Source organism: Pristiophorus japonicus, chromosome 23, assembly GCF_044704955.1.
Source record: "Pristiophorus japonicus isolate sPriJap1 chromosome 23, sPriJap1.hap1, whole genome shotgun sequence".
Taxonomy (NCBI): Eukaryota; Metazoa; Chordata; class Chondrichthyes; family Pristiophoridae; genus Pristiophorus; species Pristiophorus japonicus.
The window spans coordinates 28,540,073-28,684,251 of NC_091999.1; the positions used below are offsets into that span (position 1 = coordinate 28,540,073).

Here is a 144,179-nt window from a genome sequence, read left to right on the forward strand (position 1 = left end):
TACTCTATCGGATCGATCCTGTATCTGATTTGAGTGATTTCCCAAAAATATTGAAGGAACCTCATCTGCTTCTAACTAATAAGATATCGAATTCGTAATGTTTATAGAATTTGAGCATCAGATAATTATTGAATGAGATTGGTCTGATCCGAAGCTCACTTTCAGAACAAACACTTTCAGGATAGCAGCATCTCGTCTGATCTGCTGAGTACTCCAATTTATTTTGGCAATTTTGTACCTGCACTGGGATTTTTTGATGAAACACCGTAGAGGGAGATCTATTCTGTATCTAACCCATGCTGAACATGCCCTGGGAATGTTTAATGGGACACTGTAGAGGGAGCTTTACTCTGTACCTGTCTTGGGAGTGTTTGATGGAACAGTGTAGAGAATGCTTTATTCTTTATCCAAGCCTTACTATTCCTGCTCTGAGTGTGTTTAATTGGCAGTGTGGAGGGAAATTTACATTTTATCTAACTCGTGACGTACCTGCCCTGGGAGTGTTTGATGTGACAGTCAAGAGGGAGCTTTACTCTGCAACTAACCCGTGCTTTACCTTAAATGGCAGTGATTGATGGGACATTGCAGAGATAGCTTTAATCAGTATTTAACCTTTTATTTACAAGGACGTGGAGCTTAATTGGGTCCTTCAATATAGCTTGATCTATTTAATTAGAGCTCGAGGTGAGCTGGTGCGCTTTAATGGATCAGTGTATAGGAAGCTTTTATTTGTACTTGTGATAATTGTGCTTAATCTAATCGGTCAATTTGATAACACATGTTAAGGGAAGGCATTTCGTAGCACATCTCTGCAGTACTTGAGCTGGGAATGTTTGACGGGATAATCCAGATAACGTATTACTCTGTATGCAACCCTTGCTATACCTGTCTTGACACACACGGCAGCACAGCGGGAGCTTTGCTCTCTTATCCGTGCTGTATCGGACCTGAGAGTGCTTGGTCAGGCAGTGTTCAAGGCACCGTTATATGCGACTAACAGATAGCAGATAAACTGCTCGTGCCAGATATATACAATAAATCGCTCCATTGCCCAGATTAAACAACGCACATTCATTGATGTTTATATTCTTTCAGAAAAAAAGCCCAAATTTAAATGAATTATTAATTTTTTAACATTTTAAGCATCAGATTACTATTGAACACGATTGGCCTGATCCTCAGCTCACTTTCAGAACAAACCGTTTTAGGAAGTGAATAACGGTCCAGAAAGCAGCGCCTGTTCTAATCTGTTGGGAGGCTCTAAGATATTTTCACAATTTAAATGGAGAATATCGAGATTCCCGCTTCAAATAACCGTCATGGGGACCTCATGTTTAGAAACATTATGTTGTTCAATTCTTCCTGAGAAGGTTAAAGGCAGGGACAAACTATGACGAGATGCAGCTATTGGCCTGGGTCACAACACAAGGCACACAATCACTGAGCTGTAATTCTGTGAAACATTTAAAGAGATAGAGTCAACCTGCAATAAGTCATCATTCACAATGAACGTTAAGCCTTTATAACAGCATGCGATTGACTAATTTGTGTCAGATTTATAAGATCCCTTTATTTTAAATATCCTCTTTCATTATAACGAACAATAAAAATAGATCTGGTAGAGTTGTCCAAAATATGAAGCGTTTCCTTCAATTAAATCTAAAAGAACTATTCCCACTGACTCGTGTAGAATGATAGCATCTCACAGCACTGGAAAGGCCATTCAGGCATCGTGCCTGTGCCGGCTCTGAAAGAGCTGTCCAATTTATACCAACCCCCCAGGGTTTTGCTTGTAACCGTGCAATTGAGTCATCCTGACTTACAGGAGGAAATGTCTGGAGCATTCCTGAAATTACCAACCCTCTGTGTGAAAAAATTACCCCAATTTCCCCTTTTGATCTTTTGCCAATTATTTTAAATCTGTGACCTTTGGTTACCCACCTACTTTCCAGCGGAAGCAGTTTCTCCCTACTTGCTCTATCAAAACATGTCATAATGTTGAATATCTCTCTTAAGTCTCCTCTTAACCTCTGCTCCAAGGAGAACATCCCAGCTTCTGCAATCTCTCCATATAACTGAAGACCCCATCCCTGGCATCATCCTGGTAAAAGCCTCCCCTCTACACTCCCCAAGGGCTTGACATCCTTCCTACATTGTTGTGCCAGAATTGTGCACAATACTCCAGCTGAGGCCTAACACGTGATCTGTACGTTTAGCAAAACCGCCTTGTTTTTGTAGTCAATGCCCCATTTACAAAGTCAAGTATCCCATACGCTTTCATAACAGTCTTACCAGTTTGCCCTGCCCCCTTCAAATATTTGTGAATATGTACATCTAGATCTCTTTGTTCATGCATCCCCTCAAAACAATACTATTTAGATTATACTGCCTCTCCATCTTCCACCCAATGTGCATCGCTTCTCAATGATTCGCATTAAATTGCAATTGCCATGTCCCAGCCTATTTCACTGCTCCATCTGTCTCCTCATGGAGTCTGCTGCTTTCATGCTCACTATTGGCTACATTGCCAGGTTTTGCATCATCTTCGAAATTCGATATTGTATTCCCTATAACCAAGCCCAGGTCATTGTTATATAACAGGAACAACAATGGGAACTGAAATGGGCCATTTAAGGAGAAACTTCCAATTAACCAGATTTTGGAATGGTATATTATTCGGATTATTAATTGAATGGGAGGGAGGAGGAAACTCAAGAGACATGCATTCAATAGGATGGGATAGAGCCCAGATCACAGTGCACTGAGGGACATCGCTCTCCCGCAAATGCTGAGAAAATAAGGGAGAAATTAGACTCAATCGCGATTCACCTACAACTTGAATCTTAGAAACTAGACTATGGAAATGCTACCTGTTGAATTATGTGGTAGGCAAATTTAGAGGTTTTTTTTGTTAACATCCGAAGCAGGAATTCCGCTGTTACTTTGAAGTACAGTCACTGTTGTTTTGTAGGGATATGCCGCAGGCAATGTGCACAGAGCAAAATTCCCCAAACAGCAATTAAATAAAAGACCAGAAATGATGCTGATTGAGAAATAAATGCAGGCCGAAATAGCAGGAACACGTCTCTGTTCTTCTATTGTATGATCCAATGAAGGATTCTTTATTGACGAGTTGTGTAAAGGTTCTTGTTGTGTAATATGTTAGAGCTAGGGGAAAAAAGGTGTGTTCCTCACCAGGGCATCGACAGGTGCTTATGATGGAACTGACAGAAACTCAAATGCCCGTGTAGTCTTTGATGGGGAAATGGTGGAATTAGATTATTCTGCAGTCAAATTTCGAGTTGCTTATTTCTTTTATAAGCATGGATTACAGAGACTAACTTGTTCAATGGGCCATTCTTTCCCAGTAACACCGCCTCCCCCCACCCTCTACGCCCTGCTCTCCACTTGTGAACAACCAAGCACCGATGGCTTCATCACGTATGGTTGTTTGGCGATGGACTACTCCCCCGATATAACCAGCATTTCCTGGATGAAAGATGAAGTGCCAATCACCACTGGATTGAAGACATACCCATCAATGCTCACCAAGAAGGGAACCTACACCCAGAGCAGCCAGTTAAGCATCAACGAGACAGATGTGGGGAACAGCACAATCTACTGTGAGGTTCGACGTGGTGTATCGGTCTGGGCCATCACAATGCGAGGTTAGTGATATGGGTTACAGGGCAAACTATGATAAGGTGAGGAATTATGTTCAACTTGTGTAGAAATTTGGTTAGACAACACTTAGAGTACTGTGTACAGTTGTGGTTTCCATATCATACTTAGAATACTGCGCATCGTTCTAGTCTCCTTATCACATTTAGAATATTGTTCACAAATCTGATTTCCATCTCATACTTAGAAGAGTGTCTAAAGTTCTGGTCTCCATATCATACTTAAAATAGTATGCACAGTTCCGTTCTCCATATCACAGTTAGAATACTGTACACAGTTCTGTTCTCCATATCACACTTAGAATATTGTTTCAAGTTCTGGTTTCCATCTCATACTTAGAATAAAGGTGTAAAGTTCTGGTCTCCATATCATACTTAGAATAGTACGCATAGTTCAGGTCCCCATATCACACTTAGAATAATGTGCATGGTTCTGGTCCCCATATCGCACTTAGAATATTATGCACAGTTCTGGTCTGTATATTACACTGAGAATACTGTGCAAAGTTCTGCTCTCTGTAAATGCCAGGTTAGTGTTAGTCTGACAGCAAAGAACTTGTTAAAATATAAGGACACTTTGCATTTCATAATCATTTATTTTCCAAGCAATGTTATTAATATGTCTTCTCTTGAAGATCCTGAACCGAACATCGTTCCTCCAACTGTTCTCCTCACGCTGAGTTCCACTGAACAAATCACCAGCAGCAGATACGCAAGCGCCGTGTGCTCAATCATCGATTTCCGGCCAAAGTCACTGACCGTGAATTGGCTGAAGAGTGGACAACTCCTGGATTCGGGCTTCATCACATCTCCCATCTTTGAGGTGAACGGGAACTTCTCGACGGCCAGTCAGCTGACAGTCCCAGCCGAGGAATGGTTCACCGGCTCGATCTACACCTGCCAGGTCACTCATGAAGGAGTCACGCAAAGCCGGAACTTCAGCAGATCTCAGGGTAAGAGACACAATGCCGGGAGGTTCCAGACCATTCTGAGCGCTGACCTCAGTCAGGACTTTTATTGCAATTAGTAAAAAGCAGAGGAATGTTCCTAATTTCCAATCATGCAGTTCGTGTATTCTTGCGATACAAACTTGCCTTTATACAGCGCCTTTAGCGACCACAGACTAAACCAGAGCGCTTGCCAGCCAATGAATTAAGTTGTGAAATGAGGTCACAGTTGTAATATACATAGTGCGGCAGTCATTTAGTGCACAGCAAGCTCCCACAAACAGCAGTGTGATAATGAACATTTCTTTTTGTTGAGTGATATTTCTTGAGGGTTAAAAATTCCCAGGCCACCAGGTAGAACTCCTCTGCTTTTCATTGAAATAATGCCAGGGTATCTTTTACCTCCATCTCAGAGGCCAGACAGATCCTCAGTTTAACACTTGATCCGACAGATGGCACCTCCGACAGTGCGCCACGTCCCCAGTACTGAACTGGGAGAACAAGCTTACATTTTGTGTTCAAGTATCTGGAGTGGGAATTCAATCCACGATCTTCTGGTTCAGGATTCCTCATTGCTCACGATTTATTAATCTCGCCAAAGAGGCTTTCCCCTTGCTCTGATGTCAGGCAGTGAGTGAAGTGTCCTCAGTCACAGGTTTATCCTGAGTTGGCTGATCAAATACGGAGCGGCAGTGGGAGTCTGGAACCCTTTCCTGCCAACTGTCCAGGAATCCTGCTAGAATGGGCATCTACCCTATTCAGAGCAATGAGCCCAATTCTCGGCTCTGCACCTCAGGAAGGATATACGTGGAGGCGTATATCAGAATTAAACCGGGGCTAATAATGTAAAATGATCAGAGATGAGTATAGAACGTTAAGAGATGATCCAATTGACGTGTTTAAGTTGATAAATGAAATTAATCGAGTAGATATAGAAAAAATTATTTCGTTTGATGAAAGAGTCGAGAACAAGTAGCAGAACCTTAACATTAGAGTTAGGCCGTGCAGAGGTGATGTCAGAAAGGATTTCCTCACAGGAAGAATAGTGCAAGTCGGGATTTCACTCCCCAAAAGCTGCTAACGCTTGCTTTCAAATGCAAAGTTGAAAATTGAGATTGATAGATTTTAGTCAGGCAAAGTTATCAAGGGTTACATAACCAAGGTGTGAAGATGGTGTTGAGTGTTGATCAGCCATGATCTAACTGGATGGCGGGACAGGATCGATGGGCTGAATGGCCTCCTCCTGTTCCTATGTTGCTATTAATACCCTGAGGTCACATTTCACTCTGACTTTCTCTCACCAGACATGATAAATGTTCAGTAATTACAGAAATTAACAAACTACCTCACATCATTACAACTGATGCCCCACCACAAAGACTCCTTGGAACTCCATTCTCCCGACCTTGCACTTCTCCTCTGACGGGGGTTGTGACTGGTGACTGCACATTTTCACCCCAACAAATATAGCAGCAAGATTCCAGAAACTTAACTTTGTTCCTGCAGCCCCAAAATTCCTGAAATTAATTTGACACTGGTTTTGAACCAGTATAATGCTGGTGGAGACCTTTGAACTTCGGGCTATTCGGGCTTCAGCTATTATAAGCAGCGGAGATGCATTTGGGTGCAAGGATCTATAGACGAGCTTAAAGGAGCAAGGGATTTCAGGAAGAGAGCTATTCAATGCCTAACACAATTGCGCCCCAGAGTATTCCCATTTTACACCGGGTATTTGCTTCACAGCCCATTACAGGTGGCTCTGGCTGCAAATACACAAGAAATGTTACAGATCTCCCGGAATCGTTGCCAATTCATTGTCATTCTAATAACGCCAGTGTTGAAGCATCAGCGAGAGGTTGATATCTCAAAAGTGATGTATTCCCCTTGAAAGAGTTAAGGCTAAATATTGGTCTCCTGATTTTGAAGCTGCAGCTTTTCCTGACTTTCATTCCTGTTTCGCAGTGGATGTCCCATGCAGCGAATCAAAAATCACTCTTCGCCCACCGCCACTGGAACAGGTCTTACTGGAGGCGACGGTGACATTAACCTGCGTCGTGTCTGACGCTCCTTATGGGCTCACCGTGTCCTGGACCCGAGAAAAGGAGGCTTTGAAATCAGAGATTGCCGTCCAACCGGGAGAGGATCCCAACAGCGTGATCAGCAAGTTAAACATCTCGACACAAGACTGGCTGAGTGGGGATAAGTTCTACTGCGTGGTGAGCCATCAGAATATGCCGACTCCTATCAGAGATTCCATCCACAAGGAAAAGGGTGAGCGGGGAGATTGTTGCAATAAGTGAGATACTGTGACTATTTCCGGTGCATGTGCAAGGGCCAATTGATCATTTAAAGTGTTTTATGGGCTACTCTGATCATTCAGTTTGGTAATTCCACGAACTCAGCACTCTGGGACCTGACATTATGTATTTTAGGGGAAACTGGATAAGTCCATGAGTGAGAAAGGAATAGAAGGGTATGTTATTAGGATTAGATTACGTGAGCTAGGAGGAGGCTTGTGTGGAGCATACACACCGGCATAGACCAGTTGGCCAAATCTCCTGATTCTATGCAGTAAATTCTATCTAATTTTCCAGACCAATCCTTCAAGATTTCAGAGAGAAAGATTGTGTTCCCTCTGCTGCGGGATGGAAATCCAGAGATGCCCCAAAGTGGAATAGGAAAAGGGTTAAAATTCAATGCAGTGTCCATTTCTCTCACATCGAACCACCTAAAATTGGCTGAATTTAAATGGGGAAAGCGAGTTGTGGGCAGTGGCCTCACAGGCCACCCAGGAGAACGGGAGGATTGGAAGCCGAGTCAGAAGGTCTCGGATCGCGGGGGGTGGATTAGGCAGGGACCCTGGATCCAGGAGGTAGGTGTAAGGGCAATTACCACCTGGGTGCAGCAGTCCCCGCCTCGCTGTAACTGCAGGGATTTACACAGTGTGTCAAACCGGACCAGCGACAGTTAAACACCAAATGGTGGTTAAAATAGAAGATTCCAGTCTCATGTAAATATTTTACTCAAATAAAATATTACAACCGGGAGTGGGCGCGTTGAGGTCGGGATTCCGATTTTTATCAATTTAAAAACCTCCACGCCGAAAACCCGCCCGCTGTATTGATTTAAAGTTTCTCCATTGTCTCCGGAACTGTCCAGTTCATTGGTCTTTATTGTAACTGTTCTACAGCGAAAGATCCGCGGGAACCGGCCTTGTCTGTCCTCCTGCCCTCGGCAGAAGAAGTCTCCGCTCAGAGGTTGGTCAGCCTCACCTGTTTAGTGAGAGGTTTCTCCCCCCGAGAGATCTTCGTCAAATGGACCGTCAATGACAAGCCGGTGAATTCCGGCAACTACAAGAACACCGAGGTGATGGCGGAGAATGGCAGCAGATCCTTCTTCATGTACAGCCTGCTATCCATTGCAGCCGAGGATTGGGCCAGCGGCGCTTCTTACTCCTGTGTGGTGGGACATGAAGCGATCCCTTTGAAGATCACCAACAGAACCGTCAATAAATCCAGTGGTAAACCCAGTTTCGTCAACATTTCCCTTGTTCTGATGGACACCGTCAATTCTTGTCAATGAGAATCTCTCGATTGCATTTCAGTTCTTAAATAAAAATCAATAAAGGGCTTTTTTTCCAATCGTGAGTTAAACACACAGCCGCTCAATTAACTATGTTTCCTAGTTTTGCAAATGTGAGGGCTGTTTATCTGAAGTAGGGTGTTTGCGCGTCTCGGTCCCAAGGCTTGTACAGCCAGCGCTCCCAGCTCAGATACACCATGGTTTGGAGACTGGGTGAAGTTCTCTCATTACAGGATTCCTGAAAGTAACTTCAGCAGAGATAGAGTAAAGGGTAATTTTAACTCACTGTACCTCTCACACCCACCAGCGAGAGGGGAACGGGAAATGCGTAATTAATATAACCCCCACTGCCCCTCCCGCAGGGAGATGGGAAGTGAACCACTCTCCTTTAAATGCACTAAGTTGCCATCAGTACAATGTCACATTCTAACGCATGGTCTAAAGATTTAAACTTGCCACATGAGTATTATATTCTAAAATAACTTTATTCCATGTAATATTTTTAAATAGGGTTGGGGGTGCAACAGTCAATGTTAATTGTAAACTCACATGCTGAATTCTAATGGGCCATATCTAAACTGGTGATTGAATCATCTGCGGGTTTCTCACAGTTGTGTCCCTGATGTTTCTGAGGCCCATCGGTTGAATTGTTGCATTCGTTCGGCTGACGTCACATTGCGCCTCACACAGGACACATTTACACAGAGCAGGGAGAATACATGTGAAAGTGAATTTTTATGTGTTCATATGTAAGTGTGCTGATGATTTTGTATAAGTGTGTGTGTTTTTGTGTAAGTGCACAATTACACACAAACACACATAGACTTACATATAAAGACATACGTTAACACTCTGACACATAACTAGAATATAATGAAAACCATCATTGTCAAATCCAGTTATTGGTACTCTCTGAAACTTTGAACAGTAGCAATGATACACGTCAATCTAAATGCACACTTACACAACGGACACTTACACACACTTACACACACATATACACACACATCAATCCACACAGACACTTACACAAAACAGACCTTCACACATATAAACACATACATCAATCCACACACACACTTACACAAAACACACTTACACACAGATAGACACACATCAATCCATGCACACACACTTACAAAACACACTTACACACATATAAACACATACATCAATCCACAACACACATTTACACAAAACACACTTACACACACATAAATACACATCAATCAACACACACACTTACACAAAACACACAAACAGACTTACACAGAAATAAATACATACATCAATCCACACACACTCGTAAACAAATGCATCAATCCAAACACACATTTACACAAAACACACACACACGCTTACATGCAAACACACTCTTGCACTTAGACACGCACATTAATCAAAACACACACTGACACAAAACACACACACACAAACACACAAACTTACCTGCAAACCATTGTTACACATAATCACACATACGCTTACACCTAAACGTGAACAACACTGAGACATAGCCATACAATTACAGGGAAACACACACCTGAACACATTTACACAAGCATGAACACGCATATAAATCCAAACACAAACGAACACAAAATACACACACACAAACTTACAGGTAAGCACAATGTTACACGAAAACTCACACACACACTTACACCTCAACATAAACAAACATTTAGACATAACCATACACATACACTTACAGGGAAACACACACATGAACCTACATATACACAAGGATACACATACACTTACACATAAGCACACACATGAACACATTTGCACACGCACACACACACACACAAACCCTTAGATATGAACATGCTTACACATAAAAGTACACACACTCACCTACACCAAATCGCACACTCACAATTAAATATCAATACACACACTTACATATAAACACACGCGTTCTTAAACAAAACATAAACAAAGATTTACATACACATACACAATCTTACAAATACACACACGCACAACCCCACAGATCAACACCCTCACAGGGAAATGCAAACACGGACTAATCCAGAACAAGAGATAGTCATACAGTGATATAGACACTAAAGAGCACAAACAAAAACGTCAGGCTACAGAAGAATGTAGAATTAAGATGCAGTTTTTGGACGGACAAAGTATCCAACACTTGGCCTGAGTAAATAATTCCTGATACCATAATATATCACATTTCACTATTCTGGTCTTACACATGCACTGGATCAATGTAGTTGTTGCAAACTGACACAAGTTATTTATGTTCAGAGCATTGCCATAACAAATAAAAAAACAAGGTACAACTCACAACTGATCTCTTATATAGACTCCTTGGCAGCCTCCAACTAAGTAACTACCTTAACCTAGCGGAAAAATAATCGATATCCTGCTGTAAACCTTCCTCGATGTTTCATCGTGTTATTCCCGAATGATAGATCGTAGCAAAGTCATCCAAAATCAATTAGCCTCTGAGATGGAAGAAAAATTATCATATTTTCCAAAACGGACTATAGGGGGATCATGAAGGGAGAGTGGCAGTGGAGTGAGGAACAGTGAGAGATTGCTGAGAGTAATTAACTTAACACAAAATATACATTGAAAGTCCAATTAAAGAACAAACTAATACCTTAAGGGAAGGAAAAGAGAATATAAAATAATAGTATGATACCCGGGATTAATAAACGATCTGAATATATTTCCTCCCCTACATCCCCGTAGATTCCTCAGACCACATCTGGAATGAAGACTATGAGGACGAGAGCGGCAACATCTGGACAACAGCTTCCACATTCATCATCCTGTTCTTCCTGAGCATTTCCTACAGCGCTGCCGTCACTCTGGTGAAGGTGGGAAGATTCAATCCGCTCACACTTCCATCTGACTGAAGCCGTTTGACAAATCTCTGGATGTTTCATTGATAAAAACCCTGAGATAAATGCCCCAGACCACTGAACCTCCGCTTCATTCTTTTATCCCTCTTTTACAGCTCAAGTGATGTCTGAATTTCGGCCGCCGTGGATGTTCCTCATCTGTTTATCATCTCTCTGTCACTAAAAATAAAATATGTCCTCTTGGTGATTCTCAGAGTAAAATTCCTTCAGTTACTAGATCAGAATCAGTCGCTGAGAAATATATAACTGGGATTTCCGTCTTTCTGTTTGAAATGTGTGCTATAATTGTGTCTGTTATGTAACTGTATCTCAGAGTTTCAACCGTGCCTTGTACATTTCATGTGTAAATAAATAACTTTTCTCATTCTTATTCACAAGTGTTCCCTTCCCTTTATGCTGAGCCCCTGTTCACTCGCTCTCATGTCTGTCACAACTGTACAGATAGCGGCAGCTCCGACATAAGAAATAGGAGCAGGAGTAGGCCCTACGGCCCCTCGAGTCTGCTCCGCCATTCAATAAGATCAGGGCTGAACATCGACCTCAACTCCACTTTCCCGCCTGATAGCATATCCCTTGCTTCTCCTAGGTTCCAAAAATCTAACTATTTGAGCCGTGAATACATTTAGAGACTCAGCATCCACAGCCATCTGGGGTAGGGAATTCCAAACATTCACAACCCACTGAGTGAAGAAATTCCTCCTCCTCTCCGTCTTAAATGGCCGATCCTTTATCCTGAGAGAGTGCTCCCTGGTTCTGGACTGTCCAGCCGGGGGAAACAAACCTTCAGCATTTAACTTGTCAAGCGCCCTCAGAATCTTATGTTTCAATCAGATCACCTCTCATTAATTTAAACTCCAGAGAGTACAGACCCAATCCGCCTGTATTCGGTTCTCAATGTATTGCTCAGTTATATTCACTTTGTGTTCACTTTTTTACACTTCCCTGTAAATTGTTTTCTGTGAAATTGTTAATAAATCTGGAATGACAAATTGAAGTAGCTTGAATTTTCTCCATGGCTCCTGTACACAACTCCAATTTCCCTGTCACACTGTGTTTTATTTGCCTGACAGGTATGTTTCACCCGTCCTGACTGGGTTGTGATTGAACCCAAGTCCCATTGGTGAAGGACCCACGGCGTCACCCAGTGTCCCATTGGAGTAAAGACACCTCTACCACTGCCTTGTTGTATCCAGTCCCAGAGGCGGAATTACGGCACAACGACCAGGTGCACCATGCAGCCTCCTTTAATATTATTATCTGTCACAGTCACATGGCTGTTAAAAAACAGGACTCAGTTCCGGCACAGATTGTCACAGTTCAGTACACGGCAGAGTAAGTCTCCCTTTCAGTGTCCCATCAAACTCTTCCAGGGCAGGTTCAGCACGGGTTAGAAACCTGACACAAACGCCCAAGGTAGCACAACCTCGCAGAATGACCCCCAATAGGTTGAGCCTGTGCTGGTGCAAGAGAGTGAGCCTGTGCTTGACCAATAGGATGAGCCCGGGCTGGCCCGATAGGGTGAGCCCATGCTGGCCCAATATGGTGAGCGAATACTGGCCCAATAGGGTGGGCCCGAGCTGGCCTAATAGGGTGAGCCCATGCTGGCCCAATAGGGTGAGCCCATGCTGGCCCAATAGGGTGAGCCCGAGCTGGACTATTAGAGTGAGCCCGTGCTGTCCCAATAGGGTAAGCCCATGCTGGCCCAATAGGGTGAGCCCAGGCTGGCCCAATAGGGTGAGCCGGGCTGGCCCAATAGGGTGAGACGGGCTGGCCCAATAGTATGAGCCGGGCTGGACCAAGAGGGCGAGCACGGGATGGCCCAATCGGATGAGCCGGTCTGGCCCAGGGTCACCAGACAACAATCAGCACAACAAGGCCACTGACTGGTCACAAACATGTGTCCAATCAAACTGACAGACACGCTGAAGCCCCGCCCTTTTATTATGCCTGCCAAAGGGCCGCGCATGCGCCGCGAGACCCGCCCTGAACAAGATGGCGGCCACTGAGCCCGCTCTCCCAACCTGACCAAGATGGCGGCCGCTGTGCCCGCTCCCACGCCCTGACCAAGATGACGGCTGCTGAGCCCGCTCCCCCGGGCATTCACTGACTGGGCCTGGAACCGGGCTGAGATTCGGTTCTTGGGGACGAGCCTGCGGTGTGTGAAGTGGATGGTGCGGAGTGTTGTCTCTCGGCCTGGGCCAGCACTCTGGCTGTGTGTCCCGCCCGGGGTTTATTAACGCAGGGAACTATTGGTTCTGCACTTTGTGACTAACAGGTGACAAGCCCCGCCCCATCCTGGCCCGAATCATTCCATGCATGTGGTCCAGAGAAATAAAACTGGGGTAAGGCACTTCGGCTGGGGGAGGCATGCATTGGGACTGGGGAAAGGCACTTGGGCTTGGGGAAGGCATTCACTGGGAATGGGGTAAGGCACTTCGGATGGGGTGGCACACGCTGGGACTGGGGTGAGGCATTTCGGATGGGGAGGCATGCACTGGGACTGGGGTTAGGCACTTCGGCTGGTTGAGGCGGGCACTGGGACTGGGGAAAGGCACTTCAGCTGCGGGAGGCATGCACTGGGACTAGGGTAAGGCACTTCGGCTGGGGGAGGCATACACTGGGACTGGCTAAGGCACGTCGGATGGGGAGGCATGCACTGGGATTGGGGTAAGGCACTTGGGCTGGTGGAGGCATGCACTGGGAACGGGGTTAGACACTTCGGCTGGTGGGGGGCATATGCTGGGACTGAGGTAAGGCACTTCAGCTGGGGGAGGCATTCACTGGGACTGGGGTAAGGCACTTCAGCAGGGGGAGGCATACGCTAGGACTGGGGTAAGGCACTTCAGCTGGGGGAGGTGTGCACTGGGACTGGGGTAAGGTACTTGGGCTGAGGGAGGCAGGCACTGGGACTGAAGAAAGGCACTTTAGCTGGAGGATGCATAAACTGGGACTGGGGTAAGGCACTTCGGCTGGGGGAGGCATGCACAGAGACTGCGGTAAGGCACTTCGGCTGGGAGATGCATGCACTGGGACTGAGGTAAGGCACTTTGGCTGGACGATGCATATACTGGGACTGGGGTAAGGCACTTCGGCTGGGGGAGGCATACACTGGGACTGGGGTAAGGCACTTCGGCTGGAGGAGACGTCCACTGGGACAGGGGTAAGGCACGTTGGCTTGGGAAGGCGTGCACTGCGACTGGGATAAGGCACTTCGCCTGGGGAGGCATATACTGGGACTGGGGTAAGGCACTTCGGCTGGGGGAGGCGGGCACTGGGACTGCGGTAAGGCATTTCGGATGGTGGAGGCATTCACTGGGACTGGGGTAAGGCACTTCGGCTGGGGGTGGCCTGCACTGGGACTGGAGTAAAGCACGTCGGCTGGGGAGGGATGCACTGGCACTGGGGCAAGGCACTTTGGATGGCAGTCGCTGTCTTTTGGGAGTTCCGCCTCTGTTTTTTCAGGAAGTCAAAGAGGATCAAGTTACAATTTGCAAGTCAGTGAGACGTTGGGATGGGTGGATCAGTTACACATTCGAGTGAAAACTCAGGCTGTGGCTTATCCAAAGGAATCAATCATGGAAAAAGGTTGGAGCATGACAGCCATTTATGCAGGAGAAATAAGCGCGTTCTTTATTAACTCGCTCCCTCCCTCCAGCCATCTCTGACCCCCTGTCTCACCCACTGCGCATGCTCAGCTCACACTGCCTGGCTGATTGACGCCAACTCCCGACCAATAGGGAGAGTAGTTGTGGAGCTGGAGGTCTGGGTAGGCTGTTAGTCTTCCAACCAATCGGCGTGTGCAAGGGGTGCAGCTTGCGGCCCCTGTATTGTATAGGGTTAATCACATAGGGTTAATTATGATATTTCGACATTTACAGTGTGTTTCTGCTTCATGCCTCGTGGAATGTTGTTGATGCAGAGAGAGAGAGAGAGAGAGAGGGACCTTGATGCGCACACCATCTTGTTTATGGGACGGTCGGCGCCTCGAGGTCTCATGCTTTGTTGAAGAACAGCTGGGGCCTTACTGATTAGGAGTTGGCCATAAGCCACATGCACCCATGTTTGTTCAATAGTATAATGGAATGGAACTGTCCAGTAGCTCTTTGAACTTCACCTTGAACCGTGATTCACGAGCGGTGCCGGGACCCCTAAGGCTCCAGACCAGCCGTAGTTGCGGAGTTCCCGACGGGCCGAAGGCTGTGAGCTTTGTTAAATCTTATTATACTTCTTTTTTCTTTGTAATCCTGTATTATGTTTCTTTTCCCTCAGTAAACGGTGTTTTATCTTCACTTCATTTGTCTTGTCTCTTATTTAACATTATTTAACAATAATAATTTTGTACTGTCACCAGACGGCATATTTAAGTTTCTGATTGTTCATTGAGTTTGTCCACCCGTTGTTGTGCATTGCGGACCCCTTCAGTCAGAGTCGAGTTTTGACTTTCGAAAACCTTAACAGCAGTTTTTAACTCTCGGTTTTCTGCCTCACTTTCCTTCATTTGTTAACACATCATCCTGCGTCTATTATTATCGATCCAAAATATTTTGGTGTCACGAACAGGATCTGGTAAAATGTTTAAGAGAAAATAACAAGGAGCAGTCTCCTCCTGCGGGAGAGAAGTATAGAATACCAGGGTGGAGCACGTGGGATGAGGGTTTTGGCTCTCTTGCCAATGTGCTAGCCCAGTTTGGACTCCCGCAACATTTTGATATGCAGTTATTGGAACAGAGCAAAGAGAGAACCGTAGCCCAGGCGGTACTGTCTCTCCTGGAGGAAGCGGGCGTCCCACAGGAGAAAAGTAGTCCCTCACCAATGGGATGGATTTTGTTGACAGCATTAAAGACGATGTGTAAACAACTTAAGGAAAGTGAGGCAGAAAACCTGGAGTTAAAAACAGCTGTTAAGGTTTTCGAAAGTCAAAACTCGACTCTGACTGAAGCGATCCGCACTGAATAACAACAGGTGGACAAGCTCAATGAACAATCAGAAACTTTAATATACCGTCTGGTGACAGTACAAAATTATTAAAAAGCCAGACGACGTAAATTACAGATAGATCGGTCAAAGGTACGTATATTGGTAGCTGGACCCACTTGGGATCCGGCTCATTGGGAAGGAGACATCTGGTAGTCCTCTGACTCAGAATATGAGTGAACAGATGGAGAGGGGGGGGAACGGGAGGAAACTAAAAACCCTCCCCCATACGCTCCGAGCACGAAAGCTAGACCCTTATGAAAAATAAGGCGAAACAGCAAGATGGGGAACAGCCGGTAACCACTAGAAGGGTGCGTGACTTCACCACTTGTGAGTTACAAGAAATAGGGTCTCGATTTCGCCAAAAATCCGGGGAATCATTGTCAGAATGGCTAACCTGGATTTGGAATCAGGGAACATCAGGCGTAATACTTAACCTTGAAGAGTTAACAAAAATGAAGACTATGATTACAGACCAACATATCACAGCAGTGCTACGGAATGTCCAGGGCACAGGTTCGCTATGGGACATGGTTACTATAGGGGTCCAGCAAAAATATCCCTCTGCCGTTGATTGGGAAGGGGAGGTAAAACCTTGGAGTACTATGGTGGAGGGTGCGATACAATTGCACAACATGGCAACACAGGGAGGAATATATCACCAACAATATGGGGGGCCAGATCAGGAGCTTTTTATGGCAGGAATGCGGAGCAGGCTGATGAAGAGTGGCCCTCCTATGATGGGGGGTGCACTATTCGCATTATTGGGACCAGCCCAAGGGCAGCGGGTGGGGGATGCTTTCCAGTTGTTGGGACAGTTAGAGGATGTAGAAGATAGTGTGCGAGAGTCGAGAACGGCTAATGCAGAGGGGGATCGGGACCAGCGACAAGGGTCGACCTCTGGGAAAGATATAGGGTCAGGAAAGACAAAAGATAAGAATTGCGCGAAGGGACATGTTCGCGGCTTTACTGAAAGCAGGGTTCCCAAAGGAAAAAATTGATGGCTTCCCAACAGGAGCAATGTATTCTATGTGGAAGCAACGCTGCGTAATGGGAACAGGGAAGGGAAAAAGGAGGGAGGTAAGGGAGACTAAGTCGGATAGCGACAAGTCTGCGGATGTGGAGAAACCATCTCCCACTAGTCTATACCTCAGCTTAGAAGAGCTGTGGAAGGCTAGTAGTACCCTCGACTGGGGTGTGGCCGGGATCCGGGAGTACTCCCCGTTAGAACCACATCAACCCAAGCTTCCAGGATCTGAGGCCACACATTCCGATTACAATACATTGGCGGGGCGGGGGCGAACATGCAAAGAGATGTTGCTTTACTAGACACAGGGGCAGAAGTTACTTTTATCCATGGAAATCCTAGGAAACACACAGGGACCTGTATGATGATTAATGGGTTCGGAGGGGCAGAAACTCCCGCTGTCCGAACAACTATCAGAATGGCGTTGGGAAATGGGCCTCCGCGCTGGGTAACGGTCTTAATATCGGCAGTAAAGGAACATATTATTGGGATGGACCTTTTAAAGGGAATCGCACACAACACCTCGTTTGGGCGATTCTCATTCGGGATATGGGCGATCACTGAGATTGCAGGGAAGCAAAGTAGGAACCAATGGTAATACCACGGCCATCGCGTATAGTGACTATGAAACAATACCGCATACCTGGGGGACACAAAGAAATAGGGGAAACCATACAAGGACTCTTGGAAACGGGAATCATTAGACATGTGGTGTCCCCCTACAATAGCCCTGTTTGGCGTGTGCAGAAATCCGACAAATGTTGGAGGATGACTGTGGATTACCGACAACTGAACAAATGTGCCCCTCCCCTGGCAACCACTGTCCCAGATGTAGTAACTATAACAGAGCGGCTGTCTCAAGAAGGTGCGGAGTGGTATGCGGTAATCGACCTGGCCAATGCCTTTTTTCTCCATTCCAATAGCGAAAGAATCCCAGGACCAGTTTGCATTCACTTGGGAAGGGAGGCAATACATAAATGCCTAACTCAAGGTTACCTACATAGCCCTACCCTACGCCACGGATTGGTGGCCCGGGACCTGGACATGTGCACGTTGGCTCCTAAAGTCTCACTGGCACACTACATCGATGATGTACTAATAAGGGGTCCCACCGAGGCTGTGGTGTCAGTAGCCCTAGCTACTTTAGTCCAACACATGCGAGATATGGGCTTGGAGATAAATCCGAAGAAGATGCAGGGCCCTAGCCAGATTGTCCAGTTTCTGGGGATCCAATGGTCTCGGGGTGAGCGCATCATACCCGAGCCTGTGAAGAATAACATTAAATAAATGGCCACCTCCACGAATAAAACTGAGACACAACGGTTAGTGGGACTATTGGGTTACTGGAGGAGACATATACCTCACCTCACGATGCTTTTAAAACCGTTGAATGCCGTAACACGAAAAAAGGCCCACTTCGAGTGGGGAAAGGAACAACAGGTGGCTTTTGATGCAGCCAAAGAAGCCGTAGCTCAAGCTTTACCCCTAGCCCCACGAGTGCCTGGACAGCCTTTTGAGCTACAGGTATCCGTTACCAATGATACTGCAGTATAACGTTTGTGGCAGGTTCAACATGGCACTCGTATACCGTTAGGGTTCTGGACTAGAAAATTGACAGGTGCTGCTGCTCGTTACACTCCGTTTGAGAAACAATTATTAGCATGTTATTGGGCCCTAACAGAAACAGAAGGACAGACAGGGGACGACAAAGTCAGTTTAAGACCACACCTACCCATTTTATCCTGGGTTCTCTCAGAAAATGAGACACACAAGGTCGGGCGAGCGCAGCAAAGCTCCATAGTGCGCTGGAAAAGGTATATCGCAGACAGAGCAAGTAAAGGGAAATAAGTAATCACCCGACTACATGAGCATGTGGCTGAATACCCACAAACAGCTGAGAGTGAACTTATGCAGTCGTCTGTCAGTTTTACCAAAGAGTCACCGATCCGCTGGGGCGTGTCCTTTAAACGTTTAACACCCAAAGAACGTAGCCATGCCTGGTTCACAGGTGGCTCAGCGGTCTGGCGAAATGGCTTTCGGCGATAGCGAGCCACTGCCTTCAATACAAAAACCCAGACAATTGTGCATGATAAGGGCGTGGGAGGCTCCAGCCAGCAAGCAGAACTAGCAGCTGTCGTCCTTGCGTTAGAAGAGGAACAGCAACAAGTACACATATATACTGACGCATGGGCAGTAGCCAATGGCATGGCGGGCTGAATGCGAAACTGGCATGAACATAACTGGCAAATAACTGGGAAAGACTTGTGGGGAAAGTACCTATGGGAACAAATATGGTCCAAAGCCCAGGAGATGAAAATAACTGTATATCATGTGGACACTCACATGAAAAACACTTCAAAGACCTCTGAATATAATAACACCGTTGATAATATAGCCCGGGTACGGGCTGTCAAACAGGCGGAAGAGGAAGAATATGGCATAGGCAAGTGGGCCCACCACAAATCTAGACATTTGGGCATTCAGAGTACGATACAGTGGGCACGAAATAGGGCTTACATTTGACGACGGACGGTGTTAAACAGATCATAAACACCTGTGAAATTTGTCAAAAGGTGAAGCATTTTCCCCTACAAAACAATCCATATTAAGAGAGGGACTCAAGCAGCAGAAACATGGCAAGTTGATTATGTAGGACCTTTAACATTGCAACAACGGTTCCAATATTTGCTCACTGTTGTTGATACCTATTCTATACTTTTGATTGCTTATCCAGTGACTAAAGCGAATCAACAAAGTACGATTAAAGGACTGGATAATTTAATCATATACTACAGTGAGCCAGCAGAAGTACAGTCCGATAATGGGTCGCACTTCACAGGTCAAACAGTGCATCAGTGGACGGTAGACAACGAGTTCTATTGGATGTTTCACATACCTTACTGCAGGGTTAATAGAACGCATGAATGGATTACTTAAGCAACAGATTAAAATATTAACTAGCACTAACACATTGCAAGGATGGTTAAAGGTCTTCCCACAAGCAGTGCGCAATCTGAATCACCGACCATTGTGGGGGGAACTCCCATAAGCCACATGTTAGGCAAAGTAGTGTCCCTACTATTGAAAAAGGAAATCAGACTCAGGACACAGTTTGTGAAGGAGGAAAAGTGTGGGTGCAGTACCCCCAGAAACGCTTACAAGCAGGGGAAATCATAGCGAAATGAGAAGGAAACACTTATTGGGTGCTCCTGACCGGTCAAGATATTCCTCTCTCTGTTGACAAGGGTAAATTGACTAAACGGGGCTGAATTAATATACTTATGCTTCCTCCCACAGGAATTCTGCCCAAAATGGCGACCTATCAACTCGTGCTGGCCAGCCTCTGTGTCTCGTTATCTGTGACTGTTCTACTTCCATCCTCAAACACAGCATGAAATGGCCATAAAGGGTGGCGGTTAGGCTAACACTGATCGTACGCAAGACAATTACTAACCTTCCTCCCACTGTAGACCTAACTCGTTAAGCTCAATTTCTAAAAGATAATCAAAAGGTTACTGACGAATTGAGCAAACGAGGGCGTACTCTTCATACTCTTCAAGTTGCTATGAGTTACAGTGAAGGCGTTTGGTCAGAGTTGCGACAACGGTCACTGGCCTTACAGTACACCATTGGTGGGACATCTTTTACGGATGGTCACCCAAAACATCCGCCGCTTTGAAGCTGTTACTACATCCTATCGTTTTACTCGTAGCGTTATTACTGATATTACTGCTTGTATGTATTCTTTGGTGTAGATTGCGGGCGTTGCTTGCGCATACACAACATGTAACTGATGCATTACGCCTTCAACTCGATTATATTACTTAGAATGTCTAAATATCAAGGGTGGATTGTATTGTATAGGGTTAATCACATAGGGTTAATTATGATATTCCGACACTTACAGTGTGTATTCTGCTTCATGCCTCGTGGAATGTTGTTGATGCAGAGAGAGAGAGAGAGAGAGACACCTTGATGCGCACACCATCTTGTTTATGGGACGATCGGCGCCTCGAGGTCTCATGCTTTGTGGAAGAACTGCTGGGGTCTTACAGATTAGCAGTTGGCCATAAGCCACATGCACCCATGGTTTGTTCAATAGTATATAGGAACGGAACTGTCCAGTAGCTCTTTGAATTTCACCTTGGACCATGATTCGCGAGCAGTGCCGGGACCCCTAAGGCTCCAGACCAGCCATCGTTGTGAAGTTCCCGATGGGCTGAAGGCTGTGAGCTTTGTTGCATTGTATCATACTTCTCTTTTCTTTGTAAACTGTATGATGTTTCCTTTCTCTCAGTAAACGGTGTTTTATCTTTACTTCATTTGTCTTGTCTCTTATTTAACATTCATCCAGATACCGAACCTGGATCTATTATTATCGATCCAAAACACATGCTAGCGCAAGTCTTTTTACACAGCTTATACAATACAAGCAGCTTGTTGGAGCATAAAATGTTTCTGGCTATCTCAAAAGCAATTATTTGTTTTTTTACCCCATACCCAGTTCACACCTTTACGCAATAACACATGTAGGGGCTCTAAGAGGGTGCTTAACCCTGGTAGGAAGTTACCAAAATAGTTGAGGAGTCCCCAGAACGACCGCAGCTCCATGACATTCTGTGGCCTGGGTGAGTTGCTGATAGCCTCTGTCTTGGCGTCTGTGGGCTGAATGCCTCCGCCGCGATCTTTCTCCCAAAGAACTCCACTTCTGATTCCATGAAGACGCATTTCGACCTCTTCAGCCGCACCCCTACGCGATGCAGTCGCTGGAGGACCTCCTCCAGGTTTTGCAGGTGCTCGACAGTGTCCCAACCCATGACCAATATGCCGTCCTGAAAAACAACCGTGCATGATACCGGCTTGAGTAGACTCTCCATGTTTCTCTGCAATATCGCTGCAGCCGAACGAATTCCAAAAAGGCATCTGCTGTAGATGAATAGTACACTGTGCGTGTTGATGCAGGTGAGGCCCTTCGAAGACTTCCCCTCCCCCACAACTCTATCTCCTTCCCCTCCCCCCCAACTCGGACACCCTCCCCTCCCCCCCCCAACTCGGGCTCCCTCCCCTCACACCCACCACACCCCGACTCGGGCTCCCTCCCCTCCCGACGCGGGCTCCTCCATCCTCCCCTGCCCCCGACTCCGTCTCCTCCACACTCCCTTCCCCCCCGAATCGGGCTCCTCCACCCTCCCCTCCCACCGACTCGGGCTCCTCCATCCTCCCCTCCCCCCCCCGACTCGGGCTCCTCCATCCTCTCTTACCCCTCGACTCGGGCTCCTCCACCCTCCACTCTCCTCCCCACTCGGGATCCTGGATCCTCCCCTCCCACCGACTCGGGCTCCTCCATCTTCCCCTCCCCCCCGACTCGGGCTCCTCCATCCTCTCTTACCCCCCGACTCTGGCTCCTCTACCCTCCACTCTCCTCCCCACTCGGGATCCTGGATCCTCCCCTCCCCCCCGACTCGGACTCCTCACTACCCCCCCCCCCCCCAACGCAGGCTACTCTCCTCCCCTCCAACTGGGGCTTCTCACCCCCACAACTCAGGCTACGCCACTCCCCCCAACTCAGGCTACTCCCCTCCCCCCCAACTCGGGCTCTTCTCCTCCCCACAACTCAGGCTCCTCCCCTCCCCCCCAAAAAAAACTCGGGCTCGCCCCTCCACCACTCCCCCGAAATAACTCGAGCTCTCCCCTCCCCTCAAACTCGGGCACTCCCCCTCCCTCTCCCTCTCCCCCAACTCGGGCTCTCCCCCTCCCACTCTCTCACAACTCAGAATCTCAGCCTCCCCCTCTCCCCCAACTCGGACACTCCCCCTCCCCCTCTCTCACAACTCAGAATCTCAGCCTCCCACTCTCCCCCAACTCTGGCACTCCCCCTCCCCCTCTCTCACAACACAGAATCTCAGCCTCCCTCTCTCCCCCAACTCGGGCACTCCCCCTCCCTCTCCCTCTCCCCCAACTCGGGCACTCCCCCTCCCTCTCCCTTTCCCACAACTCGGGCTTTCCCCCTCCCCCTTTCTCACAACTCAGAATCTCAGCCTCCCGCTCACCCCCAACTCGGGCTCTCCCACTCCCCATCCCTCTCCCCCAACTCGTGCTCTCCCCCTCCCTCTCTCCCCAACTCGTGCTCTCCCCCTCCCTCTCTCCCCCAACTCGGGCTCTCCCCCTCCCTCTCTCCCCCAACTCGGGCTCTCCCCCTCACTCTCTCCCCAACTCCGTCTCTCCCCCTCCCCCTCCCCCTCAACTCGGGCTCTCCCCCTCACCCTCAACTCGGGCTCTCCCCATCCCCCCTCCCCCAACTCGGCCTCTCCCTCTCCGCGGGCTCTCCCTCTCTACTCCTCTCCCCTCCCCCAACTCGGTCTTTCTCCCTCCCCCTCTCCCCCAACTCGGGCTGCCCCAACTTGGGCTCTCCCCCTCCCCCTCTCTCCCAACGACCTCTCTCCCCCTCCTCAACCCCGGGCTCTCCCGCACCCCCTCTCTCCCAACTCGGGCTCTCCCCCTCCGCCCTGAAGGTACTCACTGTGGCTGGGTTCAGTTCTACACTCACTGGTTCCCCTCCCCTGAAGTGCTGACTCTGGCTGGGTTCACTTCTGCACTCACTGGTTCCCCTCCCGTGAAGGTATTGACTCTGGCTGGTTTCAGTTCTACACTCAGTGGTTCCCCTCCCGTGAAGGTACTGACTCTGGCTGGTTTCAGTTCTACACTCAGTGGTTCCCCTCCCCTGAAGGTACTGACTCTGGCTGGGTTCAGTTCTACATTCACTGGTACCCCTCCCCTGAAGTACTGATTCTGGCTGGGTTCAGATCTACACTAACTGGTTCCCCTCCCCTTAAGTATTGATTCTGGCTAGGTTCAGTTCGACACTTACTGGTTCGCCATTGTATGTGAAGTGCTCCTGGCACTTTATTAAACGCATATTAACGTGATCGGAGATCACTGACTGATAAGCAGCCAGCGGCGTGGAGCCTCCTGAGAATACCGTTCCTTTACAGCCAGTACTTACAGGAGCTGGGACACGGGAAGTATCCCATTGATTCATTGATACATTTGTTCACTAAAAATAGTAATTTCTACTTAATTTACAGATGCTCCCTGACCAGTCCCCATTTCTCCTCCATTTACAGACGCTCCCTGACCAATCCCCATTTCTCCTCCATTTACAGATGCTCCCTGACCAGTCCCCATTTCTCCTCCATTTACCGAAACTCCCTGACCAATCCTCATTTCTCCTCCATTTACAGACGCTCCCTGACCAGTCCCCATTCTCCATTTACAGACGCTCCCTGACCAGTCCCCATTTCTCCTCCATTTACAGATGCTCCCTGACCAGTCCCCATTTCTCCTCCATTTAACGAAACTCCCTGACCAATCCTCATTTCTCCTCCATTTACAGACGCTCCCTGACCAGTCCCCATTCTCCATTTACAGACACTCCCTGACCAGCCCCCATTCTCCATTTACAGACGCTCCCTGACCAGTCCCCATTTCTCCTCCATTTACAGACGCTCCCTGATCACTCCCCATTTCTCCTCCATTTACAGTCACTCACTGACCAGTCCCCATTTCTCCATTTACCAACGCTCCTTGACCAGTCACCATTTCTCTCCATTTACAGACGCTCCCTGACCATTCCCGATTTCTCCTCCATTTACCGACACTCCCTGACCAGTCCCCATTCTCCATTTACAGACGCTCCCTGACCAGTCCCCCTTTCTCCTCCATTTACAGACGCTCCCTGACCAGTCCCCATTTCTCCTCCATTTACCGACACTCCCTGACCAGTCCCCATTTCTCCATTTACCGACGCTCCTTGACCAGTCACCATTTCTCTCCATTTACAACGCTCCCTGACCACTCCCCATTTCTCCTCCATTTGCAGACACTCTCTGACCAGTCCCCATTTACAGACACTCTCTGACCAGTCCCCATTTCTCCTCCATTTACAGACACTCCCTCACCACTCCCCATTTCTCCTCCATTTACAGACACTCCCTCACCACTCCCCATTTCTCCTCCATTTACAGACACTCCCTCACCACTCCCCATTTCTCCTCCATTTACAGACACTCCCTCACCACTCCCCATTTCTCCTCCATTTACAGACGCTCCCTGACCAGTCCCCATTTCTCCATTTACAGACGCTTCCTGACCAGTCCCCATTTCTCCCCCATTTTCAGACGCTCCCTGAATGGTCCCCATTTCTCCTCCATTTTCAGACGCTCCCTGACCAGTCCCCATTCCTCCTCCACTTACAGACGCTCGCTGACCAGTCTCCATTTCTCCATTTACAGACAATCCCTGACCGGTCCCCATTTCTCCCCCTTTTACAGACACTCCCTGACCAGTCCCCATTTCTCCATTTACAGACGCTCTCTGACTAGTCCCTATTTCTCCTCCATTTACAGATGCTCCCTAACCACTCCCCATTTCTCCTCCATTTACAGACACTCCCTGACCACTCCCCATTTCTGCTCCAGTTACAGACACTTCCTGACTCGCTGAGTATTTCCCAGCACTTCCTGGTGGGCCCAGAGTCTGTGTCTGAAACTGGCGGGTGGTTGTGGGGTGGCGGATAATGCGGAGTGTTGTCTCTCAAACTCCAAGATGAAACGGAACCTTTGTATTTTGGCTTTAAACAGATGGAACATTGTGGGGTGGAGCAAACATTGCATTATCTGTTAGTGAAATGGATTCATTCAGGACAGGCAGCAGGGTTGCAGAAAATCACACAGTGCAGTGAGAAAGAAAATGGATGTTGTGTAGATGGATTGTCAAAAGGTGTTCGATAAGGTGCCGGACAGGAGGCTTGTTGATCAAATTAAGGCTCACAGTATTAAAGGGAGTGGGGCAGCGTGGAGAGGAAGTTGGGTCAAGGGCTGAAAGCAGAGAGTGGCGGTTAATGGAGGTTCTTCAGACTGGAGGGATGTAAACAGTGGTGTCCCCAGGGTCAGTGTTGGAACCATTGCTCTGCTCAATATAGAGAAATGATCTGGGCTTGGGTATATGGGGCACACGATCAAAATCTCCTGGGAACGCCAAAAAGGGCCCATGGCCAACTGTGAAGAGGACTTTTAGTGCCTACATTGTCAATACACAGTTTAGTAATTGGGCAGGTAGATGTGAAATGAAATTTAATGCAGAGAAATGTGCTGCGATAGATTTCGGGAGGAAGAAAAAGGGAGGAAATGTACATTAAATGGTCAAACTTTCAATGGAGTAGAGGAGCAGAGAGATTTAGGGTTGTAAGATTCTAGCTAATTCCTTGTCTTATTGAGGATCGAGAGACGAGTGTTATAACACAAGAACATAAGAAATAGGAGCAGGAGTAGGCCATCTGGCTCCTCGAGCCTGCTCCATCATTCAATAAGATCATGGCTGATCTGATCCTGGCCTCAACTCCACTTCCCTGCCCGCTCCCCATAACCCTTCACTCCATAAACGCTTAAAAATATGTCTATCTACAACTTAAATATATTCAATGATTATTATTAGAAACATTAATATTTTAAGAAATATAATTTGAGCAGATTCTCTGTGCTCTACCACATCAGAGTAAATATGCAATTCCCACGTGTCCACAGTAACTGACACCAGGTCAGCCCGCTGGATGGAACCTCGGGTGCCCTGAGCTTGATCTCCGGTGTCTCCAGTCCCCACTGCCCTCTTACATCAGTCGCCCCTCACTTTTATACCCTGCACTGATCCACCTCTGGCACCGGACTCTTCTTTGTCTTCTCTGCTGTGTTTGGGCAGGATATGAGGAAAAGACAGCTGGAACTTCTCTAATCCGTGATTTCCCTGGTACTCAGCAGTTACTTTTCTTCAGTAATTTTTTCATTATCCTAAACTCCCCTGCCTGCTGTTAGTTGTTATTTCTTATAGTTTCACAATTATAGGTATAAGCATCTCGCGTTATAACCTAATCTATTGTGTTACTCACTCTGGTTTAAGCTTACATTGTGATTACTTACACACAAACCCTGTTTTTTCCCCGATCTGATTACAGATTGCAACAGTGGGTTCAGTGAATGGTATGTCGGATCAGTGTTGCCATGGTGATCTGTCTGCAGCGAATCGATTGTTTGAGTTTCTAACTTAGACTGAACTTATCTTTCCCAAGATGCACATTTAAGTCGACGTCAATATATTTTAGCCATTTTATATTGATAAAGTGGTTAAAGAAGCACATGGGGCCCTAGGGTTTATAAATAGGGGTGTGGAGTACAAAAGGGCAGAGGTCATGTAAAACTGCACAAATCATTGGTTAGGCTGCAGTTCGAATATTGTGTCAGATTTTGGGGATCTTACACCAGGAAGGATATCGAGGCCATGGAGAGGGTGCAGAGAGATTCATTGAGATGATACCAGGGAAGAGAGGCTTTAGTTATCAGGGGAGATTGGAGAAACGGGGACTATTTTCAATAGAACAAAGGGTCATTGGAGATCTTAGGGAGGTGTTCAAAGTTTGATCGGTAAATGAGGAAAAACTATTTCCACCAGTCGGTGAGTCAGTAACTCGAGGGCATCAAATTCAAATCATCACCAAAAGGCTCAGACCCAGGGGTGAGCTATCGAAAACACTGTGCAACAATGTTTGGGACACTCACTGTCCCTCCGGATCTGTGTCCAGGGGAGGAACTGATGGGTTTTCCTTATCTGTGGGTTAAATGATGTTCTCATCAAGGTGAATGGATGTCAGTGTTTGGGAATGGGTCATTCTGAGCACCTTGTGTCTGCCTAAAGCACTTCCAGGGCAGGTAAAACACGGGGTTAGATACAGAGTAAAGCTCCCTCTACACTGTCCTAACAAACACTCCCAGGGCAGGTACAGCACGGATTGGATACAGAGTAAAGCTCTCTCTACACGGTCCCATCAAAACTCCCAGGGCAGGTACAGTACTGGTTAGATACAGTGTAAAGCTCCCTCTACACTGTCCCATCAAACATTCCCCGGGCAAGTACAGAACGGGTTAGATACAGAATAAAGCTCCGTCTACACTGTCCCATCAAACACACCCAGGGCAGGTACCGCACAGGATTGCTGCACTGTCAGTGTAGCCATCTTTCAGATGAGTCGTTCAACCGAAGCCCTATCAGCTCTCAACCAATATCACTCAAACAGATTATCTGGCCATTGCTGTTCATGGCAGCTTGCTGTGTGCAAATCATCTGCTGCATTTCCTATACTACAACAGTGAATGCACTTCAAATGTACTTTGTTGTTGTTGCACTTCTTTGGCTGTAAAGCACGTTGAGGTCATGTGAGGTGCTGCATAAGGACAGGTCTTTGTTAAATGAAGGAGAAAAGTTCCAAAAAAGGAACAGTTAGTAACAGGACAACAATTAGTCGCCACTTATATTGAAGAAGTTAAGGAATCGACACACTATGTGTTGGAACCAAAGCTGATTTATTTGTCAGATATCCAGGACATTAAATCCAGCCCAGTTACAGGGGAAACACAGCCCGACTGTCAGAATGAACACGATTCAGTCCTGATGTGATTCACAGCAGAATCCAACCCTGAAGTCACTTGTGAACTCGCAGGTGTCTCAGCAGGTTGTATGGGGCAGTGAATCCATTCCCACAGACGGAGCAGGTGAACGGCCTCTCCCCAGTGTGAACCCGCTGGTGTGTCAGCAGGTTCGATTTCTGAGTGAATCGCTTCCCACGCTCTGATCAAGTGAACGGCCTCTCCCCAGTGTGAATTCGCTGATGTGTCAGCAGGTTGTATGGGGCAATGAATTGCTTCCCACAGACGGAGCAGGTGAATGGCCTCTCCCCAGTGTGAGCGCGTTGCTGTTTCCTCAGATCATTTCTGCTTTTAAAGCTCTTCTCACAGTCAGAACATTTAAACGGTTTCTTATCGGTGTGAACAAGTTGATGTGCCAGCAGGTTGGATGAATTACTGAATCCCTTCCCACACATGGACCAGGTGAACAGCCTCTCCCCGGTATGTACTCGCTGGTCTCTCAGCAGGTGGGATGGCCTAGTGCATTCTTTCCCATACTCTGAACAGCTGAACAGCCTCTCCCCAATGTGATTGCGCTTGTGAATTTCCAGCTCATACGCGTAACTGAATCCCTTCCCACAGTCTCCACATACCCACAGTTTCTCCATGGTGCTGATATCCTTGTGTCTCTCCAGAATGGATGCTCAGTTGAAGCCTCGCCCACACATACCACGTTTACAGATTCTCTGCACTGTGAATGGTGTGATGTTTTTTCAGGCTTTGTAATTGGTTAAAGCTCTTTCCAAAGGCAGTGCACTGGAACACTCTCACTCGGCTGTGTGTGTCTCGCTGCTTTTACAGTCACACTGATGTTTGAAATATTTGCCCACAGGCAGAACAGACAAACATTTCTCCTTCCACAGTCAAAGGACGATGATATTCATGTTGCGGTGGATCAAGTGACTCTGTGAGATCTTGGTGATGTTTGGTTCCAGTTTCCCATCTGGAAATCCTCCCCTTAACATCCCCTGAAAAAGGAGTTTACAAAAGTCATCACTGTAAGGACAGGATAGAAACTCAGAACAGTCAATTTTGGTTTCTGTGGTACACATATTCCTCTCTAGTTTCCCCACAGCTGTAAATCCCTATCCCACACACTATCCCTACTCCCCATGCTGAAATCCAAACCCATTACAACATCGCCAACATTTTTTCCTTCTTGCTGAAGGTGCTGACTCTGGCTGGGTTCAGTTCTACGCTCACTGGTTCCCCTCCCTCTCCTCCACTGAAGGTGCTGACTCTGGCTGGATTCAGTTCTACACTCACTGGTTCCCCGCCTCTCCTCCCCTGAAGGTGCTGACTCTGGCTGGGTTCAGTTCTACACTCATTGGGTCCCCTCCCTCTCCTCCCCTGAAGGTGCTGACACTGGTTGGGTTCAGTTCTACACTCACTGGTTCCCTTCCCTCTCTTCCCCTGAAGGTGCTGACCCTGGCCGGGTTCTAATTTGGCCACAGCTAGAGTACTGTGTGCAGTTCTGGTCACCACATTGCAAGAAAGATATGATTGCACCACTCAGGGTACAAAGATTTACGAGGATGTGGCCTGAACTTGAGAATTTTAGCTATGAGGACAGATTGGATAAGTTGGGGTTGTTTTTTTAGGAAAAGAGGACGCTGAGTGGAGACCTCATTGAGGTGTATAAAATTATGAGGGGCCTAGATAGAGTGGATAGGAAGGATCTATTTCCCTTAGCAGAGGGTCAATAGCTGGGGGTGCATAGATTTAAAGTAATTGGTGAAAGGTTTAGATGGGATTTGAGAGGTTTTTTCACTGAGAGGATGGTGGGAGTCTGGAACTCACTGCCTGAAAGGGTGGTAGAGGCAGAAACCCTCATAACATTTAAAAGTACTTGGATATGCACTTGATGGGCCTAGATAGAGTGGATAGGAAGGACCTATTTGCCTTAGCAGAGATGTCAGCTGTGGCTCAGTGTGTCAGAAGGTTGTGGGTTAAAGTCCCACTCCAGAGACTTGAGCACAAAATATCTAGGCTGACACGCCAGTGTCACTGCACTGTCAGAGGAGCCATCTTTCAGATGAGGCTTTAAACCGAAGCCTGGTCAACTCTCTCTTTGGTGGACGTAAAAGATCCCATGGCACTATTTCGAAGAAGAGCAAGGAAGCTATCCCCGGCGTCGTGACCAATATTTATCCTTTACTCAAAATAACAACAACAGTTTATCTGGTCATTATCACATTTCTGTCTGTGGGAGCTTGCTGGGCGCAAATTAGCTGCCGCGTTTCCCACATTACAACAGTGACTACGCTCCAAAAGTACTTCATTCTCTGTGAAGAGCTTTGAGACCTCCAGTGGTCGTGCAAGGCGCTATATAAATGTAAGGCTTTCTTTTTTGTGCCATAACCTACAGGGCTACAGACCAAGAGCTGTACAGTGGGATAAGGCTGCAGAGCTCTGTGCCGGCCGGCAGGGACACGATGGGCCGAATGGCCTCCTTCTGTGCTGTCAATGTCTGGGATTCGATGGTGTCTCAGGTCTCACTAGCAGCTGAGCTGCCTGATGGGTGATTGACAGCCGAGAGTCTGCGCATGCGCCCTGGGAAACACGTCCGGCACAGTGCCCCGTCTCGGTTGACATCGGTAATAACAGCGCATGATCAGAGGACACCAACCGCCTCCTCCCCCCACATTCAGAGCTGCGCCTGCAAACTCGGATCCTGTGGTGTGGAGTCGGCACGGCACCTTCCGGGGAAAGGCGTTTGTGTCCGTTAAGAGTCGTGAGCGGTGACGCAAAGTGAGTTTTCTCCGCTCAGAGAATTGCGCGGGGGGATAGGGATAGAATAAAGGGAGATCCAAATCCGAGAGTCCGCCCATCCGGGTCCCCGAGAACAGTTTCCACCAGTTTGGCAGAGCACGCCCGAGGGACAAGTGACCCGGGCCTGATTGATAGGAGCTCCCGACCAATGCGGAGCGAGCGGGGCGGGGCTGGAGAAGCGAGCTGGCGGAGGGTCCTCCAACCAATCCGGGAGCCTGAGGGGCGGGATTTGTGCCGCTGATTGTCTGAGCTGCAGGGCACGACCTTGTGCAGTCCCTTCTTCAGGGCCTGGGGCCAGGGGAAGCAATGTGCCTTTATTGTGGGCCCTTTTGAACATCATCATCATCATCATCATAGGCAGTCCTTCGGAATCGAGGCAGACTTGCTTCCACTCCTGAAGTGAGTTATTTGGTGGCTACATAGTCCAATACAAGAACCACAGACTGTCACTGGTGGGCGGAACACGTTTGCCGCGCACTACATCCGCTACCTGCGCTTGACCACTTCAAGCTCTCGATATTGAAACTCGAGGCGCTCAGTGCCCTCCCGGATGCACTTTCTCCATCCAGGGCAGTCTTTGGCCAGGGACTCCCAGGTGTCAGTGATGATGTTGCACTTTATCAGGGAAGCTTTGAGGGTGTGGTTGTAACATTTCTGCTGCCAACCTTTGGCTCCTGAACCGTGGACACAAGGCTCTGGGGCTCACAACCCACTGGCTCACATTTTAATGAAGATTTTTTAAATTTAGCATTTTAACATAGACTTGTCATGAATAAAAGCAGACAAACTCCGTGTTTCTGCTGAACAGTCGGGAGCAGGCCAGCATCGCAAGACCTGAGCGGACGCGGGAGTACAAATGGCAGCAGTCAGTAGGAGGGCAGCATCGTCAGACCTGAGCGGACGCGGGAGTACAAAGAGCGGCAGTCAGGAGGAGGCCAGCATCGCTAGACCTGAGCGGACGCGGGAGTACAAAGAGCGGCAGTCAGGAGGAGGCCAGCATCGCGAGACCTGAGCGGACGCGGGAGTACCAAGAGCGGCAGTCAGGAGGAGGCCAGCTGCAGCAAAAACATAAAGTAAAAAAAAATCGAAATCGAAGTGTGACGTCACAGCCAAGCAGGTAAGTGATTGGCTGGTGGATTGGTGAGTATTTTTTAAAAATCTTTGTCATTGCTATAGGTTAGGAACTGTAATTAAATATTTGTGATCTTTATTATCTAAGGAGAATCAGTTAATTAAATCGGCTCTGTGATGAAACAGTTTGGCTGGAGATAAGGAATAATGAAGGGAAACCCCACAGATTAAAAGGGTACAGGAGGATAGGGAATGGGTGACCGTCGCACACAAGAGTATGGCGAGGCAGGTAGTACAGGAGTCCCCTGAGGCTATCCTGCTCTCCAGCTGGTATTCTATACTGACTACTGGCGAGGGCGGTGATGCCTCTGGGGAGTGCAGCCAGGGCCAATTCCACAGCACCGTGGGTGGCTCAGCTGCACAGAGGGGGTGGGAGGAAGAAGACAGGAAGGGCTATAGTGATAGGAGATTCAATAGTTAGGGAGCAGATAGGCGCTTCTACGGCAGCAAAAGTGACATCAGGATTGTGTGTTGCCTCCCTGGTGCAAGGGTCAATTATGTCACTGAGCGACTGCAATGCATTCTGGGGAGGGAAGGGGAACTGCCAGTGGTTGTTGTCCACATTGGTACCAACGACATAGGTAGAAAGAGGGGTGACGTCCTGAAAGCTGAGTTGAGGGAGCTAGGAGTAAGATTGAAAGCCAGGACCTCAAAGTTGGTAATCTCGGGATTACTGCCAGTGCCACGTACTAGTGAGGGTAGAAATAGGAAGGCTAGTCAGATAAATACGTGGCTGGGGCATTGGTGTAGGAGGGAGGGCTTTAGTTTCGTGAACAATTGGGACCGCTTCTGGGGTAGGTGAGATCTGTTCAAGTCGGACAGTTTACACCTCAACAGAGACGGGACCAATGTTCTCGTGGGTGGTTTTGATAGTGCAGTTGGGAGGGCTTTAAACTAGCTTGGCAGGGGGATGGGAACCCAAGAGAGGGCGCGGAGCTAGTTAGAGTGGGTGAGAGCTCAGATGAACAGAACCCGAAGAAAGGATGCAAAAGTCAAGAGTAGCACTGGGTAAGTGTAAACTACAAGGTGATAGGAAGGGACAATATGTATGAATATAAAGGGGCTGCAGGAGGGGTCAAAACTAAAAATCAGGGTTTAAAAACTGGTATTAAAACACTTTACCAAAACGCACGCAGCATTCGAAACAAAGTAAATGAGCTGATAACACAATTCATTACAAATGGATATTATTTGGTGACCATTACAGGAACGTGATTGCAGGGTGGCCAAGACTGGGAATTAAACATGCAAGGGTATCTGACAATTCGGAAAGATAGACAAGAAGGGAAAGGAGATGGGTAGCTCTGTTAATAAAGGATGATATCAGGGCAGTTGTGAGAGAAAATATTGGCTCCAATTAACAAAATGTTGAATCATTGTGGGTGGAGATTAGAGATAGTAAGGAGAAAAAGTCACTGGTGGGCGTATTTATAGGCCCCCAAATAATAACTTCACGGTGGGGCAGACAATAATCAAGGGAATAATGGAGGCATGTGAAAAAGGAACGGCAGCAATCATGGGGGATTTTAACCTACATATCGATTGGTCAAATCAATTCGCACGGGGTAGCCTTGAGGAGGAATGTATAGAATGCATACGGGATTGTTTCTTCGAACAGTATGTTACAGAATCAACAAGGGAGCAAGCTATCTTAGATCTGGTCCTGTGCAATGAGACAAGATTAATAAACGATCTCCGAGTAAAAGATCCTCTCGGAATGAGTGATCACAGTATGGTTCAATTTGTAATTCAGATTGAGGGTGAGGAAGTAGTGTCTCAAACGAGTAGACTATGCTTAAACAAAGGGGACTATAGTGGGATGTGGGCAGAGTTGGCGAAAGTAGACTGAGAACACAGACTAAACGGTGGCACAATTGAGGAACAGTGGAGGACTTTTAAGGAGCTCTTTCATGGTGCTCAACAAAAATATATTCCAGTGAAATAGAAGGGTGGTAAGAGAAGGGATAACCAGCCGTGGATAACCAAGGAAATAAAGGAGAGTATCAAATTAAAAACTAATGCGTATAAGGTGGCCAAGGTTAGTGGGAAACTAGAAGATTGGGAAAATTGTAAACGACAGCAAAGAATGACTAAGAAAGCAATAAAGAAAGGAAAGATCGATTACGAAAGTAAACTTGCGCAAAACATAAAAACAGATAGTAAAAGCTTTTATCAATATATAAAACGGAAAAGAGTGACTAAAGTAAATGTTGGTCCCTTAGAAGATGAGAACGGGGATATAATAATGGTAAATGTGGAAATGGCTGAGACCGTAAACAATTATTTTGCTTCGGTCTTCACAGTGGAAGACACAAAAACCATGCCAAAAATTGCTGGTCACGGGAATGTGGGAAGGGAGGACCTTGAAACAATCACTATCACAAGGAGGGTAGCGCTGGACAGGCTAATGGGACTCAAGGTAGACAAGTCCCCTGGTCCTGATGAAATGCATCCCAGGGTATTAAAACAGATGGCGGAAGTTATAGCAGATGCATTCGTTATAATCTACCAAAATTCTCTGGACTCTGGGGAGGTACCAGCGGATTGGAAAGCAGTTAATGTAACGTCTCTGTTTAAAAAAGGGGGCAGACAAAAGCCAGGTAACTATAGGCTGGTTAGTTTACCATCTGTCTTGGGGAAAATGCTTGAAGCTATCATTAAGGAAGAAATAGCGGGACATTTAGATAGGAATCGTGCAATCAAGCAGACGCAACATGGATTCAAGAAGGGGAAATCATGTTTAACTAATTTACTGGAATTCTTTGAGGATATATCGAGCATGGTGGATAGAGGTGTACCGATGGATGTGATGTATTTAGATTTCTAAAAGGCATTCGATAAGGTGCCACACAAAATGTTACTGCAGATGATAAAGGTATGCGAAGTCAGAGGAAATGTATTAGCATGGATCGAGAATTGGCTGGCTAATAGAAAGCAGAGAGTCGGGATAAATGGGTCCTTTTCGGGTTGGAAATCGGTGGTTAGTGGTATGCCACAGGGATCGGTGCTGGGACCACAACTGTGTACAATATACATAGATGACCTGGCAAAGGGGACAGAGTGTAGTGCAACAAAATTTGCAGATGACACAAAGATTAGTGGGAAAGCGGGTTGTATAGAGGACACAGAGAGGCTGCAAAGAGATTTAGATAGGTTAAGCGAATGGGTTAAGGTTTGGCAGATGGAATACAATGTCGGAAAATGTGAGGTCATCCACCTTGGAAAAAAACAGTAAAAGGCAATATTATTTGAATGGGGAGAAATTACAACATGCTGCGGTGCAGAGGGACCTGGAGGTTCTTGTGCATGAATCCCAACAAGTTAGTTTACAGGTGCAGCAGGTAGTCAGGAAGGCGAATGGAATATTGACGTTCATTGCGAGAGGGATGGAGTACAAAAGCATGGAGGTCCTGCTGCAACTGTATCGGGTATTGGTGAGGCCGCACCTGGAGTACTGCGTGCAGTTTTGGTCACCTTACTTAAGGAAGGATACACTAGCTTTGGAGAGGATACAGAGACGATTCACTGAGCTGATTCCGGAGATTAGGGGCTTACCTTATGATGATAGATTGAGTAGACTGGGTCTTTACTCGTTGGAGTTCAGAAGGATGAGGGGTGATCTTATAGAAACATTTAAAATAATGAAATGGATAGACAAGATAGAGGCAGAGAGGTTGTTTCCACTGGTCGGGGAGACTAGAACTAGGGGGCACATCCTCAAAATATGGGGGAGCCAATTTAAAACCGAGTTGAGAAGGAATTTCTTCTCCCACAGTGTTGTGAATCTGTGGAATTCTCTGCCCAGGGAAGCAGTTGAGGCGAGTTCATTGAATATATTCAAATCACAGATAGATATATGTTTAACCAATAAGGGAATTAAGGGTTATCGGGAGCAGGCGGGTAAGCGGAGCTGAGTCCACGGCCAGATCAGCCATGATCTTGTTGAGTGGTTGAGCAGGTTCGAGGGGCTAGATGGCCTACTTCTGTTCCTAATTCTTAAAAAGTCACTTGGTGGGTGTAGTCTATAAGACCCCTAACAGTAGCAACTTGTTGGTAGAAGTATAAACCAGGAAATTGTGGGTGCTTGTAAAAAGGGAACAGCAATAATCATAGGTGATTTTAACCTCCATATTGATTGCAGAAATCAAATTGGTCAGGTAGCCTTGAGGAAGAGTTCATAGAATGCATAATGGATGGGTTCCTTGAACAGTATGCAACGGAACCAACAAGGGGGCAGGCTATCTTAGATCTGGTCCTGTGTAATGAGACAGGATTAATAAACAATCTCCTGGTAAAGGATCCCCTTGGAATGAGTAGCATGATTCAATTTCAAATTCAGTTGGCGGATCTCTAACCAGCGTACTAAGCTGAAATAAAGGAGACTAGGAAGGGATGAGGGCTGAGTTGGCTAAAGTGGACTGGGAAAATAGATTAAAGTGTAGGATGGTTGGTGTACATTTAAGGAGATATTTCACAACTCTCAAGAAAAATATATCCCTGTGAGGAGGAAAGGGCGTAAGAGAAAAGATGGCCATCCATTGGTAACTAAAACTGTTTCGACATCCTGATCATTTGAGCCAATATCGTTTCTCACTATGGCAGTGATTCCATCTTTTATCTTCAGAGCTACCCCACCTCCTTTTCTTTTATGTCTGTCCTTCCGGATTGTCAAGTACCCTGAAATGTTAAGTTCCCAGTCTTGGTCACCTTGCAACCCAGTCTCTGTAATGGCTATCAGGTCATATCCATTTGTAACTGGTGTTGGTCGTAAACCCTGAATAAGAAGCTAGTGCTCTCACGTTTGCAGCTCCAGGACATGTTCACGGCAATAGGCCCAGGTTGGCGGCCTTTGTAAAGGAATGCCGCAGGTTTGTGCATCGCTATCGCTGTTCGTCAAGCCGTAGAGCGCATGTGTGGCCATCTTTGTAAACGAACACAGAGTGTTTGGGTCTTCAATGTCCCAGTGAGTGTAGAAGTGAACCCAGCCAGAATCAGCACCATCACGGGAGGAGAGGGAGGGGAAGCAGTGAGTGTAGAAGTGAACCCAGCCAGAGTCAGCACCATCAGGGGAGGAGAGGGAGGGGAAGCAGTGAGTGTGGAAGTGAACCCAGCCAGAGTTAGCACCATCAGGGGAGGAGAGGGAGGGGAAGCAGTGAGTGTAGAAGTGAACCCAGCCAGAGTCAGCACCATCAGGGGAGGAGAGGGAGGGGAAGCAGTGAGTGTGGAAGTGAACCCAGCCAGAGTTAGCTCCATCAGGGGAGGAGGGGGAGGGTAGGCAGTGAGTGTAGAAGTGAACCCAGCCAGAGTCAGCACCATCAGGGGAGGAGAGGGAGGGGAGGCAGTGATTGTAGAAGTGAACCCAGCCAGAGTCAGCACCATCAGGGGAGGAGAGGGAGGGGAACCAGTGAGTGTAGAAGTGAACCCAGCCAGAGTTGGTGTGGAAAACTGGTAATGGAGGATAAAATGTCTTGAGACGTGCGATGTGTTTGGATTTCAGTACAGGGAGGAGGCAGCGATTTACAGCTTTGGACGAACAAGAGAGGAAAATATGTTCCATAGAAACTAGAATTTATTTTTCTGAATTTGTTTTCTGTACTTATGGTGATGAGATCTGTAAACTCCTTTTACAGGGTATTTGAAGGATTTGGAGACGGAAAACTCAAACCAAACATCACACCAAGATCTGACGGAGTCACTTGATTCCTGAATATCATCGGCCTTTCAATATAGAAGGAGAATTGTTTGTCTGTTCTGATTGTGGGAAAATTTTCAAACATCAGTGTGACTGGAGAAGCACCGAGACACACACACCCGAGTGAGTGTTCCAGTGCACTGACTGTGGAAAGAGCTTTAACCAGTTACACAGGCTGAAAAAACATCGCACCATTCACAGCGGAGAGAACCGTACACGTGTTGTGTGTGTGGACCAGGCTTCAACTGATCATCCAACCTGGAGAGACACAAGGATACACACACCATGGAGAAACCGTGGAAATGTGGGAGGGGATTTAGTTCCCCGTCTAACCTGGATATTCATCGGCGCAGTCACACAAGGGGAAGGGATTCGCTCAGCCATCCAGCCTGCACATCAGGAACAGGCCGTTCACCTGTGCCCAGTGTGGGAGGGGATTCACTTGGTCATCCCACCTGCTGACACACCAGCGAGTTCACACTGGGGAGAGGGTTTCCGCTGCTGAACTTAGCGTGTGCCCCATAGCATCTCTCTCACCTTCGATGTGTGAATAGAGCATCATGCCTGCAAACCTGGTTTTAATTTAAATTTGAATCCACTCAGGAAATGTATTTAACAAAAGACGAACAAGGAAACCGATTACATCAATTAACAGGCAAAGCTTTAGAGTCACCAAGATGAAAAAGTAAACACATCACAGCCCAATAGTCCAGCTCAGTATTCACAGGAGAATGTCTGTTATCTAACTGATCGTGTGGACAGAATATAGAAAGACCATAAGTCTAAGAATCTGTTGTAAATATCTTTCAAATCCTGACTGGTCCAATCTCTTGGTTTCCTTTCAATTGAAATGAATGGAAGATGAGAGGGGTTTAAGAGGAGGGGTAAGTGAGGGTGGAGAATAAGGGTGAAAGGAGTTGTGATGAAGATGGTTGGAGAGCATAGGTGCAAGAGGAGCTGGGATGGGGGGTTTGGTGAATAGCAGTGTTTCAATTTCACTGAATAAAATATAATTACAGTCACCAATACGAATTAAGTCAAAGCTTTCTGAACTTAGGCGTGAAAGGGCTAATTGGCACAGACCCAAAAAGTCAACAAATTGACTTGACGGATAGTAATTAATCAACATTTTGTTCAGTGGAACTGGGATCCGGAGATCTGTGGCCAATTAGTTTTACTTGGCCAGGCTATCAATCCAGGATGGAGAATTTCTGGGAGATGGACGACTAATCTCCTACCAGTAGTTGAGCGATGGGTTTGTTGAGCATGGCTAAACTGACAGAGCGTGCCAGGGGCAATGAACATGGGAAGCTGCACCCTACCACTCACTTGCCATCATTCCTCGCGAGTCCACAAGGTGACTCGTACCGAAAGCGGTCGATTAGGTCCAGAGTCAAATTGACGAGGGCAAGTCCCAATTTGACAAAGGGAAGCATATATTGGCTTATGCAACCCACCTCTGCGCACAGACTTGAGAAATTAACAGGTGAGAGAGGAGAAGCATAAGGAACAGGTGAGACAGAGAGGGAAAAAGATCTAAGGTGCAAGTTAACCCAGCTGAGAACTCAACAAAGGAAAGAAAAAACAGAATTAGGGAATAAGTTGCTCAGATGACAATTTAAAAGGCGAAAAAAGGAAACTTAAAGTTGAAACCAACACAGAAGCTGTCAGTTTCTGTGCCGAGAAAAAGAAAGCACAAGATTACTGAGTGAAAGGAACCTTAAAGGATGCTGGAATTTCAGTTTGTGTGAATTGTATTAGAGTGGAAGTTTTCCTGACCATGAATGTTTAAGAATTTACAGTATTTCTTTTGTCTGAAAGTCTGTCTTTGAAAAAAGCGTTTGTTACGTTTGTTTTAGCTTCACCCAATTTTCTCTGCATGGAGCTAAAAGCCGTTTAACCCTTTGTTGTCTTGGATGTTGGGAGTTTTAAGGAAGTGTGGATATGTTGAGTATGTTCATTTCAATTCAGATTGTGGAACTAGTAGCAGGGGATCTTTGTGATTTACATTTTGAAGTTAAAGACGGCGCTATGGATATATTTTGACTGGGGCAAGCTGTGCAACTCTGAAAGCCAGACGAGTTTGTTTTACAAAAGATAAGCTTCAGCCTTGAAGTTACGGTTGCCATGTGCCAGATACTTGGTTTGAAATTTCCAAAGCACTTTGTTTTTTCACATTTAAATAAAATTAAATCAATGTTTGTCTACTCATATTCAGTATTTTTAGTCATTTGGAAAAGCACCTGAATGTAACAATGATGTAATTTACTGTGTTCTGTAAGCATGTGCTATTTTGTTTTATTTTATCTGTTCTGTACTGTTTAGTTAATAAAATATTGGTCCGAATTAAATAGGAGCTATTGAAATTAACTAAGCTTTGTTTTATTCAAGGTTAATAATGATAGCTTTACTTATGATTTCTGCTGGTTTGATGGATTTTCAATTCCTAAGGAAGTTTTGAAGTTACAAACTTAAATAAAAGAACCAACTGTTGATTTAAAACGAACTTCTGTTTGTTCCCTTGTGTCGTAACGAATTCAGTCTTCTATTTATAATCAATTTATTCTATACCTTCAGCATGAAAAGCAATTTAGAAGTGGAGTATAGTCACAGATGGAGCACGTGTAACCAGGCACGGGTATCTCCACGCTAATGAACAAAGGAAAAGGCTTACATTTATCGACTGTTTTCTTATCAAACTGGAACCGGCTTTGCCAAATTTGGTAGTCTCTGGCTACTGCATAGTCCAGAGACACAAGTTTACATCAGCAACGCATTTAGAAGCATTGCGGCCTGGCTATGGTGATCATAAACCACTACTTCTGGACTTTTCTTATCCTAACAATATTTCTAATCCATTCTATTATGAATATCGAAGCCTGGTTGGTCGCAAAACACCAGCTGTTGCTAAGTGAAATCTGTCTCTCTCTCTCCCTAATAATACGAACATCATTTTTCCCTCTATCGAATTAATTAAACATAAATCTCTTTCAGAAGCTGAATTAACCAGGGTCCACATGTCAACCAGTCCCGCAGGTTTTTTTATGGGTTACATTACCTATTGACAAAGAGTTTTATATCCTTCTTTGACTTTACTAATCCTGGTTTCCTCTCAGCGTCCTTCCCTTTCCTTATATTTTCAATTTCCCTTATTGACTTCCTTACAGCATAATGCAATGACCAGAATCCCTGAAGCTATTTTCCGTGCTATCACCAATCCCAGCTGGAACAATCTAACTAGATTCTACTTTCCACCATTCCTGATTCGCAAGTCTCGGGATTGCCCGTTCTGTCTCTCTCTTCCTCTATATGATTTGCACTGTGTGTTTCTGGGATGTCCTAATTCGCTGAATTATGAACTTTAAAGCCAGAAACAGGGAGAATATAGTGTCCTATATGTGGAATGACTCGAATGGCTTTATCCTCCAGAGGCAGTCTCATCTGTAGATAAGTTGCATTATGATGATGTACCAGAACCAACGTTTAGCACTGATACATGTGTTCCTCGGTGGAATCAAGCAAAAGTTATGTTCTAGTGTGGGGGAGCGGGTTGAACCCACAGTCATATACGTGACAGTAGTAGTCACACAATACTGTCCTTTTCCTTTATACACGGAATTAGTTTGGCCTTCGCCCCATTTACTTATTTCAATCTGGCATTCTGCAGATTCTTTGTCGAGGGTGAACCCACAAGCTGGAACATCTACAAACCCATGTTGTCCCTTTCAGAGTACAACACTGCATATCTGGTGCTATCGAAGTTCCTCCCTTCTTAATCAGATATCTTGGATATTCTTCATACTGTTTATGGATCGGACCTAACTCTGTTTTCCACGCTTGCAAACGGTTCTACCCTATACACCGTCCAAGGTTCCGTTTCATTTCCATTTTTCCTTGGCAAAGGCAAGGCCAATCCCATTGGTCTAATACCTTCACTTCTTTCTCCATCCCTCAGGACCAAAATCCCCATTCCTATTGGCTGCATCACATCAAAGCCTATGACTTGGTTCCCCTAAACCATGTTCTCAGTTGTTCTTCATGAATAAACAAAGGGATTTGATTACTCTCTCTTGTCCAGTCCCTTCTGTACCACATTCATCATAAATGTCACAGAGGCTACACACAATACCACCAGTAAGCCACATCGTGTTCCCATTCATTTTCTATATCTATTCTGTTTATTCCTGCTAACCTTGCTGTGGCTCCTATTCTGAGCTATCCTGTCAGCTCTCACTTTCCTTGCGATTTAAACTGATTCTCCTTGTGTTCCCCATCTTCCTCATCCCTTGGTTCCTGTTTTTTACTCCTTACTAACACATCCTTTACTAATTCTCTTCCCATTTTGTCTATTAATTGTGAATATCACCCTTCACATAATCTAGTTGATAGATTCAAGCTCATGTTTAAAACTTCTGATTTCAATTAACAATTTAAAAACACACATTGTTATATAATACATTTCGTGATTCAGTTACTTCTAGTCCATTAGTTCTTTTACTGGATGGGACAGGTAGAGCTCTTTTTGTGAGGTGGAATGTCATTTTATTTAAGTCACACATATGATGATCACTTTCAGCGTTTGTACTTGGCAAACCAAACATTACTAATCAACATACGACATTTCTTACTTTAAAATAACCTGTCGTTATTACCTTTTAAGTTTGTATTAAAGTATTTTATACTTATTACTTATTGTCCTGGTGTGCTACTAACTCTTTAAGGGAACACTATTAATTTAGTGTTTGGGGTCAGGATGTGTCCCAACCCACCTGGTTCAGGAAAGTTTTCCTGGTCTCCCAATCTTCCCAAGGAGCACGCTTTAGGGTTCTTTCTCTATTACCACCAAAATTATGCTTTTGAGGGTCGAAATTTCGGTTTATCACGGAATCCAAAACTGACCCTTTTGAGGTGCTCTGCTTCCTCCTGGAGATCGCCTCTCACTTGGATCCATGTTGTGTGATGGAGCCTGTAAGATCTGGCCTCCTTATCTCCCACCTGCAGCTTGTAGCTGATCTGTACACAGCCATGGCCACCTTGTCCAGATAGAGACATGCTGAATTTTTTTGTTTTTAGCCTCTCTACAAGCTTTCTTTGTTCAGTACTTAGTGGAGGCCTTGAAACTGATGACCATTCTAGCTGCAACGAAATCCTAATTTGATCAGCATTCTCACGACTATTAATTGTAATGTTTCTGACAGGTAGCAGTGTGTTTAACTCTATCCTGATTATTTCAAAGTCGGTTTATCTATGGAGAATGTGTCATGGCCTTGATGGTTTAAAAATTCTCTCACACTCCTGAGCCACATTCGACATTTCATGTTGTGCTGTTGTCAATAACTGAGCATGCCTGAGACTCGTTCACACACACACGCAGCGGTATCCCAATATCATGCCACATGTGACATCTGATCCAAGCCATTTGAGGTGATCTTATTAAAAGATCGTGGGGTGTCTGAAGATCTTTGCTCATCTCCCTCTCCATGGTTCCGATGTCCCAGGTAGTAGCCAGGCGATCAAATTCAGTTTTCTTATTGTTCAGTATAGGCAATGACACAAACATGTCAGAGAAATATTAGCTATTTCCTACACTTCCCTGACTTAAACAAGAATTTACATTAACACCAGATTGTACGCAGGTGATTTATGACAATTTGCCCAGGAACAATGAGTGAAGAAACATTTCTATTTGTAGGTGTAACTTTCCTGTTTTCCTCTTTTATCCTCACTCAATTCATCTCATTACATTTTATACAGTGTTCACCATTTCATTCATGATCCAGGAGGAACTTTACTTTCAAATACAATATTATCATACGGTCTTTAAACATCGATCAAACATTCCCACTTGGTCCAAGTTTTGACCCAGTTTCTTTGTTTAATTTTATGTAACCGAACCTCTTCTTGGACCTTTTATTCTCCAAAATATGCCAGAGAGCAATTCAGTCCACAAGAGGAAGGATGTTAGTTACCTTTAGCATAACAGTCGCCCCCAAAAACTTATTTCTGAATATATAGTTTGGACAGAACCAGAGACAGGACTTTTTCAAAAATAAAATTTAATTATCTCAATTTTCAGCTACATTTTCCTTCCCATGTGTTTGACCAGCGACGCTTAGCAATATATATATATATATATTATATATGTATATATAATATATATATATAAAATCAATTTTAATTTCACAAACAAATTATGCCCAGATTTTGTAATTTTACAAAGAAGACAAAAGTAACAATTGCGTTTGGATGCAAGTCATTTATCTTCCCCTTCGAGCAGTGTGTCCTGGACAATAGGATTACATCGGATATACGACAAAGAAACAGGCCATTCGGCCCAACCAGTCCATGCCGGCGTTTATGCTCCACTCGAGCCTGCTCCCTTCTTTCCTCATCTAACTATATCCACATAACACTCTTTTCCCTTCTCCCTCATATACTTGTCTAGCCTCCCCTTTAATGCATCGATACTTTTCGCTTCAACCACTCCCTGTGGCAGCGAGTTCCACATTCTCACCACTCTCCGGGTAGAGGTTTCTTCTGAATTCTCTATTTGATTTTTTGGTGACTATCTTATGTTGGTGACCTCTAATTATGCTGGTCCCCACAAGTGGAAACACTGTGTCTACTCTATCAAAACCTTTCATCATTTTAAAGACACTAGGTCACCCCTCATCCTCCTTTTTTCAAGAGAAGAGCGACCCGGCCTGTCCATCCTTTCCCGATACGTATACGCTCGCCTTTCTGGTGTCATCCTTGTAAATCTTCTCTGCACCCTCTCCAGTGTCTCCATATACTTTTTATAATATGGTGACCAGAATTGCACACACAAAGTCTAACCAAGTTTCGATACAAGTTTAGCATAACTTCACCACTTTTCCATTCTACATCAATTCAATTCTATAACAATCGGTCCCAATAATTGAACTCAATACTTTAAATTCTTAAGTCCAACTTTGTCAGCATGCTGCGACATTCGATGTCTGCAGATAACTGGAGATAATTTTGTTTTAACTGCTGGATCTTTTGCTATGCCATCAACCCATTATCCAACTGGAATTGGCATTACCTAATATGGTAGTCTTTGGCTACGGCATAGTCCAGAGACACAAGTCTGCATTTTCTTCAATATACATCTACAACGTTAGAAGCAGGTAAAACACTGGTCTTCCTGTGGCAAGCACAAACCAATCGTCTCTGAACTCTTCGTATTCTAACATAATATTTCTAATCTAAACATTCGATGATGAAAATATCCACGGCCAATTGGTTGCAAACACCAACTGTTGCTCAGTGAAATCTCTCTCTGATAACAACCACATTTTCCCAGATATGGAATGAACTAAACATGAACACCTTTCAGAAGCTGAATTAACTGAGTTCCCTATGCCAAACCCCTCTCATCTTCCATTCACTTCAACTGAAAGGAAAACGCCAGATTGCATCAGTCGGGATTGGAAAGATATTTACAACAGAAGCTAGATATTCTTAGAGTTAGCATTGTTCTCCATTCTGTCTACTCGAGGAGTTTGATAACAGACTTTCTCCTGTGAATGTAAAGCTGGAATATTGGGCCGGGATGCAGTTACATGTTCATCTAGTTGACTCAAAACATTTGCCAATTAATTCATGTGATCCGTATTTTCTTAAATACATTTCTTAAGTGGATTCAAATTTAAATTGAACACAGGTTTGCAGGCGTGATGCTCCAAACAGAGATCGAAGGGGAGAGAGAAGCTGTGGGGCACACGCTAAGTCCCGTATCTGAAAGTGATTCACTGACAGGGTTTTGTGTTTAGTGATCCCAGGCATGTTATCGACACCTTCCCTCAATACCAAGGGGAGGAGATGCACTCTGGAAGGTAAGGGGAACTGGCAATTGTCTACGACAGTAACCGAAGGGATGAGAACTGAAATAATCCAGAGTTAGAAAGGAGAAAAGGCCCCAAAATGGTGCAGTCAATAACAGCACATCAATTAGTCTCCTCTTAACTTGGAACATTAAATGTCGACACACTGTGTTATTGAAACATCAAATATTATATTCCAGCCCAGTTATCGGGCTTATCATCAGCAGAAACAAACTTCAACTGTCGGAATTGACACGATTCAGTCGGGATGTGATTAACAGCAGCAATGATAGCAGAATCCAACCACTGCAGTCACTTGTGAACTCGCTGGTGTTTCACCAGGCTGGATGACACAGTGAATCCCTTCCCACATTCAGAGCAGGTGAATGGCCTCTCCCCAGTGTGAACTCGCTGGTGTGCCAGCAGGTCGGATGACTGAGTGAATCCTTTCCCACACTCAGAGCAGGTGAATGGCCTCTCCCCAGTGTGAACACGCTGGTGTCTCAGCAGGCTGGATGACACAGTGAATCCCTTCCCACATTCAGAGCAGGTGAACGGTCTCGCCCCAGTGTGAACGAGCTGGTGTTTCACCAGGCTGGATGAAACAGTGAATCCCCTTCCACATTCAGAGCAGTTGAATGGCCTCTCCCTAGTGTGAACTCGCTGGTGTGCCAGCAGGTCGGATGACTGATTGAATCCTTTCCTACATTCAGAGCAGGTGAATGGCCTCTCCCCAGTGTGAACACGCTGGTGTCTCAGCAGGTCGGATGACTGAGTGAATCCTTTCGCACATTCAGAGCAGGTGAATGGCCTCTCCCCAGTGTGAACACGCTGGTGTCTCAGCAGTTCGGATGATCGAGTGAATCGCTTCCCACACACGGGGCAGGTGAACGGCCTCTGCCCAGTGTGACTGTGTTGATGAATTTCCAGCGCAGACGGGTAGCTGAATCCCTTCCCACAGTCCCCACATTTCCATGATTTCTCCGTGGTGCGGGTGTGCTTCCGTCTCTCCAGGTTGGACGATCAGTTGAAGCCTCCTCCACACACAACACGTTTACAGTTTCTCCCCGCTGTGAATGGTGTGATGATTTTTCAGGCTGTGTGACTGGTTAAAGCTCTTTCCACAATCAGTGCACTGATACACTCTCCCTCGGGTGTGTGTGTCTCAGTGCTTTTTCAGTCAAACTGATGTTTGTAATCTTTCCTCACAGACAGAACAAAAAAACATGTCTCCTTCCACATTCAAAGGACGATGATATTCAAGTCCTGATGATTCGAGTGACTCTATCTGATCTTGACGTGATGTTTAGTTTGAGTTTCCCTCCTTCAATTCCTCACCTTCTAACACCCTGCAAAAGGAGTTTACAAAAGTCATCACTGTAAGTGCAGGATCGAAATTCAGAAGAGACAATTCTAGTTTCTATGGAACATTCTTTCCTTCTGCTGTGTGGTTTTAAGTATTGATTTAATAAAAATAATAAAGAGGGAGGAGATAGATTGAGAGTAAACTGGCAAGAAATATAAATACCGTCAGAGCTTCTACAGCTGTATAAAAAGGAAGAGATTGCTAAAATAAATGTTGGTCCCTTAGAGGATGAGACGGGGAATTAAAAATGGGAAATGGGGAAATGGCAGAGACTTTAAACAAATATTTTGTATGGTCTTCACGGTGGAAGACACTAAAAACATCCCAATAATAATAGATAATCAAGGGGTCACAGGACGCCAGGAACTTGAAACAATCATTATCACTAGAGAAAAAGTACTAGACAAACTATTGGGACTAAAGATGGACGTCCCCTGGACCTGATGGCCTGCATCCTAGGGTCTTAAAAGAAGTGGCTGCAGAGAAAGTGGATGGATTGGTTGTAATCTACCAAAATTCCCTGGATTCTGGCAAGGTCCCAGTGGATTGTAAAACCTCAAATGCAACACCCCTGTTCAACAAGGGAGGGAGGGAGACAGAAAGCAGGAAACTATAGAGCAGTTAGCCTAACATCTATCATTGGGAAAATGCTGGAGTCCATTACGAAGGAAATAGTAGCAGGACATTGAGAAAAGCATAATAGTCAAGCAGAGACGGCATGGTTTTATGAAAGGGAAATCACGTTTGACAAATTTGCTGGAGTTCTTTGAGGATGTAACGAGCAGGGTGGACGAAGTGGAACCTGTAGCAGTTGTGTCTTTGGATTTCCAGAAGGCATTCGATAAGGTGCCAGATAAAAGGTTACTGCACAATATAAGAGCTCACAGGGTTGGGGGTAAACTATTTTGCATAGATGTGGGATTTGCTAACTAACAGAAAACAGAGAGTCGGGATTAAATGGGTCATTTTCAGGTTGGCAAACTGTAACTAGTGGGGTGCCACACGGATCAGTGCTGAGGCCTCAACTATTTACAGTCTATATTAATGACTTGGATGAAGGGACGGAGTGCACTGCGGCCAAATATGCTGCTGATACAAAGATAGGTGGGAAAGCAAGTTGTGAGGAGGACACAAAAAATCTGCAAAGGATTATAGACAGACTCAGTGAGTGGGAAAAAATTTGGCAGATGGAATATAATGTGGGAAAATGTGAGGTTATGCACTTTGGTAGGAAGAATAAAAAAGCAAATTATTTAAATGGCAACTACAAAATGCTGCGGTACAGAGGGATCTGGGTGTCCTTGTGCATGAAACACAAAAAGTTACCATGCAGGTACAGCAAGTAATCAGGAAGGCCAATGGAACATTGGCCTTTATTGCAAGGGGAATGGAGTATAAAAGTAGAGAAGTCCTGCTACAACTGTACAGGGAATTCGTGAGACCACACCTGGAGTACTGCGTACAGTTTTTGTCTGCGTATTTAAGGAGGGATATACTTGCATTGGAGGCAGTTCAGAGAAGGTTCACGAGGTTGATTCCTGAGATGAAGGGGTTGTCTTATGAAGTAAGCTTGAGCAGGTTGGGCCTGTACTCATTGGAGTTTCGAAGAATGAGAGGTGATCTTATTGAAACGTGTAAGATTCTGAGGGGGCTTGACAGGGTAGATGCAGAGAAGATGTTTTCCCTCATGGGGGAATCTAGAAGTAGGGTGCATAGTTTCAGAATAAGGGTTCGCCCATTGAAAACGGAGATGCGGAGGAATTTCTTCTCTGAGGGTCGTGAATATTTGGAATTCTCTACCCCAGAGAGCTGTGAAGGCTGAGTCATTCAATATATTTAAAGGGGAGATAGACAGATTTTTGAATTATAAGGGAGTCAAGAGTTATGGGGAGCAGGCTGGAAAGTGGAGTTGAGGTCAAGATCAGATCAGCCATGATTTTATTGAATGACAGAGCAGGCTCGAGGGATCAAATGGCCTCCTCCTGCTCCTATTTCTTATTGTTAATCTGTGAATCTTGACCTGAACGTTCCAAAATGTTACTGATTTTGAGGAATAGACAAAATATCTAAGCATTGATAAATGCATCATCTAACATCTCAAACTGAGCTCACCTGATCTAACTATGTCAGTATTTGTGTCAGCTGTGACTCAGTGGGTAACACACTTGCCTCTGGGTCACAAGATTGTTGGTTGACGTCGCACTCCAGAGACATGAACACAAAAATCTCGGCTCATGCTCCAGTGCAGTGCTGAGAGACTACTGCACTGTCGGAGGTGCTGTCTTTTGGATAAGATATTAAACCGAGGCCCCGTCTGCTCCCTCAGGTGGACGTAAAATGTCCCATTGCAATATTTCAAGCAGAACAGGGGAGTTATCCCCGATGTCCTGGCCAATATTTTCCCTTAACATCAGTAAAGCAGATTATCTGGTCATTATCACATTGTAAATTGGTTGCTGTGTTTCCTACATGATGATCGCGACTACACTTCAAAAATAACTTAATTGACTGTTAAGCTATTTGGGGCATCTGGTGGTCGTCAAAGATGCGAAATAAATGCAAGTCTTTTTATTTTCTACATGTCTTTTATTACTCTACCTTCTCCCATTGTGCCTTCTTTTGTCTGCTGTCAGTTCCCCCCCTTCTCTTCCCCACCCAACTTTACAGTTCATTTCTCGTGCACATGGTCTCTCTCTCTCTCTCCTTTCCCTCACTCTATCGCTCCCTATAAGCTGTCGATCTGCCATATCTCCCAGTTCTGATCAAATGCTCTCCCTGACCCATCACCATTTCTCCTTCCTTTATAGACAACAACAACAACTTTCATTTATGTAGCGCCATTAAGAACATAAGATTTCAGAGCAGGAGCATGCAATTCGGCCCGTCGAGCCTGCTCTGCCATTAAATGAGATCCCCACTGATCTTCTACCTCAACTCCACTTTCCTGCACTATTCCATATCCCTTGATTACCTTAATATACAAAAATGTATCGATCTCTGTCTTAAATATACTCAAAGACAGGGCCTCCACTGCCCTCTGGGGTAGAGAATTACAAAGATTAATGAGTGAATTAGTTTCTGCTCATCTCAGTCCTAAATGGACAACCCCTTATATTGAGACTGTGACCCCTGGTTCTAGACTCCTCAGCCAGAGGAAACATTCTCCCTGCATCTATGCTGTCAAGCCCGATAAGCATTATGTATGTTTCATTGATATCATCTTTCATTCTTCTAAACTCTAGAGAATACATGCCTAGTCTACGCAATCTCTCCTCACAAAACAATCCTCCCATCCCAGGAATTCAGTTTGGTGAACCTGCGTTGTCATCTTCAATGGCAAGTACATCCTTCCTTAGGTAAGCAGCCAAAACTGTACACAATACTCAATGTGTAGTCTCACCAGGGCCCTATATAATTGCAGTAAGACGTATTTACTCTTGTACTCAAATCCTCTTGTAATAAAGGCCAACATACCATTTGCTTTCTTCATTGCTTGCTGTACCTGCATATTAACTTTCAGTGATTCGTGGACAAGGACACCAAGGTCCCTCTGAACACCAACGATTCCCAATCTCTCACCATTTCCAGTAGCTGTTTACAGTCCACTTTGGCTAAATCACTTCTCAGCTTAGTAAATTGGCTTTTCCCCAATTGAGAACTTTTATTCCTAGTCTATCTTTGTCCATTTCCATAACTACCCTAAATCTAAATGAATTATGATCACTAGCACCAAAATGCTGTCCCATCGATACCACTTCAACCTGCCCAGCTTCAGTCACGAATACTAAGTCCAAAACTTCCCCCTCTCTTGTTGGGCTAGCTTCGTACTGGCTAAAATGTTCAGCTGGAGCGACCTATCAAAATCGTACCGGTGCAGCGACAGCGGGAGAGAAAGCAAAATAGAATTAGAAAGGAATCAAAAAGTGATGTCATAGCCAAAGGGGTAAGTGATTGGCTGGTGATTGGTGAGTAGATTTTCTTTTTATTTTTTATATCAGTAAGTGAACTTTAGCATTGTTACTACCAATTTAAGTGTATCTAAGGGTTAAGACATGGCAGGAGAGCTCGGTCGCGTGATATGCTCCTCCTGTACCATGTGGGAACTCGGGGACACTTCCGGTGTCCCTGGGCGCTACGTGTGTGGGAAGTGTATCCGCCTCGAGCTCTTGTGGTCCGCGTTGCGGAATTGGAGCTGAGGGTGGATTCACTCTGGAGCATCCACGATGCTGAGAATGACGTGAGTATCATGTGTAGTGAATTGGTCTTACCGCAGGAGAAGTGTCCACAGCCAGATAGGGAATGGAAGACCAGCAGGAAGAGTAGTGCAAGAAAGATAGTGCAGGGGTCCCCTGTGGTCATCCCCCTGCAAAACAGATACACCGCTTTGAGTACTGTTGGGGGGGGGATGACTCATCAGGGGAGGGCAGCAGCAGCCAAGTTCATGGCACTGTGGCTGGCTCTGCTGCACAGAAGGGCAGGAAAAAGATTGGGAGCGCGATAGTGATTGGGGATTCGATGGTGAGGGGAATAGATAGGCGTTTCTGCGGCCGCAACCGAGACTCCAGGATGGTATGTTGCCTCCCTGGTGCAAGGGTCAAGGATGTCTCGGAGCAGGTGCAGGACATTCTGAAATGGGAGGGAGAACAGCCAATTGTCGTGGTGCACATTGGTACCAACGACATAGGTAAAAAAAAAAAAGGGATCAGGTCCTACGAAAAGAATTTAAGGAGCTAGGAGCTAAATTAAAAAGTAGGACCTCAAAAGTAGTAATCTCGGGATTGCTACCAGTACCACGTGCTAGTCTGAGTAGGAATCGCAGGATAGCGCAGATGAATACGTGGCTTGAGCAGTGGTGCAGCAGGGAGGGATTCGAATTCCTGGGGCATTGGAACCGGTTCTGGGGGAGGTGGGACCAGTACAAACCCGATGGTCTACACCTGGCCAGGACCGGAACCAATGTCCTAGGGGGAGTGTTTGCTAGTGCCGTTGGGGAGGAATTAAACTAATATTGCAGGGGGATGGGAATCTATGCTGGGAGACAGAGGGAGACAAAAATGAAGCAAAAGCAAAAGACAGAAAGGAGATGAGGAAAAGTGGAGGGCAGAGAAACCCAAGGCAAAGAACAAAAAGGGCCACTGTACAGCAAAATTCTAAAAGGTCAAAGGGTGTTAAAAAAGCAAGCCTGAAGGCTTTGTGTCTTAATACAAGGAGTATCCGCAATAAGGTGGATGAATTAAGTGTGCAAATAGATGTTAACAAATATGATGTGATTGGGATTACGGAGACATGGCTCCAGGATGATCAGGGCTGGGAACTCAACATTCAGGGGTATTCAACATTCAGGAAGGATAGAAAAAAAGGAAAAGGAGGTGGGGTAGCATTGCTGGTTAAAGAGGAGATTAATGCAATAGTTAGGAAAGACATTAGCTTGGATGATGTGGAATCTATATGGGTAGAGCTGCAGAACACTAAAGGGCAAAAAACGTTAGTGGGAGTTGTGTACAGACCTCCAAACAGTAGTAGTGATGTTGGGGAGGGCATCAAACAGGAAATTAGGAATGCATGCAATAAAGGTGCAGCAGTTATAATGGGTGACTTTAATATGCACATAGATTGGGCTAGCCAAACTGGAAGCAATACGGTGGAGGACGATTTCCTGGAGTGCATAAGGGATAGATTTCTAGACCAATATGTCGAGGAACCAACTAGGGGGGAGGCCATCTTAGACTGGGTTTTGTGTAATGAGAGAGGATTAATTAACAATCTCATTGTGCGAGGCCCCTTGGGGAAGAGTGACCATAATATGGTGGAATTCTGCATTAGGATGGAGAATGAAACAGTTAATTCAAAGACCATGGTCCAGAACTTAAAGAAGGGTAACTTTGAAGGTATGAGGCGTGAATTGACTGAGATAGATTGGCGAATGATACTTAAGGGGTTGACTGTGGATGGGCAATGGCAGACATTTAGAGACCGCATGGATGAATTACAACAATTGTGCATTCCTGTCTGGCGTAAAAATAAAAAAGGGAAGGTGGCTCAACTGTGGCTATCTAGGGAAATCAGGGATAGTATTAAAGCCAAGGAAGTGGCATACAAATTGGACAGAAATAGCAGCGAACCTGGGGACTGGGAGAAATTTAGAACTCAGCAGAGGAGGACAAAGGGTTTGATTAGGGCAGGGAAAATGGAGTACGAGAAGCAGCTTGCAGGGAATATTAAGGCGGATTGCAAAAGTTTCTATAGGTATGTAAAGAGAAAAAGGTTAGTAAAGACAAACGTAGGTCCCCTGCATTCAGAATCAGGGGAAGTCATAACGGGGAACAAAGAAATGGCAGACCAATTGAACAAGTACTTTGGTTCAGTATTCACTAAGGAGGACACAAACAACCTTCCGGATATAAAAGGGGTCAGAGGAGGAACTTAGGGAAATCTTTATTAGTCGGGAAATTGTGTTGGGGAAATTGATGGGATTGAAGGCCGATAAATCCCCAGGGCCTGATGGACTGCATCCCAGAGTACTTAAGGAGGTGGCCTTGGAAATAGCGGATGCATTGACAGTCATTTTCCAACATTCCATTGACTCTGGATCAGTTCCTATCGAGTGGATGGTAGCCAATGTAACCCCACTTTTTAAAAAAGGAGGGAGAGAGAAAGCAGGGAATTATAGACCGGTCAGCCTGACCTCAGTAAAATGGTGGAATCAATTATTTAGGATGTCATAGCAGCGCATTTGGAAAATGGTGACATGATAGGTCCAAGTCAGCATGGATTTGTGAAAGGGAGATCATGCTTGACAAATCTTCTGGAATTTTTTGAGGATGTTTCCAGTAAAGTGGACAAAGGAGAACCAGTTGATGTGGTATATTTGGACTTTCAGAAGGCTTTCGACAAGGTCCCACACAGGAGATTAATGCGTAAAGTTAAAGCACATGGGATTGGGGGTAGTGTGCTGACGTGGATTGAGAACTGGTTGTCAGACAGGAAGCAAAGAGTAGGAGTAAATGGGTACTTTTCAGAATGGCAGGCAGTGACTAGTGGGGAACCGCAAGGTTCTGTGCTGGGGCCCCAGCTGTTTACATTGTACATTAATGATTTCGACGAGGGGATTAAATGTAGTATCTCCAAATTTGCGGATGACACTAAGTTGGGTGGCAGTGTGAGCTGCGAGGAGGATGCTATGAGGCTGCAGAGTGACTTGGATAGGTTAGGTGAGTGGGCAAATGCGTGGCAGATGAAGTATAATGTGGATAAATGTGAGGTTATCCACTTTGGTCGTAAAAACAGAGAGACAGACTATTATCTGAATGGTGACAGATTAGGAAGCGGGAAGGTGCAGCGAGACCTGGGTGTCATGGTACATCAGTCATTGAAGGTTGGCATGCAGGTACAGCAGGCGGTTAAGAAAGCAAATGGCATGTTGGCCTTCATAGCGAGGGGATTTGAGTACAGGGGCGGGGAGGTGTTGCTACAGTTGTAACTCTTTTTGGAGTTCATCTGCAAAACAAAAAAACATTAAACGGTGCCACCCGACCTGGGTGACACTCCAGACATTTACAAGGCCCTTTTTTTTTTTTTTCCTCTTTTTTTTGGTTTTTTTTTTGTGTTTTTCTTTTTCTTTTTTTTTTTGGGCACTAAAATCACAATTTTCTCCAGTGCCCCCTATAATGGGAAGGGGGACACTAAAAGCACCGGCAATTAAAACAAATTAAACTTAAAAACATAAAATCAAATTAAAATTTGGTTGCCGGGCGTGATGATGCACTCCAGTCCCTCCGGTGCCCACCTCTCGCGGAAGGCCGCGAGCGTACCGGTGGACACCGCGTGCTCCATCTCCAAGGACACCCTGGACCGGATGTAAGAGCGGAAGAGAGGCAGGCAGTCAGGTTGAACGACCCCCTCGACCGCCCGCTGCCTGGACCGGCTGATGGTGCTACAGTTGTATAGGGCCTTGGTGAGGCCACACCTGGAGTATTGTGTACAGTTTTGCTCTCCTAACTTGAGGAAGGACGTTCTTGCTATTGAGGGAGTGCAGCGAAGATTCACCAGACTGATTCCAGGGATGGTGGGAATGACCTATCAAGAAAGACTGGATCAACTAGGCTTGTATTCACTGGAATTCAGAAGAGTGAGTGGGGACCTCATAGAAACGTTTAAAATTCTGACGGGTTTGGACAGGTTGGATGCAGGAAGAATGTTCCCAATGTTGGGGAAGTCCAGAACCAGGGGTCACAGTCTAAGGATAAGGGGTAAGCCATTTAGGACCGATATGAGGAGAAACTTCTTCACCCAGAGAGTGGTGAACCTGTGGAATTCTCTACCACAGAAAGTAGTTGAGGCCAATTCACTAAATATATTCAAAAGGGAGTTAGATGAAGTCCTTACTACTCCGGTGATCAAGGGGTATGGCAAGAAAGCAGGAATGGGGTACTGAAGTTTCATGTTCAGCCATGAACTCATTGAATGGCCTGCTCCTGCACCTATTTTCTATGTTTCTATGACCCCTCTGCGAAGGGAAATATCCACTCTATCTCGGCCCCTCATAATTTTATACACCTCATTAAGTTCTCCCCTCAGCCTCCTCTGTTCCAAAGAAACAAACTATTAAGAGGGTTGGTGGGCTGGAGGATGTTACAGAGATAGGGAAAGGTGGGACCCTGGAGAGATTTGAACAAGAGGATGTGTATTCTAAAGGCTGATGCCACCAGCCATCTCACCCAGCACAGAATGTGACGCTCTACCAACAGGAAGGGTGTTACTTTAATTACTACAAATGCATAATGTGGGGAAATCAATCTCTGTCCCTATAACAAACAGCAACATGGAAAGAGGAAAATGAATGACTTTTAAACACCTGGTCCACTTGGCACTGAAGTGTCTGAAACTCATAATAGGAAATCTAGGAGAACAAAATACTGACAAATGTTAAATTGTTTTGTTAACAAAATAAATCTCGATTTAACTTTTAAAAGATAAATTGTTTAACAGTGGTTCACACAGACTCACTTGACAGTTCGACTCAGGATCCACCCCTCAAGCAACACGATTGGTTGCAGAGCACGCCGCTCACTTGGCCCTCCGGCCTCTCTTCCTGTTGGTTCTCAGGGCAATCAATCACCACTCGACAACATTATGCTGACAGATTAAGTTGCGGGGTTCGGGGGAAGAAATAAAATGAGGCCGTGAATCTGAGTTAAGAAATAAAATTAGAAAAGCGTGATTAAATGAATGAGGAGAGGCAAAATAAACTAAAGGTTCATTCCTAAAGAGGTTGCATGAATAGTGAGACCTGCGGGTATTTGTGCACAAATCGCTGAAGGTGGCAGGACAGGTTGAGAAAGCAGTTAAAAAAACTTACAGGATCCTGGACATCACAGAGTACAAAAGCAAGGAGGTTATGATGAATCTTTATAAAACACTGGTTTGGCCTCAACTGGAGCATTGTGTCCAATTCTGGGCAACGCACATTTGGATGGGAAGGCCTTAGAGAGGGTGCAGAAAAGATTGACAAGAATGATTCACGAGATGAGGGACTTCAGTTCCGTGGATTGACTGGAGAAGCTGGGGTTGTTCTCCTTGGAGCAGAGAAGGTTGAGAGGAGAATTGATAGAGGTGTTCAAAATCATGAGGGGTCCGGACAGAGTCGATAGAGAGATACTGTTCCCATTGGTGGAGGGGTCGAGAACCAGAGGAGAAGAATTTAAAGTGATTGGCAGAAGAACCAAAGGCAACGTAAGAAAAATCTACTTTGTGCAGCGAGTGGTTAGGATTTGGAATGCACGGCCTGAAAGGGTGGTGGAGGCAAAATCAATCACAGTTTCAAAAGAGAATTGGATAAGTATCTGAAAGAAAGCATTTGCAGGACTGGGGAAAAGGGCAGGACAGTGGGACTAGCTGGGATCAGGCAAGGGCTCGACGGGCCGAATGGCCTTCCGTGCTGTAACCATTCTCTGATTGTGTGAGGAGAACCACTCTGTTCCCTGACTCAATCTAAAGCCTTCCCGATTGTGAGCACCTCTGTTAAACCTGCCCTGCAGCTTCACTGCTCCAAGGAGAACCACCCCAGATGCAGCAGCCATCATCTTATTGAATGGCGGCAGGCTCGAGGGGCCAAAGGGCCGACTCATCTCCTATTTCTGATGTTCTCATGTATTCATGTCACTGGTCCCCATCCTGCCCCTGCTCTCTGCAGTAAGATGGCCGCCGTGCATGCTCCCTGCCCTGCAGCGGGACAATGGAAAGCATCGTGACGTCGAGGAAGCCCCACCCCTGTCGCTCCCTGCTCCCCGAGGTTGGCGGACCTCGGCCAAACACCCCAAAACCCCGACAGTAACCAAGGCCTACTCCCCCTGAAGGTACCCCGCAGCCAACACCCGCCGACTTGGCGGCCAAATCTCCCCGCCCGCGCGTGTCCGTGAGTATGTGAGTCTGCAGGGAGGCTGCACGTGCTGCTCATCCATTCTCCGCGGCCGCGGCAAAACGTCGTCTGTTCATCTGTCTGCAGCCAATCTCCTACAATAGGCTGGCCCCGCGCCTGTGCACAACACCGCCCCGCCTCACCCGGCCCGCCAAGCTCAAAAGCCGCGAGCGGAGTCCGCCAACCGCCCTCCCGCTGAACTCAGCCCGCAGCCAATGGCGAGGCGGCGCGGGGCACTAACCCAACCAGCGCATGCTGCTCCGCACCAACCAGTCAGTCAGTGGTTCCCCTCCCCTGAAGGTACTGACTCTGGCTGGGTTCAGTTCTACACTCACTGGTTCCCCTCCCCTGAAGGTGCTGACTCTGACTGGGTTCAGTTCTCCACTCACTGGTTCCCCTCCCCTGAAGGTGCTGACTCTGACTGGGTTCAGTTCTCCACTCACTGGTTCCCCTCCCCTGAAGGTACTGACTCTGGCTGGGTTCAATTCCAGACACTGACATCATTCACATTGTTTCTGCACCAAGATGGCCGCGCATGCGCTGTGCTACTCACTGAATCAAGATGGCGGAACGCTAAACATGTCCTCCTGCACCAAGATGGCCACCTTTAGCCTGTGCCTGTGACCCGGAGAAAGCCTCGAAGTTGTAACCGCCGATATTCCTGTTATTATTCCGGGCTTTCTGCGGGCACGGGTTGTTTATGAAGTCTCCCCGGCTCCCCGCTGGTCCATTACTCCGCTCCGTCCCGCTGAAGAGGACACTTCTGAGGTGCCTATCCAAAACATGTCGCTTCTGCCATTACACGCACCGCGCATGCTCCAAACACAGCCAGGGCCCGCGCCTGCGCACCGAGCTCCTGTAGTCTGGGTGCGGCATTTCCCCCCGCGGGGCATGCTGGGTACATAAGACCATGAGAAATTGGAGCAGGAGTGCTCACCCGGACTCCCGAGCCTCTTCCCCATTTAATAACATTTGATGGGACAACGTACAGGGAGGTTAACTCTGTATCTAACCCGTACTATACGAGTTCTGCAGTGTTTGATGGGACATCGTACAGGGTGATTAACTCTGTATCTCACCAATGCAGTACCAAGCCTGGGAGTGTTTGGAGAGGATAGAGGGAGATTTAATATTTATGTAACCCGTGCTGTACCTTCCCAGGGATTGTTTGTTGGGACAGTGTAGAGTGAGAAATTACTCTCTATTTATCACGTTCTGTTCCTGCCATGGAGTGTTTTGGGAAGATATACTCCGTGTCTATCCTGTGCTGTACTGGCCCTGGCAGTGTTTGATGGGACAATGCTGAGGCGGCTTTACTCTCTATCTAACCTGTGCTGTGCATGCGCTGGGAATGTCTGGGGGGACAGTGCAGAGGGATCCTTACTGTGTATTTAACCTGTGCTGTCCTGCCCTTGGAGCGTTTAATGGGTCAGCCTACATGGAGCTTTAAATTGAGACGAACCCTTGCTGTACCTGCTCTGGGATTCTTCAGGACAATGCAGAAGGAGCTTTACTCTGTATATAACCTGTACTGTACCTGCCTTGGAACTGGGTAGGGAGAGATTTACTCTGTGTTTAAACCGTGCTGTACTTCACCTCACTGTTTGATGCAGCAGAGTAGAGGGAACGTTACTTGGTAACTACCCTGTGAGTGTTTGATATGTCACGTAGAGGGAGCTTTAGTCTGTGTTTAACCCATGTTGTAATTGCCCTGGGAGTGTTTGTTGCAGCATTGTAGAGGGAGAAATTACTTTGTATTTATCCCGTTCTGTTGCTGCCATGGAGAGTGTTTTGGGGAAGATATGCTCCATGTCTAACCTGTGCTGTACTGGCTCTGGCAGTATTTGTTGGGACAATGTTGAGGGGGCTTTACTCTTTTTCTAACCCATGCTGTACCGGCCCTGGCAGTGTTTGATGGGACAGTGTAGAGGGAGCTTTACTCTGTATCTCACCAATGCATTATCTACTCTGGAATGCTTGGGACAGTGTCGAGGGAGATATACTCCATATTTAACCTTTGTTGTACTTGCCCTTGGAATGTCTGGTGGGACAGTGTCGAGGGAGCTTTGCTCTGTATCTAAGCAAGGCGAGCATATTCTTCCTTAGATTAGGAGATCAAAACTGTGCACAATACTCCAGGTATGATCTTACCAAGGCCCTTTATAATTGTACAGCAAGGTTTGAGAGTGGATTACCTTGTAACTAAATTATACTGGACCGGCCCTTGGAGTGTTTATTTGGAAAGTATAGAGGGATCTTTACTTAGTATCCAACCAAAGCAGTACCTGCCCTGGGCGTGTTTGATTGGACAGTGTAGAGTGAGCTTTACTCTGTATCTAACCTGTGTTGTGCCTGCCCTGGGATTGTTTTATGGGACAGTGTAGAGGAAGCTTTACTCTGCATCTAACCCGTGCCGTACCTGCACTGGGAGTGTTTGTGATGGGACAGTGTAGAGAAAGCTTTACTCTGTATTTAACCCATGATGTACCTACCCTAGGTGTGTTTGATGGGGCAATGTAGACGGAGCTTTACTTTGTATTTAAGTCGGGATAAATGGGCCATTTTCCGGTTGGCAAACAATGACGACTGGGGTGCTGCAGTGATCAGTGCTCAGTCCTCAACTATTTACAATCTTGGATAAAGGGACCAAGTGTAATGTAGCAAAGATTGCTGATGATATAAAGATGGATGGGAAAGCATATTGTGAAGAGGACATAAAAAATATGCAAAGGGATGTGGACAGGCTAATTGAGTAGGCATAAAATTGGCAGATGGAGTATAACCGGGAAAATGTGAGGTTACTTACTTTGGCAGAAATAATAGAAAAGCAAATTATAATTTAAGTGGAGAAAAATTGTAAAGTGCTGCATTACAGTGGAACCTGGGGGTCATTGTGCATGAAACAGAAAAAGTTAGTGTGCAGTTACAGCAAGTGATCAAGAAGGCAAATGGAATGTTGGCCTTTATTGCAAGGGGGATAAAGTATAAAAGCAGAGAAGTCCTGCTACAACTGTACAGGTGATTGGTGAGGCCACACCTAGAGTACTACGTACAGTTTTGGTCTCTGAATTTAAGGAAGGATATACTTGCAATGGAGGTTGTACATAGAAGGTTCACTAGGTTCATTCCGGAGATGAGGGGATTGACTTATGAAGATAGGTTGAGTAGGTTGGGCGTATATCATTGGAGTTCAGTAGAATGAGAGGTGATCTTATCAAAACATATAACATAATGAGGGGGCTCAGCAAGTTGAATGCAGTGAGGATATTAGCACTCACAGGGGATACTAAAACTCGGGGACATAGTCTCAGAATAAGAAGCCGCCCATTTAAAACTGAGATGAGGAGAAATTTCTTCTCTCAAGGGTTGTAAATCTATTGACTTTCTGCCCCAGAGAGCTGTGCATACTGGGTCATTGAATATATTAAAGGCGGAGATAGACAGATCCTTGAGCGATAAGGGAATAAAGGCTTATGGGGAATGGGCAGGAAAGTGATCTTGGGCTCTGCTCCAATCAGCCATGATCTTACTAAATGGCAGAGCAGGCTCGAGGGGCTAAGTGGCCTATTCCTGCTCCTATTTCTTCAATTATAATCACCCGATGTTGTACCTGCCCTGGGAGTGTTTGATGGGACAATGTAGACGGAGCTTTACTCTGTATCTAACCCGTGCTGTACCTGCCCTATTATTGTTTGTTGGGACAGTGTCGATGGAGCTATATTCATTATCTATCCCATGCTGTAATTGCCCTAGGAGTGTTTGATGGGACAGTGTAGAGGGAGCTTTATTCTGTATCTATCCTGTGCTGTAGTTGCCCTGGAATGGTTGGGATAGGGTAGAGGGAGATATACTCCATATCTCTTCTGTGTTGTACCTGCCCTTGAAATATCTGGTGGGATAGTGTTGAGGGAGCTTTACTCTGTATCTAAGCAAGGCAAATATATCCTTCCTTAGATAAGGAGATCAAAACTGTTCAACTGTTCAGGTGTGGTCTCATCAAGGCCCTGTACAATTGTAGTGAGAGAATAGAGTGAGAATTACACTATCTAAATTATGCGGTACCTGCCCTTGGAATGTTTATTTGGACAGTGCAGAGGGAGCTTTACTTAATATCTAACCAATGCAGTACCTGCCCTGGGAATGTCCTGTGCAATAGTATATAGGGAGATTCAGTCTGTACCTAACTCATGCTGTTCCTGCCCTGGAATGGTTGGGACAGGGTAGAGGGAGATGTGCCCTGTGTCTAACCTGTGCTGTACCTGCTCTGGAAGTGTTTGATGCGACATTGTAAAGTGAGCTTTACTTTGTATATATTCCGTGCTGTATCTGCCCTGTGATTTGATGCAACAGTGTAGAGGAAGTTTTATTCTATATCTAACCAATGCAGGATCTACTCTGGAATATTGGACCAGGGTAGCGGGAGATATACTCCGCATTTAACCTGTGTTGTACCTGTCCTTGGAATGTCTGGTGGGACAGTTTCGAGGAAGCTTTACTCTGTATCTAAGCAAGGCAAGTATATCCTTCCTTACATAAGGTGACCAAAAACTGTGCACAATTGTAAAGAGAGATTAGAAAGAGAATGACACTCTATCTGAATTGTGCTGTAGCTGTTCTAGGAGTGTTTATTTGGACAGTATAGAGGGAGCTTTACTTAGTGTCTAACGAATGCAGTACCTGCCCTGGGAGTTTTTGATAGAACAGTGTAAAGGGAGATTTACTTTATATCTAACAAATGCTGTATCTGCAAAGGAATGACTGGATCAGGGTCGAAGGAGATGTACTCTGTGTTTAACCTGTGCTGTACCTGCTCTGGGAGTGTTTGGTGGGATGGTGTAGAGGGAGCTTTACTCTGTATCTGACCTGTGTTGTACCTGCCCTGGGAGTGTTTGGGATATTGTGGACTGAGATTTACTCTGCACCAACTCAGGTAGTGTTGAGGACAGAATTGAGTGAGATTTACACTGTATCTAACCCGTGCATTACTGGTAGTTCTGACTTGCGAAAAAGTTAAAATCTATTATTAAGCACATAGTAATTAATAACAGGATTGGGCAGAATCGACACGGATTTATGAAAGGTAAATTGTACTTGATAAAACTGTTAATGTTTATTGAGGTTGTAACCAGCAGGATAGATAAGGGGGAACCACTGGATGTGGTGTATTTAGATTTACAGAAGGCATTCGACGAGGTGCCTCACAAGGGATTATTAAACAAAATTAGGGCTCATGGGATTGGGCGCAATATACGAGCAAGGATTAAGGATTGGTTAACGGTCAGAAAACAGAGAGTAGAAATAAACGGGTGATTTTCGGGTTGGCAAGCTGTAACTGGTGGGGTGCTGCAAGGATCGGTGCTTGGGCCCCAGCTATTCACAATCTATATCAATAATTTGGATGAGGGGACCAAGTGTAATATATCGAAGTCTGCTGAGGCTACAAAGCTAGTTGGGGATGTTAGTGTGAGGAGGATGAAAATAGGTTTCAAACTGATATGTACAGGCTCAGTGAGTGGGCAAGAACATGGCAAATGAAATATAATGTGAAGAAATGTTAAGTTAGACACTTATAGTAAAAATAGAAAGGCAGAGTATTTTTTAAATGGTGAGAGATTGGGAAACATTCTGTTCAGAGGGACGTGGGTGTTCTTGCACACAAATCGCTAAAAATTAATATGCAGGTGCAGCAAGCAATTAAGAAAGCAATAGGTTTATTGGCCTTTATTACAAGAGGATTTGAGTATTTACGTCTTACTGCAATTATACAGGGCCCTGGTGAGACCACACCTGAAGTACTGTGTGCAGTTTTGGTCTCCTTACCGAAGGAAAGATAAACTTGCTATAGAGGGAGTGCAATGAAAATTCAGCAGACTGATTGCTGGGATGGGGGGATTGTCCTATGAGAGATTGAGTAGACCAGGCCTATATTCTCCAGCGTTTAGAAGAATGAGAGGTGAGAGACGAGACACACATCCCATGAACAAATTTTTAAAAAGAGATGTGAGGTGCTTAAATTTAATCAAGGGCACCAGCTAAATTATTAGAGACACACCCGGTCCTTCAGGGCCTGTGTCCAGGGGAGAGGCTGATGGGTTTATCTGATCATCTTTGGGTAAAATGTTGTGTTCATTGATGCTGGCACAAGGTGCTCAGCTCAAACACTCTCCAGTCGGGCACAGCACGGGTCAGAGACAGAGTGAACCCATCGGTCGCTCCCCGACACAGATACTGAGGGACAGGGAGTGTCTGGGACACTGACATTTCTCACTCAATAAGGTATAAATTGATCCTGTACCTCTCCCCATTAATACTGGGCTCCACACGGCTCGAATCCTGCTCCTGTTGCCCTTCCTGTGACAGCACTGAGCTCAACCCAGCCCATAATGAACAGGGCTCAGGGAGAGTGGTTGCTAGGCGCTGCAGTGATGTCACTAAGCAGGGCCATTCAACCAATCTGGTCCTCTCCTTGTCCCTTTTAAAGGTGGAGAGCTGGGACATCCTGTCTCAACACACACACCCTGTTCATACTGAGAATCCCCAGGAAGGCCCAAGGCTCAGAGTGTGGAACACAACCAAGGGGGAAAAGAGGAGGATAGAAGGGGAGGTAAATCATGGAGTAGAGACTGAGGGCCACCAAGCTTCAGTTTTAGAGCCTGTAGACTTCAGGAGGGGGAAGAGTTCGTTAGAAATATAGAAACATAGAAAATAGGTGCAGGAATAGGCCATTCGGCCCTTCGAGCCTGCACCACCATTCAAACAATCATGGCTGATCATTCACCTCAGTTCCTCTTTCCTGCTTTCTCTCCATACCACTTGATCCCTTTAGAGGTAAGGGCCATATCTAACCCACTCTTGAATATATGTAACGAACTGGCATCAACAACTCTCTGCGGCAGAGAATTCCACAGGTTAACAACTTTGAGTGAAGGCGTTTCTCCTAATCTCGGTCCTAAATGGCTTACCTCTTATCCTTAGACTATGTCCCCTGGTTCTGGACTTTCTCAACATCGGGAACATTCTTCCTGCATCGAACCTGTCCAGTCCCGTCAGAATCTTATATGTTTCTATGAGATCCCCTCTCATTCTTCTAAATGCCAGTGAATACAGGCCCAGTCGATCCAGTCAATCATCATAGGTCAGTCCTGCCGTCCCGGGAATCAGTCACGTGAACCTTTGCTGCACTCCCTCAATAGCAAGAATGTCCTTCTTCAGAATAAGTTACCAAAACTGAGCACAATATTCCAGGTGAGGCCTCACGAAGGCCCTGCACAACTGCAGTAAGACCTCCCTGCTCCTATACTCAAATCCGCTTGCAATGAAGGCCAACATACCATTTGCCTTTTTCACCACCTGCTGTACCTGCAAGCCAACTTTCAATGACTGATGTACCATGACACCCTTGTCCCATTACAATTCCCCTTTTCTTAATCTGTCGCCATTCAGATAATATTCTGTCTTCATGTTTTAGCCATCAAGTGGATAACCTCACATTTATCCACATTATACTTCATCTGCCATGCATTTGCCTGTCCAAGTCACCCTGCAGCCTCTTAGCATCCTCCTCACAGCTCACACCGCGATCCAGCTTAGTATCATCTGCAAACTTGGAGATATTACACTCCATTCCTTCATCTAAATCATTGATGTATATTGTAAATAGCTGGGGTCCCAGCACTGAGCCATGCGGCACCTCACTAGTAACTGCCTGCCATTCTGAAAAGTACCCGTTTATTCAGACTTTATGCTTCCTGTCTGCCAAACAGTTCTCTATCCACATCCATACATTAACCCTAATAGCATGTGCTTTAATTTTGCACACCAATCTCTTGTGTGGGATCTTGTCAAAAACTTTTGAAAGTCCAAATACACCACATCCACTGGTTCTCCCTTGTCCACTCGACTAGTTACATCCTCAAAAAATTCTCGAAGATTTGTCAAGCATGATTTCCCTTTCATAAATCCATGCTGACTTGGAAAGTTCCCATCACTGCTTTCCAAATGCGCTGCTATTTCATCTTTAATAATTGATTCCAACATTTTCCCCACGACCCTTGTCAGACTAACCAGTCTATAATTACCCGTTTTCTCTCTCCCCCCTTTTTTAAAAAGTGGTGTTACATTAGCTACCCTCCAGTCCATAGGAACTGATCCCGAGTCGATAGACTGTTGGAAAATGATGAGCAATGCATCCACTATTTCTCGGGCCACTTCCTTAAGTACAGTGAGATGCACTCTGTAGTTTCAGGATCCAGGGAGAGAACAAGGAGCAGATGGGGAGATTGGCGTGGACTCCAGCACAGTGAGAATGTCGGGGGAGGGAGATTGTGTCGGGTCGTGTATTAAGGGTGTAGGAGGGAGAAGAGAGGAAAAGTCAGAGGAGCAATTACTGCAGCAGTGTCCATCAATAGTGAGAGAGAGAATGTGGGGTTCAGAGTGGGCCTGGACTGGCAGGTAAACTGTTTGTTTGCTGTGAACAGTTTTCCTTCTGTCACAAATAGCCTCCTGTAGCCCAGTGACACAAACGGCCCATTAAACACCTCCAATGTCCTTTGGTCTGGTGAGGTCTCCCTTTGTGAAACATCAGCTGTTGTTAAAGCTTCTCATTCTGACTCGCTTACAGTGAGACAGTATCCACTGTCCCTTTTATTCCATGGGCTTCATCTTTGCTGGTATTGGTAACACGCCCGGGATCACTAAACACAAAACCCAGTCTGTTAATCACTTTCAGCTACTGGACTTAGTATGTTCCCCACAGCACCTCTCTCACCTTCTATGTGTGAATAGAGCATCACGTCTGCAAAGCTGGTTTAAGTTTATATCCAGGCAGAAAATCTATTTAAGAAAAGCCTGTAGGCCGATGAGACACTGCTCAGGTGCCAGTGTGCTGCTGGTTTGCCCGGCATTTTGCCTGTAATGGAAGATAACTGAACATGTCTCCCAGTGTAACCTTTGCTGTAATGAAATGTGTCTTTTAATAAGCCTCATGACCTTGCTCATGTCTGCTGCAATTGTGTTGAAAGGGGATGTGTGGGGTGATGGTGTTTGTATGGAGATGTGAAACAAGGAAACGGTATCTGTGTGTGGCAGTGACACAGCGTTGTGGTTACAGGCAGAACCATGCACCGATATCCTTGTGGTTATGGTTTGAGCAGGATCAGTTCATGAATGCTCAAGCTAAGAGGTGCCAGGGATCGGGAGCAGAGGCAGTAAATCAAATCTAAATGTAAATTCCGATGTAGTTTATTTCATTTATTCCTATTTTAATACCTTTTTCTGAATGTGGCCCATGCCAAGTGCCAGGATATTGGATCAGGCCCACCATAGAAAATGAGTTTGACACCTTGAGGTAGACAATGTCAACCAGATTCCCCCATCTACCAACCTAACAACTTCTTTACAAACTCAAGATAGTTTGTAAGACGTGACCATGTTTACCGGAATCCATGTTCAGTATCTCTCATGGCCCCTTCCCTTTCCCCATGATGGAAAACAGCATCTCTCAGGATCAAGCACCTTCCCGGTGATTGAGGTCACGTTGATGGGCCTTCAATTCCCGAGCTCTGACTTGTGCCCAATTTGAAAAATGGGAACTACGTGTGCTACCTTCCAATCTCAGGGAACAACCCATGATTCTACTGAGCTGTTGGAGATATGGGCAAGGGGCTAACAGAGCACCCATCCCATCTCTTTAAACATACTTGGGTGGATATCATCCGCACCTTACACCGTCAAGATTACCCCACACGGTGACTTTGCTGACAGTGAAGTGTGATGAGATAGACTAAAATGCCGTTTGCCCCTCTCAGTGTGACCCTGAAGGATTGTGTCCATGCTGAAGGTCTCCCCCATACGATCCTCCCCACAGATTGTCCTCACTGAGCTCCAGTTAGGTGATGCTAAACACTCGGGTGGTAAAGACAAAAATCCACAGCAATATGTTGAAAGCAACACTAATTTATTTGTCTATATCGCAAATATTAAACTGCAGTCCAGTTACAGGAGTTATTAGCATCAGCAGAAACAAACCTCAAATGTCAGAATGAACATGGTTCAGTCCGGATGTGATTAACAGCAGCAATAACAGTAGAATCCCAACCCTGCAGTCACTTGTGAACACACTGGTGTTTCATCAGGGTGGATGACTGAGTGAATCCCCTTCCACACTCAGAGCAGGTGAATGGCCTCTCCCCAGCGTGAATTCGCTGGTGTCTCAGCAGGTGGGAGGACCGAGCGAATCCCTTCCCACAATCGAAGCAGGTGAACGGCCTCTCCCCAGTGTGAACTCGCTGGTGTATCAGCAGGTTGGATGGCTGAGTGAATCCCTCCCCACACTCGGAGCTGGTGAACGGCCTCTCTCCAGTGTGAACTCGCTGGTGCCTCAGCAGGTCGGCTGACCAAGTGAATCCCTTCCCACAATCGGACCAGCTGAATGGCCTCTCCCCAGTGTGAACTCGCCAATGTGTTTCCAGCTTGAAACATTTCCCACATTTCCCACAGTCCCCATATTTACACAGTTTCTCCCCAGTATGACTGCACTTGTGTCTCTCCAGGTTGGCTGATCGGCTGAAGCCTTGTCCACACGCAGAGCACGTGTACCATTTCTCCCCACTGTGAACAGTGCTTTTTGCTTCCATGGTCAAAGGCCGATGATATTCCATTCCCGATGAATTGAGTGGCTCCGTCATATCTTAATGTGATGTTTGGTTTGAGCCTCTGGTCGACGAATATTCCCCTTTTAATAACCTGTAAAGTAAGTTTCAAACAGAAAAAAGGGTGGGTGAGAGAGAACCCATAAAAAAACAAAGGCAGGTTGTGAAATTGAGCTGAATGAACCTGGCTATTTGTGCGGCCGGCAACAGAAAAAAAGTGACCACGAAAGCTGCCGGATTGTCATAATAACCCAACTGATCACCAATGTCCTTCAGGGAAGGGAACCCACCACCCGGTCTGGGCCTACACAAGACTCTGGCCTCTATGGGAGGAGGGAGAGGTGGGCAGGGCGAAGAGGAGGGAATTTAAACATCTGTAACTCGACCAGAACTTTGACAGAACCTCCCAAACCCACAACCTCTCCCACCTAGATGGACCAGGGCAGCGGGTGCATGGGAAATCCATCACCTCCAAGTGCCCCTCCAAGTCTCACACCATCCTGACTTGGGCATATATCGCCGTTCCTACATCATCACTGGGTGAAAAACTTGGAACTCCTCACCTAACAGCATTGGGGGAGGGCGTTCATCACACAGACTGCAGCAGTTCGAGAAGGCCCACCATCACCTTGTGAAGGGGCAAATGGAAATTGGAAATATATTCTGGCCCTACGAGCGACACCCACATCCTAAGAATGGATTAAAACAAATCTGCATATTGAAAGCCTCTATAGAAATACTTGTTCCTAAAACAATACGCTTCTACCTTGTGCGGGCAGTGTCTGTTTCACAACCTAATCTCCCCTAGAATCCACCGCCGTTGATAGTCTCTCATGGGAAATTGTTTGTCCCGACTGGGTCGAGGTACTGGGGGTTAAACCCAGCAGCTTCTCCCCGCTCTCCAATCCAGCTCAAACTCTTGCAACAAACAGACCCACACAGGAGGCCAGGGAGCAACTTCGGCATCCAGCGCCCACCCTGATACAGAGCGGCTCTGGATTGGTCGCTCTGTGTTTCCAGTATCGATGGACTTACGATCAGCATATGAGGGAGAAGTGAATGGAGGCTTATGCTGAGAGAGTTAGAACCATAGAATCAGAGAATGGTTACAGCATGGAACAAGATCATTCGGCCCATCGAGCCCGTGCCAGCTCTCTGTAAGAGCACCTCAGCTAGTCCCACTCCCCCGCCCTTACCCCACAACCCTGCAAATGTTTTTCTTTCAGGTACTTATCCAACTCCCTTTTGAAAACCGTGATTGAGTCTGCCTCCACCACTCTTTCAGCCCGTGCAATCCAGATATTAGACACTCGCTACGCAAAAAGGTTTTTTCTTTTGTCGCCTTTGGTTCTTTTGCCAATCACCTCAAATTTGTGTCCTCTGGTTCACGACCCTTCTGCCAATGGGAACAGTATCTCACGATCTACTCTGGCAAGACCACTCATGATTTTGAACACCTCTATCAAATCTCCTCTCAATCTTCCCTGCTCTAAGGGGAACATAAGAAATAAGAATGGGAGTCGGCCATTTGCCCCTCGAGCCTGCTCTGTCATTCAATAAAATCATGGCTGATCTAATCATGGACTCAGCTCCACTTCCCCGCCCGCTCCCCATAAACCTTTACTCCCATAATCGCTAAAAAAATCTATCTATCTTCGCCTTAAATATATTCAATGATCCGGTCTCCACAGCTCTCTGAGGCAAAGAATGCCACAGAATTAGAACCCTGAGAGAAGAAATTACCCCTCATCTCAGTTTTAAATGGGCAATCCCCTATTCTGAAACTATGCCCCCTAGCTCTAGATTCCCCTATGAGTGGAAATATCCTCTCTGAATGCACCTTGTCAAGGCCCCTCAATATCATCTATGTTTCAATTATATCACCTCTCAGTCTTCTGAACTCGAATGAGTATAGGCGCAAGCTACTCAATCTTTCTTCATAAGTCAACCCCCTCATGTCAGGAATCAAAATAGTGAACCTTCTCTGAGCTGCCTCCAATAAAAGTATATCCTTCCTTAAATACACAGAAACCAAAACTGTAAGCAGTACTCCAGGTGTGGCCTCATTAAAACCCTGTACCGTTGTAGCAGGACTTCTCTGCTTCTCTGCTATCCCCCTTGCAACCTCAGCTGCTCCAGTTGTCCAGGTAACTGAAGTCCCTCATCCCTGGAATCATTCTCGTAAATCTTTTCTGCACCCTCTCCAAGGCCTTCACATTATTCCCAAAGTGTGTTGCACACAATTGGGCATAATACTCCAGTTGAGGCCGAACCAGTGTTTTGTACAGGTTCATCATAATATCCACGCGTTTGTACTCTATACTTCTATTTATAAGCAGTGATACTGTCTAGTGTAATATAAACAGGGACAGGGTCTAGTGTAATATAAACAGAGGCAGGGTCGAATGTAATATAAACCGAGACAGGGTCATGTGTAATTATAAACAGTGACATGGTCTAAGGTAATATTTAAAATTACTCCTGGTGCCATGAGTTAGTGAGTACAGAAATAGGAGGATAGAGCAGATGAATGCGTGGCTGGAGAGATGATATAGGAGGGAGGGCTTTAGATTCCTGAAGCATTGGGACCGCTTCTGGAGGGAGGTGGGACCAGTACAATCTGGACGGGTTGCACCTCAACAGAGCCGGGACCAATATCCTCGCCCGGGGTGGGGGGGGGGGGGGTTTGCCAGTGCTGTTGGGGAGAGTTTAAACTAGCTTGGCAGGGGAATGGGAACCTGAGAATAGATTCAGTCGGTAGGGAAGTAAAGCTGGAATTAGAAAGCAAAAATGTAGAAAGTGAGTTTGAAGGACAGAAGAAAAAAGCAGGAAAAACAGGTAAAAAAAACAAATTTAAAAGTTCTTTGTCTAAATGCACATAACATTCGTAACAAAATAGATGAGTTGACGGCACAAATAGATACAAATGGGTATGATCTGATAGCCATTACAGAGACGTGGTTGCAAGGTGACCAGAACTGGGAACTGAGTATTCAAGGATATTTGACAATTCGGAAGGACAGACAGAAAAAAAAAGGAGGTGGGATAGCTCTGTTAATAAAGGATGAGATCAGTGCGTTAGTGAGAAACGATATTTGCTCAGAGGATCAAGATATTGAATCAGTTTGGGTGGAGATGAGGAATAATAAAGGGAAAGTCACTGGTGGGCAGAGTCTATTGGCCCCCGAATAGTAGCTACACTGTTGGACGGAGTATAAATCAAGAAATAATGGAGGCTTGTAATAAAGGAACGGCAATATTTATGGGTGATTTTAAACTTCATATTGATTGGACAAAGCAAATTGGCCAGGGTAGCCTTGAGGAGGAGTCCATAGAGTGTATCCAGGATAGTTTCCTTGAACAGTACGTTGTGGAACCAACCAGGGAGCAGGCTATCTTAGATCTAGTACTGTGTAATGAGGCAGGATTAATAAATGATCTCGTACTAAAAGATCCTCTTGGAATAAGTGACCATAATATGGTTGAATTTCAAATTCAGCTCGAGGGTGAGAAAGTTGGTTCTCAAACTAGGGTCCTAAGCTTAAATAAAGGAGACTGCAGAGGTATGAGGGCAGAGTTGGTTAAACTGGACTGGGAAAATAGATTAAAGAATGGGACGGTTGATGAGCAGTGGCTGACATTTAAGGAGATATTTCATTACCTGCAACAAAAATATATCCCAATGAGAAGGAGAGACTAAGAGAAGGGATAACCATCCGTGGCTAACTAAGGAAATAAGGGAGGAATCAAATTGAAATCAAAGGCATATGGTGTGGCCAAGACTAGTGGGAGGCCAGAGGTTTATGACATTTTTAAAAGCCAGCAGAGAACGGCTAAAAAAATTATTTAGAGGGAAGATAGATTATGAAAGTAAGCTAGCACAGAATATAGTAAGAGTCCTTCATGGTGGAAGACACTAAAAACATCCCAGCAGTGGATAAGCGAGGGGCTATAGGTAGGGAGTTACGTAATACAATCACTAATGACGTAGTATTAGGTACAATAATGGGACTAAAGGCAGAACAGTCCCCTGAACATGATGGCTTGCATGCTAGGGTCTTAAGAGAAGTGGCTGCAGAGATAGTGGAAGCATTGGTTGTAATCTACCAAAATTTCCTGGATTCTAGTGCGGTCCCAACAGATTGGAAAGCGCAAAAGTAACTTGCCGATTTGAAAAAGGAGGCAGACAAAAAGCAGGAAACCATATACCAGATAGCCTAACATCTGTCGTTGGGAAAATGCTGGAGTCCATTATTAAGGAAGCAGTAGCAGGACATTTGGAAAAGCATGATTCATTCAAGCAGATTCAACATGGTTTTATTAAAGAGAAATCATGTTTACAAATTCGCTGGAGTTCTTTGAGGATGTAACGAGCAGGGTGGATAAGGGGGAAGCAGTGGATGCGATGTATTTGGATTTCCATAAGGCATTCGATAAGGTGCCACCTAAGAGGTTACTGCACAATATAAAAGCTCACTGGGTTGGGTGTAATATATTAACGTGGCTAGGGGATTGGCTAACTAACAGAAAACAGAAGGTCGGGATAAATGGGTCATTTTCCAGTTGGCAAACATGACTATTGGAGTGCCGCAGGGATTGGCGCTGGGTCCTCAACTATTTACAATCCATATTAATGACTTGGATGTAGGGACCGAGGTTGCAGTTGTTACAGAAATTGTGTGGAAGACACAAAAAATCTGCAAAGGGATACAGACAGGTTTAGACAGAGGGCAAACATTTGGCAGATGAAGTATAATGTGGGAAAATGTGAGGTTATCCACTTTAGCAGAAATAATAGAAACGCAAATTATAATTTAAATGGAGAAAAATTGCAAAGAGCTGCATTACAGAGAGACTTGGGGGTCTTGTGCATGAAACACAAAAATTTAGTATGCAGGTACAGCAAATAATCAGGAAGGCAAATGGAATGTTGGCCTTTATTGCAAGGGGGATAGAGTATAAAAGCAGAGAAGTCATGCTACAACTGTACAGAATAATGGTGAGGCCACACCTGGAGTACTGCGTACAGTTTTGGTCTACGTATGTAAGGAAGGATATACTTACATTGGAGGCTGTTCAGAGAAGGTTAACTAGGTTGATTCCAGAGATGAGGGGGTTGATTTCTGAGGATAGGTTGAGCAGGTTTAGCCTCTACACATTGGAGTTCAAAAGAATGAGAGGTGCTCTTATTGAAACTTAATGATAATGAGGGGGCTCGCCAAGCTGGATGCAGAGGGGATATTTCCCTTCATCGGGAAAACTAAAATTAGCAGACATAGTCTCAGAATAAAGAGCCGCCCATTTAAAACTGAGATTTTTTCTCTGAGGGTTGTAAATCCATGGAATTAGCTGCCCCAAAGAGCTGTGCAAGCTGGGTCATTGAATATATTTAAGGTGGAGAGAGACACATTTTCAGCGATAAGGGAGTAAAGGGTTATGGGGAGCGGGCACGGATGTGAACTCGAGTCCATGATCAGATCAGCCATGATCTTATTGAATGGGGAGCAGGCTCGAGGGACCAAATGGTCTACTCTTGCTCCTATTTCTTATATTCTTATGTCATAGACTGCTTCACCTCCACTCCCAATTTTCCCCACCAATTCTGGCTGCGTACAGTTCGACACTCACTGGCTCCCCTCCCCCCTTGATGGTTCTGATTCTGGCTGAGTCCAGTTCTACAATCACTGGTTTCCTCTCCCTCTCCTCCAATAATGGTGCTAACTGTGGCTGGGTCAAGTTCTACACTCACTGGTTCCCCTCCCCTGAAGGCACTGACTCTGGCTGGGTTCAGTTCTACACTCGCTGGTTCCTCTTCCCTGAAGGTGCTGACTGTGGCTGGGTTCAGTTCTACACTCACTGGTGCCCCTGCCCTGAGGGTGCTGACTCTGGCTGGGTTCAGTTCCAGACACTAACATTCCAACACCAAGATGGCCGCGCATGCGCTCTGCTACTAACTGCATCAAGATGGCGGAACGCTGAACATGCTTCCTGTACCAAGATGGCCGCTGTTACCTTGGGCCTGAGACCGGGAGAAAGCCTCGAAGCTGTAACTGCCGATATTCCGGTTATTATAGAAACAGAGAAAATAGGGCAGGAGTAGGCCATTCGGCCCTTCGAGCCTGCACCGCCATTCAATGAGTTCATGGCTGACATGCAACTTCAGTAACCCATTCCTGCTTTCTCGCCATACCCCTTGATCCGCCTAGTAGTGAGGACTACATCTAACTCCTTTTTGAATATATTTAGTGAATTGACCTCAACAACTTTCTGTGGTAGCAAATTCCACAGATTCACCACTCTCTGGGTGAAGAGGTTTCTCCTCATCTCGATCCTAAATGGCTTAGCCCTTATCCTTTAACTCTGACCCCTGGTTCTGGGAACATTCTTCCTGCATCTAACCTGTCGAAACCCATCAGAACCCCTCTCATTCTTCTGAACTCAAGTGAATGCAAGCCCAGTTGATCCAGTCTTTCTTGATATGTCAGTCCCACCATCCCAGGAATCAGTCTGGTGAACCTTCGCTGCACTCCCTCTATAGCAAGAATGTCGTTCCTCAAGTTAGGAGACCAAAACTGTACACAATACTCCAGGTGTGGCCTCACCAAAGCTCTGTACAACTGTAGTAACACCGCCCTGCGCCTGTACTCAAATCCCCTCGCTATGAAGGCCAACATGCCATTTGCTTTCTTAACCGCCTCCTGTATCTGCATGCCAACCGTCAATGACTGATGTACCATGACACCCAGGTCTCGTCGCACCTCCCCGTTTCCTAATCTGTCACCATTCAGATAATAGTCTGTCTCTCTGTTTTTACCACCAAAGTGGATAACCTCACATTAATCCACATTATACTTCATCTGCCATGCATTTGCCCACTCACCTAACCTATCCAAGTCAATCTGCAGCCTGATAGCATCCTCCTTGCAGCTCAGGTCCCACTTCCCCCAGAACTGGTTCCAATGTCCCAGGAATTTGAATCCCTCCCTCTTGCACCACTGCTCAAGCCACGTATTTATTCTAACTATCCTGCTCCCTCTACTCTGATTAGCACGTGGCACTGGTAGCAATCCAGAGATTACTACCTTTGAGGTTCTACTTTTTAATTTAACTCCTAGCTCCCTAAATACAGCTTGTAGGACCTCTTCCCGCTTCTTACCTATATCGTTGGTACCTACATGTACCACGACAACTGGCTGTTCACCCTCCCTCTCCAGAATGCTCTGCAGCCGCTCCGAGACATCCTTGACCCTTGCACCAGGGAGGCAACATACCATCCTGGAGTCTCGGTTGCGTCCGCAGAAACTCCTATCTATTCCCCTTACAGTAGAGTCTCCTATCACTATAGCTCTCCCACTCTTTTTCCCAATGCCGTCATGCGCTCTGTCAGGAGCTGCAGTTGGCCACACTTCCCACACACATAGTAGTCAGGGACACTGGAAGCGTCCCTGACTTCCCACATAACACAGGAGGGGCATGACACGTGTCCGAGCTCTGCTGCCATGACTTAACCCTTAAATTAATTTACTTACTAAAATTTACTTAAACACCAAACAGCTACTTATTGGTTGGCTGCCAATTAAACCAATCTAAAAGTCAGTCTAAAAGAGAGTTATACTTACCAGCTTGGCTGCGACGTCACCTCTCGATTTCAAACCCTCTATCTTTGTCTGCAACTGGTTGGGCTGGTCTCTGGGCCTCTGTCTCCGACTTTCGCATTCATAATCAGCTGCTCTAGTGTCAGCACAGATAGGAAAAACAAGACAAAGCAGCATCTGCCACCCCTGCTTGCCCGAACTCACCCACTTCCGGGCTTGCATGTGAAAACCGGTTGTTTATGAAGCCTCCCCGGCTCCCTGCTGGTCCATTATTCCGCTCCGTCCCGCTGAAAAGGACACTTCTGAGGAGCCTGTCCAAAACATGTCTCCTCCACCATTACACACACCGCGCATGCTCCAAACACAGCCAGGACCCGCGCCTGCGCACTGAGCTCCTGTAGTCTGGGTGCAGCACATTCTCCCCCGCGGGGCATGCTGGGTACATAAGACCATGAGAAACAGGAGCAGGAGTGGGCCACCAAGACCCCCGAGCCTGCTCCCCATTCAATAAGGTCATGGCTGGTCTGATCATAGACTCAGCTCTACTTTTTAGGAAGCTCAGATTTGAAGACTAGAAGTATCATCTGTTAGTTGGGAAGGGACTGTCGTTTCTCTCCGTTTTGTTCCTTGTGGAAATATATCCTGCAGTATTCTGACTATTATGGGCTTCTGAACTCGCACAGATGTTCTGACCACTGGGCAGAATAATGCAACGCGCCAATCTATGGGTGTGGCATTGCTGCTGGCAGGTATCAATCAGTCACATGTTGATTGCCGATTTAGATCTAAGAGCAAAGCAATTTGAGAGTTGTTCAACCATGATTGGACAGCAATTTCAATCCAATTGTATGGGTCGACATTTAACAGACAGAACCTTCTCCAGGCCAAAGCCTGGACCCATGTAAACCATAAAGCCACACCAGACTTCTAAGCTGCTATTCTGAAGCATGAGACAGAACAATCAATGAGTTACTCAAGCAAAATGTTGACACTTCTATGAGCGCAGAAGGGTGCTCAAGAATAGACCTGGTGTCTCGCTGTACAGATTACAGAATCAGTCATCAGTACCTCACTACTTCTTACAGTTGTCTTATTTGTTTCCACTGATGGTGTAGTTGGTATAGCTAGTGTGCAGCTGAGCCCAAGAGGTGAGATAGTCCCAGGTTCAATCATTGCTTTCCGCAGAGCTAGCTGGTCTCAGACAGCAGTTTGGAGATACAGTTGGTTTCGGTGCCCCTGGACTCAGGAAACTAGAATTTCGGCCAGATCCACTGATCCCTACTTGCAAGAAAACTTGTCAAATTTGGACTCGGTTGTGATACCCATGGTCAAGTTCCTTTCGGACATTTACTGAAGGATTGCCACTTGGGACAGTAGCATACGGCACCCATGTCCTGTCAAACTGTCCCCAGCACGAGTTAACGACTTGAGGGGACAGGGCAGGACAGTGAAGAAATTGCCTTGTACATTTAAGGAAAATATTATCCAATGTCAGGATTGAGTCAGATGGCATTTTCTTTTCAGACTTGTTAGCCAAATGTTGGAATAAAGTCTCCACCAAGCGCAGCTCTCCACCAGCTGGAGTAGCGGCTGTCCTGCAGGAGCTGCTGCTCAGGAATCTGGACTTCCACGATCAAGGTTTTAGGTGGCAGTCGGACGAGAGGGCTGTGGCTGGCGAGGTGACCATGGTCAGGGACCTGCTGGATGGTGGAGGAGCAGGCTGGATGGCGCCAGACATGCTGGCATGGCGCCTAAATTCGGCCAACGTCCACTGCATGGCCGATGCCATCAAGTCGCTAAAAGCAGCTCTGGGCCCTGACTCTGTTAGGTGTGTCGAGGAGGCTCAAGCACGTGGGGAGATCCCGTCCGAACTGACCCCCATCTGGACGGAATTCCTCATCGGCGCCAAACCCCGGAACCTCCCTCGGGAGCCGGTGCCTCACAACTTGAGCCGCCTCGAGGAAATCCCCTCCGTGCCTTTCAGTTCCACGCGGTGGGGTTTCCTGTACGGGCTGCTCCTGCACACTCTCAACCTTGCCATCCTCGTCTGCCATCCGGACACGCCATGGCGTACTATCTTGCCATCCGGAGGAGGCGGGGGTCCCCGATGGAGTGCACTCTACGCAGGAGTCCTCCCGCTATTTATCGGGAACTTGGCGTGGAGGGTGGTGCACGGAGCAGGCCCGTGCAATAAATTTTTAAGTCGGTTCATGGGCTCCCAGGCCGCCTGCAATTTCTGCGGTCTGGAAGAGTCTGTGTTCCACGTTTTAAGTGAATATACGATGTTGCAGCCCCTGTTCCATTATTTAAATGAGCTGCTCCTCAATTTCTGGCTGCACTTCAGTCCCACACTCCTGATCTTTGGGCACCCTGTGCGGAGGGGAGCGGGTAGGTCCGAAGGCCTACTTGTAGGACTGCTCCTGGGCACTGCCAAGGGTGCCATCAGCCGGTCCAGGCAGCGGGCGATCGAGGGGATCGTTCAGCCTGACTGCCTGCCTCTCTTCCGTGCTTACGTCCGGGCCACGGTGCCCCTGGAGATGGAGCACACGGTGTCCACCGGTACGCTCGCGGCCTTCCGCGAGAGGTGGGCACCGGAGGGACTGGAGTGCATTGTTACCCCCGGCAACCAAATTTTAATTTGATTTTATATGTTTTAAAGTTTAATTTGTTTTAATTGCTGGGTTTTAGTGTCCCCCTCCCCTTTTATAGGGGGCACTTGTAAATTATCGTTTTACTACCCAAAAAAAAACAACAAAAAACCCCCACAAAAATCACAAAAAAAAAGGGCACGTGAAAAGTGTTTGGAGTGTCCCCCAAATTGGGGGGCACTTGGATTAATTTATTATGTTTTCCCCAAAAGACTTGTTAGCCAAGTGTTCCCACGTGGATATGTCTACTAGTTCAAAGAGTCAATAACGAAAAGGAAATCTAACAAAAAAAAATCGAGCTCTGATTATGACGATACTAGTCTACTGATGTACAACCAACCACTCAATGGCACCTCGATGCAGGTAGACAGCTGAGCAGTGTCCTGGAAAGGAATTGTCCAATTTAACCCTGTGTTGAAAAAAAAAGTCTTATTCTTGTCTCCAGTGGCCAAAGGTTCATCAACACTCTTTGACCATTTAATGCTGCAGACCTCATCGAAATAATGTATTAATTTTTTCAGATAGGTTTCAGCCCTCAGCAAGAGGACCTAATTGCCCTGAAATGTGTAGGGATGCAAGGCTGAAGAAGGAACATGCAAAATAAGCAAGCTCATACCATCCCAGCAGAATGATTGTGATCTGTGTTTTGTCGAGTTACAGGTACCGAAGTGTTGGTACAGGTGCCAAGCTGCTTGTGTTTAAAAGATCATTTCAATGTCTCATTGCATTTTATTGCAAGGATAGTGTTACTGATCTGTAGGGAAAGCCAAGGACTTTAACATCCTACCATTTGGTCATCAACTTAAATTTCATTAAATTTTACAGCACAGAAGGAGGCCATTCAGCCAATCACGTGCCGGCTCTTTGAAAGAGCTGTCCAAATTAGTCCCACGACCCTGCCCTTTCCCCCCATAGCCTTGCAATTTTTTCCATTTCAAGTATATATCCAATTCCCTTTTGAAAGTTACTATTGAATCTGCACCAGACTGATTCCCGGGATGGCTGGACTGACATGTGAGGAGAGACTGGATCAACTGGGAATTTATACATTGGAGTTTAGAAAGATGAGAGGGGATCTCATAGAAACATATAAGATTCTGACGGGACTGGACAAGTTAGATGCGGGAAAAATGTTCCCGATGTTGGGGGAGTCCAGAACCAGGGGACACAGTCTTAGGATAAGGGGTAGATCATTTAGGACTGAGATGAGGAGAAACTTATTCACTCAGAGAGTTGTTAACCTGTGGATTTCCCTGCCGCAGAGAGTTGTTGATGCCAGTTCATTGGATATATTCAAGAGGGAGTTAGATGTGTCCGTTACGATAAGGGGATCAAGGGGTATGGAGAGAAAGCAGGAAATGGGTACTGAGGGAATGTTCAGCCATGATCTTATTGAATGGTGGTGCAGGCTCGAAGGGCCGAATGGCCTACTCCTGCACCTATTTTCTATGTTTCTATGTTTCTATGATTCCCTGCCCACTCCCCGGAACCCTTTACTCCCTTATCGCTCAAAAATCTGGCTATCTCTACCTTAAATATATTCAATGACCCAGCCTCCACTGCTCTCTGAGGCAGAGAATTCCACAGATTTACAACACTCTGAGAGAAGAAATTCCTCCTCATCTCAGTTTTAAATGAGCTGAGCAAAAAGGCTGCATTTGTGACTCGAACAGGATTTACTGTGATTGCTTTGGGAACTGAACCATTTTCATTCTGGCACCTCATGTTTGTTTCTGATCATCTTAATAACCCCTCTACCTGAGCTGGAGATTAATATTGTGTATAAATGTTGAATACATTATCTTTGTTTCAAACACATTGTGTCGAATATTTGATTCCTCCATCATCAGAGGAGACTAATTGATGTTCTGTTACTGACTCTTCCATTTTAGTGCTTTTTATTAATCTAACTTATATCACTTCTCACCTAGTTCGCCTTCTATCAAACCCCAAACTTGTTCCATTTGAGTACATGGGTTGTGGTTGTTGTAGACTTAACTGCAGTGTCTCACCTTAAACTCAGCTGAAATCCTTTGAACCACCCCTTTATTGAACCATCTTGCATAAAGTTTGAAATCTCTTACTTTCTGGAACCCATTTTTGGAACCGATTGAATTTTAAAAACTCATCCATGCATTTTGCACGTGATAGCCTGTGAAATATTCTGATATTTGTAATTGTCATTGCCACACACTCCGTTCCCGAGTGACAAACTCCATCCCTCTCCCCAACTTCTGTCTGAGCCTGAACCAGACTGTTCGCAACCTTGGTTTCATACTTAACCCTGAAATAGGTTATTTGATCAGATATCAACAGCATAATTAAGACTGCCTATTTCCACCTCTGTAACATCATCCATCCCCGCTCTTGCCTCAGCTCATCCACTGCTGAAGCACTCATCCATGCCTGTGTGACTTCTGGACTTGACTATTCCAATGCACTTCTCCCACATTCTACTCTACATAAACTAGTGTTAATCCAAAATTCGGCTGCCCATGCCCTAACTCGCACCAAGTCCAGCTGACCCATTACCCCAGTGCTCACTGACCTACATTGGCTTCTAGTTGAGCAACGCCTTGATTTCAAAATTCTTATACTTATTTTCAATCCCTCCGTGACCTTGCCCCTCCCTAGCTCTGTAAATTCCTCCAGCCCCACAACCACCGCTGACACCCGCTCACCCATGAGATATATGTCTTCCTGAGCATCCCTGATTATAATTGGTGGCTGTGCCTTCTGTTGCCCAGGCCCCAAGTTCTGGAAAACCCAGCCTAAATCTTGCTGTCTAACCTGTGCAGTACCTGCCCTGGCAGTTCTTGATGGGATAGTGCAGAGCAAGCTTTTCTCTCTTATCTAACCTGTGCTGTATCTTCCCTCTGAGTGTTTGATGGGACAGTGTCGAGTGAGCTTTACTCAGTATCTAACCCGTGTTGTTCCTGCCCTGGGAATGTTTAATGAGACTAGCGGGAGTTTTACTCTGTATCTAACCCGTGCTGTACCTGCAATGAGAGTGTTTGATGGAGCAATCTATGGGGAGCTTTCCTCTCTGACTGACCCGTGCTGTGCCTGTTGTGTGAGTGTTTGATGGGACAGCGTAGAGGGAGATTAACTCTGTATCTAACCTATGCTGTACCTACCCTGTGAGTGTTTGGGACAGGCTAGAGGGAGACTTAACCTTTAATAACCCATGCTTTGCTTACCTGGGAATGTCTGGTGAGACTGTATAGAGGGAGCTTTACTCTGCATCTAACCTGACTTGTCCTCCTCCTCATCATCATCATCATCATAGGCAGTCCCTCGGAATCGAGGAAGACTTGCTTCCACTCCTGAAGTGAGTTATTTGATGTCTGAACAGTCCAATATGAGAGCCACAGACTCTGTCACAGATGGGACAGATAATCATTGAGGGAAGGGGTGGGTGTGATTGGTTCACCACATGCTCTTTCCGCTACTTGCGCTTGATTTCTGCATGCTCTCGGCATTGAGACTCGAAGTGCTCAGCAACTTCCCGGGTGCACTTTCTCGAATTAAGGTGGTCTTTGGCCAGGGAATCCCAGTTGTCAGTGGGGATGTCGCACTTTATCAGGGAGGCTTTGAGGGTGTCCTTGTAACGTTTCCGCTGCCCACCTTTGGCTCATTTGCCATGAAGGAGCTCCACATAGAGCACTTGGTTTGGGAGTCTTGTGTCTGGCATGCGAACTATGTGGCCTGCCCAGTTGAGTTAATCGAGTGTGGTCAGTGCTTCAATACTGGGGACGTTAGCCTGGACAAGGACGCTGATGTTGGTGTGTCAGTCCTCCCAGGGGATTTGTAGGTTCTTGCAGAGACATTGTTGGTGATATATCTCCAGTGACTTGAGCGTCTACTGTACATGGTCCATGCCTCTGAGCCATACAGGAGGGCGGGTATTACTACAATCCTGTAGACCATGCGCTTGGTGGTACCTGCCCTGCGAATGGTTGATGGGACAGTGTAGAGGGAGCTTTACTCTGTATCTAACCCATGCTGTACCTGCCCTTGCAATGTCTGGCAGAACAGGGTAGAGGGAGATTTTCTCTATATCTATCCGATGCTATATCTGCCCTGGAATGACTGGACAAGTTAGATGGAGATGTAGTCTGTATCCAACTTGTGCTGTACTTGCCCTGGGAATTACTGATGGAACAGTATAGAGGGAGCTGTATCATCTTTCTTTAACCCATGTTGTACTTGCTCTGGGAATGTTTGATGGGACAGTGTGGAGGGAGCTTTACTCTGTATCTAACCCATGCTGTACCTTCCCTGCAAGTGTCTGATGGGACAGCGTATTGAGTTCCTTACTGTGTACCTACTCATGTCCGTCATACACCGTAGAGGACGGACACCACACTGTGACTCCGGGAGGAGCTCCTCAGCCACAGGGAGAAGACGGTTTGGGAGGATTCTAGTGATGGCTTTCCCAGTGGCTGATAACAAGGTGATCCATCTGTAATTGACGCAATCGGACTTGTCCCCTTTGTTAAAGATGGTCACGATTACTGCATCTCTGAGATCTCCAGGCATGCTCTCCTCCTTCCAGATGAGAGAGATGAGGTCATGCATTTTTGCCAATATTGCCTCTCTGCTATACTTTCGTGCCTCAGTGGGGATTTCATCCGCTCCCATTGCCTTGTTGTTCTTGAGCTGGTGGATGGCCTTTTCTATCTCGTGCAGGGCTGGGGTTTTGCGGAGATGTTGGCGGGTAGCATGCTGTGGGTTGGAGTCGAGGACACTCGAGTCAAAGGCAGAGTCTCAGTTAAAGAGATCTTCGAAGTGCTCCTTCCAGCGGGTCCTGACTGCCTCAGTGTCCTTGATGAGTGTTTCCCCATTCTTGGCCAGCAGTGGGGTGGGGCCTTGGGTGCTTGGGCCATCGTCACACATCATGGCTGTCGGCCAGCTGCTGAACCTCCTGTGATTTCTCGACCCACCATCTATGCTTTAGGTCACAGGTTTTTTCTTGGACCTCGGCCTTAAGTCGTCTGTAATGCTGCTTTGATGCTCCCGAGTTGGGTTGTTGTTTTAGGTTCAGAAATGCCCTGTGCTTGCTAACAATTAGCTCTTGGATCTCCTCGTCATTCCCATTAAACCAGTCCTGGTGTTTCCTCGATCAGATCAACATCACCAGCATCAAAGCACTGACCACACTCGACCAGTTCCATTGGGTGGGCCACATTGTTCACAACTATTTTAAGTAAAACAATAATCAAGTGTCCCCTGATTAAAGTGGGGAGGGGCGTCACACTGCAGAAACTTTCATTAAAGTGCCCCTTTATTATTTTTGAGGGCACCAAAAACAAAACTTAACAATTCAACATTAAGGGAAGCTTTGTCAAATCAAATCAAATTTATTAAAATTAAAATTCAGTTCCCTCTTGAAATGATGCACTCCAGTCTCTGCGGTGTCCATCTCTCGTGGATACCGCATGCTCCATCTCCAGGGACACACATAGAAACATAGAAACATAGAAAATAGGTGCAGAAGTAGCCCATTCGGCCCTTCTAGCCTGCACCGCCATTCAATGAGTTCATGGCAGAACATGCAACTTCAGTACCCCATTCCTGCTTTCGCGCCATACCCTTTGATCCTCCTAGTAGTAAGGACTTCATCTAACTCCTTTTTGAATATATTTCGTGAATTGGCCTCAACAACTTTCTGTGGTAGAGAATTCCACAGGTTCAACACTCTCTGGGTGAAGAGATTTCTCCTCATCTCGGTCCTAAATGGCTTACCCTTTATCCTTCGACTGTGACCCCTGGTTCTGGACTTCCCCAACATTGGAACATTCTTCCTGCATCTAACCTGTCTAAACCCATCAAAATTTTAAACGTTTCTATGAGATCCCCTCTCATTCTTCTGAACTCCAGTGAATACAAGCCCAGTTGATCCAGTCTTTCTTGATATGTCAGTCCCGCCATCCCGGGAATCAGTCTGGTGAACCTTCGCTGCACTCCCTCAATAGCAAGAATGTCCTTCCTCAAGTTAGGAGGCCAAAACTGTACACAATACTCCAGGTTTGGCCTCACCAAGGCCCTGTACAACTGCAGCAACACCTCCCTGCCCCTGTACTCAAATCCCCTCACTATGAAGGCAAACATGCCATTTGCTTTCTGAAACGCCTGCTGTACCTGCATGCCAACCTTCAATGACTGATGTACCATGACACCCAGGTCTCGTTACACCTCCCCTTTTCTTAATCTGGCTTGCCACATTGTTCACATGGTTCACACAAGACTCCCAAAGCAAGTGCTCTGCTCAGAACTTCTACATGGCAAGCGAGCTCAAGGTGGGCAGATGAACCATTTCAAGTGCATCGTCAAAGCTTCCATGATAAAATGCAACATCCCCACTGATACCTGGGAGTCCCTGGCCAAAGTCCACTCTAAGTAGAGGAAATGCATCCGGGGAGGGCGCTGAGCACCTCAAGTCTCATCGCTGAGCGCATGCAGAAACTAAGCAGAGGAGCATGCGGCAAACCTGTCCCACCCACCCTTTCTTTCAACGATTGGCTGTCCTACCTGTGACCGAGACTGTAATTCCCGTATTCGACTGTTTAGTCACCTAAGAACTCACCTTTCGAGTGTAAGCAACTCTTCCTCGATTTCGAGGGACTGCCTATAATGATGATGATGTGTACCTAACCTGTGTTGTGCCTGTCCTGTGCAATTTTAGATTGGCTGTTTAGAAAGACATTTACTCTGCATCTAAATTATGCTGTACTTGCCCTGTGAGTGTTTGATGGGACAGTGCAGAGGGAGCTTCACTCTGTATCTAACCCCTGCTGTACCTGCCCTGGGAGTGTTGGATTGGTGAATGTAGAGGGAGCTTTACTCCGGATCTAACCCGTGCTGTACCTGCCCTGGGACTGTTTGATAGATCACTGCAGAGGGAGCTTTACTCTCTATCTAACATGTGCTGTACCTGCCACCAGTACGCTTGCGGCCTTCTGTAAGAGATCAGCACCAGACGGACTGGAGTGCATCATCGCCTCCAGCAACCAACTGTTAATTTGATTTCAGTTTACCGTCCAAAGTTTAATTGGTTTATTTTGTGTCTCCTCCCCCCTTTAATCAGGGGGCTTTTTATTTACAGATTAACAACAAAATACTTGTGCTGTACCTGCCCTGGGATTGTTTGTTGGGACAGTGTAGAGTGAGCTTTATTCTGTATCTAACCCGTGCTGTAAATGCCCTGGGAATACCTGGTGGGACAGTGTAGCTGGATCCTTACTGTGTATTTAATATGTACTGTACCTGCCCTGGGAGTGTTTGATGAGTCAGCGTACAGCAAGCTTTAAATTGTAACTAACCCGTGCTGTACCTGCCCTGGGATTGTTTAGGACAATACAGAGGGAGCTTTACTCTGTATATAACCCGTGCAGCATCTGGCCCACTCCTGCACCGATTTAACATGGTCTTATGTACCCAGCGTGCCCCGCGGAGAAGAAAGTGCCGCACCCAGACTACAGGAGCTCAGTGCGCAGGCGCGGGCCCTGGCTATGTTTGGAGCATGCGCGAGGCTTGTAATGGCGGAGAAGACATGTTTTGAGCAGGCTCCTCAGAAGTGTCCTTTTCAGCGGGACAGAGCGGAGTAAGGGACCAGCGGGGAGGTGGGGAGGCTTCATAAACAACCGGTGTCCGCCGCAAGCCCGGAATAATAACCGGAATATCGGCGGTTGCAGCTTCGGGGCTTTCTCCAGGTCACAGGCCCAGGCTAACGGCGGCCATCTTCGTACAGGAAGGCAGGTTCCGCGTTCCTCCATTTTGAATCAGTGAGTAGCACCGCGCATGCGCGGCCATCTTGGTGCAGGAACAAAGTGAATGATGTCATGTGTTTGGAACTGAACCCAGCCAGAGTCAGTACCGTCAGGGGAGGGGAACCAGTGAGTGTAGAACTGAACCCAGCCAGAGTCAGTACCTTCAGGGGAGGGGAACCAGTGAGTGTAGAACTGAACCCAGCCAGAGTCAGTACCTTCAGGGGAGGGGAACCAGTGAGTGTAGAACTGAACCCAGCCAGAGTCAGTACCTTCAGGGGAGGGGAACCAGTGAGTGTAGAACTGAACCCAGCCAGAGTCAGTACCTTCAGGGGAGGGGAACCAGTGAGTGTAGAACTGAACCCAGCCAGAGTCAGTACCTTCAGGGGAGGGGAACCAGTGAGTGTAGAACTGAACCCAGCCAGAGTCAGTACCTTCAGGGGAGGGGAACCAGTGAGTGTAGAACTGAACCCAGCCAGAGTCAGTACCTTCAGGGGAGGGGAACCAGTGAGTGTAGAACTGAACCCAGCCAGAGCCAGTACCTTCAGGGGAGGAGGGGAACCAGTGAGTGTAGAACTGAACCCAGCCAGAGTCAGTACCTTCAGGGGAGGGGAACCAGTGAGTGTAGAACTGAACCCAGCCAGAGTCAGTACCTTCAGGGGAGGGGAACCAGTGAGTGTAGAACTGAACCCAGCCAGAGTCAGTACCTTCAGGGGAGGGGAACCAGTGAGTGTAGAACTGAACCCAGCCAGAGTCAGTACCTTCAGGGGAGGGGAACCAGTGAGTGTAGAACTGAACCCAGCCAGAGTCAGTACCTTCAGGGGAGGGGAACCAGTGAGTGTAGAACTGAACCCAGCCAGAGTCAGTACCTTCAGGGGAGGGGAACCAGTGAGTGTAGAACTGAACCCAGCCAGAGTCAGTACCTTCAGGGGAGGGGAACCAGTGAGTGTAGAACTGAACCCAGCCAGAGCCAGTACCTTCAGGGGAGGAGGGGAACCAGTGAGTGTAGAACTGAACCCAGCCAGAGTCAGTACCTCCAGGGGAGGGGAACCAGTGAGTGTAGAACTGAACCCAGCCAGAGTCAGTACCTTCAGGGACCAGTGATTGATTGGTGCCGCGGCCCCGCCCCCCCCGCCACTGATTGGCGCGAAGCAGCGCGCTGGGTGGGCTGGTGCCCCGCGCCGCCTCGCCATTGGCTGCGGGCTGAGTGTTGCGGGCGGGCGGTTGGGGGGTTTGTTGGTGGGCTCCGCTCGCAGCCTTTGAGCTCGGGGCCCAGGTGAGGCGAGGCGGAGTTGTGCGCAGGCGCGGGGCCAGCCTATTGTGGGAGGTTAGCTGCGGACGGACGATGTTTTGCCCCACGCGGAGGATGGATGAGCAGCCCGGGCAGCGCGCTCAGCCTCCCTGAGGACTCACCTTCTCACGGACACGTGTGGGCGGTGAGATTTGGCCGCCGAGTCGGCGGGTGGCGGCTGTGTGGCACCTTCGGGCGGGGATGGACCTTGGTTACTGTCGCGGTTTGCCGGGAGTTCGGCCGCCATCTTTGGGCAGCACGGGGCCGCCCGCCACGGGGGGCGGGGCTTCCTCGACGTCACAATACTTTCCATTGTCCCGCTGCAGGGCAGGGAGCATGTGCGGCGGCCATCTTACTGCAGGGAGCAGGTGCAGGATGGGGACCAGTGACATGAATACATGAGAACATCAGAAATAGGAGATGAGTCGGCCCTTTGGCCCCTCGAGCCTGCCGCCATTCAATAAGATGATGGCTGCAGCATCTGGGGTGGTTCTCCTTGGAGCAGTGAAGGTGCAGGGCAGGTTTAACAGAGATGCTCACAATCAGGAAGGCTTTAGATTGAGTCAGGGAACAGAGTGGTTCTGCTCACACAATCAGAGAATGGTTACAGCATGGAAGGCCATTCGGCCCGTCGAACCCTTGCCTGCTCCCAGCTAGTCCCACTGCCTGCCCTTCCCCCAGCCCTGCAAATGTTTTCTTTCAGATACTTATCCAACTTTTTTTTTTGAAAGCTGTGATTGAGTCTTCCTCCACCACCCTTTCAGGCCGTGCTTTCCGGATCCTAACCACTCGCTGCGTAAAATAGATTTTCTGATGTTTACTTTGGTTCTTTTGCCATTCACCTTAAATCCATCTCCTCTGATTCTCTACCCTTCTGCCAGTGGGAACAGTATCTCTCTATCTACTCTGTCCACACCCCTCATGATTTTGAACACTTCTATCAATTCTCCTCTCAACCTTCTCTGCTCTAAGGAGAACAACCCCAGCTTCTCCAGTCAATCCACGGAACTGAAGTCCCTCATCTCGTGAATCATTCTTGTCAATCTTTTCTGCACCCTCTCTCAGGCCTTCACATCCTAATGTGCGATGCCCAGAATTGGACACAATGCTCCAGTTGAGGCCGAACCAGTGTTTTACAAAGGTTCATCATAACCTCCTTGCTTTTGTACTCTGTGATTCCCAGCAACCTGTAAGCTTTTTTAACTGCTTTCCCAACCTGTCCTGTAACCTTCAGTGATTTGTCCACATATACCCGCAGGTCTCACTGTTCATGCACCCCCTTTCGGATTGTACCCTTCAGTTTATATTGTCTATCCTTGTTTATTTCATCATGCTTCTCTAATTTTATTTCTTCACTCAGGTTCACGGTCTTGTTTTATTTCTTCCTCCAAGCCCCTCAACTTAATCTGGCAGTGTAATGTTGGCGAGTGGTGATTGATTGCCCTGGGAACCAACAGGAAGAGAGTTCAGAGGCCGGAGTGCCCAGGGAGCAGCGAGTTCTGCAACCAATCGCGGTGCTTGAGGGGTGGATCCTGAGTCGGCCTGTCGGGTGAGTCTGTGTGAATCCCTGTTAAACAATTTATCTTTTAAAAGTTAAATCAAGATTTCTTTTATTAACAAAACAACGTAACATTGCTCAGTTTTTTGTTTTCCTGGAGCTCCTATTATGAGTTTCAGACACTTCAGTTCCAAGTTAATCAGGTGTTTAAATGTCATTCATTTCCCTCTTTCCATGACGCTGTTAGTTCAAGGGACAGAGATTGATTTCCCCGCATTATGCATTCGTAGTATTTAAAGTAACATCCTTCCTGTTGGTAGTGAGTTACATTCTGTGCTGGGCGAGATGGCTGGTGGTATCAGCCTTTAAAATACGCATTCTCTTGTTCAAATCTCTCCAGGGTCTCACCCTTCCCTATCTCTGTAACCTCCTCCAGCCCACCAACCCTCTTTGGAACAAAGGAGGCTGAGGGGAGATCTTAATGAGGTGTATAAAATTATGAGGGGCCCAGATAGAGTGGATAGGAAGGACCTATTTCCCTTCACTGAGGGTTCAGCAACAAGCAGAACTTTTTAGCCAGTATGCAGCAAGCCCAACAAGAGAGGGGGAAGTTCTGGACTTAGTATTAGGGACTGAAGCTGGGTAAGTGGAAGGGGTATCGATGGGACAGCATTTTGGTGCTAGTGATCGTAATTCAGTTTGATTTAGTGTAGTTATGGAAAAGGACAAAGACAGACCAGGAATAAAAGTTCTCAATTGGGGAAAAGCCAATTTTACTAAGCTGAGATGTGATTTAGCCAAAATGGACTGGAAACAGCTATTTGAAATGGTGAGAGATTGGGAAACGTTGGTGTTCAGAGGGACCTTGGTGTTCAGAGGGACCTTGGTGTCCTTGTACACGAATCATTGAAAGTTAATATGTAGGTACAGCAAGCAACGAAGAAAGCAAATGGTATGTTGGCCTTTATTACAAGAGGATTTGCGTACAGGAGTAAAGATGTCTTACTGCAATTGTATAGGGTCCTGGTGAGACTGCAGCTGGAGTATTGTGTACAGTTTTGGCTGCTTACCTAAGGAAGGATGTACTTGCTGTTGAGGATGGCAACGAAGGTTCACCAAACTGAATTCCTGGGATGGGAGGATTGTCCTATGAGGAGAGATTGAGTAGACTAGGCATGTATTTTCTAGAGTTTAGAAGAATGAGAGATGATCTCATTGAAACAGACAAAATTCTTACAAGGCGTGACAGGATAGATGCAGGGAGGATGTTTCCTCTGGCTGAGGAGTCTAGAACCAGGGGTCACAGTCTCAAAATAAGGGGTTGGCCATTTAGGACTGAGATGAGCAGAAACTTATTCACTCATTAATCTTTGTAATTCTCTACCCCAGAGGGCTGTGGAGGCTCTGTCTTTGAGCATATTTAAGACAGAGATCGATAGATTTTTGTTAATTAAGGTAATCAAAGGATATGGAATAGTGCAGGAAAGTGAAGTTGAGGTAGAAGATCAGCCATGACCTCATTGAATGGCAGAGCAGGCTCGAGGGGCCGAATGGCTTACTCCTGCTCTGAAATCTTATGTTCTTTTGTTGAAGTTAAATCAGTCTCAGAGCAGTGGGAGGCATTCAATGAAGAGGTAATGAGGGTTCAGAGGAAGTGTATGTTACCTTAAAGAAAAAGGGTGGGACTAATAAATCTGGAGTCCCCTGGATATCAACATAAGAAATAGTGGCAGGAGGAGGCCATAATGTCCCTCGAGCCTGCTCCGCCATTCAATAAGATCATGGCTGATCATCGCCCTCAACTCCACTTTCCCGCCTGATCTCCATATCCCTTGATTCCCTTAATATACAAAAATCTATCTATCTCAACCTTGAACAGACTGAGCATCCACAGCCCTCTGGGGGAGAGAATGCCAAAGATTCACAACCCTCTGAGTGAAGAAATTCCTCCTCATCTCTGTCTTAAATGGCCTACCCCTTATCCTGAGACTGTGCCCCCTAGTTCTTGACAGTCCAGCCAGGGGAATCAACCTCTCAGCATCTCACCTGTCAGTCCCCTTCAGAACCTTGTATGCTTCAATGAGATCACCTCTCATTATTCTAAACTCGAGAGTGTATAGGCCCATTCTACACACTATCTCATCATAAGACAGCCCTCTCATCCCAGGAATCTTGTGAACCTTTGTTGCACCGTCTCCAAGGCAAGTGTTTCCGTCCTTAGATAAGAAAACAAAACTGTACCCAGTACTCCAGGTGTGGTCTCACCAAGGCCCTGTGCAATTGTAGCAAGACCTCCTTACTCTTATACTCCAAACCCTTGCAATAAAGGACAAACCATTTCCCTTCCTTATTGCTTGCATACCTGCATGCTCACTTTCTGTGTGTCTTGCACAAGGACACCCCAAATCTCTCTAAACACCAATGTTTAAAAGTTTCTCATAATTTAAAAGATACTCTGTTCTTCTGTTGTTCCTACCAAAGTGAATAACCTCACATTTCCCTACATTATACTCCATCTGCCACCTTACTGCCCACTCACATAGTCTATCTATGTATATCTTGCAGACTCTTGTGTTCTCACAGCTTACTGTCCCACCTAGTTTTGTATCCTAAACAAATTTGGATACATTACACTCGGTCCCTTCATCTTGGTCATTAATCATAAAATCATAGAAATTTACAGCATGGCAGGAGACCATTTCAGCCCACCGCGTCCGTGCCGGCCGACAAACAGCTATCCAGCCTAATCCCACTCTCCAGCCCTCGGTCCGTAGCCCTGTCGGTGATGACACTTGAAGTGCACATCCAAGTATTTTTCAAATGTGCTGAGTGTTTCTGCCTCTATCACCCTTTCAGGTAATGAGTTCCAGACCCCCACAAACCTCTGGGTGAAGAAAATTGCCTTTGAATCTCCTCTAAACCAATTACTTTAAATCTGTGCCCCCTTGTTGTTGATTCCTCTGCCAAGGGAAATAGGTCCTTCCTATCCACTCTATCCAGGCCCCTCATAATTTAATACACTTTCATCAGGTCTCCCCTCAGTGTCCTCTGATCCAAAGAAAATGGACTCTGCATTTCCAATCTTTCCTCATAGCCAAAATTCTCCAGTCCAGGCAACATTCTTTTAAATCTCCTCTGTACCCTTTCCAGTACAATCACATCTTTCCTGTAATGTGGTGACCAGAACTGCACACAGTATTCCAACTGCGGCCTAACCAGTTCAAGCATAACCTCCTAGCTCTTGTATTCCATGCCTCGACTAATAAAGGTAAGTATTCCATATACCTTCTTAACCACCTTATCTACCTGGCCTGCCACTTTCAGGGATCTGTGGACCTACACTCCAAGGTCCCTTTGTTCCTCTACAATTTTCAGTGTTGTAGCATTTAATGTGTAATCCCTTGCCTTGTTAGACCTCCCCAAATGCATTACCTCACACTTATCCGGATTAAATTCCATTTGCCACTTTACTGCCCACCTGACCAGTACATCGATATCTTCCTGCAGTCCGCAGTTTTCTTCTTAATTCTCAACCACACAGCCTATTTTAGTGTCACCTTCAAGCTTCTTAATCATACCCCCAACATTGACGCCCAAGTCATTGATATATACCACAAAAAACAAGGGACCCAGCACTGAGCCCTGCAGAACCCCACTGGAAACAGCCTTCCAGTCACAAAAACACCGAATGGCCCACTCCTGCAACTATTTTCTATGTTTCTATGACCCAACTTCCACAGCTCTCTGAGGCAGCAAATTCCACAGATTTACAACCCTTTGAGAGAAGACATTCCTCCTCATCTCAGTTTTAAATGGGTGGCCCCTTATTCTAAGATTATGCCCTCTAGTTCGAGTCTCCCCCATCAGTGGAAACATCCTCTCTGCATCCACCTTGTCCCGCCCCCTCATAATCTTATACGTTCCGATACGATCACCTCTCATTCTTTTGAATTCCAATGGGAAGAGGCCCAAACTACTCAACCTTTCCTCATAAGTCATCCCCCTCATCCCCGAAACCTTCTCTGAACTGCCTCCAAAGCAAGTATATCCTTTCATAAACATGGATCAGAAAGGCCAAGATTCCGTTTGCCTTCCTGATCACTTGCTGTACCTGCATACTGTCCTTTTGTGTTTCATGCACAAGTACCCCCAGGTCCCGCTGTACTGCAGCACTTTGCAATCTTTCTCCATTTAAATAATAACTTGCTCTTTAATTTTTTTTCTGTCAAAGTGCATGACCTCACACTTTCTAATATTATACTCTATCTGCCAAATTTTTTCCCATTCACTTAGCCTGTCTATGTCCTTTTGCAGATTTTATGTGTCTTCACATATTGCTTTTCCTCCCATCCTTTGTATCGTCAGCAAACTTGGCAACATTACATTCAGTCCCTTCTTCCAAGTCCTTTAATATAGAATGTAAATAGTTGGGGTCCCAGCACTGATCCCTGCAGCACCCCACTAGTTACTGGTTGCCAACCAGAGAATGCACCATTTATCCGACTCTCTGTTTTCTGTTAGTTAGCCAATCCTCTATCCTTGCTGCTATATTACCCCCAACCCAGTGAACTTTTATCTTGTGCAGTAACCTTTTATGTGGCACCTTGTCAAATGCCTTCTGGAAGTCCAAATACACCACACTCACTGGTTCCCCTTTATCCACCCTGTTTGTTACATCCTCAAAGAATTCCAGCAAATTTGTCAGACATGCCTTCCCCTTCATAAATCCATGCTGACTCTGCCTGACTGAATGTTCCTTTTCCAAATATCCTGCTACTGCTTCTTTAATAATGGACTCCCAACATTTTCCCAACCACAGAAGTGAGGCTAACTGGTCCAGAGTTTCCTGCTTTTTTTCTGCCTCCTTTGTTAAATAAGGACGTTACATTTGCAGTTTTCCAATCGCTGGGACCTCCCCAGTATCCAGGGAATTTTGGTAAATTACAACCAATGCATCCACTGTCCCTGCTGCGACTTCTCTTAAGACCCTAGGATGCAAGTCATCAGGTCCAGGGGATTTATCCGCCTTTAGTCCCATTATCTTACTGAGTACCACCTTCTTAGTGATTGTGTTAAGTTCCTCCCCCCTGTAGCCCCTTGACTGTCCACTGTTGGGATATTGTTAGTGTCCTCTACCGTAAAGACTGAGAGAAAATATTTGTTCAGAGTTTCTGCCATCTCCATGTTCCCCATTACAAATTCCCCGGTCTCGTCCTCTAAGGGACCAACATTTACTTTAGCCACTCTTTTCCTTTTTATATACCTATAGAAACTCTTGCTATCTGTTTTTATATTTAGTGCTAGTTTACTTTCATAGTCTATCTTCCCTTTCTTAATCATTTTTTTTTGGTCATTCTTTGCTGGCTTTTAAAAGCTTCCCAGTCTTCTGTCCTCCCACTAGTTTTGGCCACTTTGTCTGCCCTTGTTTTTAATTGGATACCGTCCTTTATTTCTTTAGTTAGCCATGGCTGGCTATCTTTTCTTTTACACCCTTTCCTCCTCACTGGAATATATTTTTCTTGAGAGTTGTGCAATATCTCCTTAAATGTACACCACTGTTCATCAACCGTCCTGCACTTTAATCTATTTTCCCCGTCCACTTTACCCAACTCTGCCCTCATACCTGCATAGTCTCCTTTATTTTAGATTAGTACGCTGGTTAGAGATCCAACTTTCTCACCCACCATCTGAATTTCAAATTCAGATCATGCTATGATCACTCATTCCAAGGGATCCTTTACTAGGAGATTGTTTATTAATCCTGTCTCATTACACAGGACCAGATCTAAGATAGCCTGCCCCCTAGTTGGTTCCATTACATACTGCTGAAGGAACCCGTCCCTTATGCACTCTATGAACTCCTCCTCAAGGCTACCCTGACCAATTTGGTTTGTCCAATCAATATGGAGGTTAAAATCACCCATGATTATTGCTGTTCCCTTTTTACAAGCCCCCACTATTTCCTGGTTTATGCGCTGACCAACAGAGTAGCTCTTGTTAGCGGGCCTATCGACTACACCCACCCGTGACTTTTTCCGCTTATTGTTCCTTATCTCCACCCAAACCGTTTCAACATCCTGATCATTTGAGCCAATATCGTTTCTTACTATTGCAGTGATTCCATCCTTTATCAATGGAGCTACTCCACCTCCTTTTCCTTTCTGTCTGTCCTTCCGGATTGTCCAGTACCGCTGAATATTTAATTCCCCAATTGCTCACCTTGCAACCACGTCTCTGTAATGCCTATCAGATCATACCCATTTGTATCTTTGTGTCGTCAACTCATCTATTTTGTTACAAATGCTACGTGCATTTAGACAAAGTGCCTTGTTTTTTTACACTTTTTTCCTGCTTGTTTCCTCTCTCCTCCAAACTCACTTTCTTTCTTTTTGCTTCCTAATTCCAGCTTTACTCCCCTCCCTACTGACTCTATTTTCAGGTTCCCATCCCCCTGCCAAGCTAGTTTTAAACTCTCCACAACAGCACTAGCAAACCCCCCCGCCACGAGGATATTGGTCCCGGCTCTGTTAAGGTGCAACCCGTCCGGATTGTCCATGTCCCACCTCCCCCAGAAGCGGTCCCAGTGCCTCAGGAAACTAACGCCCTCCCGCCTGCACCATCTCTCCAGCCAGGCATTCATCTGCTCTATCCTCCTGTTTCTGTACTCGCTAGCTCGTGACATTGTGAGGAATCCGGAGATTACTACCTTTTGAGGTCCTGCTTTTTAATCTCTCTCCTCACTCCCTGAACTCTGCGTGCTGGAGAGGGGAGGGAGGGGAAACAGTGAGCATGGAATTGAACACAGCCAGAGTTAGCGTCTTAAGGGACGGGGCAGATGGGAGGGAGGGGAACCACTGAGTATACAACTGGACCCAGCCAGAGTCAGCACTTTCAGGGGAGGGGAACCAGTGAGTGCAGAACTGAACCCAGCCAGAGTCAGCACCTTCAGGGGAGGGGAACCAGTGAGTGTAGAACTGAACCCAGCCAGAGTCAGTACCATCAGGGGAGGAGATGGAGGGGAACCAGTGAGTGTAGAACTGGACCCAGCCAGTGTCGGCATCTTCAGGGGAGGAAAGGAGAGACAGTTGAGAGAAGGTTCATGAGGTTGATTCCGGAGATGAGAGGGTTGACTTATAAGGAAATATTGAGTAGGGATAAATGGTTCATTCTCAGTTTGGCAATCAGTAACTAGTGGATTGCCGCAGGGTTCAATGCTGGGACCCCAACTATTTACAATCTATATTAGCGACTTGGAAGAAGGGACCGAGTGTAGTGTAGCCAAGTTTGCTGATGCTACAAAGATGGGAGGAAATGCAATGTGTGAGGAGGACACACAAAATCTGCAAAACGACATTGACAGGCTACGTGAGTTGGCAAAAATTTGGCAGATGGAGTATAATGTTGGAAAGTATGAGGTCATGCACTTTGGCAGAAAAAAAATCACAGAAGAAGTTATTATTTAAATGGAGAAAGATTACCAAGTGCTACTGTACAGCGGGACCTGGGGGGACTTGTGCATGAAACACAAAAGATCAGTATGCAGGTACAGCAAGTGATCAGGAAGGCCAATGGAATCTTGGCCTTTATTACAAAGGGGATGGAGTATAAAAGCTAGGAAGTCTTGCTACAGTTGTACCGGGTATTGGTGAGGCCACACTTGGAATACTGCGTGCAGTTTTGGTTTCTGTATTTACGAAAGGATATACTTGCTTTGGAAGCAGTTCAGAAAAGGTTCACAAAGTTTATTCTGGAGATGAGGGGGTTGAATAGGTTGGGCCTCTACTCATTGGAATTCAGAAGATAGAAAAGTGATCTTATCGAAATATATAAGATTATGAGGGGGCGTGACAAGGTGGATGCAGAGAGGATGTTTCACTGATGGGGGAGACTAGAACTAGAGGGCATAATCTTAGAATAAGGAGCCCCCATTTAAAACTGAGATGAGGAGAAATTTCTTCTGAGGGTTGTGGATGTGTGGAATTCACTGCCTCAGAGAGCAGTGGAAGCTGAGACATTGTATAAATTTAAGACAGAAATAGACACTTTCTCAAACGATAAGGGGTTATGGGGAGCGGGCAGGGAATGGGATTTGAGTCCATGATCGGATCAGCCACGATCGTATTAAATGGCGGAGCAGGTTCGAGGGGCCGCATGGCCTACTGCTGCTCCGATATCGTATGTTAACCAGTGAGTGCAGAACTGAAACCAGACAGAGTCAATTTTTCAGGGGAGGGGAACCAGTGAGTGTAGAACTGAACCCAGCCAGAGTCAGTACCTTCAGGGGAGGGGAACCAGTGAGTGTAGAACTGAACCCAGCCAGCATCAGTACCTTCAGGGGAGGGGAACCAGTGAGTGTAGAACTGAACCCAGCCACGGTCAGTGCTTTCAGGGGAGGGGAACCAGTGAGTGTAGAACTGAACCCAGCCAGAGTCAGTACCTTCAGGGGAGGGGAACCAGGGAGTGTAGCACTGAACCCAGCCGGAGTCAGCATCTTCAGGGAGGAGGCACAGAGGTTTCGGGAGGGTGTTCCAGAGCTTGGGGCCTCGGCAACAGAAGACAAGGCCACCAATGGTTGAGCGATTATAATCAGGGATGCTCAGGAGGCAGAATTAGAGGAGCACAGACATCTCTGGGGGTTGTGGGGCTGGAGGATATTACAGAGATAGGGAGGGGCGAGGCCATGGAGGGATTTGTGAACAAGGATGAGAATTTTGAAATCGAAGTGTTGCTTAACCGGGAGCCAATGTCGGTCAGTGAGCACAGGGGGTGATGGGTGAACGAGACTTGGTGCGAGTTAGCACACGGGCAGCCGAGTTTTAGATGAGGTGAAGATTACGTGGGGTAGAATGTGGGAAGCCAGCCAGGGGTGTGTTGGAATAGTCAAGTCTAGAGGTAACCGAGGAATGGCCGAGGGTTTCAGCAGAGGGTGAGCTGAGGCAGGGATGGAGACGGCCGATATTACACAGGTGGAAATAGGCGGTCTTGGTTTTCTGGGGATATGTGGTCACAGCATTCTGGATAAGATCATCCGCCATTTTCATAGAATGAAAGCACAGGAGGCCATTCGGCCCATTATGCCTGTGCTGGCTCCATGGTCGAGCTATCCAGTTAGTTCCACTCCCCTGCTCTTTCCCCATAGCTCTGCAAATATTGTCCCTTTAGTAATTATCCAATTCACTTTTGAAAGCCACTATTGAATCTGCTTCCACCGCCCTATCAGGCAGTGCATTCCAGATTGCAACAACTCGCTGCTTATACAATGGTTCCTCATGTCGCCTCTGCTTCTTTTGACAATCACCTGAACTCTGTGTCCTCTGGTTACTGACCCTTCTGCCACTGGAAAGTGTTTCTCCTTATTTAGTCTATTAAAACCGTTCATGATTTTCAACACTCTACCAAATCTCCTCTTAAACTTTTCTACTCCAAGGAGAATTACCACAGCTTCTCCAGTATCTCCATATAACTGAAGTCCCTCCTCCTTCGTACCATTCTAGTAAATCTCTTCTGGTCCCTCTCTAAGGTGTAGATACCCTTCTGAAAGTGTGGTGCCCAGAATTGAGCACAATGTGTCAGCTGAGGCCTAACCAGTGTTTATAAAGGTTGAGCAGAACTAAACATCAAATGCTGCTATTTGTGTGATGGGGTTTAGACGGGCGAGGTTTATCCAGTCAGTTGGATGTGAGCTGAAACATGTGCACTTGGAGTGGGGAGCCAGGGACACGCTGTGTAACCGGGCACAGACACTCTGCACAGCCCACACATCACTTGTTTCCCACTTGGCCCAGAAGGATGTATTAAATGCAACAATTCATTTGATTTGACTTTTAATAGTTTTGCTTATAAATTTAATCATTTATTTCTAATTTTATTTCTTAATGCAGATTCACGGCCCCATTTTATTTCTTCCTCTGAGCCTCTCAACTTTATCTGGCAGTGTAATGTTGGCGAGTGGTGATTGATTGCCCTGGGAACCAACAGGAAGAGAGATCAGAGGCCGGAGGGCCCAGGGAGCAGCGTGTTCTGCAACCAATCGCGGTGCTTGAGGGGTGGATCCTGAGTCGGCCTATCAGGTGAGTCTGTGTGAACCCCTGTTAAACAATTTTATCTTTTAAAGTTAAATCAAGATTTCTTTTGTCAGCAAAACAGTTTAACATTTGTCAGTATTTTGTTTCCCTGGAGTTCCTATTATGAGCTTCAGACACTTCAGTGCCAAGTGAACCAGGTGTTTAAAGGTCATTCATTTCCCTCATGTCGCTGTTAGTTAAAGATACAGAGATTGACTTCCCTTCATTATGCATCTTTTGTAAGTAAATAAAAATCCTTTCTGTTAGCAGTGAGTCACATTCTGCACTGGGGGAGACGGCTGGTGGCTTCAGGCTTTAAAATTCTCGTCCTCTTGTTCAAATCCCTCCAAGGCCTCGCCCCCTCCCTATCTCTGTAACCTCCTCCAGCCCGCCAATCCTCTTAATAAGGAGAAACAATTTTCAGTGTCAGAAAGTTCAGTAACCAGAGGCACAGATTGAATGTGATTGGCAAATGAACCAGATGCTACATGAGGGGACTAATGAAGCAGCGAGATGTTCTGGCCTGGAACGCACTGCCTGTTCGGGTGGTGGAAGCAGATTCACTTGTAACTTTCGAAAGAGATAAACATGAGTTTAAAACATTTTCAGCGTTATGGGGCAAGAGTAGGACAGGAGTCCCCTGAGTGCATCTCGCTCGCTAACCGGTTTTCAGTTCTGGATACTGCTGGTTTCTCTGGGGAGTGCAGCCAGAGCCATGTCCACGACACCGTGGGTGGCTCAGCTGCACAGGGCGGGGAGGAAGAAGAGTGGAAGAGCAATAGTGGTGGTGGATTTGATAGTTCGGGGAACAAACAAGCGCTTCTGCAGGCACAGACATGATGCCAGGATGGTATGTTGCCTCCCTGGTGCCAGGGTCAAGGATGTCACTGAGCGGCTGCAGGACATTGTTGAGGGGGGAGGATGAACATCCAGAGGTTGTGGTCCATATCGGGACCAATGACATCGGTAGAAAGAGGGATGAGATCCTGCAGGCAGATTTTAGGGAGCTAGGAAAGAGATTAAAAAACAGGACCTCAAAGGTAGTAATGTCCAGATTACTCTCGGTGCCACGTGCTGGTGAGTACAGAAATAAGAGGATAGAGCAGATGAATGCATGGCTGGAGTTTGGTACAGGAGGGAGGGCTTTAGATTCCTGAGGCATTGTGAGCGTTTCTGGGGGAGGTGGGACCAGTACAAGCCGGACAGGTTGCACCTCAACAGGACCGGACAATATCCTCACTGGATAGAGAGAGGGAACAGTATGGATGGATAGAGAGAGATGGGAAAGTATGGATAGAGAGAGATGGGAAAGTATGGATAGAGAGGGGGGACAGTATGGATAGAGAGAGGTGTTAGATCTCTTAATTTCCAATGAAATACGAACTCCGATGGTAGTTTTAACTTTTTAATCTCGGCAGAGAGCAACAAACTGCTGGCTGATTGCCAGTTTCTTTGTCTTACTGAGACACATGGTCAAAAATGGCTGTACTTTATACCTGGATCAATTTACAGAAAAGAACTCGCCTTCTTTGACCTTATTGGCTCAATTGAAAGTCTTTTAACGTTTTATTGGCTCGCTACCCAAGGTCTGAAAATGTCAAGTTGATTGATGAGTTAATGCAACATGCTGAGCAGCACGTAGTAGCTTTGACTTGGGGGTCTGTGAATTTTCAAAGCCTGTCTCAATGAGCCTGTTTGACTACCCTATCAGAGGGGACAGTGTGGATAGAGAGAGGGGGGACAGTGTGGCTAGAGAGAGGGGACAGTGTGGATAGAGAGAGGACAGTGTGGATAGAGAGAGGGGACAGTGTGGATAGAGAGAGGGGACAGTGTGGATAGAGAGAGGGAGCAGTGTGGATAGAGAGAGGGAGCAGTGTGGAGAGAGAGAGGGGACAGTGTGGAGAGAGAGAGGGGACAGTGTGGAGAGAGAGAGGGGACAGTGTGGAGAGAGAGAGGGGACAGTGTGGAGAGAGAGAGGGGACAGTGTGGAGAGAGAGAGGGGACAGTGTGGAGAGAGAGAGGGGACGGTGTGGAGAGAGAGAGGGGACGGTGTGGAGAGAGAGAGGGGACGGTGTGGAGAGAGAGAGGGGACGGTGTGGAGAGAGAGAGGGGACGGTGTGGAGAGAGAGAGGGGACGGTGTGGAGAGAGAGAGGGGACGGTGTGGAGAGAGAGAGGGGACGGTGTGGAGAGAGAGAGGGGACGGTGTGGAGAGAGAGAGGGGACGGTGTGGAGAGAGAGAGGGGACGGTGTGGAGAGAGAGAGGGGACGGTGTGGAGAGAGAGAGGGGACGGTGTGGAGAGAGAGAGGGGACGGTGTGGAAGAGAGAGAGGGGACAGTGTGGAGAGAGTTTGGAAGGCAGAGGAAACAAAGGCTAGAAAATAGACAATAAGGGAGTTTGGCAGCGCTAAATGCCAGTGCCAGTGTGTTTCAATGAGATCAGTCTCATTTTTCTAAACTCCAGAGTATAGGCCCATTCTACACAAACTCTCATCATAAGACAGTCCTCTCATCACAGGAATCAATCTAGAAATCCTTCAATGCCAATGCAAGGAGTCTAGGGATTGAGGCAGATAAGCTGAGGGCACAGACAGACATGTGGGGGTATGATATTGTAACTATTAGTGAAACACGGCTAAAAGAACTGCAGGAATGGCAGCTCAACATTCCTGGTTACAGGGTTTTAAGACGAGATAGAAATGGGGATAAAAAAGGTGGGCGCGTCACAGTATTGATTAAAGAAACAATTCCAGCTGTGGGGAGGGATGATATGTTCGAAGGATCATTCAATGAGGCCACATGGGAGAAGTGAAGAATAAAAAAAAGGGGCGATCACACTGCTGGGGATGTACTATAGACCCCCAAACAGTCAGAGGGAGACAGAAGAGCAAATATGTCGGCACATTTCTGATACGTGCAAAAATAATAGGGCAGTAATAGTCGGGGATTTCAACTACCCAAATATTAACTGGGATAGAATTAGTGTGAAAGATATAGAAGGAGCAGAATTCTTAAAATGCATTCAGGAGAACGTTTTTAGCCATTACGTAGCAAGCCCAACAAGAGAGGGGGTGGTTCTGGACTTAGGTTTAATGAATGAAGCTTGGGCAGGTGGAAGGGGTATCAGTGGGAGAGTATTTTGGTGCTGGTGATCATAATTCATTTAGATTTAGGATCGTTATGGAAAAGGACAAAGATGGACCAGGAATAAAAGTTCTCAATTGGGGTAAAGCTAATGTTACTAAGCAGAGATGTGATTTAACCAAAGTGGACTGGAAACAGCTACTTGAAGATAAATTAGTGTCAGAGCAGTGGGAGACATTCAAGGAGGAGATAGCGAGGGTTCAGAGCAAGTATGTTCCCTTAAGATAAAGGGTGGGACTAATAAATCTAGAGCCCCTTAGATGTCAATATTAGAATATCAGAGATAGGAGCAGGAGTAGGTCATACGCCCCCTCGAGCCTGCTCCGCCATTCAATAAGATCATCGCCCTCAACTCCACTTTCCCACCTGATCTCCATATCCCTTGATTCCCCGAGAGTCCAAAAATCTATCCATCTCAGCGTTGAATAGACTGAGCATCCACAGCCCTCTGGGGCAGAGAATTCCAAAGATTCACAACCCTCTGAGTGAAGAAATTTCTCATCTCGGTCTTAAATGGCCTGCCCCTTATCTTGAGCCCCGGAGTTCTAGTCACTCCAGCCCGGGGGAATCGAGCTCTCAGCATCTACCCTGTCAATACCCTTCAGAATCTTGTCTGTTTCAATGAGATCCCCTCTCATTCTTCTAAACTCCAGAGAGTATCGGTCCATTCTACACAATCTCTCATCGTAAGACAGCTCTCTCATCCCAGGAATCAATCTTGTGAACCTCCGTTGCACCATCTCCAAGGCAAGTATATCTTTCATTATATAAGGAGACCGAAACTGCCCAGTACTCCAGGTGTGGTCTCACCAAGGCCCTGTACAATTGTAGCAATTGATCCTTACTCTTATACTCCACCCCCTTACTGCTTGCTGTACCTGCATGCTCGCTTTCTGTGTTTCTTGCACAAGGACACCCAAATCTCTCTCAACACCAACATTTAAAGTTTCTCACCATTTAAAAGATATTCTGTTTTTCTATTCTTCCGACCAAAGTGAATAACCTCACATTTCCCGACATTATACTCAATCTGCCACCTTACTGCCCATTCACATCGTCTGTCTATATATCTTTGCACTCTTGTGTTCTGCTCACAGCTTACTGTCTCACCGAGCTTTGTATCGTCAGCAAATATTACACTGGGTCCCTTTATCTAGGTCATTAATATAGATTGTAAATAGCTGAGACCCCAGCACTGATCCTTGCTGCACCCCACCAGTTACAGCCTGCCGGAAGCCCCGCCCCTCACACACTCCAATTGGTTGGAGGATCAACCGCCCATTCGGTCCTCCAGCCCCGCCCCGCTCTTCCTATTGGTGGGGAGCTGCCGTCAATCACCCGGGCAGTGTGAGCTGAGCATGTGCAGGCGGCGGTGACAGACGCTGACGCAGGAGGTGAGCGAGATCCAGGGAGCGGGTTAAAGAAACGCTGGGGACAACAACACCGAGTGCAGGCCCGGGCCCAGATATAAACCGGGGAACATTCTCCCCACACCGGGGGGGATATAAACCGGGGAACATTCTCCCCACACCGGGGGGGATATAAACCGGGGAACATTCTCCCCACACCGGGGGGGGGGGGGATATAAACCGGGGAACATTCTCCCCACACCGGGGGGGATATAAACCGGGGAACATTCTCCCCACACCGGGGGGGATATAAACCGGGGAACATTCTCCCCACACTGGGGGGGGGATATAAACCGGGGAACATTCTCCCCACACTGGGGGGGGGATATAAACCGGGGAACATTCTCCCCACACCGGGGGGGATATAAACCGGGGAACATTCTCCCCACACCGGGGGGGGGGGGATATAAACCGGGGAACATTCTCCCCACACTGGGGGGGGGGATATAAACCGGGGAACATTCTCCCCACACCGGGGGGGGGGGGGATATAAACCGGGGAACATTCTCCCCACACTGGGGGGGGGATATAAACCGGGGAACATTCTCCCCACACCGGGGGGGATATAAACCGGGGAACATTCTCCCCACACTGGGGGGGGGATATAAACCGGGGAACATTCTCCCCACACCGGGGGGGATATAAACCGGGGAACATTCTCCCCACACCGGGGGGGTGATTTAAACCGGGGAACATTCTCCCCACACCGGGGGGGATATAAACCGGGGAACATTCTCCCCACACCGGGGCGGGGGGGATATAAACCGGGGAACATTCTCCCCACACCGGGGGGGTGATTTAAACCGGGGAACATTCTCCCCACACCGGGGCGGGGGGGATATAAACCGGGGAACATTCTCCCCACACCGGGGGGGGATACAAACCGGGGGACATTCTCCCCACACCGGGGGATATAAACCGGGGAACATTCTCCCCACACCGGGGCGGGGGGGATATAAACCGGGAACATTCTCCCCACACCGGGGGGGGGGGTGATATAAACCGGGGAACATTCTCCCCACACCGGGGGGGGATATAAACCGGGGAACATTCTCCCCACACCGGGGGGGGGATATAAACCGGGGAACATTCTCCCCACACCGGGGGGGGGGGATATAAACCGGGGAACATTCTCCCTACACCGGGGGGCGGGGGTGATATAAACCAGGGAACATTCTCCCCACACCGGGTGAGGTGATGATATAAACCGGGGAACATTCTCCCCACACCGGGGGGGGGGGGATATAAACCGGGGAACATTCTCCCCACACGGGGGAGGGATATAAACCGGGGAACATTCTCCCCACACCGGGGGGGGGGATATAAACCGGGGAACATTCTCCCCACACCGGGGGTGGGGGGGATATAAACCGGGGAACATTCTCCCCACACCGGGGGGGGATATAAACCGGGGAACATTGTCCCCACACCGGGGGGGGATATAAACCGGGGAACATACTCCCCACACCGGGGGGGGGGATATAAACCGGGGAACATTCTCCCCACACCGGGGGGGGGGATATAAACCGGGGAACATTCTCCCCACACCGGGGGTGGGGGGGATATAAACCGGGGAACATTCTCCCCACACCGGGGGGGGGGATATAAACCGGGGAACATTCTCCCCACACCGGGGGAGGATATAAACCGCGGAACATTCTCCCCACACCGTGGGGGGGGATATAAACCGGGGAACATTCTCCCCACACCGGGGGTGGGGGGGGATATAAACCGGGGAACATTCTCCCCCTGCCTGCCGGCTCCTGGGTCCGCTCCAGCCCGAAGGAGCGGTCAGTGCATGCGCTGTGTCTGCGTCAAACTCTCAGGGAGCGTCTGTAAATCAACGAGAAACAGTAATGGACCAGGGAGCATCTGTAAATGAAGGAGCAATGGTGACTGAGCAGGGAGCGTCTGTAAAGAATTCTAGAATCACAGAATATTGCAGCACAGAAGGGGGCCATTCGGCCCATCGAGTCTGTGCCGATACTTTCGGGGAGCAATCCGGTTATCCCACTTCCCCCGCTCTTTCCCCAAATCCTGCAATATCATTCTGCTTCAAGTCTTTGTCCAATTCACTTTTGAAGGCTACTATTGACTCTGTCTCCACCGCTCCGTCAGGCAGTGCATTCCAAACCCTAACCACTCCTTGTGTGAAAATGGTTTTCCTCATGTGACCTCTGTTTTTGCCAATCGCCTCAAATCTGTGCCCTCTGGTTATCAGTGTTAGAAACAGTGTCTCTATTCATTCTATCTTATCTTCATGATTTTTAACACCTCTATCAAATCTCGTCTTAGCCTTCTCTGCCCCAAGGAGAACAATCCCAGCTTCTCCAGTCTCCACATAAATGAAGTTCCTCATCCCTGGCACCATTCCAGTAAATCTCTTCTGTCCCCTCTCCAAAGCCTTTGTGTCCTTCCTGAAGTGTGCCCAGAATTGGACCCAATCCTCCAGCTGGGGTCGAGCTAGTGTTTTATATCGCTTTAGCATAACTTCCCGGCTTTAGTACTCTGTGCCTCGATTTATAAAGCCCAGGATCCTTTACGCTTTATTAACAGCTTTGTTAACCTGTCCTGCGACCTTCAAAGATTTATTAAAATCTTTAAATATTTCAAAAAATGTAGCAGAAATGGAGAATGGTCAGGGAGCGTCTGTAAAGGAAGGAGAAATGGAGAGTGGTCAGGGAGCGTCTGTCAAGGAAGGAGAAATGGAGAGTGGTCAGGGAGCGTCTGTAAAGGAAGGAGAAATGGAGAGTGGTCAGGGAGCGTCTGTAAAGGAAGGAGAAATGGGGAGTAGTCAGGGAATGTCTGTATAGGAAGGAGCAATGGAGAGTGGTCAGGGAGCGTCTGTCAAGGAAGGAGAAATGGAGAGTGGTCAGGGAGCGTCTGTAAAGGAAGGAGAAATGGAGAGTGGTCAGGGAGCGTCTGTAAAGGAAGGAGAAATGGAGAGTGGTCAGGGAGCGTCTGTAAAGGAAGGAGAAATGGAGAGTGGTCAGGGAGCGTCTGTAAAGGAAGGAGAAATGGAGAGTGGTCAGGGAGCGTCTGTAAAGGAAGGAGAAATGGAGAGTGGTCAGGGAGCGTCTGTAAAGGAAGGAGAAATGGAGAGTGGTCAGGGAGCGTCTGTAAAGGAAGGAGAAATGGTGACTGGGCACGAAGCTTCAATTTTAAAATTCTCATCCTTGTTTTCAAATCCCTCCGTGCCCTCGCCCCTCCCTATCTCTGTAACCTCCTCCAGCCCTACAACCCTCCAGGATTTCTGGCCTCCTGCACATTCCTGGTTTTAATCACACCACCATTGCTGGCCATGCCTTCAGCTGCCTAGGCCCTAAGCTCCAAAATTCCCTCCCTCTCCTTTAACACCCTAAGCACGAAAGAAATAGGAGCAGGAGTAGGTCATTTGGCCCCTCGAGCCTGCTCCGCCTTTCCATAAGATTATGGCTGATCTGATCATGGACTCAGCTCCACTTCCCTGCCCGCTCCCCATAACCCTTTACTCCCTTATTGTTCAAAAATCTGTCTATCTCCACCTTAAATATATTCAATGACCCAACCTCCACAGCTCTCTGGGGCAGAGAATTTCACAGATTTACAACCCTCTGAAAGAAGAAATTTCTCCTCATCTCAGTGCTAATTGGGCGGCCCTTTATTCTAAGACTATGTCCTTTACTTTTAGTTTCCCCTATGAGTGCAGATATCCTCTCTGAATCCACCTTATCGAGCGCCCTCATTATCTTATATGTTTCAATAAGATCACCTCTCATTCTTCTGAACTCCAATGAGTATAGGCCCAACCTATTCAACCGATCTTCATAAGACAACCTCCTCATATCTGGAATCAACCTAGTGAACCTTCTCTGACAGCCTCCAATGCAAGGATATCTCTCCTTAAATAAGGAGACTAAAACTGTACGCAGTACTCAAGGTGTGGCCTCACCAATACCCTGTGCAGTTGTAGCAGGACTTCTCTGCTTTTATACTCTGTCCCCCTTGCAATAAAGGCCAACATTCCATTTGCCTTCCTGATTACTTGCTGTACCAACATACTAACTTTTTGTGTTCCATGCACAAGGACCCCCAGGTCTCTCTGTACTGCAGCACTTTGCAATTTTTCTTCATTTAAATTATAATTTGCTTTTCTATTATTTCAGCCAAAAGTGGATAATCTCACAGTTTCCCACATTATACTCCATCTGCCAAATTTTTGCTCACTCACTGAGCCTTTGCAGATTTTTTGTGTCCTCCTCACAATTTGCTTTCCCATCCACCTTTGTATCATCAGCAAACTTGGCTACATTACACTCTGTCCCTTCATCCAAATCATTAATATGGATTGTAAATAGTTGAGGACCCAGCACCGATCCCTGTGGCACCCCACTAGTCACTGTTTGCCAATTGGAAAAAGACCCATTTATCCCGACTCTGTGTTTTCTGTTAGTTCGCCAATTCTCTATCCATGCTAATATATTACCCCCAACCCAGTGAGCTTTTATCTTGTGCAGTAACCTCTTATGTGGCACCTTATCGAATGCCTTCTGGAAATCCAAATACACCACATCCACTGGTTCCCCCTTATCCATCCTGCCCGTTACATCCTCAAAGTACTCCAGTGAATTTGTCAAACCTGATTTCCCTTTCAGAAAACCATGCTGACTCTGCTTGATTGAATCATGCTTTTCCAAATGTCCCATTACTGCTTCCTTAATAATGGACTCCAACATTTTCCCAACGACAGATGTTCGGGTAACTGGTCTATAGTTTCCTGCTTTTTGTCAGTCTCCTTTTTTAAATAGGGGCGTTACATTTGTGGTTTTCCAATCTGCTGGGACCGCCCCAGAATCCAGGGAATTTTGGTAGATTACAAACAATGCATCTACTATCTCTGCAGCCATTTCTCTTCAGACCCTGGGATGTAAGGCATCAGGTCCAGGGGACTTGTCCACCTTTAGTCCCATTATTTTACCTAGTACCACTTCATTAGTGATAGTGATTGTATTAAGTTCCTCCCTACCTATAGCCCCTTGATTATCCACTATTTGGATGTTTTTAGTTTCTTCCACTGTGAAGACCGATACAAAATATTTGTTCAACGTCTCTGCCATTTCCCTGTTCTCCATTATTAATTCCCCAGTCTCATCCTCCAGGGGACCAACATTTACTTGAGCCACTCTTTTCCTTTCTAACCCTCTTTAAAATGTGCCTCTTTGACCCTCGGAGTCGAATTCTATCTGATAATGCTCCTGTGAAGCACCAGGGGCCATTTTACAGAGTTATTTCACGGCTGAGATAGATACATTTTTGGTGTTTGGGGAATCGAGGGATACGGAGATCGGGCGGGAAAGTGGAGTTGAGGTTGATGATCAGTCATGATATTGAATGGTGGAGCAGGCTCGAGGGGCCCTATGGCCTACTCCTGCTCATAACTCTTATGTTCTTAAAGGCGCTATATAAATGAAAGTTGTTGTTGTCTATAAAGGAAGGAGAAATGGTGATGGGTCAGGGAGAGCATTTGATTAGGACTGGGAGATATGGCGGATGGACAGCTTATAGTGAGCGATAGAGTGAGGGAAAGGAGAGAGAGAGAGAGAGAGAGAGAGAGAGAGACCATGTACACAAGACATGAACTGTAAAGTTGGGTGGGGAAGAGGAGGTAGGGAAGTGACAGCAGACAAAAGGAGGCACAATGGGAGAAGGTAGAGTAATAAAAGACACATAGAAAATAAAAAGACTTGCATTTATTTCGCACCTTTCACCACCACCAGATGCCCCAAAGCACTTCACAGTCAATTAAGTTCTTTTTGAAGTGTAGTCACTATCGTAATGTAGGAAACGCAGCAACCAATTTACAATGTGATAATGACCAGATAATCTGCTTCACTGATAAGGAAAAATATTGGCCAGGACATCGGGGGTAACTCCCCTGTTCTGCTTGAAATAGTGCAATGGGAGCAGACGGGGCCTCGGTTTAACATCTTATCCAAAAGACAGCACCTCCGACAGTACAGCAGTCCCTCAGCACTGCACTGGAGCATCATAGAAACATAGAAACATAGAAAATAGGTGCAGGAGTAGGCCATTCGGCCCTTCTAGCCTGCACCGCCATTCAATGAGTTCATGGCAGAACATTTAACTTCAGTACCCCATTCCTGCTTTCTCGCCATACCCCTTGATCCCCCTAGTAGTAAGGACCTCATCTAACTCCTTTTTGAATATATTTAGTGAATTGGCCTCAACAACTTTCTGTGGTAGAGAATTCCACAGGTTCACCACTCTCTGGGTGAAGAAGTTCCTCCGCATATCGGTCCTAAATGGCTTACCCCTTATCCTTAGACTGTGACCCCTGGTTCTGGACTTCCCCAACATTGGGAACATTCTTCCTGCATCTAACCTGTCTAACCCCGTCAGAATTTTAAATGTTTCTATGAGGTCCCCTCTCATTCTTCTGAACTCCAGTGAATACAAGCCCAGTTGATCCAGTCTTTCTTGATAGGTCAGTCCCGCCATCCCGGGAATCAGTCTGGTGAACCTTCGCTGCACTCCCTCAATAGCAAGAATGTCCTTCCTCAGGTTAGGAGACCAAAACTGTACACAATACTCCAGGTGTGGCCTCACCAATGCCCTGTACAACTGTAGCAACACCTCCCTGCCCCTGTACTCAAATCCCCTTGCTATGAAGGCCAACATGTCATTTGCTTTCTTAACCGCCTGCTGCACCTGCATGCCAACCTTCAATGACTGATGTACCATGACACCCAGGTCTCTTTGCACCTCCCCTTTTCCTAATCTGTCACCATTCAGATAATAGTCTGTCTCTCTGTTTTTACCACCAAAGTGGATAACCTCACATTTATCCACATTATACTTCATCTGCCATGCATTTGCCCACTCACCTAACCTATCCAAGTCGCTCTGCAGCCTCACAGCATCCTCCTCGCAGCTCACACTGCCACCCAACTTAGTGTCATCCGCAAATTTGGAGATACTACATTTAATCCCCTCATCTAAATCATTAATGTACAGTGTAAACAGCTGGGGCCCCAGCACAGAACCTTGCGGTACCCCACTAGTCACTGCCTGCCATTCTGAAAAGTACCCATTTACTCCTACTCTTTGCTTCCTGTCTGACAACCAGTTCTCAATCCATGTCAGTACACTACCCCCAATCCCATGTGCTCTAACTTTGCACATCAATCTCTTGTGTGGGACCTTGTCGAACGCCTTCTGAAAGTCCAAATATACCACATCAACTGGTTCTCCCTTATCCACTCTACTGGAAACATCCTCAAAAAATTCCAGAAGATTTGTCAAGCATGATTTCCCTTTCACAAATCCATGCTGACTTGGACCTATCATGTCACCTCTTTCCAAATGCACTGCTATGACATCCTTAATAATTGATTCCATCATTTTACCCACTACCGATGTCAGGCTGACCGGTCTATAATTCCCTGTTTTCTCTCTCCCTCCTTTTTTAAAAAGTGGGGTTACATTGGCTACCCTCCACTCCATAGGAACTGATCCAGAGTCAATGGAATGTTGGAAAATGACTGTCAACGCATCCACTATTTCCAAGGCCACCTCCTTAAGTACTCTGGGATGCAGTCCATCAGGCCCTGGGGATTTATCGGCCTTCAATCCCATCAATTTCCCCAACACAATTTCCCGGCTCATAAGGATTTCCCTCAGTTCCTCCTCCTTACTAGACCCCCCGACCCCTTTTATAACCGGAAGGTTGTTCGTGTCCTCCTTCGTGAATACCGAACCAAAGTACTTGTTCAATTGGTCCGCCATTTCTTTGTTCCCCGTTATGACTTCCCCTGATTCTGACTGCAGAGGACCTACATTTGTCTTTACTAACCTTTTTCTCTTTACATATCTATAGAAACTTTTGCAATCCGTCTTAATGTTCCCTGCAAGCTTCTTCTCATACTCCATTTTCCCTGCCCTAATCAAACCCTTTGTCCTCCTCTGCTGAGTTCTAAATTTCTCCCAGTTCGCTGCTATTTCTGGCCAATTTGTATGCCACTTCCTTGGCTTTAATACTATCCCTGATTTCCCTTGATAGCCACGGTTGAGCCACCTTCCCTTTTTTATTTTTATGCCAGACAGGAATGTACAATTGTTGTAGTTCATCCATGCGGTCTCTAAATGTCTGCCATTGCCCATCCACAGTCAACCCCTTAAGTATCATTCGCCAATCCATCCCAGCCAACTCACGCCTCATACCTTCAAAGTTAGCCTTCTTTAAGTTCTGGACCATGGTCTCTGAATTAACTGTTTCATTCTCCATCCCAATGCAGAATTCCACCATATTATGGTCACTCTTCCCCAAGGGGCCACGCACAACGAGATTGCTAATTAATCCTCTCTCATTACATAACACCCAGTCTAAGATGGCCTCCCCCCTAGTTGGTTCCTCGACATATTGGTCTAAAAAACCATCCCTTATGCACTCCAGGAAATCCTCCTCTACCGTATTGCTTCCAGTTTGGTTAGCCCAATCTATGTGCATATTAAGTCACCCATTATAACTGCTGCACCTTTATTGCACGCACCCCTAATTTCATGTTTGATGCCCTCCCCAACATCACTACTACTGTGGATGGATTGGTAGTAATCTACCAAAATTCCCTGGATTCTGGCAAGGTCCCAGTGTTTTGGAAAACCTCAAATGCAACACCTCTATTCAACAAGGGAGGGAGGGAGAGAGAAAGCAGGAAACTATAGAGCAGTTAGCCTAACATCTATCATTGTGAAAATGCTGGAGGCCATTATTAAAGAAATAGTAGCAGGACATTTAGAAAATCATAATACTCAAGCAGAGACGGCATGGTTTGATGAAACGGAAATCACGTTTGACAAACTTGCTCGAGTTCTTTAAGGATGTAACGAGCAGGATGGATGAAGAGGAACCAGTAGCAGTTGTGTATTTGGATTTCCAGAAGGCATTTGATAAGGTGCCAGATAAAAGGTTACTGCACAATACAAGAACTCACAGGGTTGGGGGTAATATATTAGCATAGATGTAGGATTGGCTAACTAAGAGAAAACAGAGTGTCAGGATAAATGGGTCATTTTCAGGTTGGCAAACTATAACTAGTGGGGTGCCACAGGGATCAGTGCTGGGGCCTCAACTATTTACAATCCATATTAATGACTTGAATGAAAGGACGGAGTGCACTGCAGCCAAATATGCTGCTGATACAAAGATAGGTGGGAAAGCAAGTTGTGAGGAGGACACAAAGAATCCGCAAAGGGTTATGGACAGGCTCAGTGAGTGGGCAAAAATTTGGCAGATGGAGTATAATGTGAGAAAATGTGAGGTTATGCACTTTGGTTGGAAGAATAAAAAAGCAAATTATTATTTAAATGGAGACTATAAAATGCTGCGGTACAGAGGGATCTGGGGGTCCTTGTGCATGAAACACAAAAAGTTAGCATGCAGGTACAGCAAGTGATCAGGAAGGTAAATGGAATGTTGGCCTTTATTGAAGGGGAATGGAGTATAAAAGTAGAGAAGTCTTGCTGCAAATGTACAGGGTGTTCATGAGACCACACCTGGAGTACTGCGTACAGTTTTGGTCTCCTTATTTAAGGAGGGATATACTTGCATTGGAAGCAGTTCAGAGAAGGCTCACGAGGTTGATTCCTGAGATGAAGGGGTTGTCTTGTGAAGTAAGCTTGAGCAGGTTGGGCCTGTACTCATTGCAGTTTCAAAGAATGAGAGGTGATCTTATTGAAACGTGTAAGATTCTGAGGGGGCTTGACAGGGTAGATGCAGAGAGGATGTTTCCCCTCGTGGAGGAATCTAGAACTAGGGTGCATAGTTTCAGAATAAGGGGTCGCCCATTTAAAACGGAGATGCGGAGGAATTTCTTCTGAGGGTCGTGAATCTTTGGAATTCTCTCCCCAGAGAGCTGTGGAGACTGAGTCAGTCAATATATTTAAAGGGGAGATAGACAGATTTTTGAAATATAGGGGAGTCAAGAGTTATGGGGAGCAGGCAGGAAAGTGGAGTTGAGGTCAAGATCACATCAGCCATGATTTTATTGAATGTCAGAGCAGGCTCGAGGGATCCAATGGCCTACTCCTGCTCCTATTTCTTATTGTTAATCTGTGAACCTTGACCTGAACGTTCCAAAATGTTACTGATTTTGAGGAATAGACAAAATATCTCAGCATTGATAAATGCATCATCTCACATCTCCAACTGAGCTAACCTGCTCCAACTATGTCAGTATTTGTGTCAGCCGTGACTCAGTGGGTAACACACTTGCCTCTGGGTCACAAGGTTGTGGGTTGATGTCGCACTCCAGAGACATGAACACAAAAATCTCGGCTGTTAACGAATATGATGTGATTGGGATTACGGAGACGTGGCTCCAGGATGATCAGGGCTGGGAACTCAACATCCAGGGGTATTCAACATTCAGGAAGGATAGAATAAAAGGAAAAGGAGGTGGGGTAGCATTGCTGGTTAAGGAGGAGATTAAGGCAATAGTTAGGAAGGACATTAGCTTGGATGATGTGGAATCTATATGGGTAGAGCTGCAGAACACCAAAGGGCAAAAAACGTTAGTGGGAGTTGTGTACAGACCTCCAAACAGTAGTAGTGATGTTGGGGAGGGCATCAAACCGGAAATTAGGGGTGCGTGCAATAAAGGTGCAGCAGTTATAATGGGTGACTTTAATATGCACATAGATTGGGCTAATCAAACTGGAAGCAATACGGTGGAGGAGGATTTTCTGGAGTGCATAAGGGATGGTTTTTTAGACCAATATGTCGAGGAACCAACTAGGGGGGAGGCCATCTTAGACTGGGTGTTATGTAATGAGAGAGGATTAATTAGCAATCTCGTTGTGCGAGGCCCCTTGGGGAAGAGTGACCATAATATGGTGGAATTCTGCATTGGGATGGAGAATGAAACAGTTAATTCAGAGACCATGGTCCAGAACTTAAAGAAGGCTAACTTTGAAGGTATGAGGCGTGAATTGGCTGGGATGGATTGGCGAATGATACTTAAGGGGTTGACTGTGGATGGGCAATGGCAGACATTTAGAGACCGCATGGATGAACTACAACAATTGTACATTCCTGTCTGGCATAAAAATAAAAAATGGAAGGTGGCTCAACCGTGGCTATCAAGGGAAATCAGGGATAGTATTAAAGCCAAGGAAGTGGCATACAAATTGGCCAGAAATAGCAGCGAACCTGGGGACTGGGAAAAATTTAGAACTCAGCAGAGGAGGACAAAGGGTTTGATTAGGGCAGGGAAAATGGAGTATGAGAAGAAGCTTGCAGGGAACATTAAGACGGATTACAAAAGTTTCTATAGATATGTAAAGAGAAAAAGGTTAGTAAAGACAAATGTAGGTCCTCTGCAGTCAGAATCAGGGGAAGTCATAACGGGGAACAAAGAAATGGCGGACCAATTGAACAAGTACTTTGGTTCGGTATTCACGAAGGAGGACACGAACAACCTTCCGGTTATAAAAGGGGTCGGGGGGTCTAGTAAGGAGGAGGAACTGAGGGAAATCCTTATGAGCCGGGAAATTGTGTTGGGGAAATTGATGGGATTGAAGGCCGATAAATCCCCAGGGCCTGATGGACTGCATCCCAGAGTACTTAAGGAGGTGGCCTTGGAAATAGTGGATGCGTTGACAGTCATTTTCCAACATTCCATTGACTCTGGATCAGTTCCTATGGAGTGGAGGGTAGCCAATGTAACCCCACTTTTTAAAAAAGGAGGGAGAGAGAAAACAGGGAATTATAGACCGGTCAGCCTGACATCGGTAGTGGGTAAAATGATGGAATCAATTATTAAGGATGTCATAGCAGTGCATTTGGAAAGAGGTGACATGATAGGTCCAAGTCAGCATGGATTTGTGAAAGGGAAATCATGCTTGACAAATCTTCTGGAATTTTTTGAGGATGTTTCCAGTAGAGTGGATAAGGGAGAACCAGTTGATGTGGTATATTTGGACTTTCAGAAGGCATTCAACAAGGTCCCACACAAGAGATTGATGTGCAAAGTTAGAGCACATGGGATTGGGGGTAGTGTACTGACATGGATTGAGAACTGGTTGTCAGACAGGAAGCAAAGAGTAGGAGTAAATGGGTACTTTTCAGAATGGCAGGCAGTGACTAGTGGGGTACCGCAAGGTTCTGTGCTGGGGCCCCAGCTGTTTACACTGTACATTAATGATTTAGATGAGGGGATTAAATGTAGTATCTCCAAATTTGCGGATGACACTAAGTTGGGTGGCAGTGTGAGCTGCGAGGAGGATGCTGTGAGGCTGCAGAGCGACTTGGATAGGTTAGGTGAGTGGGCAAATGCATGGCAGATGAAGTATAATGTGGATAAATGTGAGGTTATCCACTTTGGTGGTAAAAACAGAGAGACAGACTATTATCTGAATGGTGACAGATTAGGAAAAGGGGAGGTGCAAAGAGACCTGGGTGTCATGGTACATCAGTCATTGAAGGTTGGCATGCAGGTGCAGCAGGCGGTTAAGAAAGCAAATGACATGTTGGCCTTCATAGCAAGGGGATTTGAGTACAGGGGCAGGGAGGTGTTGCTACAGTTGTACAGGGCACTGGTGAGGCCACACCTGGAGTATTGTGTACAGTTTTGGTCTCGTAACCTGAGGAAGGACATTCTTGCTATTGAGGGAGTGCAGCGAAGGTTCACCAGACTGATTCCCGGGATGGCGGGACTGACCTATCAAGAAAGACTGGATCAACTGGGCTTGTATTCACTGAGTTCAGAAGAATGAGAGGGGACCTCATAGAAACATTTAAAATTCTGACGGGGTTGGACGCAGGAAGAATGTTCCCAATGTTGGGGAAGTCCAGAACCAGAGGTCACAGTCTAAGGATAAGGGGTAAGCCATTTAGGACCGATATGCGGAGGAACTTCTTCACCCAGAGAGTGGTGAACCTGTGGAATTCTCTACCACAGAAAGTTGTTGAGGCCAATTCACTAAATATATTCAAAAAGGAGTTAGATGAGGTCCTTACTACTAGGGGGATCAAGGGGTATGGCGAGAAAGCAGGAATGGGGTACTGAAGTTGAATGTTCAGCCATGAACTCATTGAATGGCGGTGCAGGCTAGAAGGGCCGAATGGCCTACTCCTGCACCTATTTTCTATGTTTCTGTGTTTCTATGTTTCTCTGCAGCCACTTTTAAGACCCCAGGATGCAGGCCATCAGGTCCAGGGGACGTCCACCTTTAGTCCCAGTAGTTTGTCTAGTCCTTTTTCTCCAGTGATAGTGATTGTTTTAAGTTCCTCGCTCCCTGTGACCCCTTGATTATCTATTATTATTGGGATGTTTTTAAGTGTCTTCCACCGTGAAGACCATACAAAATATTTGTTTAAAGTCTCTGCCATTTCCCTGTTTAATCCTCTCAGGGACCAACGTTTATTTTAGCTATCTTTTCCTTTTTATATATCTGTAGAAGCTCTGACTGTATTTATATTTCTTGCCAGTTTACTCTCAGTCTATCTTCTCCCTCTTTATTATTTTTTTAAGACAATATTTAAAACCACACAGCAGAAGGAAAGAATGTTCCATAGAAACTAGAATTGTCTCTTCTGAATTTCAATCCTGTACTTACAGTGATGACTTTTGTAAACTCCTTTTGCAGGGTGTTAGAAGGGGAGGATTTGAAGAAGGGAAACTCAAACTAAACGTCACGTCGTGATCAGATAGAGTCACTCGATGCATCAGAACTTGAATATCATCGGCCTTTGAATGTGGAAGGAGAAATGTTTGTTTATTCGGTCTGTGGGGAAAGATTACAAACATCAGTGTGACTGAAAAAGCAGAGACCCACACACCCGAGTGAGAGTGTTTCAGTGCACTGATTGTGGAAAGAGCTTTAACCAGTTACACAGCCTGAAAAACCCTCGAACCATTCACAGCGGGGAAAACTGTAAACGTGTTGTGTGTGGAGGAGGCTTCAACTGATCATCCAACCTGGAGAGACGGAAGCACACCCGCACCACGGAGAAACCGTGGAAATGTGGGGACTGTGGGAAGGGATTCAGCTGCCCGTCTGTGCTGAAAATTCATCAACACAGTCACACTAGGGAGAGGCCGTTCACCTGCCCCGTGTGTGGGAAGCGATTCATTCAGTCATCCAGCCTGGTGAAACACCAGCTTGTTCACACTGGGGAGAGGCCGTTCATCTGCTCCGTGTGTGGGAAAGGATTCACTCAGTCATCCAGCCTGGTGAAACACCAGCTTGTTCACACTGGGGAGAGGCCGTTCACCTGCCCCGTGTGTGGGAAGGGATTCACTTGGTCATCCACCCTGCAGAAACACCACCGAGTTCACACAGGGGAGAGGCCATTCACCTGCTCAGAGTGTGGGAAGCAATTCACTCAGTCATCCAGCCTGGTGAAACACCAGCTTGTTCACACTGGTGAGAGGCCGTTCACCTGCTCTGAATGTGGGAAGGGTTTCACTCAGTCATCCGACCTGCTGATACACCAGCGAGTTCACACTGGTGAGAGGCCGTTCACCTGCTCTGAATGTGGGAAGGGTTTCACTCAGTCATCCGACCTGCTGATACACCAGCGAGTTCACACTGGGGAGAGGCCATTCACCTGCTCTGAGTGTGGGAAGGGATTCAGTGTGTCATCCCGCCTGCAGACACACCAGCGAGTTCACACCGGCGAGAGGCCGTTCACCTGCTCAGAGTGTGGGAAGCGATTTACTCATTCATCCAGCCTGGTGATACACCAGCGAGTTCACAAGTGACTGCAGGGGTTGGATTCTGCTATCATTGCTGCTGTTAATCACATCCCGACTGAATCGTGTCCATTCCGACAGTTGAAGTTTGTTTCTGATGATAATAACCCTAGAACTGGGCTGGAATATAATATTTTGATGTTTCAATAACAGAGTGTGTCGGTATTTAATGTTCCAAGATAAGAGAAGACTAATTGATGTCCTGTTATTGACTGCACTATTTTGGGGCCTTTTCTCCTTTCTAACTCTGGATTATTTCAGTTCTCATACCTTCGGTTACTCTCGTGGACAAATGCCAGTTCCCCTTACCTTCCAGAGTGCCTCTCCTAGCCTTGGTATTGTGGGAAGGTGTCGGTAACATGCCTGTGTGCCCTGAACACAAAACCCAGTCTGTGAATCACTTTCAGACACTGGACTTAGCGTGTGTCCCACAGCATCTCTCTCACCTTCGATGTGTGAATGGAGCATCACGCCTGCAAACCTGGGTTCAATTTAAATTTGAATTTATTCAGGAAATGTATTTAAGAAAATACAGATCACATCAAATAATTGCCAACGTTTTCGAGTGAACAAGATGAACAAGTAAATACATCCAGGCCCAATATTCCAGCTCCACATTCACAGGAGAAAGTATGTTATCAGACTCCTCGAGTAGACAGAATAGAGAACAATGCTAACTCTAAGAATATCTAGCATCTGTTGTAAATATCTTTCAAATCCCGACTGATACAATCTGGCGTTTTCCTTTCAGTTGAAGTGAATGGAAGATGAAAGGGGTGTTGGCATCCGGAACTTGGTTAATTCAGCTTCTGAAAGGTGTTCATTCCATATCGGGGAAAATGTGGTTGTTATCATTCGAGAGAGATTTCACTGAGCAGCAGTTGGTGTTTGCAACCAACTGGCCGTGGATATTTTCATCATAGAATGTTCAGATGAGAAATATTATGTTAGAATAAGAAGAGTTCAGAGACTAGTGCTTTGTGCTTGTCACAGGAAGACCAGTGCTTCCAACATTGTTGATGTATGTTGAAGAAAATGCAGACTTGTGTCTCTGGACTATGCCGTAGCCAAAGACGACCATATCAGGCAATGCCAGTTCCAGTTGGATAAGAGGTTGATGGCATAGCAAAAGATCCAGCAGTTAAAACAAAATTATCTCCAGTTATCTGCAGACATCGAATGTCGCAGCATGCTGACAAATTTGGACTTAAGAATTTAAAGTATTGAGTTAAATTGTTGGGATTGATTGTTATTGAATTGAATTGTTATAGAATGGAAAAGTGGTGAAGTTATGCTAAACTTGTATCGAACCTTGGTTAGACTTTGTGTGTGCAATTCTGGTCACCATATTATAAAAAGGATATGGAGGCACTGAAGAGGGTGCAGAGAAGATTTACAAGGATGATACCAGAAAGGCGAGCGTATACCTATCGGGAAAGGATGGACAGGCCAGGTCTCTTTACTCTTGGAAAAAAAAAGGCTGAGGGATGACCTAATGTCTCAAAAATGATGAAGGGTTTTGATTGAGTAGATACAGTGTTTCCACTTGTGGGGACCAGCATAATTAGAGGTCATCAACATAAGATAGTCACCAAGAAATCAAATCGGGAATTCAGAAGAAACCTCTACCCAGAGAGTGGTGAGAATGTGGAACTCACTGCCACAGGGAGTGGTTGAAGCGAATAGTATCGATGCATTTAAGGGGAGGCTAGACAAGTATCTAAGGGAGAAGGGAATAGAGGGTTATGTGGATGTAGTTAGATGAGGAAAGAAGGGAGGAGGCTCGAGTGGAGCATAAACGCCGGCATGGACTGGTTGGGCCGAATGGCCTGTTTCTGTGCCGTATATCCGATGTAATCCTATTGTCCAAGTCACACTGCTCGAAGGGGAAGATAAATGACTTGCATCCAAACGCAATTGTTACTTTTGTCTTCTTTGTAAAATGACAAAGTCTGGGCATAATTTGTTTGTGAAATTAAAACTGATTTTATATATATATATATATATATATTGCTAAGCGTCGCTGGTCAAACACATGGGAAGGAAAATTTACTGAAAATTGAGATAATTAAGTTTTATTTTTGAAAAAGTCCCGTCCCTCTGGTTCTGTCCAAACTATGTATTCAGAAATACGTTTTTGGGGGCGACTGTTATGCTAAAGGTAACTAACATACTTCCTCTTGTACACTGAATTGCTCTCTGGCATATTTTGGAGAATAAAAGGTCCAAGAAGAGGTTCGGTTAAATCAAATTAAACAAAGAAACTGGGTCAAAACTTGAACCAAGTGGGAATGTTTGATCGATGTTTAAAGACAGTATGATAATATTGTATTAGACAGTAAAGTTCCTCCGGGCTCATGAATGAAATGGTGAACACTGTATAAAATGTAATGAGAGGAAATGAGTGAGGATATAAGAGGAAAACAGGAAAGTTACACCTCCAAATAGAAATTTTTCTTAACTCATTGTTCCTGGGCGAATTGTCATAAATCACCTGGGTACAATCTGGTGTTAATGTGAGAGAGAAAGAACCCTAAAGTGTGCTCCTTGGGAAGATTGGGAGACCAGGAAGACTCCCCTGAACCAGGTGGGTTGGGACACATCCTGACCCCAAACACTAAATTAATAGTGTTCACTTAAAGAGTTAGTATCACACCAGGGCAATAAGTAATTCAAGACCATTATAAAATACTTCAATACAAACTTAAAAGATAATGACAGCAGATTATTTTAAAGTAAGAAATGTTGTATGTTGATCAGTAATGTTAACTATTGGTTTGCCAAGTAGAAACGCTGATAGTGATCATCATATGTGGGACTTTAATAAAATGACATCCCACCTCACAAAAAGAACTCGACCTGTCTGATCCAGTAAAAGAACCCACATTTTAATGGACTAGAAGTAACTGAATCAGGAAATGTATTATATAACAATGTGTGTTTTTAAATTGTGAATTGAAATCAAAAGATTTAAACATGAGCTTGAATCTATCAACTAGATTATGTGAAGGGAGATATTCACAGTTAATAGACAAAATTGGAAGAAAATTAGTAAAGGATGTGTTAGTAAAGAATAGAAAACAGGAACCAAGGGATGAGGAAGATGGGGAACACAAGGAGAATCAGTTTAAATCGCAAGGAAAGTGAGAGCTGACAGGATAGCTCAGAATAGGAGCCACAGCAAGGTTAGCAGGAGTAAACAGAATAGATATAGAAAATGAATGGGAACACGATGTGTCTTACTGGTGGTATTGTGTGTAGCCTCTGTGACATTTATGATGAATGTGGTACAGAAGGGACTGGACAAGAGAGAGAGTAATCAAATCCCTTTGTGTATTCATGAAGAACAACTGAGAAAATGGTTTAGGGGAACCAAGTCATAGGCTTTGATGTGATGCAGCCAATAGGAATGGGGATTTTGGCCCCCAGGGAAGGAGAAAGAAGTGAAGATATTAGACCAGTGGGATTGGTCTAGCCTTTGCTAATGAAAAATGGAAATGAAACGAAACCTTGGACGGTGTATAGGGTAGAATCGTTTGCAAGGGTGGAAGACTGAGTTAGGTCCGATCCATAAACAGTATGAGGAATATCCAAGATATCAGATTAAGAAGGGAGAAACTTGGATAGCACCAGATATGCAGTGTTGTACTCTGAAAGGGACAACATGGGTTTGTAGATGTTCCAGCTTGTGGGTTCACCCTCAACAAGGAATCTCCAGAATGCCAGATTGAAATAAGTAAATGGGGCGAAGGCCAAACTAATAACGTGTATAAAGGAAAAGGACAGTATTGTGTGACTACTACTGTCACGTATATGACTGTGCGTTCAACCCGATGCCCCATACTAGAACATCACTTTAGCTTGATTCCACCGAGGAACACATGTATCGGTGCTAAACGTTGTTTCTGGTACATCATCATAACGCAACTTATCTGCAGATGAGACTGCCTCTGGAGGATGAAGCCATTCGAGTCATTCCACATATTGGACACTATATTCTCCCTGTTTCTGGCTTTAAAGCTTATAATTCAGCGAATTAGGTCATCCCAGAAACACACAGTGCAAATCATATCGACAAATAGAACAGGCAATCCCGAGACTTGCCAATCAGGAATGGTGGAAAGTAGCATCTAGTTAGATTGTTCCAGCTGGGATTGGTGATAGCACGGATAATAGCTTCAGGGATTCTGGTCATTGCATTATGCTGTAAGGAAGTCAATAAGGGACATTGAAAATATAAGGAAAGGGAAGGACGCTGAGAGAAAACCAGGATTAGTAAAGACAAAGAAAGATATAAAACACTTTGTCAACAGGTAATGTAACCCATAAAAAAACCTGTGGGACTGGTTGACATGTGGACCCTGGTTAATTCAGCTTCTGAAAGGGGTTTATGTTTCATTCATTCGATAGAGGGAAAAATGTGGTTCGTATTATTAGGGAGAGAGAGACAGATTTCACTGAGCAACAGCTGGTGTTTTGCGACCAACCAGGCTTCGATATTCATAATAAAATGGATTCGAAATATTGTTTAGATAAGAAAAGTCCAGAAGTAGTGGTTTATGATCACCGTGGCCAGGCCGCTATGCTTCTAAATGTGTTGCTGATGTAAACTTGTGTCTCTGGACTGTGCAGTAGCCAGAGACTACCATATTAGGCAAAGCCGGCTCCAGTTTGATAAGAAAACAGTCTATAAATGTAGGCTTTTTCCTTTGTTTGTTAGCGTGGCGATACCCGTGCCTGGTTACACGTGCTCCATCTGTGACTATACTCCACTTGTAAATTGATTATAAACAGAAGACTGAATTTGTTACTACTCAAGTGAACAAACAGAAGTTTGTTTTAAATCAACACTTGGTTCTTTTTTTTTTTAAGTTTGGAACTTCAAATCTTCCTTCGGAATTAAAAATCCGTTAAAACAGCAGAAATCATTCGTAAAGCTATCATTATTAACCTTGAATAAAACATAGCTTAGTTAATTTCAATAACTCCAATTTAATTCGGAGCTATATTTTATTAACTAAACACAATACAGAACAGATAAAATAAAACAAAATAGCACATGCTTACAGAACACAGTAAATTACATCATTGTTACCTTCAGGTGCTTTTAAGGAAAGATAAACTTGCTGTAGAAGGAGTGCAATGAAGATTCACGACTGATTCCTGAGATGGGGGGATTGTCCTATGAGGGATTGAGTAGACTAGGCCTATATTCTCCAGCATTTAGAAGAATGAGAAGTGAGAGGTGACACCCACATCCCATGAACAAATTTTTAAAAAGAGATGAGTTATTTAAATTTGATCAAGGACACCAGCCAAATTAATAGAGACACTCCCTGTCCTTCAGGACCTGTGTCCAGGGGAGAAGCTGATGGGTTTGTCTGATCATCTTTGGGTTAAATGTTGTGTTCATCGAGCTGAGCAGCTCATGCCAGCATCAAACACTCTCCAGTCGGGCACAGCACGAGTCAGATACAGAGTGAACCCATCGGTCACTCCCCGACACAGATACTGAGGGACAGGGAGTGTCCGGGACGCTGACATTTCTCACTCAATAAGGTATAAATTGATCATGTACCTCTCCCCATTAATCCTGGGCTCCACACGGGTCGCACCCTGCTCCTGTTTCCCTTCCTGTAACAGCACTGAGCTCAACCCAGCCCATAATGAGCAGGGCTCGGGGAGGGTGGTTGCTAGGCACTGCAGTGATATCATAAAGCAGGGCCATTCAGCACAGCTTGTCCTCTTGTCCCTTTCAAGGTGGAGAGCTGGGACATCCTGTCTCAACACACATCCCACTGTTCATATTGAGAATCCCGGGGAAGGCCCAGAGTGTGGAACACAACCAAGGGGGAAAGAGGAGGAGAGAAGGGGAGATAAATCAAGGAGTGGGGACTGAGGGCCACCAAGCTTCAGTTTTAGAGCCTGTAGACTTCAGGAGAGATCAGTGAGGTCTGTAGTTTCAGGATCCAGGGAGAGAACAAGGAGCAGATGGGGAGACTGGTGTGGATTCCAGCACAATGAGAATGTCGGGGGAGGGAGATTGTGTTGGGCCGTGTATTAGGGGTGTAGGAGGAACGAGAGAGGAAAGGTCAGAGGAGCAAATACTGCAGCAGTGTCCATCAATAGTGAGAGAGAAGGTGGGGGTCAGAGTGGGCCCTGGAAAGGCCGGTAAACTGTTTGTTTGCTGTGACCAGCTTTCCTTTTGTCACAAATAGCCTCCTGTCGCCCAGTGACACACAAAGCCCATTAAACGCCACCAATGTCCTTTGGTCTGGTGAGGTCTCCCTTTGTGAAACATCGGCTGTTGTTAAAGCTTCTCATTCTGACTCGCTCACAGTGAGACAGTATCCATTGTCCCTTTTATTCCATGGGCTTCATCTTTGCTGGTATTGGTAACACGCCCGGGATCACTAAACACAAAACCCAGTCTGTTAATCACTTTCAGCTACTGGACTTAGTGTGTGCCCCACAGAATCTCTCTCGCCTTCAATGTGTGAATAGAGCATCACGCCTGCAAAGCTTGTTTAAGTTTATATCCAGGCAGCAAATCTATTTAAGAAAAGCCTGTAGGCTGATGAGACACTGTTCAGGTGCCAGGTTTGTCCAGCATTTTGTCTGTAATGGAAAATAACTGAACATGTCTCCCAGTGTAACCTTTGCTGTAATGAAATGTGTATTTTAATAAGCCTCACATCCTTGCTCATGTCTGCTGCAATTGTGTAGAAAGGGGATGTGTGAAGAGATGGTTTTTGTATGGAGATGTGAAACAAGGAAATGGTATCTGTGTGTAGCAGTGACACAGTCTTGTGGGCACAGGCAGAACCAAGCACCGATATCCTTGTGGTTATGGTTTGAGCAGGGTCAGTTCATGAATGCTCAAGCTCAGAGGTGCCAGGGATCGGGAGCAGAGGCTGTACATAAAATGTAAATGTAAATCTGATTTAGTTTATTTTCATTTATTCCTCTTTTAATAGCTTTTGCTGAATGTGGCCCATGCCAAGTGCAAGAATATTGGATCAGGCCCACCATAGAAAATGAGTTTGACACCTTGAGGTAGACAATGTCAACCGGATTCCCCCATCCACTAACCTAACAACTTCTTTACAAACTCAAGCTAGTTTGTAAGACATGACCATGTTTACCGGAATCTGTGTTCAGTATCTGTAATGGCCCCTTCCCTTTCCCCATGATGGAAAACAGCATCTCTCAGGATCCCTTCAAGCACCTTCCCAGTGATCGAGGTCACGTTGATGGGCCTTCAGTTCCCGAGCTCTGACTTGTGACCAATTTGGAAAATGGGAACTACATGTGCTACCTTCCAATCTCAGGGAACAACCCATGAATCTACTGAGCTGTTGGAGATATGGGCAAGGGGCTGACAGAGCACCCGTCCCATCTCTTTAAACACCCATGTGTGGATATCATCCGCACCTTCCACGTCAAGGTTAACCCGCAAGGCGACTTTGCTAACAGTGAAGAGAGATGAGAAAGACCAAAGTGCCATTTGCCCCTCTCAGTGTGACCCTGAAGGACTGTGTTCAGGCTGAAGTTCTCCCCCCATACGATCCTCCCCACAGATTGTCCTCACTGAGCTCCAGCCAGGTGATGCTAAACACTCAGGAAAGACAAAAATCTACAGCAATGTCTTGAAAGCAACACTAATTTATGTGTCTATATCCCAAATATTAAACTCCAGTTCACTTACAGCAGTTATTAGCATCAGCAGAAACAAACACTAACTGTCAGAATGAACATGGTTCAGTCGGGATGTGATAAACAGCAGCAATAACAGCAGATTCCAAACCCTGCAGTCACTTGTGAACTTGCTGGTGTCTCAGTAGGTGCAATGACTGAATAAGTCCCTTTCCATACTCAGAGCAGCTGAGTGGCCTCTATCCAGTGTGAACTCGCTGGTGCCTCAACAGATGGAATGACCATTCCCACACTTGGAGCAGGTGAACGGCCTCTCCCAGGTGTGAACACGCTGGTGTGTTTCCAGCAGCGACGGGTAGTTGAAACGTTTCCCACAGTCCCCACATTTACACAGTTTCTCCCCAGTGTGACTGCACTTGTGTCTCTTCAGGTTGGATGATAGGTTGAAGCCTTGTCCACACACAAAGCACGTGTACCGTTTCTCCCCGCTGTGAACGGTGCTTTTTGCTTCCATGGTCAAAGGCCGATGATATTCCATTCCTCATGTATCGAGTGACTCAGTCAGATCTTGATGTGATGTTTGGTTTGAGCCTCCAGTCGACAAATCGTAAAGTGAATTTCAGACAGGAAAAAGGGTGGGTGAGAGAGAATCCACAAAAACACAAAGGCAGGTTGAGAAATTGAACTTAATGAACTTGGTCATTTGTGGGGCCAGCACTAGAAATATTAACCATGAAAGCTGCCAGTTTGTGGTAAAACCCAACTGGTTCATTAATGTCCTTCAGGGAAGGGAACCCACCTCCATTGACCACCCCACATGGGGAATTGTTGGTCCCACTGTGCCCAGAATTACTGGGGGTGAAATCCAGCAGCTTCTCCTCCATCTCTACTCCAGCTCAAACTGATGCAACAAACAGATCCACACAGGAGGCCAGGTATCCAAAGCATCTTTCTAACATTTGCAGCATAGATGAGAGGCGATCTACTCTAAATTGCCCTAGATTTGGAGATTTGAGAATCTAGATTTTGCTTAGTACCGGAATCCAGGTCACCGATTGGAGCATGGGCAGCAGGCGATGAGGCAAGCAGCAGAAGAGTAGTGAGGTCGGGGTGGAGTAGTGCTGAGAGATTGGGGCCCACAAGAGGCGAGAGATCAGGGCTGAGAGATTGGGGCCCACGAGCGGCGAGAGTTCGGGGCAGAGAGATTGGGGCCAAGGAGAGGTGAGAGTTTGGAGCGGAGAGATTGGGGCCAAGGAGAGGCGATAGTTCGGGGCGGAGAGATTGGGGTCAAGGAGAGGCGATAGTTCGGGGCGGAGAGATTGGGGCCAAGGAGAGGCGATAGTTCGGGGCGGAGAGATTGGGGCCCACGAGAGGCGAGAGTTCGGGGCAGAGAGATTGGGGCCCACGAGAGGCGAGAGTTCGGAGCCCAGAAGTGGCAAGGGCCCAGGGACAGAATGGGCCAGACCACACTTCGATCTATGGGCAGTAGGAGCAAGTGCAGCAGAGCTTGGTCTTCAGTCGTCTTAATTAACCCTTGCCACTGGACCAAGACCTCGCTCTGTCCAGCCCGTGTGGTGGTAGGTGTGCAATGAACACACACGTTAAAATAATCCACGCACGGGCATCTCCTACCCTTCAATATGTAGTTCTAGACCTGGAATATCAGGTCTCATGTTGAAACATCTGTGAACTCATCCCTTTTTGGTGTAAAAGTGGGTCATCCTCGATTCAAGGGACTGCCTAATACTACACGGTACAGGAGGCCAGGGAGTGACTTCCGCATCCAGCACCCACCCTGATACAGAGCGGCTGGAAATTGCTGGGCCTGCTGTATAGATGCAACCAATTGTTTTCATGGTTTGGGGGAGGCGCTGCCCCCAGTGTTTGCTGGTGCCGGGCCTGGCTCTCTGACTCGGGGCCTGAGAGCCGCACTCGGTGTTGTCTGGGGCCTGAGGGCTGCACTCGGTGTTGCCCGGCTCCGTGCTCGCTCCGCTCAGTCCCCGGGAGCCTCTCCGCACAGAGAGGTGCTCTCTGGGAACCAGCCCTTCAGACGCATTGCCTCCCTGCTGATGGAAATAGGGCGTATTCCCTCGGGCGGAGCACTCTGGGTACAATCATTCGCCATTGTCAGGGATTAGTACAGCACAGAAGGCTTGGCAGCGCATCCTGTCTGTGCCGTCTCTTTGGTGGAGCTGTTCAATGAGTCTCACTGTTCTGCTCTTTACCCATAGCTCGGTATATTTTTCCCGGCAAGTATTTATCCAATTCCCTTTTAAAAGTTACTGTTGAATCTGCTTCCACCACCCTTTCAGACAGTGCATTCTGGATTATAACAAATCGCTGGGTAACAAATGATCCCACATCTCAGCTCTCGTTATTTTGCCAATCATCGAAGTCTGACTCCTCTGGTTACCTACCCTTATGTCACTGGAAAGACTTTCCATATTTACTCATTCATAATTTTGTACATGTCCATCAAATCTCCTTTTACCCTTTCCTGCTCTCTGGAGAAAACTTCACCAGGCTCTCCACATCATGGAAGTCCCACATCCCTGGCACTGTTCCTTCTGCACCTTCTCTAAAAGCTTGGCATCATTCCCAAAGTTTGGAACCCAAACTTGAACACAATTCTCCAGCTGAGGCCTAACCAGTTTTATAGAAACGTTTGGCAAACTAAACATCAAATGCTGATATTTCTCTGATGGGGGTGAAAGGGCGAGGTCCATCCAGTCAGTTGGATGGGTCAATGAGACTGCGAACCTAAATAGGCGCATTTGGAGTGGAGAGCCAGGGACATGCTGTGTAACCGGGCGCAAACAGTCCTGCACTCCCCCCACATAACTTGTTTCCCATTTGGCATGAAAGTAATGTGTGAGATGCAACAATTCATTTGATTTGATTTCAAATAGTTTAGTATAGAAATTGAATTATGTTTCTATGATATTTTTTCCCAACTCAGATTCAAGGCCTCAATTTTTCTCTTCGACTGTGTACAGTCATAGGATTCCATCTCTGCGACTGTACATTGCGATTCCAACCCTTGGATTGTACGTGGGTATTCTAACCCTGGGAGAGTATGTGGGCATTCTAACCCTGGGGGAGAATACATAGGGATTCTAACACTGGCACTGTACAGAGGGATTCTAACCCTGGCACTGTACATGGGGATTCTAACCCTGGGAGAGTACATGGGCATTTTAACCCTGGGAGAGTACATGCGGATTCTAACCCTGGGAGAGTACATGGGCATTCTAACTTTGGCATTGTACATGGGGATTCTAAACCTGGCACTGCACATGGGAATTCTAACCTTGGCACTGTACATGGGGATTCTAACCCTGGCACTGTACATGGGGATTCTAACCCTGGCACTGTACATGAGGATTCTAATCCTGGCACTGTACATGGGGATTCTAATCCTGGCACTGTACACCGGGATTCTAAACCTGGCACTGTACACGGGGATTCTAACCACAGAACTGTATATGGTGTCCAGGCGTTCAGGCCCCCTTCGGAGACGACCAGGCCTCTACTTCCCCGCAGCACTCCAGGTGTGGTCCAGCCAGGGCGTTGTGCAGCTGCAGCGGGCTGGCAGCGCCCATGGAATAGTGTCAAGGGAGGTAGCTTAGTACTGACTTTCATTTTAAACTTTAAATCAACTTGGGAAACTTATAAATAACTTGGGAAAACGTTTTAAAAACTCCACAAGAAACTTTTCAAACTTATTAAAAAACTTTTAACCAACGTGGAAGAACATTCAAGAATTCTTTTCTTTTAAAATGTTTTTTATTGAGGAATTGAATACTGTATCCCAATCTAACTAGAAAATAGTTTGGTGTGTTTTATTAGCATCATCTTCAGTCATTTAAAACCAGGTTATACACGACGATAACTGGCGAGCAGGTGTGCCTCCGACCAGGCGACCGGGACATCAGCCTCCCGCCTCCTGCATTCGTCCATTTATGTACTTATTTGTCTATATCCAAATATTAAACTCCAGTCCAGTTACAGGAGTTATCAGCAGAAACAAACCCCAATTGTCAGAATGAACATGGTTCAGTCAGGATGTGATTAACAGTAGATTCCAGCCCCTGCAGTCAGTTGTGAACTCGCTGGTGTCTCAGCAGGGAGGATAACTGAGTGAATCCCTTACTACACACAGAGCAGGGGAAAGTCCTCTCCCCAATGTGAACTCGCTGGTGTCCCAGCAGCTGGGATGACCGAAAGAATGCCTTCCCACACTCAGAGCAGGTGAACGGTCTCTCCCCCAATGTGAACTCGCTGGTGTGTCGTCAGGGCGGATGACCGAGTGAATCCATTCCCACACTCAGAGCAAGTGAACGGCCTCTCCCCAGTGTGAACTTGCTGGTGTGTCAGCAGGTCGGATGACTGAAAGAATCCCATCCCACACATGGAGCAGGTGAACGGCCTCTCCCCCGTGTGAACTCGCTGGTGAACTACAAGGTTGGATGACCCAGTGAATCCCTTCCCACACATGGGGCAGGTAAACGGCCTCTCCCCAGTGTGAACTCGCTGGTGAACTACAAGGTTGGATGACCCAGTGAATCCCTTCCCACACATGGGGCAGGTAAGCGGCCTCTCCCCAGTCTGACTGCGTCGATGAATTTCCAGAACTGACGGTGATCTGAATCCCTTCCCACAGTCCCCACATTTCCACAGTTTTTCCATGGTGCGGGTATCCTTGTGACTCTCCAGGTTGGACGATCATTTGAAGCCTCACCCACACACAACACGTTTACAGTTTCTCCCCGCTGTGAATGGTGCGATGTTTCTTCAGGCTGTGTAACTGGTTAAAGCTCTTTCCACAGGCAGTGCACTGGAACACTCACTCAGGTGTGTGTGTCTCGCTGCCTTTCCAGTCACACTGATATTTGAAATATTTTCCCACAGGCAGGACAGACAAACATTTCTCCTTCCACTTTCAAAGGCCGATGATATTCAGGTCCTGATGAATCGATTGACTCCGTCAGATCTTGACGCGATGTTTGGTTTGTGTTTCCTGTCTGAAAATCTCCCCTTCTAATACGCTGTAAAAGGAGATAACAAAACTCATCGCTGTCAGTACAAGACACAAATTCAGGATAGACACATCTAGGGGCCAAGTTTCGACAGGAGTTGCTCCTATTGTTTTGGAGTATCCTATAAATCACAATTCTCCACGTTTAGTTTGTTCCACTTTCAGTCAGTTAGTTCAGTTTCTTTTTCCAGCCACCTGCACCATTTTGGCCAGTTAAGCAAGTTTAGACAGCGAAAAGTTACTCCAAACTAACTTAGGCCTGAGTCAGTGCTCACTTTTATACGCACAGAAAAACCTTGCGGACAATTCAGAAATCAGGCGCCGGTAGCCAGAGATGGCGGGCGGGGGAGGGGTTGTGGAGGGAAGGGAAGTTCGAGGATTTTCAAAAGCATTAAACACTTCACTTTTAAAAATAAAGAACCATCATCAATAATAAATGATCAATAACTCAATCAATAAATAAAATTTAAAAAGAAATTAAAAATCAATCAACAAATAAAAAATTAAAGGTTGCTACCTCACCGACGGCAGCACCTCTCCGTTCCGGAGCACTGCGAGCCCTCCAGCAGCACACACAGCCCTGCCTGCCTCTTACATTTTCAAGGTTGAAGAGTTCGGGCGGGCCCCACCGCCGGGGAAGAGTTTGGGCGGGGCCCGCCGAAGAGGTGGTCGGGCGGCCCCATCGCGGAGCTGGTGTTTGGGCAGGCCGGCAGGGAGGCCTCGAGGTAAGAGCAGTGGCGGTGAGGCGAGGCCCGAGGTCAGGCAGCAGCGAGGTGAAGGACGGTGAGGGGTGGCGAGGCGGGGCCCGAGTTTAGGCAGTGGCGAGGCAGGCAGGCCACTCGGCCCGGGCTAGGGGCAGCGAACATCGCGTCGTTCCTTCGGCCAGGGATAGGGTCGCCCGGAGCCACGACACGCTGGGAGGGCCAGGAGCTACTGTGTACACACGCAGACCCCACTGCACACACAGGCATCTGCCGACACTCTTTTTGGTGCATGGCTGTAGCTCCGCCCCCCGCTGCTTCTCTTGTGCTCAGCCCAACGCAGGCCAGATCACCGTGGAGAATCCCGAGGTAAGTACAAGGCCCACTTTTCCTTCTAGAGAGTCGGCGGACCTCTCGGAGGTGCACCGTTCTATGGGTCAGTCGAAACTTGGCCTCCTAGTTTCCATGGAACATTCTTTCCTTTCTTGTTCTTCCAAAGCTGTAAATCCCTGTCCCACACATTGTCCCTCCTGCTGTGCTGAAATCCAAATCAACTCACAACTCTAAACTGTTTCTCCTCCAATCCCAGTTTTCACCACCAATTCTGACTGGGTTCAGAAATACACTCACTGGTACACTTCCTTGTCCCATAGGAGTGGACTCTGGCTGGGTTCACTTGCACACTCACTGGTTCCCCTCCCATGTGTGTGGTGATTCTGGTTATTCTCAGTTCTACATTCAATGGTTCCCCTCCCTCTGCTCCCCTGAATGTACTGACTCTGGCTGAGTTCAGTTCTACACTCACTGGTTCCCCTCCCCTGAAGGTCCTGACTCTGGCTGGGTTCAGTTCTACACTCACTGGTTCCCCTCCCCTGAAGGTGCTGACTCTGGCTGGGTTCAGTTCTACACTCACTGGTTCCCCTCCCCTGAAGGTACTGACTCTGGCTGTGTTCAGTTCTACACTCACTGGTTCCCCTCCCCTGAAGGTGCTGACTCTGGCTGGGTTCAGTTCTACACTCACTGGTTCCCCTCCCCTGAAGGTACTGACTCTGGCTGTGTTCAGTTCTACACTCACTGGTTCCCCTCCCCTGAAGGTGCTGACTCTGTCTGGGATCAGTTCTACACTCACTGGTTCCCCTCCCTCTCCTCCCCTGAAGGTGCTGACTCTGGCTGGGTTCAGTTCCACACTCACTGGTTCCCCTCCCTCTCCTCCCCTGATGGTGCTGACTCTGGCTGGGTTCAGTTCTACACTCACTGGTTCCCCTCCCCTGATGGTGCTCACTGTGGCTGGGTTGAGTTCTACACTCACTGGTTCCCCTCCCTCCCCTCCCCTGAAGGTGCTGACTCTGGCTGGGTTCAGTTCTACACTCACCAGTTTCTCTCCAATATATGTCCCATGTGCCCGATCTCCATGTGTGAACCTCGACAGTGAGTGTCGACAGGCTATTCCACTGTCCTCACCTGAGGCCTCACACATGCATTTTCCAGCAGGGCCACCGGATCCTCCTCACAATGGCTCAGTTTCTAAACAATAAGGGGATATGTGGTTATGGGGAGCGGGCAGGGAACAGAAGAACATAAGAAATAGGAGCAGGAGTAGGCTATAGGGCCCCTCGAGCCTGCTCTGCCATTCAATAAGATCATGACTGATCCGATCATGGACTCATCTCCACTTACCGGCCTGCTCCCCATAATCTCTTATCGTTTAAGAAACTGTCTATTTCTGTCTTAAATTTATTCAATGTCCCAGCTTCCACAGCTCTCTGAGGCAGCAAATTCCACAGATTTACAACCGTCTGAGAGAAGAAATTTCTCCTCATCTCTGTTTTAAATGGGCGGCCCCATATTCGAAGATCATGCCCTCTAGTTCTCATCTCACCTATCAGTAGAAACATCCTCTCTGCATCCACCTTGTCAAAACCCCTCATAATCTTATACGTTTCGATAAGATCACCACTCATTCTTCTGAATTCCAATGAGTAGACGCCCAACCTCCTCAATCTTTCCTCATAAGTCAATGCCCTCATCCCCGGAAACAACGAAGTGAACCTTCTCTGAACTGCCTCCAAAGCAGGTATATCCTTTCGTAAATATGGAAGCCAAACCTGCACGCAGTAGTCCAGCTGTAGCCTCACCAATACCTTATATATCTGTAGCAAGACTTCCCTGCTCTTATACTCCATCCCCTTTGCAATAAAAGCCAAGATACCATTGGCATTCCTGATCACTTGCTGTACCTGCAGACTATCCCTTTGTGTTTCATGCACAAGTACCTCCAGGTCCCGCTGTACTGCAGCACTTCGCAATCTTTCGCCATTTAAATAATAAGTTATTCATTGATCTTTTTTTTCTGCCTAAGTACATGACCTCACACTTTCCAACATTATACTCCATCTGCCAAATTTTCCCCCACTCACTTAGCCTGATTATGTCCTTTTGCAGATTTTTTGTGTGATCACACATTGCTTTTCCTCCCATCTTTGTATCATCAGCAAACCTAGCTACGTTACACTCAGACCCTTCTTCCACGTCGTTAATATAGATTGTAAATAGTTGGGATCCCAGCACTGATCCCTGCGGCACCCCACGAGTTACTAGTTGCCAACTCGAGAATGAACCATTTATCCTGACTCTCTGTTTTCTGTCAGTTAGCCAACCCTCAATCCATGCTAATATATTGCCCCCAACCTCCTCAACATTTCCTCATTGGTCCACCCCCTCATCCCCAGAATCCACCTCGTAAACCTTTTCTGAATTGTCTCCCCTCTCCACCACTGAAGATGCTGAATCTATCTGGTTTCAGTTCTGCACTCACTGGTTCCCCTGCCCTGAAGGTGCTGACTCTGGCTGGGTTCAGTTCTGCACTCACTGGTTCCCCTCCCTCCCATCTGCCACTCCGCTTAGGATGCTGACTCTGGCTGGGTTCAGATATAGACTCTCTGGTTCCCCTCTCATTCCCTGAAGGTGTAGACTCTGGCTGCGATCAGTTCAACAATCACTCATTTCCCTCTCCCCATCTCTCTCCTCCCCTGAAGGTACTGACTCTGGCTGGGTTCAATTCCACACTCACTGGTTCCTCTCCCCTGAAGGTACTGACTCTGGCTGGGTTCAGTTCTACACGCACTGGTTCCCCTCCCCTGAAGGTGCTGACTCCGGCTGGGTTCAGTTCTGCACTCACTGGTTCCCCTCCCCTGAAGGCACTGACTCTGGCTGGGTTCAGTTCTACACTCACTGGTTCCCCTCCCCTGAAGGTGCTGACTCCGGCTGGGTTCAGTTCTACACTCACTGGTTCCACTCCACTGAAGGTGCTGACTCTGGCTGGGTTCAGTTCTACACTCACTGGTTCCCCTCTCCTCTTCTGAAGATGCTGACTCTGTCTGGTTTCAGTTCTGCACTCACTGGTTAACATACGATATAGGAGCAGCAGTAGGCCATGCGGCCCCTCGAACCTGCTCCGCCATTTAATACGATCATGCCTGATCCGATCATGGACTCAGGTCCCCTTCCCTGTCCACTCCCCATAACCCCTTATTGTTTAAGAAAGTGTCTATTTCTGTCTGAAATTTATACAATGTCTCAGCTTCCACAGCTCTCTGAGGCAATGAGTTCCACACATCCACAACCCTCAGAAGAATTTCTCCTCATCTCAGTTTTAAATGGGGGCTCCTTATTCTAAGATTATCCCCTCTAGTTCTACTCTCCCCCATCAGTGAAACATCCTCTCTGCATCCAACTTGTCACGCCCCCTCAATCTTATATGTTTCGATAAGATCACTTTTCTATCTTCTGAATTCCAATGAGTAGAGGCCCAACATATTCAACCTTTCCTCATAAGTGAACCCCCTCATCTCCGGAATCAACTTTGTGAACCTTCTCTGAACTGCCTCCAAAGCAAGTATATCCTTTCGTAAATATGGAAACCAAAACTGCACGCAATATCCCAAGTGTGGCCTCACCAATACCCTGTACAACTGTAGCAAGACTTCCCAGCTTTTATACTCCATCCCCTTTGTAATAAAGGTCAAGATTCCATTGACCTTCCTGATCATTTGCTGTACCTGCATACTGATCTTTTGTGTTTCATGCACAAGTACCCCCAGGTCCCGCTGTACAGTAGCACTTGCCAATCTTTCTCCATTCTAAATAATAATTTGCTCTGTGATTTTTTTTTCTGCCTAAGTGCATGACCTCACACTTTCCAACGTTATACTCCATCTGCCAAGTTTTTGCCAACTCACTTAGCCTGTCAATGTCGTTTTGCAGATTTTGTGTGTCCTCCTCACACATTGCATTTCCTCCCATCTTTGTAGCATCAGCAAACTTGGCTAGTCTACACTCGGTCCCTTCTTCCAAGTCGTTAATATAGATTGTAAATAGTTGGGGTCCCAGCACTGAACCCTGCGGCAACCCACTAGTTACTGATTGCCAAACTGAGAATGAAGCATTTATCCCGACTCAATGTTTCCTTAAAAGTCAACCCTCTCATCTCCGGAATCAACTGCCTCTCCTTTCCTCCCCTGAAGATGCTGAATCTATCTAGTTTCAGTTCTGCACTCACTGGTTCCCCTCCCTCCCCTGAAGGTACTGACTGGCTGGGTTCAGTTCTATACTCACTGGTTCCCCTCTCATCCCTTGAAGATGCTGACACTGGTTGGGTTCAGTTCTACACTCACTGGTTCCCCTCCCCTGAAGGTACTGGCTCTGGCTGGGTTCAGTTCTACACTCACTGGTTCCCCTCCCCTGAAGGTACTGACTCTGGCTGGGTTCAGTTCTACACTCACTTGTTCCCATCCCCTGAAGGTACTGACTCTGGTTGGGTTCAGTTCTACACTCACCGATTCCCCTCCCGTGAAGGTACTGACTCTGGCTGGGTTCAGTTCTACACTCACTGGTTCCCCTCCCCTGAAGGTACTGACTCTGGCTGGGTTCAGTTCTACACTCACTGGTTCCCCTCCCCTGAAGGTACTGACTTTGGCTGGGTCCAGTTGTATACTCAGCGGTTCCCCTCCCCTGAAGGTACTGACTTTGGCTGGGTCCAGTTGTATACTCAGCGGTTCCCCTCCCTCCCATCTGCCCCGTCCCTGAAGGCGCTAACTCTGGATGTGTTCAATTCCACGCTCACTGTTTCCCCTCCCTCCCCTCTCCAGCATGCAGAGTACCGGGCCATGCACAAAACCTAATATAGTAGGGCGGTCGGTTAAAAGGGGACTAGGACTAGTCCCTTTACCGAAAAGAGGGAATTGTAGGAATTAGGCACCTGCTGAATATATAAAACATTAGGCATTAGACACCTGTTGAATATATCTAAACTCATATAAGTTTAAAGCGGCCACATATAAAATGGCTGCCCAAGCTTGATGGGAACCCCGTTAGTCAAGTAATAAACTGGGACTGACCGAGCAATGACCCTGTGAGGCCCACTACCAGCAATGCCTGGGATACCAGATAAGCATAATGAACCAGTGATTTCCCCAGGAAGAGAGAGATAAGGAGAGAACCTGTCTCACACAACAAGGTCATTAATCAGCCCGAGCTGACAAAAACCGAACATGCAGTTCCTGAGGTATCAGGGGAATTCTATTGGGTTAAAAGAACGTATATGTAATCTATAATCGTTATGATTGAATTGTGTCCAGCCGTAATGGGCTGAGTAAATGTAGTAAACTGTTGTGAAACATATAAAAATCCATGAAACCCTTTGTTCTGTGGAGAGAAGCCTGGATCCAGTCTCGATATTTCCTTCCCGCTGAGCGTTAATAAAGGCCGCATTGGCGTTGGAACCGACTGTGAGTGTTGAGCGATTCGTCTGAGAAAACATTCACGCTAACAGTGGCATCACGAACAGGATTTCGGAGTCGCTGGACGCCCTTGGAAAAACCCAGGTGAGTATAAAAAACGATTTTTAATTATAAAGGATATGGAAGGTGGATGCTGGTTGATCGACACGAGGAGACAGTCCAATATCTCAAACGCCTCGCCTGAGCCTGAATTCAGAGGATTTCTGTCCCACGTGATGGCCAGGAACCAAGTAGGCGTAGGGAACACACTTAGACCGTGGGATCATGATACCGAGAGACATTTTCCGGACCCAGGAGTGTAATTTGAAATATACCCCGGGGTAGAACCAAGCGGTGTACAGCGGCTAACGGAATCCAAACTTGTGAACAGAGTCGGACCAACGGGCAGAGTGGTGGTAGGTAGTCGTTATGGATACGTAGAGCGCTGCGGGAATTGCTTAAACGCCTTTTAAGAATTGTATAAATTTGTGTAACAGCAGAACTTGTGACCTGACAGTAGCTAGGAGATGTCTACTCCAAGTTGCACAAGAAAGAAAGCGGACCTCTGAGAGTAGATTCCTAACAGTACTAGTCCTACCCAGGAATGGCCATGAAAGCAAGTAACCTCGAGTGGGGATCAGAAGGGTCCATTACCCGCCCCTGGCGGAAAAGCAAAATAAACTAATCGAAAAAATGATTAGAGCAGGATGGGATCCTCAGGGACTGCCAGCAAAGCAAAGGGAATGGTGGGAGAATGAAAAGAAAGACAAAGAGGAAAAGACAGTAATTTTGATACTGCGAGCCCATGTAAAGTTAACAGAGAAAGTTAACCAGTATGTGCAAACAAAAAGAAAGCAAGTAACTGTTGAAAACGGACAGACAGTTTTGCCAGTCCTGACCATAAATAGCCAAAGTGCACCACCTAGTGAGGAAGATTGGGAATTCCTCGGGAATGAAACAGATAGTTGCGATTCTGTGAAAGTGGGCGTCTTACCACCCCCATATGCCACAATAAACCTGGCCCAGATCGCGCCGCTAAAGGTGGAACGCATACCGGAGATCCCAGCAGGAGCAAGGCATCATGGCAGTCCCGCCATACCCGCACAAACACGAATAACATACACATCGTTGACCCCCGGGGACATGATGCAGTTGTTAGACAAACTGCCACCCCTAATACACCGCCAGAGCAATGCAACCTTCTGGCAGAAGCTCAAGGAAATGACAATTTGCCACCAACTCCATAATCAAGATATCGCTGGTATAGTTAGGATTAAAATGCCAGAAAACTACTGGGACAGACTACATAATGATAGAGCCGGCCAAAACAACCGGAAAGAAGAGAGACTTTTGTGAACGTCTGTTTTAATTTTTTATGTTTTCATGTTCCGAAAGCCTGGTTGGAAAAGGAATGCAAGTGTCTGTTTATTTCAGAAACAGAGTGAAAGTCTTTTTTTTTTAACCCTTTGTAGTGTTGTCCTGTATGTGGGAAGTTTTAAGACATTTTAAGTTTGAAACGCAGGTGTGAATTTATTCGGATATTAAGTTACGGAGCTAGGAAATGTACAAAGGATAGGTTTGTTGAGTAAAACATAATAAATACATGGTCCCGGTGGTTAAAAAAAAGAATTTACTTGTCGAAAGAAAAAGTGCAATGATTGATTACATTGGATTGAAAGACTTAAATTTAGTCTCGGAATGAGATAAAGAAAATCTTTTAAGAAAGCTTCTAGCTCAAAACAAAAAAAAAAGGTTTTAATAAAGATTGAAATTACAAAGTTTGAATTGGAATTTTGAGATACTCAGAGAAGGCATAGAAAATACTGAGGTGGATTCAAAAAAAAAAATATTATATTAAATCTGATCAGGTCAAACTCCTGGGCGAGTGGCGAGCTATCTGCGAAGGTGTAAAAGGGACTTTTGAAAAATAACGAAAAGCAGCCCTCAAACCTTCAAAGCTCGACTCCATTCCAGTTATGGAGAAAAGAAAAAGATAAAGACGCCATTTTGAAAGTAAACAAATGATTTTAAATTAGCAACTTTATGGAGTTACGGGCCCTCCGTTTAAAATATAAAACCTAATTTGAAGAGAGAAAAAAAAAATGTAACAGACTGAATAAGTGCTGAAAAAAAATGTGTTTGTGATGGAAAAAATACATAACTTACTAAATACTAGTTGATGTTTGCTGTGAAAAAAAAGATATTGGTTTAATTAGAAAAAGAAAAAAATTTTTGGAAGAGGTAAAAAAACACTCAACATTGATAATGATTTTAAATTATGAGAAAGTTTCAATGCAGTTTGAAAAGATTTCCAAAATGGACAGTGTTTATCAAGAAAAGTCCCGAACAGTCTAAACAAGCATGAGGGTTTTGAAGATAACGAGGAGAAAGAGAGAAATAAAAAAACAAATTGAATTTCAGTAAACAAAATTGCTATTGTGTGTGTGATCTCGTTTTAAATCAATTTAAAAAAAAATTATTTGGCAAGTACTTGAATTAGAAGTTAAGAAAACATTGGAGTTTACTCTAATGATTTATGCTGTTTAACGGATTCCTAATTTCTAAGCCAGTTTTGAAGGCACAAAAACATTTTTTTTCAGATGATTACATGAAGTCACGTAATGACATCAGGTCTTCTTACAAACCTGGAAAGGAGTTAATCCTTTCCATTGACAACCGTTTAAGGTACTGAACATTATTAGTTTGGATTTCATAATCGAAAAAAAAAGACTCACCTAACAGAGGAAACAAAAATAAAAACAGAACTAGCTTATGTAATAATACTTGCCTGATACAATAAAGAAATAGATACTCAAACAAAACAAATTGAAGAGTTAAAAGCTAAGGCTGGAAGAGATAACGGGACTAGACAGATAGTGCAGTGCGCAGCCATAGCACCATCACCTATGGCAATAGAGCCAATGTATCCCACGGTGGGTAGGTGTAGTCCACAAACGCAACCTAACGGTAAAGCAGACAACGATGTTCGAGGAATAGCTTTGGCCTTGGTCATAATAGGAGTTTGGGTAATATTTAAGTGGGTAAAGACACGGGCGCACGCCCCACAGATTCAACTCGAAATGGTTCGATTATAACCTTGTGCTTCTGATTTCGCAGGGTGACAGGGATACTCGTAGAGCAAAACCTAACCCCTGGTGATGACCAGGCCGTCTGTTTAAAATTACAGATAATACCTACCAGAATGGGAATATGAACGGCACTCCTCGTAATATGGATAGCCCTGCGACAGGCACGTACACTGGACGTCACCGATGGATTGCAGTGCACTCAGGAAATAAACAACTACATGAACTATGGAGTCTTGTTTAATTTAATGGATCGAATCTGCATCCCAGCAGAAGGACTGGAGCAAGGACAGGAATATTTTAATGCATGGTTACAAGTGAATCCTAATAAGAATCCTAATAAGAATATGAATATGTGTACAGTGCTCCACAGGTATAAGGAGCAGCTGCATTAAACGGAGGGATGTCAAAGGGCCTGATGAATGTACTTTCGGCATAATTTGCGCGCCTCCGGGACAATCCCAGCAATCGGTCATCGCAAGAAGGGAATGGGGCTGTGTGGGTACAACGAGGAGGTGGGGCGGCTGCAATATCATTGTATGTATGTTTCTCACACCCTCCAACACCGCGCCCCATAAGAACCAGTACATTGCCCGAGGAACTGCCTTGTCCCATAAGTACTAAGGGACCAGAGAATGGGATTGTAATGTACAACGAAGGGGAATTATTGTATGATAATGTTAAACATGAAATTGTGCCTGTCCTGATCAATATTTCAGGCATCCAGATGCTGGAATACTGTACAGAACAGTCAAGGAAGATGCACAATGTATGAAGTAAAGTTGTAATGCAGCAGGCTGCCGATGCAATGCGTGCCAGTAGATTCCGAGGACAGGGGTCAGCCCCCAGCATAAAGAGGAAAATAGTTAATGATATTGCTACCGTTTTCAATACAGGGACCTCCGTAGTTAACTCGATAGATATACAAGGGTTAAATGAGAGGGTGGAACAGCTTAGAGGGGTGATGAAGGGATTATTGGAGAGGGTGGAGCAAAACCAGGAAGACCAAGCCAACTGAGGAAAGGAGGCTGCCGAAATCCTGTTGGATGGCATCTCAGTCTTGGAGGCTCACGCCAAAACTATCAACCACCTCATTAATAGTGAAAAAGAAGATCCAGGAATGCAAAGACAGGGGCAACTCTGTCACGCTTATCGTCTGTGGATGGTGGGACAGATCCGCCACAATCTCGACCAGATCCAACGTGGGGAAGTACCCGGTTGGATAGACAGTTCACATTTGGCTCAGTTGGCTAACCAGAGGGGGACACTGGATAATTGTACCCTGAAGGGACTTACCCGAGAATACCCAGCAATTCCAGATTGCCAGATGGGTAGGACTACTGGGATAGGGATAGTCTTGATGATCCGATGATCTCAGGGCCGTTTCCCCTATACCAACTAGAGAATATCGAAGTAATGCGGGAAAATGTCTCCACACGTTACTACCTGACCACCACCTCCGCCGTTCGTCGAGACAACATACTTACCGGGATTTCCCTAACAGATTGCAAGCAAAGGGGGGAGATCACAGTATGCCCTCACCCGGTAGGCTGAGGTGAGCGAGACGAGTGCGGGTTTAACCGAACCGACGGGTGTGTACTAGAAATAGTGCCCGCACACAGGCACTTTGCGAGGGCAGGCTACGGAGGGAAGGGAAGATATTGCGTCTCTACCACAGAGCGTTCATACCAATATAATGACCTGCAGTGCCCTATACCATGGCCAAACTTTTGCTTTACACCACTACGACATGTCGCGATCGGGCAAGTGCATATCACCCAGGTTAGGCGCCGGAAGCCTGAAGTTATTGAGGTAACCGATCAGTTCCACAATCATTTGCAGGATTATGACGAGCCAGATCAGGTCCTTATCTCACATCTAACCAAAGTATTACGAGAATTGAGGCTCAGGGTGGGTCAATCCGTAAAGCTCTATCACCAACTGCAAACTAAAATCAAAGTACTGGAAGAAGATATCGATGTAGACTAACAAGGTCAGAGTTGGTGGAGAAAGGTCTGGGACTGGGGAATCAATGTGAACATCCATCCTTGGATTCGAATAATTTCACACATACTGGTCGGGATACAATTGATCTTAACTATAACATGGGGCATAATGGCCTGCCAGGCATGTAGGCACCACGCACAACGAAGAGGGACCAATGACCGTTCCCCGGATACTAAACAAGCCTGTCTAATAAGGGGGCTGGAGGATTTGGCCTTTGTCAATTTCATTTAAGCAACCGGGACACCTGAAACCGCGTGATTGGCCAGCACGTTGAGGCAGGGAGTACTGGGCCGTGCACAAAATCTAATAAAGGTAGGGCGGTCGGTTAAAAGGGGACGAGGACTAGTCTCTTTACCGAAAGGAGGGAATTGTTGAAGGAATTAGGCACCTGCTGAATATATAAAACACTAGGCATTAGGCACCTGTTGAATATATCTAAACTCATCTAAGTTTAAAGCGGCCACATATAAAATGGCTGCCCAAGCATGATGGGAACCCCGTTAGTCAAGTAATGAACTGGGACTGAGCGAGCAATGACCGAGCAATTACCCTGTGAGGCCCACTACCAGCAATGCACCAGATACCAGATAAGCATAATGAACCAGTGATTTCCCGAGGAAGAGAGATAAGGAGAGAACCTGTCTCACACTACAAGGTCATTAATCAACCTGAGCTGACAAAAAACGAACACTAATGAGCCCGAGCTGACAAAACCGAACATGCAGTTCCTGAGGTATCAGGGTAATTCTATTGGGTTAAAAGAACCTATATGTAATCTATAATTGTTATGATTGGATTGTGTCCAGCCGTAATACGCTGAGTAAATGTAGTAAACTGTTGTGAAACGTATAAAAATCCAAGAAACCCTTTGTTCTGTGGAGAGAAGCCTGGATCCAATCCTGAGACTTCCTCCCCGCTGAGCGTTAATCAAGGCCGCATTGGCGTTGGAACCGACTCTGAGTGTTGAGTGATTCTTCTGAGAAAACATTCACGCTAACAGAGACTATGTAGGTATGAGGGCAGAGTTGGGTAAAGTGGACTGGGAAAATAGATTAAAATGCAAGATGGTTGATGAACAGTGGTGTAAATTTAAGGAGATATTGCACAACTCTCAAGAAAAATATATTCCAGTGAGGAGGAAAGGGTATAAAAGTAAAGATAGCCATCCGTGGCTAACTCAAGAAATAAAGGACGGTATCCAATTGAAAACAAGGGAAGACAAAGTGGCCAAAACTAGTGGGAGGACAGAAGACTGGG

At 46.3% G+C, this 144,179-nt stretch overlaps 2 pseudogenes and 1 gene segment (V, D, J or C); 2 read left to right on the forward strand and 1 right to left on the reverse strand.

Annotated features, from left to right (window-relative positions):
- The window catches only part of LOC139235331 (Ig heavy chain C region-like), a 13,557-nt gene extending 5,332 nt beyond the window's left edge, over positions 1-8,225 (forward strand). Inside the window, 4 exon segments of the C gene segment in view lie at positions 3,369-3,668; positions 4,316-4,633; positions 6,590-6,898; positions 7,818-8,225. Coding sequence covers positions 3,369-3,668; positions 4,316-4,633; positions 6,590-6,898; positions 7,818-8,209 — 1,319 coding nt within the window.
- Positions 8,226-28,724: 20,499 nt separating this feature from the next.
- On the reverse strand, positions 28,725-88,038 carry LOC139235459 (zinc finger protein 271-like; annotated as a pseudogene).
- Positions 88,039-117,868: 29,830 nt separating this feature from the next.
- On the forward strand, positions 117,869-125,691 carry LOC139235460 (zinc finger protein 239-like; annotated as a pseudogene).
- The last annotated feature ends 18,488 nt before the right edge of the window (positions 125,692-144,179 follow it).